Below are 139802 nucleotides of genomic sequence, written 5' to 3' on the forward strand. Positions count from 1 at the left end.
CAGAGACCATTGTATCCTTTAATAGAAAACTGAATAAATATTTGAAGCAGTGCAGTGAGATTAGTTTGGAATTGCTCTAGGAAAGAGTCAGCATAGATACAGTAGGCCAAATAGACTGTCTATGCTGTAAACTTACATGGACCCCGAGTTAGTGGAACCATGAAATATCATGTCCCAACTCTGTATTCAGTTTAGTGATTTCAGCCAGGATGTTACAATTGGCCTCCATGCCTCTTGGCTAGGGAGGGATAAATCAAGGTGGCCATAACACTTGATTGCCATTCAGGCCTTGTTAGAAGGGTGCTTTCACTTGACAGAGAGACTAGAATTAGGGGACACAGTTTAAAAATAGGTCTCTCTCCCATGTAAGACAGAGATGAGAAGATTTTTTTTCTCTGAGGGTTGTGAATCTTTGGAACTCTCCTCCCCAGAGAATAGTAGAGGCAGGGTCATTGAACATTTGTAAGCCAGAGGTAGATTTTTGACTAACAAAGGAGTCAAAGGTTATTAGGGGTAGGTGGCGACGTGGAGTTGAGACCACACTCAGATTGGCCATGGTCTTATTAAATAGCAGAGCAGGCTCGAGGGGCTGAGTGGCCTACTCATTCTAATTCATATACAAGTATATATACAGACTTTGCTGTAATACTCCTGGCAAGGTAAACTATCTACACAGTGGAAGTCAATGCCTTCAGACATTACTTTCTTTTAAAAGTCAACACGCCTTTCAAGGGCAGAGATAATTGTATTGTCCAGGAAATTAAATGAATTGGATGGGGTTCAACGGAGGTTTGGGAATGAATAAAGGCCTTTAGGTGTGGCAATGACTGAAGGAAACTATCAAGGAAGTCATGTCAGACCCAGAGTCCTGCGTAAGCATCATGTTTATGAAATCATTTCTTCCTATATAGCTAGGGGTCTGATGCCATCCCAACTTATGGCATGTAACGCAGGAGGTATGAAACCTGGTTTCTTTTTATTGATTAGCTTGGGGGCGACCTAATCTGGTATAGTTCGATTCCAGCATGATCTAATTGAGGGATTCATCACAAGAACCATTTATTTAAAGAAAAATCAAATGCGTTATTAATTAATCACAATACTTCAACCACAAACAAACTGCGTCTCTTACCTCTTTAATCATCATCATCATGCTTTCATCCTCGGACACTTCTCTGGACAGGAACCTTCTCCGGGAATTGGCCGGGGTCCCCATCACTCCGCCTTTTAATCAAGCCTCTTGTTTTCTTTTGGGAAGAAAAGTTGCTCCGAACGCCTGAACTTCTGGACAAACTTTCTACCGACCCTTTAGCGAAAAGATTTCCTTAGCGTAGAGTCCTGCTTCATTCTTTCTGATGTACAGGATTGCCGTGCCCGAACCGATCAGCCTGTGTGAATAAAGAAAACATTGACTTTAAAAGGCTCCTCCACACAGCCGCTCGTCCTGCTCAAGGTATTTCTGGATTGTGGTTAATATCACCAGTCCCGCCTACAGGGCGGGAGGCTTTTGGGTCTTAGCGCCGGGAACTCCTGTCTACAGAGGGCAGCGTCAACTCGCATTGTACGCGTATCTTATAAAAAAAACAAAAATCTTGTTCAGATCAGATCATTGACCTCTCTGGAAATCTGAATGCAGAAGGCAAGGGAGGGTCTCAAAGCTGATTGCAACACCCTCCCCACTCCCGGCAAAATTAGACAAGCAGAACAGGTTACCAAATTTTTCCTCCACCAAAACACACACGCGAGTCTTGACTGGCCTGTTCCGAGTTTGTCACGAGGCAATCCAATAGAAAGCTTGCAATTAAAGGTAAACTACCAAACTTTGAGAAGAGACTTTCTAAACATGAGTTAGCATCCCTGAGAAAATCCAGTTGTCAAAAACAAGATGACGACTAACTTAACAGGCCATTCAGCCCCTCAAGCCATGATTCCATTTCTGTAGACTCTGGATGATCTGCCCCTCAACTCCATTTGCCAACCTCAGCTCCACATCCCTTGCTACCCTGACCGAGGAAAGAATCTCTCAGACTTGAAAGTTCCAACTGACTCCCAGCATTTCACAGCAAATGAATTCCAAATTTCTACAACCTTTTGAGTGAGAACATGTTTCTTGATTTCCCAAATGGACGAGCTTTAATTTTCCAGATTATTTCCCTTCATTTTTGAGTTCCCTCACCAGATAAACTATCGAATCATTTTAAACACCTCGATTGGGTAACTACTCAATCATCTATTATTCCAGATGGAGTCTAACCAGACCTTCATACAAGTGAAGCATAACTACCATCCTTTTGTATTTCAGACACCTTGAGATAACGGCCAACATTCCATTCACCTTTTTAATTACTTCTCCAACTCGTCCTGTCATTTTAAATGTGTACCAGCTCCCAAAATCTCTACTTTTCCACAGTCACAAACTTCTCACCATTTCAAAAATACTCCAATTTAGTATCTATAGTGGATGGCTCCACACCTACCAGTATTGAACTCGTTTTGAAATGCCTCCACATCCTTACAATACAGGAGTCAAAAAGAATAGAGTCTACATCAGAAGTATTATCTTTTGTAGATACTTATAAATCTGTTGTGCATTTTCAGCTTTTTCTGTCTTATAAGTTGAAACAGCAAGCAATATTATCAATGTAATACAAGATCATTAATATTGAAAAAAATAGACTTTTCTCTTCTTGGGTCATTTGCACCACATACTGTTTTCTGGCAGGTAATCTACCCCCAAACCTCAGCCAACCCACTCCAGCTGGCTATTCTTAATAATAAAAAGCATACAAGAACAGCCTCCAATAACACCATCAAATTTTCCACTCACTCACTTCCAAACTCACAGTTCTAATGTTGTGTGTTAGTTTATTTAAACATGGTGGTAATGTCTGTGGGTCTACAAGGATAGGCAAGACACTAATAGTTGTACGTTACTGTGTCCATAATATTTAAAACAGCAATGCTTTTATGCAACAGGAAAGTATGTCAGTAAAACGAAGGAGATAGTCATCGACTTCAGAAAGCGTAGTGGAGGACACACCCCTGCCTACATCAACGGGGATGAAGTAGAAATGGTTGAGAGCTTCAAGTTTCTAGGTGTCCAAATCACCAACAACCTGTCCTGGTCCCTCCACGCTAATGCTGTAGTTAAGAAAGCTCACCAATGCCTCTGCTTTCTCAGGAGGCGAAGGAAATTCAGCATGACTGTTACAACTCTCACCAATGTTTACAGATGCAGCAGAGGAAGCACCCTTTCTGGATGTATCACAGCTGGTATGGCTTCTGCTCTGTCCAAGACCGTAAGAAACTACAAAGGGTCATGAACGAAGCCCAATCCATCACTCAAACCAGCCTCCCATCTATCTCCGTCTACACTTCCCGCTGCCTCAGAAAAGCAGCCAGCATAATCAAGGACCCCACGCACCCCCGGACATTCTCTCTTCCAGCTTCTTCCATTGGGAAAAAGATACAAAAGTCTGAGATCACGTACCAACCGACTCAAGAACAGCTTCTTCCCTGCTGCTGTCAGACTTTTGAATGGACCTGCCGTTGATCTTTCTCTACACTCTAGCTATGATTGTAACACTACATTCTGCACCCTCTCCTTTCCTTCTCCCCTATGTACTCTACGAACGGTATGCTTTGTCTGTATGGCGCACAAGAAACAATACTTTTCACTGTATCCCAATACATGACAATAATAAATCAAATCAAAGGAAGCAGGATCAGAATCTAGAAGCAATAAAAGTAAAGGAAATGTGTCTTCTCTCTTTTCTAAAACCAGTATTTGGTAGTGGACTATGCTTCCACAAGAAAACTGGACTACCCATATGAATACTGTGGCTACAAGAGTAGGTCAGAGGGTAGGAATCCTGCGGTGAGTAACTCACCTCCTGACTCTCCAAAGCCTGTCCACCATCTACAAGGCACAAGTCAGGAGTGTGATGGAATACTCTCCACTTGCCTGGATGGGTGCAGCTCCAGCAACGCTCAAGAAGCTCGACACCATCCAGGACAAAGCGACCTGCTTGATTGGCATCCCATCCACAGACATTCAATACCTCCACTACTGATGCACAGTAGCAGATGTGTGTACCATATACAGGATGCACTTCAGCAACACACCAAGGCTCATTCAAGAGCACCTTCCAAACCCACAAGTTCCTGGAAGGACAAGGGCAGCAGACACATGGGAACACCACGACCTGCAAGTTCCCCTCCACATCGCACACCATCCTGACTTGGAAATATATCATTCCTTCACTGTCGCTGGGTCAAAATCCAGGAACTCGCTTCCTAACAGCACCGTGGATGTACCTACACCTCGGGGACTGCAGCGGTTCAAAAAGGCAGCTCACTACCATCTTCTCAAGGACAATTAGGGATGGACAATAAATGCTCAAGCCACATCCTGTGAATGAATGAAAAAAGGCAATGGGAAAGAAAGAAAATACTCAAAACCATTCCATCTTCCTCAGAGATCCAGGACCACACCCTTAGGATTTCCACATTTGATTTTTGTATCATAAAATCTGAAAACAAAGTACTTGAGTCTCCTGTATATCTGACAAGTAGGGAAGGGATGCATTAAGGATCCACCCAGAGATATGGGAAATCACATATACTTGTCACTGAAATCAATTTAGATATATGTCAGCAATACAATGAAGGATCTGGAATGTTGTTACAACTTTAGGCAGTGACCAAGTTAAGATATCCACAAGTTTGGTGTCTGCACTTGAATCCAAGGTCATCAATATAGAACCATAGAACCATAGAAAATTACAGCTCAGAAACAGGCCTTTTGGCCCTTCTTGTCTGTGCCGAACCATTTTATGCCTAGTCCCACTGACCTGCACTTGGACCATATCCCTCCACACCCCTCTCATCCATGAACCCGTCCAAGTTTTTCTTAAATGTTAAAAGCATTTACCACTTTATCTGGCAGCTCATTCCGCACTCCCACTACTCTCTGCGTGAAGAAGCCCCCCCTAATATTCCCTTTAAACTTTTCTCCTTTCACCCTTAACCCATGCCCTCTGGTTTTTTTCTCCCCTAGCCTCAGCGGAAAAAGCCTGCTCGCATTCACTCTATCTATACCCATCAAAATCTTATACACCTCTATCAAATCTCCCCTCAATCTTCTACGCTCCAGGGAATAAAGTCCCAACCTATTCAATCTCTCTCTGTAACTCAGCTTCTCAAGTCCCGGCAACATCCTTGTGAACCTTCTCTGCACTCTTTCAATCTTATTTACATCCTTCCTGTAACTAGGTGACCAAAACTGTACACAATACTCCAAATTCGGCCTCACCAATGCCTTATATAACCTTGTAAGAAGTTTAACAACACCAGGTTAAAGTCCAACAGGTTCATTTGGTAGCAAAAGCCACACAAGCTTTCGGAGCTCTTAGCCCCTTCTTCAGGTGAGTGGGAATTCTGTTCACAAACAGAGCTTATAAAGACACAGACTCAATTTACATGAATAATGGTTGGAATGCGAATACTTACAACTAATCAAGTCTTTAAGAAACGAAACAATGTGAGTGGAGAGAGCATCAAGACAGGCTAAAAAGATGTGTATTGTCTCCAGACAAGACAGCCAGTGAAACTCTGCAGGTCCACGCAACTGTGGGAGTTACAAATAGTGTGACATGAACCCAATATCCCGGTTGAGGCCGTCCTCGTGTGTGCGGAACTTGGCTATCAGTTTCTGCTCAGCGACTCTGCGCTGTCGTGTGTCGCGAAGGCCGCCTTGGAGAACGCTTACCCGAATATCAGAGGCCGAATGCGGTCACGGGCATTCGGCCTCTGATATTCGGGTAAGCGTTCTCCAAGGCGGCCTTCGCGACACACGACAGCGCAGAGTCGCTGAGCAGAAACTGATAGCCAAGTTCCGCACACACGAGGACGGCCTCAACCGGGATATTGGGTTCATGTCACACTATTTGTAACTCCCACAGTTGCGTGGACCTGCAGAGTTTCACTGGCTGTCTTGTCTGGAGACAATACACATCTTTTTAGCCTGTCTTGATGCTCTCTCCACTCACATTGTTTCGTTTCTTAAAGACTTGATTAGTTGTAAGTATTCGCATTCCAACCATTATTCATGTAAATTGAGTCTGTGTCTTTATAAGCTCTGTTTGTGAACAGAATTCCCACTCACCTGAAGAAGGGGCTAAGAGCTCCGAAAGCTTGTGTGGCTTTTGCTACCAAATAAACCTGTTGGACTTTAACCTGGTGTTGTTAAACTTCTTACTGTGTTTACCCCAGTCCAACGCCGGCATCTCCACATCATGACTTATATAACCTTACCATAACACTCCAACTTTTATACTCAATACTCCGATTTATAAAGGCCAATGTACCAAAGGCACTCTTTACGACCCTATCCATCTGTGACGTCACTTTTAGGGAATTCTGTACCTGTATTCCCAGATCCCTCTGTTCAACTGCACTCTTCAGAGTCCTACCATTTACCCTGTACGTTCTACTTTGATTTGTCCTTCCAAAGTGCAATATCTCACACTTGTCTGCGTTAAATTCCATTTGCCATTTTTCAGCCCATTTTTCTAGTTGGTCCAAATCCCTCTGCAAGCTTTGAAAACCTTCCTCACTGTCCACTACACCTCCATGGTTCCCAAACTTCTAACGTTGCTCACAACACTGCATTGGAACTGATTATGAGCCTAAATCTTCCATAACCTCTGATCCAGAGGCATGAACGTTAATCAACTAAGCAAAAGCAACTTCAATATTCAGCCTTGACTGGCCACTGTTCGCAAATCAGATTCTAATTTTTTTCTTATTCATTCATGGGACATGGGCATTGCTGGCTGGGCCAGCATTTATTGCCCATCCCTAATTGCCCCTCTGAACTGAGTGTCTTGCTCAGCCATTTCAGAGGGCAGCTGAAAATCAACAACATTGCTGTGAATCTGGAGTTACATGTAGGCCAGACCAGGTAAGGACAGCAGATTTCCTTCCCTAAAAGGACGTTAGTGAACCAGGTGGGCTTTTCTGACAATTGACAATGGTTTCATGGTCATCAGTAGATTCTTAATTCCAGGTATCTTTGCTCGAGTTCAAATTCCGCCATCTGCCGTGGCAGGATTTGAACCCAAGTCCCCAGAACATTAGCTGAGTTTCTGGATTAATAATCTGGCGATAATACCACTAGGCCATCATCTAATGGTGTTAATGAAAACTCAGCAATTTGCAGCACTTCATTATGAATCTCTATGTCTCCAATCCCATTCTTAATCTGATGCTTTCAAAAGAAAACTAGATGAGTACACGAGGGGAAAAAAAAAGGAATGGAAAGATATGCTGAGATGAAGAAGCCGGTGTGTATAAACACCAGCACAAACTGGTTGGGCCAAATGCCTGGTTTCTGTGCTGTACATTTTTGTGATCCTATGCACTAATAATTTATCTGTGCTGCACATCACTGTAATTACATAACAACACCACTTGGGGGTAGGGGGCAGTCACCAACATCCACAGTCTGTTTTACCTCAACCATTGAGACGCAACGAAAAGGTAGGCGCTTTATAAATTTGTCTTTCAGCAGGTCACCAAAAAACACATGTTTTTCATGCAAACAGTGGCCTGCTTTGAGCAATTTCAGTGATTCCAACAGCTTTGCCGTTCTAGTTATACAGATTTAGAAGTTAGCAAGGCATAATCTTCAGTCAGTATTGATTCCAAGTCCCAAAAGCAAATTCAGGCCGAGAATTTGTTAGCAAATCAACCATTCTTCTCCTTCCTTCCATTTCTTTTTCCATGGTAACTCCTTGCTGGAACACAGTTACTCCAACATTTTTTTTCTATATCAGCATGCGTTCGAGGACTCTTGTTGGTAAGAGCACATGTAGGCAACTGAAGACATGAGCAGGTCGGTGTAAAGGACGTGCACCAGAACTCAAAACGTCACTTTTATATTGGTAGTTGCTCAAGCTAGATTCCAGGGTTCTAGCATCCATTCAGTAATTCCCAGTTTACACTTTTTAATCCTTTATACATGACCATCACTGAATTAAGTAGTTAGAGAACCACAAAGTGAGGCAGTGGGATTTTGTTCGCTGAGGGGTGGTTCAGGGGAAAACGGAGTTCTAGGGTTGATTAACAAAATGATACCTGTATTGGTGCCTTTTCCTGCTCACGCTGGGAACTGGGGGAACTAGAAAACTTGAACTTTGCTTCCAATTCCCACACACACTTCTCTATCTTCATGTGGTCTACCTTTAAAGTTACTTTAACTACATTTCCTCAAACCCCATCTTCTGTGAAGACTCTATTCTGTCACATCTGTTCTGAAGATGTAACCTTCCACAGTCATTTTTTCCTCAGGATTAATTCCACACCCCCTTTCCCCCCAAAAGGATTATTCGCTACCATTTCAGCCACCTCAGCACTCCTGACATCTTCCCCTCCCAGAATCCAGGGACTGTTCACTCCATGACCCCCTCCCCATACAATAGGTTGAGAAAAACCTGCTCCCTTCTCGCCCTCTAAAAAAGGTCCCAAACAGATTAAACTTGCAAACCATTCCTTCCAATGAGAGAAAAGGCAGATTTGGTGACTTTGTTGAATACCTCTGTCCACAAGCAAAGCAACACCTAGCTTCTGGTCACTTGCTATTTTAATTCAACACCTGCTCATTTCTAGCCTTGGCCTGTTGGTGTGCCAGTGAAAGCACTTGCCAGCCTCTGTTCATCAACTTCAGACGATGATCTGAAGTCTATGCACCTCCCACTGCCCGCCTGGTTTTGCCATATGACATTTCACATTGTTGTAGACAGAGCTGCCCTTTGACATTTTATTCACTAAGCAAATGGCCTCCTTTTGTTCCATGACATTTAATCACTTCCATTCGATAGCCTGAGGCCTTTGGCAAAGAACAAGTCACAATTGCCACCCTTCATTAGATTTGAAGCTATATTTGAACATGGAATGGTTTTTCCTCTACAGATACTGCCTGACCAGCTTAATTCCAGCACTAGTGGCAATGCCAGGCACCTGAGTAGAGAGAAACAATATTTCCACTCATACCAACTAGAACCTGTGGACACCAACAGCAAGTGACTGCACTGTAGGGAAGTTTATAGCTGGCTCCACAGAAAAGGGAGTACTTGATCTACAGGTCAGATCATGACTTCTGGTATGGTGGCAATATCTAGCTATAAATCACATGCAGGAGAAAAAACATGGCATCAGCCACTGCAAGTTGAACTACGTCCAATCCAAAAAGTGCAAGTGAAAAATATTCTGGATAAAAACCTCCTTTCAGGAACGTCAGTTGTGCCTAAACAATCCTCAAGAGGTCACTAGCCATTGTTTGCTATTTGAAACCTTGGCATTTTGGCTACTGCATTTGTCAAAGGTATAGCTGCACTCCAGAAAAGTCCAGGAGGCCGAAAAAAAAGTCAGCAACTGGAAGTGTACAGGTGATTCACCAGCTAGTGCAAAGTTAACACCAAACTTAATAGCATCACAATTGTCTAACTGGAGTAATGTAATCCATGACTCAGGACCAGAATATTCAGAATTTGAGCCAGAGAAATTAGGAGGGGCAGATGGAGAGGTGTTAAAATGGTTTGACAAGTTCCACTTCAAAAGTGCACAGGCTGCTTGCTCACTTGACTATGGCACTAGCTGATGTCCGTTTCTCTGCTTTAACTGAAATTGCAGTACAAGCGGAAGGGTTAATGTTTAATTGTGTTTTCAAAAGTGATCCCTATTCATGGTAGTGTTCTCTGTTTCAAAACCTCACCACAGCAAGGAAAAAACCCCAACCCTGTTGGTAAAATGGAGGCAAATAATTGATTTTGTTCTGTTGAGAAGCCTGGGGACTGGAGTCAAAACTGTGCTGACCTGTTGGTTATTTGGATTAGAAGCCAAACCTCAAGATTAGCTCAAAGCAAACAATGATAGACACTGAAGGGATGTACAAAATGTGAAAGCCTCAAGTTTAATGCATAATTCAGGTTGTTTTGAACATTCAGTGGTAGAGTACCTCCCTCATTTGCTCAAATGAAATGCATCAGTAAAGTTACCATTCAAGTGCAGTAATAATCCATAGCATAAAGAAAGGCCATCTGTTTAATACATGACAGTTGCATTACATGTGAATCAGAATTAATTCCATTACAATGATTTAGTTGCAACATAATTTTTTTTAATAAGCCTGGTTTAATTACAAAAAATACAAATGAATTTTTAGAAGGGATTGCTGTATCTATTCACTTGCAGTTTCTTGGCACTGAAATTCAGTATTTTACAGATCTTGCACAGAGAATGATTTTAAAAATCTAGTGTCTACAACTGCCCTGTTCACTTCCATGTGTGGAAGATAACATCCATCCAAAGATTAGCATATGCATCTGTGCCATGCAGTTTGTTACAACAGGATCAAATCACTAAATGGGGTCCAAAGTTCCAGATATGGCTTCCCCTACTTTCCAAGAAATTATAGGAACTGGAATGTGCTGAAAGGAGTTTGGCAAATAGGGATTGTGAAGTGAGCTACAAGTTCTGAAAGGCAATTTTACAACATTTGAAGATGCAATAAAACATGTGAATTAAGTCAGACACCTAGATGGAGTCAACTTGACAAAAGATGCAATTCTATCAGAAAGGTCAGATTTTAGAACTATTCTCAGTGCATGATTCATACATATACACAGACATTGATAAAGTGCATCAGAAAAAAAAAGGTTAAATAATCCAATGCAAGGCCTAACCATTCATCATGTGCTCCCAACTGTGGAGGGGTTAAAAAGGTGCTAAAATTTAAAAACACATTCTAGTTTGACAATGACCTTGGGCAACTGTCAAAGAAAACCACCAAATCTCAAGAGTCCTCAGGACATTTAAAAGTATCTGAAAATTGAAGTGTTGTGCAATGGCTCAATTTCTACACTGGAGGCGGATGTGGCATCATTGTTATGGTTAAATCTGTTTTCAATCTTAAAGTTCTCTAGCAAAAGAGAAACTCAAATTTAAGGACTGAGCACTTGATTTAAAAACTGAAATTCAGTAAATCTTACCATTGATTAAGGGATTTCTGGCTTTCAAACTATGCTTTAGAGCTCTCCCTATCCCAAACATACTTGAGCATTCTGAGTCAGTACCTGCAAGATGACAACTTTTCTACAAGGTGATCCAATACATTCCAAGAGTGTGGGGAGGAAAACTTGCACAAGTAAAAAATTTACCACTATGCCTAAAATCAACATCTTCAGGATACAGCCAAGGGTGGTGGTTAGGGGGAAGAGCTTGGAAATTTGAAGTGATTGGATTTTTGCAAGTGTGAGATTTAAGATCAGAGGAAAAGCTTCAAATATTTTCAAAATTAAGCAGTTGTATTATACTACCACAGAATTTAGTGCTTCCAGTCACCAAAGTCAAACTTGACTTTGCCATGTTAGTTTTAACCTTTCCACTTCCAATGAAGGTGGGGAGAAAGATTGAAGAATTCATTTAACTCATGGCTGATATGGTTCAACTGAATGTATTCAAATAGCAATACCAAGGTCAGCCTCAAAAGGGTGTCAAGTGGAGGCAAATGCTCTGTAGATGTCAGTTCAGTCACATGTACACAGCCTCATTGTTGGAACTTGAAATTGTTAAGTGGATTGGATTGTTCAGAACATGTAGTGGTTAGTCATTTACAGTATTAAGTGTGCTCAATATGACCCCCAATAGTCCTCCACAAAGATTCACAGCTAGCTTATTATGACACTTCTTTGGAGATACATCCAAAGGAGCAAAAACATATTGTAGCCCAAAATCACTATTTTGAAACTGCACTTACACCATTAAGGCATAATTCCTCACTTGTGCATTATTAGCTTCAGTGTACTATTACCCTTTTGTCCCACTTTTGCAAGCTTGTATATCCTGCTCATATGCTCCAAAAAGGTAAGCATTGGCCCCATGTTGAACCCAATTGTTGTTGCAGAAGGTACTTTGAAACTAAGATGGAAACAGCTCAGGTTCCTATTACATCAGTTAACTGAAATTTAACTGTCTTTTGGCAACTAGCTGTAAATAGTAGCCAAATTCATTACTCTAGGATAGCAATGCTACTATTTTGTACAGAGTCCTCCTTTGGAATTTCCATCCTAGAGAGGGCCAATCCCTACAAGTTGCCAACCAAAGATTTACCTGCTAAGGTTAAACAATGCAAATACCGCTATTTGTGCAGTTTCAAAATACAGGCCAAACATTCACAAATTAGATGATATGGTTTGCATTCAGCACAAGCTGCAACATTACAGTTTTAACAATCTAATCAAATTCCAAATTATCTACAAGTGTTTTGTTTAAAAAAGCTTTTGAGTAACTGGTGTTGTAGGAGACAGACAAGTGCATTCACATGGCAAGAACATTAAAAAGAGGAAAACAAGTGATTAGGTTGATATTTGCAGCTCTAGTACAAAATAAAGATGGGTGCAAGTCAACCCACATCCATTCTGCAGGTACTTAATGGAGGCATTGCAAAAGGCATGGATGCAGAGATTCCATTTCAACTCATTGAATGTGCAGTTGTCAACTTGGAGCAAGCTCCCTTCATTGTTTGCTTAGTTGCTACAACACTGGCTCTTGTTCTGCTGAGATGGTTCATGGAGATCCACACCTCTGCTGCGCCCTGTTGTTCCACTGGCATTCTGAAGTTCACTCTTTGGCAACTTCTTGGCTGGAAGATAAAGATACGTGTAATGGTGCTCCGAGTGATACAGGAGGTTCATCAGCCTTTGAAAGCAGCTTAAAATCATTTGAGAACCACTTTCAAAATGCATTTTCATAGAGGTGATATTCAAAGTGAGAATGTGGAAGACTCTGGTTGACATGGGAGTTCTAACTAATGCTAGTTAAGAATGGGATCTCAGTCACTCATGTACCAAGTGACTAATCATCATTTAGCTTATAGGAGGTTAAAGCTCTGAACTAGTGGTTTAACTGCAAAACCAGTCTGAAACCTGAAGAAATGTCAATGCCTTTCTCCAGGCTGCCATAGTTGTTTTGTCAAGTGTGTAACAGATGTTATACAAATCTTCAAAGTGCTGAACCTAAAACTGAGCTGCTAAAACCACCTTTGAAGCCATGAGCTTGATTTGCACAATGTGATTTGCCTCTAAAGCAGATTTAAATGTAGCAGGATTATATTTAAAAATAAAGAAACTTTCAGCTGCTGCTAGCAGCCAATGGGGATTTAAAAATAAGAGCTTGCGTTTATATAGCACCCACATTGCATCAAGTAATTTAGCGCAGTCATGTTGCCAAATGCAGCAGCTAATTTGCGCTTGAAGTTCCACAAACAGCAAGAGGGACAACTGACCAGTTAATATTTTTGCTTGCACTGGTTGAATACATATACTCCATTCTTGAATAATGCTACAGGATCTTAGATCCTATCACTACCTGTTGAGTGGAAATGCTGTCCCATTTGAAAAGTCAAGGTCAAAAAATGCAGCAGTCCTTTTGTACTGCATCAGAACAGAAATACTTGACACTATAGCAAGTTCTGTACTACCAAATGACTATTAGCATAAATGTACAGAGGTGCTGAATTGGTAAACAAAGCCGTAATGCTACCAACTTAGTGTCAAGCTATATAGCTTGAAGGACCACACAAATTAAACCAGTCATGTCACTCATTGACAACTTCAAATAGAAGGCAAGATATGACAATTGAAAACCAAGTTCCTTTCCATTATTTGCTGAGGGTTTTGTATTACAGCCTTGAATGTGCCCAAGTTACCCTTTAGTTGGTTTTGGACCAGATTGTGGTTACCAGTAATGCAAGTGATTGTAAATATTGATGGCAGCATAGCTGTCAGTTTAAGATTTAGACAAGCAGTATCCAGAGGTGGGACATGGGCAGACAAACTACATAACTAATCTCAACATCACTTGGATGTCTGTCAAAGCATCAGGTTCCCACTGCAAACATACAAATTTAGTTTACCTGGGGAGCATTGAGGCAGCCATTTGGTTATGCCATTAACAAAATGGGGTTGTGAATAATTTTTAAAGTAAGGTAGCTATAACTGGTTTGGCTCCCACTGATGAGAAGCTATCCCACTTAACCAAGTGGTTAAGATATTCAGAAGCAGAATTAATTCTCCCTAAAATGACATTTTACAATGGTTTAGTGTGTTGATCTGGTCCATGGACCAAAGGCATTGATCATTTTTTTCTACTTTGAATTGAAGCTGAAACAGTTTCCAAGTTATTTTTCATATCTTACCTATTGCCAAAAATAGGTCATTAACATTCATTGCTGTCTTTGCTGATGTCTCCATGAACAACAAACTGTTATCATCTGCATATGCTTGTGCTTCCTGTTGACGAGGGAAAAGTGGCAATTAAGGTCAAGGGGAACAGAGAAGCCAACAAATTATGAAGTTTAAAAAATCATTTGAATCAAGAGGGTTCTTAGACTACGAATGTTTAAGCTGGTCTAAAAAGGATGAAGTCTACCTTCCCCTATAGCATAAAGGGCAAGTAAACTGTTTATATTTACTAGGAACTGGCCAAAACTAATTTGCCAGATTAGCCAAATGGAGTTAGACAAAGATCAGTGTTTAATTCATTGCCATGTACTAAAGTCAACTGCTGCAGTACTGATGGCTACTCCCATGTTTAATCGAAAAGCTAGACAGACAACCACCTACAATCCTAAGCATATTTTGTCCACCAACACAAGAACCCTCAAACCAACCAAAGACCTACCTCATATTCCACCATCCTTTTATTAGCCAGATCCGCTTTATTTCCTGACAGTGCTATAACTATATTGGGACTTGCTTGTCGTTGCAACTCTTTCACCCAGGTCTTTGCTCTTGCAAATGTCTCCTGAAAACAACAGCATTTGATAAGTTAAGCTCATTCTTGGTTAGTTCCATTCCATACCCAATTGAGAAACTTAGTTCATCCATAAAGCATCTTAAAAATCAAAGGCCAGTGTACATTGAAAGTTGAGCATTTTATTTAACACTGCCTGTCAAAGTTCTAGGGATATAGTCCCTTCTTTTGCTCCCCTCTTTCTCTCCCCCCCCCCCCCCCACCTTTAGAAGCACTTTAGCTCCAGCAAAATCTGAACTTTACATCTTTTAACCCCATGGGCAAGTGTACTTGCTTTCCATAATGAACTGATTTCATTCTATAGTTGCAAATACAGAAGTTTTAGCCAAGACATGGGCTTAGTGTTTGCCATCTACAGAGAAAGCAGTGGATACCATCTTAGTCCATATTCAAGTGCAATTAATTGTTACTGCTGGGAAGTTTATCCTGAAATTAATTCACTGGCCAGAATGGAATCTACCTGCCCTTACAAATTAATTCCTATTCTTGGAGCACAAATTTTGAGTACACTTACATTTTATTGGGATTAAAGAATTGCTTATTTCTAATTCTCTTCCCCGCCCCAAAAAAAAACCAAGCCTGAAAAATACATGGTAGCTCAACATCAAAACAAATACACCTTTTGTTGACCATAGAAGGGCAATCCCATAATTCTAACCTGATTAGTGATGTCATAAACCACAATGGCAGCTTGAGCACCTCTGTAGTACATGGGAGCAAGACTGTGATATCGTTCTTGTCCAGCAGTGTCCCAGATTTCAAATTTCACTGTTGTGTCATCCAAGCAGACAGATTGTGTGAGAAAAGCAGCTTTTTAAAAACACAAAACAAACAATGTCAGGCTTTTTGGTTTGAGGTCAATTTGCCAGTGTTTTACATGGAAATGCATTCAACAAATAGAATCAGATCAAGATTAATTGTAAGTAATCACAATGGTTAGCACTGCTGCCTCAGTGCCAGGGACCTGGGCTCAATGTGTGGAGTTTGAGAGTTTCCTCCCACAGTCCAAAAGCTGTGCTGGTTAGGTGCATTGGCCATGCTAAATTCTCCCTCAATGTACCCAAACATGCACTGGAGTATGGTGACCAAGGGATTTTCACAGTAACTTCATTGCAGTTAGTGTAAGCTTACATGTGACAATAATAAATAAGTTTTAAACCTTTAGACCCAGTCATGGGAGAGCACAAGACAAATTACTGAGCCCATGACTCAAGCACTTTTCCCCCCCTGATCAGAATGGTGCAAAAACTTTACATCAAATAGTCTTGTACTTTGGACCAAGTTTAATGGCAAACAGATCTTCAATAATTTTAAGGAATAAAATGCACCAAACAATACTGCAGCATTGACCACCATATGCAGGTGTTATTTTCCATACAAATGGCCAAGGACACAAGACTGAGGCCTGCTTGAATCACAATTTCCACTATCAGGAATCTCATTCCTCACCTCAAAGTGGATCAAGTTTATGTTCACAAGTGGCCTTGCCTCAGCCCCATTCTACTAATAACATCGCATTAGCAAAAGTCTTGGGAAGGGTAGAAAGGAGAAACTAGACATGACATCAGTCAAACTAAAATGACTCCAAATGCATTAGTGTTAATTGGTACTTTTGATATATCCATCATCATGGCCAACACAACTAGTGAATCACTTAGTCAGCAAAATTAACTTTCACATGAAATAATCCCTGAACAGGTATGGACTACTGGATTTATTTTTTGATGGTATTGGTTGGAGGGAATGCCAAGAGAACGCTGGCCAGTGATCAATGACAACAACTTGGTCAATCGAGATTCTCCAGAGGAAGAAAGTGTTCTGTCCAGTCTTCCAAATAGAGTACATCCAGTCAAGATTTGCAACCCATGGGAAGCTGGTGGCAGTGGAAAGGTCACTGGACCAGTAACCCAGAGGATCTCTGTTAGAATCCCATGAATGGTGGGATGCGAATTCAATAAATCGACTAATGATTATGAAACCATTGCCAGGTGTAAAAACTCATTTGGTTCTAGTGCCCTTCAGGGAATTATATGCAACTCCAGATTCACTAACTCTTAAATACCCCTTAGTTCAAGGGCAATAAATGCTGGCCCAGCCAGTAACACCCACATCCCATGAATGAATTTAAAACCCAAGTGACATTAGTTGCAAGCTGTTTTATGGTATCAGAATACCCATTTGCCCCTGATGTGTTTGCACAAAAGCTACCCATAATGATGAGCTCAATGCTCATGACAGGAAACCAATATTGTAGTCTGATGCCTATTGTCAACCTGCTAAAAAGCCAACTGAGCTAAAATTACATGAGGTAGACTTCTTTGACAAACCCACTCAGCTGTTTAACTTGTGAACCCTTTGGTTCAGAGAACTTTACCATTGCTACATTCTGCCTCCAGTTAACCACCAACTTGCCAGTCACAGGTCATTTATCATTGCATTAAGTTTTATCAAACTTCTAATGGTTATGGAGAAGCTTGGTTCTTAAAAGCCCTTGAATTGTACCAAATATGTACTTTAATTCTTAAGAACTTAGCGCTATGAGGTCATGAAGGAAGGGGGGGAAGCATTGGTGGGTGTGGATTTAAGGCCGCTAGTCAGCCACTATTCAAAAAGGGAGGATGGAAGAAGCAAGGGAGTTGTTGCAAGTGACTTGGTCCTTAGCTACTGAATGCTGAGCTTCAGCATCATTTTAAGATGTACCCATAAACAGGGACTTACCACCAATTGTGCTCTCTTGATATTCATGGAATTGTCCTTTAACAAAACGTAGAACAAGACTGGATTTCCCCACAGCTGACTCCCCTAGTAATACAAGTTTAAACTGGCAGATTTTGCTGGCTTGGGATTGACCATTTGGCCTGGATACTCTGCTGGCCATGGCCTTCACAGTAGGATTCTATTAACAGGAATAAGTTAGCCTACCAATTCCAAAGGCTAGGCACTGTAGAACCATACAACCTACAAGGGGAAAAACAGAAAAACAATGCTTTAATATATACATCTTGCTAATCAAGCAATTCAGTTAAAAACCATCAGCCACATCTTGTTCATGTCCAAAGATGCTTCAGATACATGAAAGTTGGAGATATTAGGAATGACAAAGGCTTGTGATTTTTTTTTTAAAATATGAGGGAATTTCTAGATGGCTTTTGCCAAGTGTCAGATAACAGTAGGTTTCAGGGATGGGGCAAAAAACCCACATGTTTGACTGTAGTTCTATGTTTAAAACAGTGACAGTTAATTCTGGTCTAGTCAAAGTATCAAGATTTGGTTTATTTTTTAAAAATCAGAATTAGCCAACTGCCCACACGAGGGGGTGCTGTTCAATGGAGATTGCCAATTATCTGACTGGGGATGCTCATCCCCAGCAATGAAATGGTTCTAACAACTGCACTAGTGACTCAATGACAATTGAAAAACTATTCATTGGTTTAGGGACAAGGTTGTGAAATGCATCAGCATGGACATGTATTACCATGATTTCCCCCTCCATCTGACTGATCATGTCAATCCCATACAATTAAGGACCATGAATGATGGTCTGATGCCTGATCAGGTACCTTGTTCTGTGCCTGACTGAAAACTATTAGAACAGTCATCTCCAGTCACTAATGCAAATCACAAAAACCCAACATATAATTTTAGGTTGCAATTACATAATGGAACAAGCTTCACCTGGTTTATTAAATTTTCATTCTGTTACTGAGGAGCTACAAATCTCCATGTTGTCTCAATATGTACCTTTCTGCAAGTTTAGAGAACCACACTAGGCTGAAGGGGAGGCCTACATACTTACTGCAGGTCCAAGTACATGTAGTGGGCTGAAGTTAGTGCTTATACATTTGGTGTGGCCACAATTTTGATGCAGAAGCAGCTAAACAGCACATTAGGTATTTGCAGGGTAGTGACTTTAAATCCATGGACCAATGCAGTCAGCAAGTGCAATGGAACCCAATTCCATGTCTCATGACTTTTGGGTTCTCATTCAGCAAGCTCCAATTACACAATTCTCAACAGTCTAGTAAACAAGGGTAATCTTACTGAAATTCAGTACTCAGGCTTGTGCCACACTTTGGATGACTAAAATCCTCCAGCTGCTATCCTGCTTTGATCAGGAAAATCATTTAACGTGACAATTTTACAAAAGTTTACTTTTGTAAATGAGCATTTTTAAACAGGATAAAAAACATTAGCACCAACTCCTACAACCAAAACATGGACAGCTGGCTTGGGTTACTAAGCACGACAAAAGCAACTTCCAATCACCTGTGCAAGAAGCTTTATTTTTGTACATTACTTCACATTAGAACAGCAAAGTTCTACCACAAGTAGACAAAGTACTTTACTGTACTAAAAGGCATAATACCTCAAATTTAACCAGTTTTAGGCACTTGAGGCTTAGGAATGCAAATTCACTGGAGTGAAAGTAATCAAGGCATAGATTTTGATCAGTGTTCATTAATTTGACACTATTGGAGAAAAAACAAGCTGCTTTCTTGCATCAAATATACACCAGGAGTGACAAAAGTTTAAGCCCAACAACCAACAGAAGGACATTAGGTTAGATGCTGGTGGTTGCCATCTAAAGGGTAAGTGATGGAATAAAAGAACCCTTGCAGCAAGATGCATGCATGGAATAAACTAGTCTCAACCTACTGCCCTTTGTACACAGACTGCCAATTAGCAATCTGTATGTCTGGTGTGGGAAACAAAGCTTTAGATTGGTGCAGTACAGGGTAGATGTCTTTTTCATGGGCTAATTCGATTTGAAGTTTCCATTCAATGCATCTCAAAAGTTGGATACCAATCAAAGAGTACAAGAATACCAACTAGTCCAAACCTGTAGGCTCAGGTGGAAATCTAGCAGATTGAAAACCAAAAAACAAGTAAATTTTCCTGGACTGATGTTAGGTTAGCATTTAAGGACTGTAGGCAGACTTGAAATCAGGAGCTTTGAATTGGACCTGGGAATTCAAAGGTAGACAATACAGGAGTAAATTCTCCTATCTGGAACTACAATCTTTATTGAAAGGACCAGAAAAAACCAAGTTGGATTCCAGTTCTCTGCTGGTTGCTAACTTAACGAGCCACATCCAATTCCCAGTGAACAAGTCAAAAAGCACAGTATTTATAATTTTAGTGATAGGCCACCCGAGGGAGAATGTTCACAAATTGCTCCAGTTAGTATCAAGCAATGGGGAAGAATCTTTACTCAGATTAAAAAGTTTAGCCCAATTGACAAATAACTGCAATGCAAACATCCTAGACATACATACAACATTGAGCAGATCAAGGTATACCCATGTTATTTTCATGAGGATGAACATTTAGCCAATTTGCCCAAGATATTTGGATCCCCACCCCCTCCCACAGCTGGCTCACTTTTCCAAGCTGAACTCTCCATAAAGCTCATGCCAGGAAGTTCAGCTAGTCTTCATTTCAGGCATTTTAAATGCTTTATGTTATTTAGCCTCATTACACAAAAGGCACAAGCTCAGATTTCTGGTTCTTCCTTATGGTCTCCAGGCCTTCAACATCCCACAACTAGAACACAATCCAATTAGAGCACCAGGACTGTTGAACATGTTTTTATTGTCTACAATTTTTAATCCATTGCAGAGCTGCATCATTTGAATCCACCATCCTTGTCATTTCCTGGGTTATATTGTAGTTCAAATCAATAGCTTTAAGGCATGTTAATGTGCAGACTCCAAAAAGAGCTCTTGTTGCATAATGGATAGCATCCATACCACTGAGCCAGAAGCTCCAGGTTCAAGTCCCACCCCAGGACTTAGTGACTAAGCAAGGTATATTCATAAACAGGGTCCAGCTGAGTATCAACCTGCAAGAGCAGGAGACACTCCTGGTCAGACACTGGAGTGGTGCCCCTCAAGCTACAAGCACCTGGCAACAGGCAAGTGACCTGTTCTGGGAAATTACTAGCGAGGGAAACAAAAGTCTTGTCTTCATGAACTCACGAGGTGAGGGAGGAGAAGAGAATTGGATTGAACACAGACTCAAAGAAACATGTCTTTGAGTGTATTATGTCCCTCTCTAGGAATCCCCAATTGCACAGAAACTGATGGCCAAGAGAGGTGTAGATCTACAACTCTGCTTTTTAGAGAAAAGTAATCCATTGCTAATGTTACAACTACTACTACATTTGAAATGCAAGAAACATATGCACAAGATAATTGGCCAGATCAGTTTTGTTGGTTGAGGGACAAAGAGAGAGGGTACTCAGTCAAAAAAAGATTAAGGCAATTAGAAAATTCAGCAATGTTAATTTGGTTGTTTGATTTAATTTGAAATTATGTGAAAATACAGTATTTTGAGTTGTGTTTTGCCTTTCAGCAAAATTGACCAACCTGAACTGGTCTTTGAAACGCAACAAACCACCAGCATGGGCCTGGTTTGTCAAGTTTAAGTCAGTTAGTGTGGAAAAATCTTAAGCAAAACCCTGATGCTGCAAACACTCCACAGCAGCATCTTCGGAAGTCATTCAATTCAGAACATTAGCCGTTTCCCCCACAGATATTACTAGAGTCACGAAAACAATCCTGTTTCACTTTGCTCGCAATCCCACCTCTCGATCAGAAGAAACGGCAAGAAGTCTAACACCAGGTTTAAGTCCAACAGGTTTATTGAGTAGCAAAAGCCACTTTTGCTACCAAATAAAGCTGTTGGACTTTAACCTGGTGTTGTTAGACTTCTTACCGTGTTTACCCCAGTCCAACGCCGGCATCTCCACAACAAGAAACGGGGCAGATTAAAATAATCCAGAGTTTGTTCCTGTAACAGAAATTAAAAGTACAACGCATATGGCAGTCAGTACAAGTGGAGGAAATAGTTCAATGTATATTGTTTGTCCGAATCCTCTTGGGCAGTTGGATTGATTTCTACGCAAGACAGGCAAAGATTCGTGGGCTGAGCAATTAAGTGACATCACGCTCAAAGGCTTTAAATCACGAAGGTACTAAATAAAATAACGAACGTTTCATTGCATATAGTATCACGGAATATGTTCTGATCAATAACTTCTAAACTACTAAAGTCATATTGTCTAGAATACTCGTTTAAACCCCAACATCAGGAATCGGTTAAGGCCCAAGGATCAGCTCCAAAATAACTTCCAACCCAACCCTCCTGCAAATCACCAGACACCAACCGACAATGTCAACCCAATGAATTGAGAAAATAAAATGAAACGGGCATTTTAATCCACTCTTTGGCAATAAAATAAACATTTAAAATACCGAATGTTGTTCCTGTCTGCCCAATCCCCACACCCACCAGAACATATTTTCCACAAAACACACCCTTTAATTCGGGAAAACGTGAGGTAAATCTAAGTCGGCATTCGACTAGGAATGGGTCACTCGGAAATAATTCTGACTAAAAGCTGAATATAATTTTCTACCTTCACGACGTCTTCAACTTCGCAGCTTTTTTTTAATAGTGTCGCAAGAACTGAGACTCAGCCAAGTCTGGACCACAGCGAGTTAATTGACAGCTCCGGGGCTCAATAAAAAGCTAGCATTTCTGATTGACAGCAATATTCACCAATGGGAATAGAGGAAGGCGGGCGCGGCCGTCCTGATATGCAATAGGAGTGGGGAGCGCCTGTGATTGATAGGCGAGGTGGACCAATGGTCATAGGTTTCTAGGGCGGGTTGACGTTCCAGGTGAACCAATCAGAGAAGAGCGTGACTGTGAAGGCGGGATTTCCGATAGCAAGGTTCGTCCGCTCGCCTCTTCTTGACATCAGGTGGCACCATAATGAGGTCAGATAGAGTTAACTTAGAAAATTAGATTAGAGTGGCCTTTTTGGCAATTATTATATCAAAATATTCACATGATATCAAATCACCTTTCTCAGGAAGGCCCAAAGCACTGCCTATAGACTTCGATGTGCACTTGGTGTTGTTAGGTAGGCAAGATAGAACATCTCTATTTCCCAGTAATAAATTTAATTCTACTGACCTTGCAACAGCGATGAGGATAAATTCTCACCTCTTCAGGGGGTGGGGGCAATTCCACAGACACCAACCACACTTTCAGAACTTGAATTTATATGATAAAATAAAAAGTTAGAAAATAAAGTCCAAAGATGTGCAGGTTAGGTGGATTGGTCATGCTAAGTTGCCCCTTAGTGTCTAAAGATGTGCAGTTTAGATGGGTTGGCCATGCTAAATGCGCAGGGTTACGGGGATAGGCAGGAGAGTTGGCCTAGGTAGAGTGCTCTTTCAGAGCATTGGAGCAGACTTGATGGGCTGAATGGCCTTCTTCTGCACTGTAAGAATTCTATGGTTCTAAAAACAGAAAATGCTGGGAAAACTCAGCAGTCTGGCAGCATCTATGGAGAGAAAAAAAGAGTTAACGTTTTGAGTCCGTATGACTCTTCGTAAGAACTCACTTATATAATGTTGGTCACTGCATCAAGAAAACTTGAAATGCCGAGCAGCTTAACAAACATTCTTGAATTGTAGCGATTATTTTAATGTACGGAAACATGGCAGGCAATTTGTACACAATTAAGTCAAACAAACATGGTATCTAGGCATCACTGGCAGCAGTAATTGCCCATCCCTAATTTCCCTTGAGACGATTGTGAGCTGCCTTCTTCAACTCCTGTAGTCCATGTGGTGTAGGTACATCTACAGTGCTGTTAGAGAGGGAGTTCCAGGATTTTGATGCAGCAACAGCGAAAGAACAGCAATATCGTTGCAAGTCAGGATGCTGTGTGACTTGGAGGGGAACTCAACTGAGGTGATAATGCTCCCATGTGTCTACAATCCTTGTCTTTATAGATGGTAGTAATTGTAAATTTGGAAGGTGCCGTTGAAAGAGGTTTGACAAGTTGCTGCAGTGCATCCTGTCGGTGGTACACACTGCTGCCACTATGGGCTGATGGTGGAGGGAGTGAATGTTTATGGTCATGGATGGGATGCCAATCAAGCGGGGCTGCTTTGTCCTGGATAGACAAAGTGAACTTCTTGAGTGTTGTTGGAGCTGCACTCATCCAGCCAAGTGGAGAGTATTCCATCACACTCCTGACTTGTGTCTCGTAGATGATGGACAGGCTTTGGAGAGTCGGGGGTGAGTTGCTCACCACAGAATTTCCAGTCTCTGACCTGATCTTGTAGCCACAGTATTTATATGGTTAGTTCAGTCCAGTTTCTAGTCAACACGGCACGGTAGCACAGTGGTTAGCACTGTTGCTTCACAGCTCCAGGGTCCCGGGTTCGATTCCCGGCTCGGGTCACTGTCTGTGTGGAGTTTGCACATTCTCCTCGTGTCTGCGTGGGTTTCCTCCAGGTGCTCCGGTTTCCTCCCACAGTCCAAAGATGTGCGGGTTAGGTTAATTGGCCAGGTTACAAAAATTGCCCCTTAGAGTCCTGGGATGCGTAGGTTAGAGGGATTAGTGGGTAAAATATGTGGGGGTAGGGCCTGGGTGGGATTGTGGTCGGTGCAGACTCGATGGGCCGAATGGCCTCCTTCTGCACTGTAGGGTTTCTATGATTTCTATGAACAATAACTCCCAGGAAATAAAAATAAAATACTGCAGATGCTGGAAATCTGAAATAAAAACAGAAAATGCTGGATAAACTCAGCAGGTCTGTCAGCATCTATGGAGAGAAACAGAGTTAACATTTCGGATTTAAATGACTCTTCTACAAAACTGAAGCAAGTTAACTCCCAGGATGTCAATAGTGGGAGATTCAGTAATGGTAATGATGTTGACTGTCAAGAGGAGATGGTTAGATTCTCTCTTTTAAATGTGTAAAAATATTGTATACATGTGAATATTATTGAAATAGCGAAGGATAAAATTAAAGGAGACCTTTTAAAAGAGATCATGACATCTGAGTGAACTCAGTGCTCCACATGTCCAACCAACAAGCAAATAAAATGCTGAATTAGATTGGTGAAACAATAAAATGCAAATCAGATGAGAGTGAAACTGTACATTGCTTTGATCAGACCACATTTTGACAATTGTGACAAGTTCAGTTGGCTGAGTAATGGGTTAGACATCTAGGAATCGGAGACAGTGTAGACAAGAGTGAGAGATGGCCTTTGCCTGGCACTTATGTGGCGCAAATGTTACTTGCCACTTATCAATCCAAGCCTGAACGTTGTCCAAGTCTTGCTGCATGCGGACATGGACTGCTCCCATATCTGAAGAGTTGTGAATGGAACTGAACACTGTGCAATTGTCAGCAGACATCCTCACTTCTGACCTTCCGATGGTCGGAAGGTCATTGATGAAGCAGCTGAAGATGGTTGGGCCTAAGACACCATCCTGAGGAACTCCTGAAAAAATGTCCTGGGGCTTAGATGATGGACCAGAAAATCCACATAGATGATGGTTGTGGAGGGAGTGATGGTCACAATACTCGGAGAATTCCCTGCTCTTCCAGTAGTGCCATGGGATCTTTTACATAAGGGTAGATGGTGGATAAATGTAAAATTTCATCCAAATGACTGCACCTTCAACAGTGCGGCACTCTCTTAGTACTGCATTGATGTCTCTGGTGGAGAAGTGTGCTATAACTGAGACAAGACTGATCCTCCTCATTCAGTTTTTCTGTATGTACTGCACTGGACAATTTAATGCCAAAACATTTGAAGTGGAAAATCTGTTCCACAGATCAGCAACAAGAATGAGAACGCCTTTTCATGGAGTAGTCGTTGCATTCTCTTGAGACAAACAGGAAATATGGAAGCACAACCAGAATGGAATAAAGAGGGCTGATCCAATCAGATCCAATGCTGTACAGGTCAAGAGCAAATTAATTCTTTAGCCTTATCTGTGAAGCTGTCTGTAACATAATTAGGGGTTAATTGGATTGCTCTCTCTCAAAAAACTGGCTTGGACCTGATGGACTGAATGGCCTTATTCTATATTCTATAATTAGTGGTTTGAGCTAACCAGGTAATATTAGCAGGAATGCCCATTCTGGTTGCAATTCTGTGGCTTCAACTACTCCTTTTGTGTTACCTCTTTTAAATCAGACAATTCATTTATTTTTGCAAGCTGCAGAGAAATTTCTCAGAGACAAACAGTCTAGATATTAAAACAAAGGGCAGAATTATACAGTCCCATCACAGTGGGGTTGGAGCTGGATAATGCGGCAAGCTGTTCAATACTCCATTGACTTCAACGGGAGTGGAAAATCCCACCAGTGGGAGGAGCTGTTAATACTTTTTTAAGTCTGATGATAAGGAACCATTGCTTATTCAATATTTTGAAGTTTTATTTATCATCAGCCAAACAAATCTCAGAATGTGCCTGGGTGTTGCATGAGGTTAGGTACGGTGATGCCTCCACAGTTGAATCTAGGCTGCCACAAGAGTCAGAGAGATACTAAAGGACTGCTGGCTGACAATTTTAGAAATGCTGGCCCGTGTAAGACCAAAACCAGGTCTAACTTCAGAGTAAATTGAGAGCCGGTGCTGCTCATTGAAGCTTTTCTCCAGTGGGGGTGCTTCTGGACAGGGAAAGAATCCAGAAGGGAAGAGAGGAAACAAGTGTTTGTTCTGAACTACTCTATCCCAATAAAACAGTTGTGAATCATCAGAATATCTTTTGCTGCCTGATCTTGGTAAATGGACGTTCACGTGTAAAACACTATCTTCCATGGAACTGTGTCCCCAGCATCTATCAGAGTGTAGAAGTATGAAAGCAGGAGGGAAAAAGAAAAATGGATCTGAATATTCAGGGTGCAATATTCACAGACTTTTTCAGGAACACAAAAGGTATTTATTAATTAGGAAAAACTGTACAGATTCCACATGTCTTCAGATTGTCTTCGGCCGAAGGTAGGACTTGACCCCTGGAGTGATTACCCATTCTTAAGTCCCAATTGGTCCCTCAAGCCAGGTGACCATCTTCTGTTGTGTTGCCATTAAAGGGACAATCACCACATCCCTCCCCCTTTAACTCCTTTGTACAATCTTCAATAACCGAGTTACCAAAGCCCAAATTCTAATTAAGTGATATTCATTTGAATTGGACAATTATAAATCAATCCTTCAAAGGTTTTTTTCTGTTTCTTGTAGAGAGGTGTAATTCTGTAGTATGAGGTGCTTCCACTAGATCGACATTAAGAGGAACTACAAATAATGAGTACCTTTTCTGGCACAAGCAGTTCATTACTACTTACTTCCATGGAGCTATCAGTTATGTCGTTAGCAGGTCGATCAGGTACTCAGGTATTTTAGTACTTACAGGTTCAAAATCATTTCTTGATGGTAACACTGACGGCTGGAGCATCTCTCTACCGCTCCAGTGATCCACATGTTTATGAATAATCCCGTCCCTCCATGTCGACTGGATATGACAGGAGTCCAGTCACAGAGACAATAATTCCAGAGATTTAACTTGATCCATTCCCAAAGTTTCATATTATGGCACCATGTCATATTACGTACTTAATATGGGTTTTTTATTGTTGCAGTGGTGATGACTCATTGATGAGATCTTGAGGCTTGTGTATTTTTAAATATGAACACTTTTACTGATAGGCCTTATCTATGTACAGTTCCAAATATGATCGTGTATGGAGCTGTTCCATACAGGCTTGTTGCTTTTCCATTCACGAGGCCATTTCAGCAATCTCGTTCTGGCACGTAATCTCAGCTTCTTTCTGTTGGAATTGTTGATTCTGCTGTCACTTTGAACATTTTTACCTCTTCAGTTAATTTCTCATTGTCAAGCTTCCTTTCTTCAAACTCTTATTCTTCTGATTCAATTCTTCACTGTTCTTTTTTTCTGGTTGTTTTTTTCATGGAGTTCAGCTTATTCTACATTGTCTCATTCATTTCTCCTTCTTAACTTAATTCTGTATTTTTTTCCCCTCAAGTTTGCCGTCAGTCATTTCATCTTGTTGTTTCAATGTCTTCTCTAGGGCTTTAATTCTTTTTACTGATTTCTCTTTATGTTCAATAGTAACTGGTTCTTTCGAAGTCTTTAATTTCTGCGTTTCTTCCAAGGTAAATCCATCATGTTCTTACCGGAGATGTAACTTTCATAAATGGAATTTTCATTTCTATTTATCTTAACTTCAGCTAAACCCTTTTTGGCTTTGTGGTGAACCATCGTTGGTTCCCACTGGATAGTACTGAGCCAGGGTCTGGCCAGTACTACAAGTATGTATATATGTTGCTGTTGGGGTTAGGGATGGGTTGTTCTACTTGTTGCTGTTGGGGTTAGGGTTGGGCTGTTACACCTTGTATTATAGTTATTGTGGTATATCCCAGTCGGGCTCCACCTCCTGGGAGAGGTATAAAGGTCTCTGCTCTGTCTGGGACCCCTCAGTCTGGGATCGTGTATATAATTAGTAGCTGCCTTGTTACAGCAAATAAAAGCCTTTATTTCCTGAGCATCAAGCCTCGTGTGTGATAACGCGCATCAGGCTTCACTGTTGGTCAGGTCTGTCTCTGAAAAGGTGTTGACTTGTTTCCATTCTGCAATTTTCTTGTTGCTTTTCATTTGGTCACTTAGTGTCTTTTGGTGCCCTCCTTCCAGGGTCTTGCATTGCTTCTTCCTTGAGGTCTTCGTTACTTCTGGACCATTTTTGAGAATTGTCCTCTATCTGGGATCTTCTCCAATTTTCCTGTTCCATTGCCGTTTGTTTCTTTTTGTGGCTGCTGCTTTACGTACATTACAACATTAAATTATTACCACTTTAAATGCCTTGCCACTTTAAGAGTCTGTAGTAATCTTTCTCCCCCTCACAGGCTGTCGTTGCTCGGATACAGTTCGCTTCCCTTTGCAGGTGTATTTTGCAACAAATGTATCAATACAGGTACAGAGTGTCTCAGGCTGTTTCTTCTTTTATTCTTAAAGCTGCAGCGCTGCTTCCTAGCGCCAACCATTTAATTATGCATGCACAGAAAACACACTGGATTACTGGCGGTTGGTCTCCGATTTGCCTGCCTTGCTGTCAGTTCACTGCTCCTTGTCCGACCCCTGCTATGGCCTCTTCCCCTGCAGCCTCAGCTTTCTTGAACTCATCACCCCCAGCACCTTCAAGATCCTCATCTGAGGAAATGTGCAGCCCCTCCATCTCGTCGTCTGACAAGTCCTCCCCCATTTCCAGCGCCAGATTGTGCAGCACGCAGCAAGCCATGATGTACCATGAGACCCTCTGGAGCATTCGGCCAGATCTGTTCAGGCATTGAAATCTCTAGTGTGCTCTACCAATGCTCAGTCAGTGGCATGAGTCTCGTTGAACCTTCTCTCCACAGGAGCCTGAGGCCACCGCACAGGCATCACCAGCTGCGTCCTTTGGTCCTTTATCACTGAGGAGCCAACCCTGTGTCCTGTGTGGTGCCTCAGAGATGTTCAGGATCTGCAATCTACTCAGGATGTATAAGACATGGATGCTTCCTGGGTATTTGGCGCAAATGATGTGGAGATGCCGGCGTTGGACTGGGGTAAACACAGTAAGAAGTTTAACAACACCAGGTTAAAGTCCAACGGGTTTATTTGGTAGCAAATGCCACAAGCTTTCGGAGCGCTGCCCCTTCTTCAGGTGGAGTGGGAGTTCTGCTCACAAACAGGGCATACAGAGACACAAACTCAATTTACAGAATACTGATTGGAATGCAGTCTTTACAGATAATCAAGTCTTAACTGTTGGTGGGCACATTTCAACTCTCACGCATACATTTACCCACCAAAATATCACACGTTGGGATGCATGCCTGACATCTTGTGCAATTTCATGTTTCCAGGTCAGGTGTGCGCAAACTTTTTGTGCTACGACAACGGATGAATGAACACCGCTCGACAATCACCAGGCAAGACTGTTCTCTTCCTGTTGGGGAACACTTCAGCGGTCACGGGCATTCGGCCTCTGATCTTCGCGTAAACGTTCTCCAAGGCGGCCTTCACGACACACGACAGCGCAGAGTCGCTGAGCAGAGACTGACAGCCAAGTTCCGCACACATGAGGACAGCCTCAACCGGGATCTTGGGTTCATGTCACACTATCTGTAACCCCCACGACTTGCCTGGGCTTGCAGAGTCTCACTGGCTGTCCTGTCTGGAGACAATACACATCTCTTTAACCTGTGCTTAACCCTCTCTCCACTCACATTGTTTGTACCTTTAAGACTTGATTATCTGTAAAGACTGCATTCCAATCATTATTCTGTAAATTGAGTTTGTGTCTCTGTGCCCTGTTTGAGAGCAGAACTCCCACCCACCTGAAAGCTCCGAAAGCTAATGGCATTTGCTACCAAATAAACCTGTTGGACTTTAACCTGGTGTTGTTAAACGTCTTACTGTATTTGGCGCAAAGCCAGTTTCTCATGGCGGCAGAGCAGCTGTACATTGAGCAAGTGGTTGCCTTTCCAGATTATTTAGTGTAGTGCTTGTTGCCATGGGCCAGAAGTTTGCACACACCTGACCTGGAAACATGAAATTGCACAAGATGTCAGGCATGCATCCCAACGTGTGATATTTTGGTGGGTAAATGTATGCGTGAGAGTTGAAATGTGCCCACCAACAGTTAAGAAGCCAACTTAATTTAATTAAACAGTAATTGATTGGAACTTTACGTTGCCCAGCTGCCTTAACGATTGGCGGACGGGCCAATTGGCCAAGTGGCCTTTACATTTCAGCTGCAACCTCGATCCAGGGTGGGGTGAAAGGTAAAGGCTCAAATAAAATTCACAAATGTGTCTGGGGACTGAGATCTGTGAGGATTGTGCTGCCCAGACACTTGTGGCAGTTTTTCCACTGATATTTATTTTTCACAAGTCAGCAGCTTCCTGAGGCAGTTCCGCAATGGCTATACCCCTGAAGGGGCACATTAGAAGCGCCATCCCTCACCCACCATTTTCTCCAAACCCAACTCTCTTCCCACCTTCCCTGGCAGTGCTCAGCCTTTCACAGCATGTGTTTCACGCTAGCTGACCATTAACCGGCCATAGAGTTTTTAAATAACCATGAGTGTAGTCGATGGCACCCAGCACCTGTAGAAATCTGGCAATCTTGGCAAAGCCCAGTACTCTGGCATCCTGGCTTGTCGACATTGTCATAATCGTGGGCTTTAGTAAAAAGGACATCTGTGACCTCATGAATGCATTTGTGCGTGGACATTTGAGAGATCCTGCAAAGGTGTCCAGTGGAACCCTGGAAGGAACCACTGGCATCAAAGTTCAGAGCGGCCATTACTTTCACAGCCACTGGCAATGGATGCCCTCCCAATCCTTGTGCCACCAATTCCTGGAGAATGTGATAAATGTGAGGAACCCAATCCCAGAACATGTGGAGACACTGATGATACTAGTTCTTGCTCATGTGCAGATAAGAAATGTGAGTTCTGTAGACCCTGGGTCTTGCAAGACACCTATGCAGTGTCCCTGCGAGCCTCATCCCCTGCATCAGGAGGAGGCCCTGGTAGGCCTTGGTCTTCAGGGTATTGCTCCTTCCAATTCAGGAGCCTCTGTTGTAATCTTCTGTCTGATGGTCTCCTCTCTGCAGTTTCAATGAGAAACAGGCAAGTATCAGCATTAGTCTCCAAAGGTACATGTGTCAACATTAGTCTCCAAAAGGTCCTCTTTCTGTCAATGACTGTCTGTAAATGTGGGTTCAAGAGCTTTATTTTCGTGCGGGAAGGTACTTGCTCCCGAAATGATGGCCAGTGCATAACGTATATCAAGTTGACTTCCCCACCACCCCCAAACATGACTGACTGCTATGACATTGCTTTGGCCAGACGCTTGGAATGTGTTTCTTCCAGTCCAGGCGCTGGGATCTCCATTCACTGCACCCTAATACAACACTCTTTGGAATAAACATAAACATGAGAGAAAATGTTTGAGGCATCCCTGAGGCTTCTCCTCTGTGAACCCCCGTCTAGTGCCACATTTCTTACACACTTCTGAAGCCTGGCCGGTTGCCAAATTACTCTGTAATTCTTTATTACTCTGGGGAATTCCCAGGTTGCAAACAAGGGGTTAAAACAAGGAGATCAATCAGCACCACTTTGTGGGATTAGTCTCATATAAATGGGCATGATTGCTTCACTTTCCTGATTCCTTGCATTGTCATTGAAAGACTCCTAATATGTCTCAGCTGTGCCTCTCCTCATTTGGGAATTTATAGTTCAGTTGGGTCCTCCTTTAATTGCCACCTCCCGTACAAGTACCTGCCCTCCAATCTGCCCGCACTGATTCTCATTTTAATATTGTACTGCGTCATCATTGCAGATTGGAAGATGGTGTTGCAAACCTATTACTGCCAGACCAGCTTAGACCCTACCCGTGCATGTATGGAAACCTCTTCCATCATCTCAAAGGAGCTGAATGTTCAGCTTTCCCCTCCCTCACAGGCCTCCGATTCTTCCCCCTGTATTCCCTGGTCTCATTGGGAGTGTGGTGCATACCCATCTGCTGGCCACTGCACGTTTTGAGGTGGATGTGCCTATGCCCCAATTGGACCTCATCTCCCCATCTTGAGGCAATTTACATAGTTAAACACATACTCACGCCACAGGTTGGGATACCACACACTGCCTGTGAAAAATGCTGGGGGAATTTTCCAGCTCCCTCTGCCATCAGGATTGTACAGTCCTGACAAAAGACCACCAAATCTCCCATGGCAGGTCCAGAAAATCCTGGTCGCTGTATAAAATGCAAAACGTTCTTTCTCCAAAATGAAGTTTACACAGATGAGACTGTACCATTCGATGGGTAACATAGAGACCATTATGTAAATCATGATCATTGTTAAAACTACTTTACAAAACCATATTCGGTGGACTCCACTGTATACCTGATGGCAGCATTCAAATTCAATTTGTACTTGTTGCCCAAGAGCTGAGCCTCTTAAAAATGCTCCCAGTAACTAGTTAATTTGCAAAGCCGCAGAAACACCCTTCTCAGTGTTGAGCATTCATAAAAATAAATAATGAGCTTGGAAATGACCGCAAGTACTGGACTGGCACCATCAAGTGGCCAGAAATGACACTGCAAGAAATAAAAACAATGTATACAGGTCAGGCAGCATCTGTGGAGATAGAAACACTCAAGTTAATTTTTCAGTTCAATGACCTTTCATCTAATCAAAGGAGATTGACCTGAAACTCCATAATGTTGGGAGATGCTCCCATTCAATGCCCTGCTTCTCATTAGTATTGTGTGCAAGGTTCTCTTGCAACAAGATTGAATGCTTGCGATGAAGAATAGCACTCAATGTCTCGGAGGTGGCATTGGTCAACTTATGCAAGAGATCTCGTGTCATTAACCTGTTAAAGCAGAGGAAGGGTTTTACGGTTATGCATGCTAAAATGTGCTGGGTCAGTCTATTTCAATACCCATTGCTGGGAATGGTGACAGATACTACCATATATTACCAGTTTGTACATGTCATACTTTGAGGGATAAGCTGGTCCTTGAGGAGGAAAAATAAGTGGCTAATGTATTACCTTGCCTGCTCTGATCACATCAATCTTTTTGCAGCACTGGTCTGCCAGTGAGAGTTTGTACTCAGTACAGTGACATCTCCCTCCACATGGCTCGCGGATTATTTTGCAACTACCTCTCAGAGACCCAATAGTGTCTCACCTCTGATGAATCTCATGGAGGAGTTGGAGGTTAGTCTCATTGAAAGTGTATGCTCTTCTTCTGTGCTTCTTTGTTGTCCCCTTTGGCTAACAGATCCTCTCCTCCAGGGACAAGCATTATGAACAGACACAAAATCACATGCGCCATTACACATGCATTAGTGCAGCATCCTGACAGTTAACTTACCGATATACCCGTTGGTATCCCAGCTTGATGTTAGGATCTTCAGCTAGTATCGTATTTTTTTCCCCCGAAGGGTACCATAAGACATAGGAGCAGAATTAGGCCACTCGGCCCATCGAGTCTTCTCCGCCATTCAATCATGGCTGATATTTTTCTCATCCCCATTCTCCTGCCTTTTCCTCATAACCCCTGATCCCCTTATTAATCAAGAACCTATCTATCTCTGTCTTAAAGACACTCAATGACCTGGCACAGTCTGGTTTCCATTCATCCTAGTACAAGAATCCCCTTCCATACAAGTTAACCAGCAATGGATATTTTAAAATAAACTGATCCAGCATTTTAAGATTATCTGATCATTATCACGTTGCTGTCTGTGGGATCTTGCTGTGTGCAAATAGGCTGTCACATTTCCTACATTACAATCATGACTGCTCTTCATTGGTTGTAAAGCAATTTGATCCTGTGGTCATGAAAAGCACTCTTATAAATGCAAGTCTTTTTTTCTTCAGCTCAGTGCAGAGGCGATGGGTGCAAGTCCTGACGTATTGGTACAAATCCAGCACAATTCAACACCAAATTTTAGGACCTCTATCTTTAAATCAGCAACACCAAGCCTTCCTATGGTGACAAGGCTTCGGGATCTGTTTTGGTATTAACATTCCATTTTCTGAAGTCTGTGATAGGTGGCAAGAATGGAGAACAATCTTCCTGTGTGATTAGTGCAAAGAGTTGCCAACCCTCCAGAATTGGCCTGGAATCTAGGAAACAAAAAGATAGTCTTTTTGTCATTTTCTTTGAATATTTCTCCTTACCAGATGTAAACATATTGAAAATGGGGCTGTGGGGGGAGAGAACTTTGGCTGACAGTCAAGCATCATCTGATTGGGTCATAAGTCTCTTTGCTTTCCAAGTGGTGTAGGAAGGAAGGCAGTGCGTCACAAGGATAGCTGGAGGGGTGTTTTGTGATGAAGCCTCCAGGAATAAATTTAGTCAAAGTTGGCAACTCTATTCATGCACTGGATAATACAATGGCCTCTGTGCTGTATTATTCTATAATTCTGGATCTCCAAATAATCAGGAGCATTTAGGGACAAACATGGAAGGATGCAGTTCTAAGAATCATATTCAACTCAAAACACTATTTCTGTTTCCCTCTGCACAGTATTTTCAGCACTTTGTCGTTATTCCATAAGGGATCCATCGGATTGCCCCAGTGTCATCAACAGAACCAATTTTACACATGCCCTTTATATTTTAAATATAAAAGGCACAATGAATAAAATAATTCAACCATAAGCTTTCAATGAAACTAAATTATATTATTTCTGGTGTCTATAAAACACTTCTGCGACCGGAGGGCAGTGCAGGGACAGAAGTGATGGACTCAATGGGTCATTCTAGCATTTTCTGCTTTTAATTATTGAAAGATTAACAATTGTGATGAAATTACAAGACCTTTATTCTGGTAATTGCAAATTACAATATATTAAAAAATGATATATATTGGTAACAAATGAGCCTGCAATGCTCAAGGCAGGTTTTCTGGTTGTTTAGCTCAAGATATTTCCAGATTGTAATGTCCAAGTAACAACGGACATTGAAGTCCAAATTACAAACCTGACAGGAGGCACCACGGCCTGAGGCATTCGAAAGGGAGAGCAAACCCCCTCTTCTTGTTGCCTCACACATGAAATGCAGGCACCAGATCCCTTCTCCCACCTAACTTTGAATCTTTCAGCATACAAACAATTCAGTCAACAAAATATTTTTAATTTTCTACATAATTAAAAAATGGGCAAATGCAAATCCCACAAATAGTTAAAAAACATTAAACAGAGCTCATCCCCATTTGATGACAATTTCAAAACCATACTCAAGCCTATTATTTTGGCGAAGTTGGTCAGATGAGGCCATTGGTTGGTCTTCCAAATGGCAAAAATCACAGAAACATATTACCAAGGAAACCAAAATTTGCAACATCTCTAAATTGAAAGGAAACAGTTCATAGGTTCAATTTTAATCTGCATGAAATACTGAAATAACTATCCAATTGACATCTGAACAACATTGAAGTTTGTAAATATACATTTACTTTCAACGGTTTACCAATTTTCTGCTTTTTAAAATATCTCAAGCCTTGAGTCTGAAATGGATTACTTACTACAGCGTGGGATGGGTTAGTACCTTGGACCAAGGCTCTAGTGTATAGCCGGGGGAGACTTTACAGTGGAACAGGAGAACGTAGTTCCCTGAAGCGAATGTTTTTTTTCTAGCCCAGGAAACCAAGGCCAAATGTAGCACTACTACTATCGAACTCAATGCAGACCGAGGATTGAATCAGGGACTTGCCTACCCTGCGTTGCTGTTCTGCACCAAGCTGTATACCATTACCTACCAAGTCACTGAAAAGGCCCCCAAAGTCTCAGCCACTTAGCATATTTAGGTCAATGGATCTCATTCTGTTTTTCCTCAGGGGTCTACAAGCGGAGAGGAGGTAAGGGATGAGCCGCAGTTGTTAGTGCTGCTGCATCCCACATTTTCCCCTAGTGATTGTGGGATTACATGAATAACCATTTACTGGGATCTTGCTATTTTGAAGCATCTAGTGCATTTTGAAGATATCACAAGGTGGTGCCATGGTGATTTAAGCCAAGCAGCATTACAGTTTATTCATTGGGTTACCCAATTACCTGCTGGGTTTGATTTGCTTTGGGAGAACTCTACTCTCTTGTTTTGTTGACCATTTGGCCCACATTATCCAGTCAATGAGCTACTTGGAAACCACCATCAACAAAGCACAGTGGAAGCCATACTCATATCATTGCTTGGTACACTTTAGTTATGAGAGATGCTTGTCCCCCAATGCAAATGACCAACTGCAGGCCAACTAATCTCAAAACTTAAACATTAAAGCTTAACATGCTACCAATGTAAACTAAATTGACCACAACATAAACCCAGAGTAAAAGGGTAGCTACACTGTATTCACATAGGTGAACACAGGTTAAATTCCAATATGGGTTGGATAAGCTTGTGTCGATAACAATTTTTATATCCAGTCTCAAAAACATTGTAAAATATCCTTTCATTGATCCAAGGTTAGAATTACATACATCAGATTAAAACATCAAAAGAAATGGTTCAAAAATGCACATTACCATATAATCTTGGAGACAGTATCCATTCACTCTAACCTGTAATTCTAATTCAGCTTTTGTGGAATTGCAAACTGAACTAAAATGTGGGGCAACCGAAATTTTTAAAAAACCACTCAATCCAAAAGTTTCATATAATTTTAGTTTGTAAGCATTAGCTTGTGCATTTTCTTCACACAGATCAATACCCTCCTTGTTTTCATGTTTGGTGCTCATGCTTTCCCTCCAGCATCGTTCAGTAATGTCAGCCCCATATTTGCCTCTTGGAATTGTGCCATGTCAACTGGAGTTGTGACTCAGAATAACAGGAAACAAATGAATTGAATTCAGCTTCAGGATCTACAGCACAGGTTATCCCACAACCATTAGCACCTAGTGCATGACTAAGTGACAGCAGTCACGCTTCCTGTGGGAAGAGACAAAAAGCCTCCGTGTGGGATTATTAGGCTAACTTAATTATCATGCATTTATCTAAAGTGGCCTTCCCAAGAAACTACATACTCCAACTAGAAAATAAATCTGCTCGGTGAACGCACAATTGGTCGAATTTATGTGACAAAATATTATTGATGCTCTCTCTGGTAATTTGCATTCCTCTTTTGACCAATTTCCTCCCCACCTCTTTTCTTGACCCATGCTTCACCCTGTATTCACCAGAGATCTGCACAGACATGGTTTCTGGCAGAGATGGCTAGTGACCAAGAACAGGAAGCCAGGCCAATTTCCCTTTCTTCCTTCCTAGCCTGGTGGCTGATAATACTGTCCTCACTGACCAAGATTCACTAATTTAGTACCAGAGTCATTTGTGGCTCAACATCACAATGGGCAATGCATTTCTTCACTGAGCTATTATCCCATTACTATTTTCTGTTCTGCTCTCCCAACATCAACTCTCACTTTGAGCTCAATCAGTGGGCTACTTTGCCTTAAAGGCCATTCTTCATATGCCAGCCTGGACAATGAGTACTAACTGACCATCCAACCACGGGGAGTATCACATCTACATCTAGCACCTATCCACACATGCACAATGCCAGCGAGGGTCACTAGATAACAACCAAGAAGTGGAATCATGAGCTATCTTCCTCGCCCCCAACCCAGACAATTGTAGCACCTCTACCTTAGCCCTGGCTGAAATCAGTAGATACTGAGAATCAAACTAGGACCTTTCTGGTTTGTGTGGCTCAGAGTTGGAGATTTGCATCTGAGTCACTGGGACATTTCGTTAATGGAAAGGTAATTTTTATTTGGATGAAGGGATCTTACTAGGATTTTATTAGTGTTGTTCCGGTTGATTGGTGACAATCACAGCTTACTGTAGGAATGGAAAATTAAAGCACAAATGCACACCTATTGTGGCTTTCTGTATTGCAATCAGTTGATCTGATAAATCGGATGCTTTCCAATCGAATTAGGCAGAATGGTCCCACGAGGAAGGCCAACTAGAGACCATCCATTTATCCAAGAAATACGAAAAATTCTTCGATAAAAAAGTTGAGTCTCAAATGTTTGCAAAAATCATATGGAACTTGTTAAATATAAGCTCTGGAGATGTTAATGAGCCAACACATGGATCTTTGGCACTTATGAGAATAAAGACGGGCAAGACAGACACTGCCTCATCAGTTCCCACAAGTGACTTTTCAGGCTTTCCAGACGAGCGATTGATCGGCTGAATTTTAAGCTCGAAGTTGAGGGATGGCTGTGGTCACATCTTGGAAGAAAGGATGGGACAGGGCATTCTTCGCTGAGATCCGCTTGCTTGGATCATAATGAAGCATTTGCTGCAGGAAAGACGAATCAAAGTGGGTCAGTTAAATCCAGCAAGAACTTTCAAAAAGTAAGGCAAAATAAATTATGGCGGAGAGATTTAAAAAGTGAAACACTGATTATATAGCGGATGAGCAACAACTCATATTGAAACGGCAGCTTTAACGTAATAAAATGCCCCAAAGTGCTTTCACAGGAGCATTATAAAACAAACTTTGACACCAAGCCACATAAGGAGATATTAGGTCAGATGACCAAAAGCTTGGTCAAAGCAGTAGATTTTAGGGAGCGTCCCAAGGAGGGAAATGAGGTAGAGAGGTGACGAAATGTAGGAAGGGATCTTCAGAGCTTAGGGCGTCTTCCTTTCAAACCAGTGCGGAACTATAGATGAACATTTTAGCATTCCCTTCCCCATTTTCTCACATTCCCAGGCTTATGGTTGGCATTCCAGACTGATCATCTGATCACTCTAATTTAGAAACATAGGCCGTTCAGCCCTTTAAGCCTGCTCCGCTAAATTTATTTGATGCTGCCTGCACTCGTATCCAATTACTCACCGCTAACAGGTCTCTGCCAACTTCATCCAGAGGGGGGACCACTTTACCAAGATCCTGCTGAATCCATCTTGGGAATGTTGGCTTGTAATCAGGCATGGAGGTTACTCCTGGCCAGACCGATTCGTCTGGCGTTCCAAGAGTGCGGAAAATGCGAAACAGCTGATCAATCTCTGAGTCTCCAGGGAATAAGGCTCTTCTAGTGATCTGAGAAAAACAAAAAGTATTAGGAACCTGGAAGTTAACAAATTTAACAGTGAACTTGAGACGAAAACAAAAAGACAGTAACAAGATTAGCAGGCGCTGGAGGAATACAGAGCTGCAATTGGCCCAGTAACAAGATTAGCATGTGTCTAGAGAAATTGAGGTGCGAATTGCCATATCAGGAAACATTGTTTACCAGAGATTGGTGGGGCTATACAAATGATAACTTCAAAAGACAAGGAATTTGAGAAATATAGACAGCTGAATCCACAGGGTGGAATATCAGAGCCTGAACAGTATAACTGCTAGCACCCTCATTGGGGAAGGGGGCTAGTTTTCCATCCAACAGTTAGACAGACCATCTCCGTCTAAACTTCAGAGGGGCCAGTTCCAGCTATGATCAGAGCCATGGGAGCCTGTTCCATCCAACATTTCGAGCCAAGGCAGATTGCAGATATTCTCCTCTAAAAGACGCAGTTTCCGTACCTTCACTGAAACTAGGAAAAGACAATTTTCCTAGACTTGCTCATCTAAACTATATTGCGTGTTGTATTTTGGATTTGACCGAGTTACTAAATTGTAGACCGTTTGGGAAAAAGGGTGTCTTAGTGAGTTCAGGGTACGTGGGTATATTTTGGGAACGAGATAATTTTAGATAAAGTGTCATAGTGTACATTAGTCTTTCTTGTCCTATGTTTTTCTTTTAATTTAGTAATACTCTTTATTAATTGTTTACACAATGACTGAACTGGTTTCTCACTGGGTTGTACATTGTTCCTCACATTATTACAAACAAATTTACACCACTGAGAACCAGTGTTTCAAGTTATCCTTTGGGGTTTTGAGACACTCACTGGTAACATCGAGTTCTTAACAAAAGCAAAACCACAATTGGCAATATTGCTCGAGTAAACCACTCTATTGTCTCACAATAGCCATTACAGCTGTGCTCCCTTGGACTTTCACATTTAAGTTTAAGTATTTTGTCACAAGTAGGCTTACATTAACACTGCAATGAAGTTACTGTGAAAATCCCCCAGTCGCCACACTCCTGTTCGGGTACACCGAGGGAGAATTTAGCATGGCCAATGCACCTAACCAGCACATCTTTCAGACTGTGGGAGGAAACCAGAGCACCCGGAGGAAACCCATGCAGACACGGGGAGAACGTGCAGACTCTGCACAATGACTCAAGCCAGGAATCAAACCCGGGTCCCTGGCGTTGTGAGGCAGCAGTGCTCACCACTGTGCCTATTTAAATAGCCTTTCTACATCTGGAGCATTGGATAGGTAGGAACTCCGGTTTCCGCACCCCTCTTTCTGTCCTGAAGTTGCTGATTCTTGCTGTGGCAATTTTACAGGGACCAGCCACTCTCTGATATGTCATCCAAGTGATCATGCTTCACACACATGTCTGGACAATGGTGTTGGCAGAGCATTTAAACACACAGAGTAGCAGGAAACAAAGGTGAGCTGGCTTCTGTCTACACTGCGGAAGCTTGTGTTGAAGCAGAAGTCAGGACCAGGGACACCAAGGTCAATCACAAAGCCTCCCCTCCGTCAACCCCCTGCTGCCCTGGCAGACATCTGTGCAATCAGCATACACCACAAATTGTGCCTGGGGCCGCCTTGGTTTGTATGTTAAGTATTTATCCACTGAGCCACAGGTAGCAGCCCAGTGCAATATTAATAGGCAGCCAATTACTGGTGTAGATTAAAGTCACCATGTTGTTTTATTGGATGCAGAATATCCATTCGGCGGTGGGGGGGGGGGGGGGGGGCATGTGGTTAATGTCCATCTGTAAAATGGAAGTTTCACCATTAGGCTTTTAAAAACTAACTTTTTTTGGAAAAATCAATGAACATCTCTACTTCCACATCCTTTTTCGTTTTGTCAATGGGTGATAACGTCCAGGTAGACACGGACTTGGAAAGGTTAGTAAGTCTGACACATCCATGCTTTTATTCTCCTGCCAAATTAAGGTATGGTCACATGTTCCACATAGTGCAGATAGCTTGTAGGCAAACAAAATATGGTTTCATTGCAATCCAGTTATGCAACGGTTACAAACTGAATTCAATTGGTTTGAATATTCCATTAACAGCGAATTTTTTCTCTCCCCTCCAATAACCTCGCAGTGCGAAGCACGCATTTACTGTTCCATCGGATTGCTTATGATTCCACAAAATACAGTGGGTATACTATGCAACAAAAAGGCAAAAGTATGTGTAGAATAGAAGACAAGAATTTCTATCCTAAGGCAACTAGGTCAGCAAGTTTCATTACATCATGAGCCCAGCACATTGAAATCATGCACCACATTTAAACAATGCAGCTATTTGAGAGTAGATTTCAGAGGAGCTCTGTTTATTCTGTTCCTTGGACAATGAACACTACCACAAGACATTACATGAATGGAACAACAGTCCACAACCTAAATTTCCCCTCCCTCACAGTGGATGCAAAAGGGTCATCTGTGGTGGCATTGGGTTAGGAAGAAGGCATCATACTTGCGCAGGGATAGGTTTCCTTACTGGTTTAGAGTTCTACAGACACGAGGCATTCTCCACTACCCTGCCCAAGTGAGCATTCATCATGTGCGAGCCAAGACAGCAAGCGTTAAAGGCTATTCAACTGCGGGACACATTATAGCCAATGATATCCTCAATGACATTCACACCTCTGCCTTTCCAAGTCACTAAACAATGGCAGGGAGAAAGATGCCATCTGATTTTGCTCTCCCAAACTTAGGGGCGCTGAGGCCAATGATGGCTTCTAAAATCCTTAACACAGTGGGATTCTGATGTTTATAGATCACAATCTCCATCTTGAATTATCCATCAATAAAAGAACTCAACTCAGAGGCAGGCTATTCAAAAATCAGACATGTCAAATGATAGCAAAAACTGGGATAAACTTCTCCTCTCCCCTATTCATACAAATGGATCGTTAGTGATTTACAGTGCAGCTACATGAACATCTCTGATCACCTCATCTGCACAAAGCAAGGATGTTCACAGCATGATTCAAATAACAAGGTGGTCATTCTGCTGTATTTCAAAATGAACAGTGTACAGACCTTTGCTGGGTTATCCAGCTGTCCTAGGGCAGGTGATTGAGGCAATGCAGCTCTGTCCAAAACTAGGGGACTTAAATTTGAGGTAGTTATTAATAAATGCAAGGAGGAATTCAGGAGAAACCTCTTTTATCCAGAGGCAAAGAATGAGTGTTCGTCCAATAGAGAGCAAGTCTGGAGAACTGATAATGGAAAACTACAATTAGGTGGCAGATGAATTGAACAGATATTTTGCATCAGTCTTCACTATAGAGGATACAACCAGCACCCCAGAAGCAGCTAGAAACCAGGAAATGGATGGGAGGAAGGAACTCAGGAAAGTTAGTTACCAGAGAAGTGATACTGAGTAACTTGTCAGAGCTGTGGGCTGACAAATCCCAGGGTCCAGATGGATTTCATCCTAGGATCTTAAAAGAAAAGTGTTCAATGAGATAGTTGATGTCTTGGTTTTAGTTTTCCAAAGCTCCCTAGATTCAGCGATGGTCCTATTAGATTGGAAGATAGCAAATGTAACTCCTTTATTCAAAAAGGGAGGGTTACAGAAAGTGGAAAACTACAGGTAATCAGGCAAAGTCAACATGGTTTTGTGAAAGGGAAATCATGTTTAACCAACTTACTGGAGTACTTTGAGGAAGTAACATGCTGTGGATAATGGGGAAGCTTTGAATGTCCTGTACTAAGATTTCCAAAAGATATTTGATAAGGTGCCACACCAAAGATTTCTGATGAGAAAAGCTCATTGTAGGGGGTAACATATTGGCATGGATATAAGATTGGCTAGCTAACAGGAAGTAGAGTAGGCATAAATGGGTCCTTTTCAGATTGACAAGATGTAACGAGGTGTGCCACAGGGATCAGTACTGGGATTTCAACTATTACAATTTATAAAAATGACCTGGATGAAGGGATGGTTGCCAAATTTGCTGATCACACCAAAAAAAGGTAGAAAAGTGAGTTGTGAAGAGGGCATAAGGATGCTACAAAAAAAAAATGGGTTAAGTGAGTGGACAAAGATATGGCAAATGGAGTGAGATGTGGGAAAAAAATTGTTCATTTGGGCAGGAAGAATAAAAAAGATGATCTAAATGGTGAGTGGGTGCAGAGGGATCTGGGTGCCCTAATGTACAAATCACAAAAGGCTAGTATACAGGTACAGCAAGTCATTAGGAAAGCTAATAGAATGTTATAGTTTGAGAGGGGACTTGATTATAAAAGTAGGCAGGTTATGCTTTAGTTGCACAGAGCACTGATGAGACCACATCTAGAGTACTGTGTACAGTATTGGTCTCCTTAATTAAGGAAAGATGTAAATGTGTCAGAAACAGTTCAGAGGTTTACCAAACTAATAGCTGCAATGCACGGGTTGTCTTATGAGGAAAGGTTGGACAGATTAAGCTTGTATCTACTGGAGTTTAGAAGAGTAAGAGATGACTTGATTGAAACCTTTAAAATTCTGAACAGGGCAAATGTGAAGAGGATGTTTGCTCTTGTAGAAGAGTCTAGAACTAGGGGGTCATTGTTTAAAAATAAGGGGTCACTCATCCAAGACAGAAATGAGAATTTTTTTCTCTGAGGGCCACAAGGAACTGGAGGAGCTCTGCTTCCACTACCTTTTGAGGCAGAGTCTTTGAATATTTTTAAGGCGGAGCTAGATAGATCCTTGCTAAGCAAGGGGATGAAAGGTTATCAGGAGTAGGCAGGATGCAGATTTGAGTTTACTATCATATCAGCCATAATCTTATTAAATGGCAGAACAGGCTCGAGGAGCTGAATGGCCTACTCCTATGTTTGTACATCAGCCAGAATGATTCACCCGTGCAGAGCAACCTCCCAAGCAGACGATTGAAGTTCGCAGAGAGGGAAAAGCAAAAATGGCAGAGGATCAGTTCGCCTGTCTGCTGGCAAATGGGGCAATGGAGTGGAAAATTGTTGGGGAAGGGGGAGAATGGGGGCAACACCCACTGGCCTTTTAGTGAGATAATAAAATGAAAATCAAATGGAAGATGTTGAAGTGATTTTACAAGGTTAAAGAAATTTAAAACTAATGAGAAATGGCTTGAACATTTCTTCACATTCCCAGCCTCTTAACCCTATTACACTAAAGTCACGCACCATATCATGACCTACTCTCACTGCCCAAAGCCAAAATCTGATTAGATTGATCACGCGGATATTAGAGGAGGGAGAGGGGCTGGGAGATCATCTGAGTGCTAAGGATAGTGATCAAAGGCACTGAAATACTTCTCTGGGAACTCCGAATAGACATCTTTGTATCCAATCTCACCGCACTCCAGGCAATCTGGCATAAATTCATCAGATGAAAAGATGCTTTTCCTGCTCCCTTCATCACATGGCTCTCTCACTTTCTAAATTGCTCACTTAATGGAATTTTCATTGGAACCTCTAACAACTGTGTGCTCCATTGCCTTCCATTACAATTCTCAAATGACTCAAAGTAGGAAAAAATGGGCTTTGCTCGGGTGAGTCTCAAATGAGTTAAGACCCTAACCAGCAAATTTAAAAAAGAAACAGCCATATTGGTGAGCAAATTGGTCTTTTTAAGAGTTATTATTTACAACCCTCAAACATGATTCCAATTGTGTCATGTAAAAAAGTGTCTTAAGTAGATTCTCAAACCTCTTCAAAGACCACTGATACAGAAGATCACTCATTACATTAAGCATCTAAAGCCAGAGGCAACAATGCAATTCATTCTACATTCAAACCGTTAAAACATCAGCTGTCTAGAAGAGTGGGTTTTGCATTGTCTGCATGCTTCTTGAAGACTATTCCCTGTAGAACTTCCTAAATTTATCATGTAAAAGATACAACCATAGAACCTGACAATTTCTCTGAATTAGGGAACAGAGTCTGCAATACAAATCATTGTACGCCCTTATAGATGGGATCAATCTTTTCCTGCCCTTATCAATTTGGGACCTGTGCTTGAATGTCCACTTTGATAGGCATTCACACCAAATTTTCTCCAGCTTATTTGAGGATTTAAGACTTATTGACAAGTAGGAGGGAAGAATAGGCACGGTGGTAAGGTGGGTCGGAACCACTTCGGATTGCATTTCAACACTCATTGTCAGAGCATAAAGCCAAGCTGACATATAATGATGCAAAGAGGATGTATTTCTCAGTTTTGATCATTATCTTATCACAGAGCTGCACTAACTTTAGAATCTGTTACCATTTCTGCGAAGATGCAGCCAAGACTCCATATATCTACTGCAGTGGAGTAATATTTACACCCCAAGAGGATCTCAGGGGCTCGGTACCACAGTGTGACAACCTGCAAAAAGAACAAAGATTTCAAACTCATATTGCAACTTCAGTGACAGAATTGCTGAGAATTCCACATTCCGTTGGAAAATACAGATTTACTTGCTTGCTTTTAGTTTTACTAATAGCTTCTCGCTCGGTCTCACATTTCTCCCACTTCTCCAGGCTCTAACCCTTGGAATAAATGCAAAAAAATGCTGGAACTACTTAGCCGGTCAGGCAGCATCCATCAAAAATACTGTCAACATCTAACCTGAAGCCTGGTATCTCTTCTCAATTTTGCACCCATATTAAAAAAGGCCAATAGTTATTTTGGTTACCACTCAAGATAAGCAAAAATAATTTCAGGGAGATTTCAATGGCCACCAGCAAATGGGTCATGAACAGAAGAGTACATACACATAGTTATCATACTTGATGCCACTAAACAGCAGGAGTTTCACTGACAAACTGCTATCTCCAGGCATAGTTACCATCAAAAGGAAGAAGCTGCAGCCTCTGGCTGCCCATAATAGCTTGCATTGCCCATATTGCCAGGGCATAAAACCAAGCTTCCTCATGGCCCTTTCCTCAGTTTCTGGGAATAATCACATTACTTGCAACAAAATTAACAGTTCCCACCCAGCGATGCCCTGGAACATTTTTTACCCATCCGAGTCACTTTGTCCAGTTTGGGGAGCAGTGGATGTGTGTGTGACCTACCTCATGGGTGTACGTGCGAACAGGCACTCCAAAAGCTCGTGCGAGTCCAAAGTCAGCCAGTTTAATTGCACCCTCTGCATTGATCAGCAGGTTCTGGGGCTTCAGGTCACGGTGAAGTACCCGATGTGAGTGGCAGAATGCAAGCCCCTGTAGTAGCTGGAATAGGTAACTCTGAATGGGAGAAAAACACAAAATAATTAACCATCACAACAACAAAATGCACATTACATCAACCACTGTACCAGATCTAATGATAAACAGAACTGGAACAGCACAAAATCCCCCGGCTGTTAAGCCAACATCACCTGACATTTCTGGACTCCTGTTCAAATACCTGATTCAAATAACAAATCAAGTGCTTAGAGCGTATAGTGGCTGGAGGGGCAGGGTTCAAAAATCAAACACGGATTGAAATAACCTTGCAGTTAAAAATGAAGTAATAATATTCAGGGGTGAACACTCACAGCTGTAAAAGTAGCAGAGAAATAGCAACAAGATTGAGATTCCACTCCTTCACCTCATTTCCCAGCATAGTTATCTCCAGGTATAAATATCACAAAGGGCAATAAGCAAGACTCTCTCTCACAAAGGGTTGAAAAGAGTAATATCCTCCTGTTCTTAGAGAAGATTTTGTTTGAGAGAGCTGATAAAACACTCATACAATAGAGGCGTGTGGCATTAGAGAGAGACCAGAATGAATAGCTTTAAACAGGCTACTTGGGCAATTCAGTGATGTCAATGCTGTACCGGCATGTGGTCTTTTGCCCGTCCAGCGAAAGATAGCTCTTGCAATTATACAAGTGGGGCCATCCTATAGTAGAGGCGTCAGAGGGTTACATTGAAAACACTGAAAATGTTTTGTATGCAAGCATCAGTACAGAGGGATCTAATGTTTAAAACATACACATAAAAACAGGAGGTCATTCAGCCCCTCAAGAATAGCTCCACCATTCAATATCATGGCTGATCTGTACCTCAATTTCATATACCCACCTTCAGCTCCATATTCCTCAACACCTGTACTGAGCAAAAATCTATCAATTTTAGTCTCGTAGATAGGAAGCAAACATCAGATTTCCACGACCATTTGTGTTAAGATGTGCTTTCTGATTTCACTCCTGGATGGCCTAGTTCTAACTTTCAGGTTATACCCCCTGGTTCTGGAATCCCCCTTCAGAGAAAAATTAAACAGATGAGATTTCAAAGGACATGTTTGGTATGGAGCTAAACCTCCAGATTATGTGGATTGAAAGTTCACAAGCTGGAACAAAATTGCCAGCAACAATGCAAAAAACAGGTTGCAACTAGAGAGTGGGCAAAATAAATAAATAAGTAAAGGATATTATTTTCCCACAAATGCAGTCAGAGGATTTGCGGAGTTAAACATTCCACATCAATGGAAAATTAGCACAGTGTTACAAGCGGTGTCTACAGGCTTTGCCTGGAGGTGGGCATCCGGAGGAATGGGACGACTTTCTGCCGAGGACAGCACCATACGTCCCTCCTCAGCACTAAGAGATACCACATGCTGGCTCAATAGAATGCCCAACATACCTTCTGACTCTCCAGTCGAACCTCCTGTCAATGACAATTCCTCACCTTGGCCAATGAAGAATACCAACCCAAGTGTACAGATCTGCATGTACGCATTTACAATTGCCATGCGATTTGTAATACAGGATGCATTCTCCGTTATACCTTGAGTTGAAGAAGTCCATCAATATTGCGCTATCCAGATTAGCAAATAATTTTGAAAACCAGATCCACTGCCAGAATTCCTTTGCCATTATTTGGACAAGACATGAAGGTGGATACCAAAGGTCCCACCATACAATTTGAAATTAAGCACAGTAGTTTTCCTAACACTTAGCACTTAACTAATATTATCAAAAACAGTTCAAAAGATTGCTCATCTCACTGCTGTTGGTGGGTCTTTGCTCTGCGCAAATCAGCTGTCATGTTTGCCTACACAGCAAAACTTCTAAAAATAATCAATTGATTGCAGAAGAACTTTGGAATGCCCTCAGAATGGGAAATATACGAGTACAGCTTCCCACTGACGCAGAACTAATTCTATGCACTTGCCAGAGATCATTTGAAGCACTTGGAGAATCCACTTTTAAGAAGTTGTCTAATATATGAGAAAAGTTAATCAAAATATACGCTTTTGTGCATTGAACAGTTTAATTTGCACCACAGATGTTGACTGGCAAAGTAACATATTAAGCAGCCATACAAATCGCACACTAGTGAATATACCAACCGCACCAAATCCCTCAAGTGGTTGACCTGCTCTGGATCTGTTCCATTTTAACTTTGCCCTATGAAACCAGTGTGATTTTACCTTGACGAGTGGCAATGGGATCCCATTGACCGAAGAGACATCCATGAATTTCTTCAGATCCTGATGCAGGAACTCAAAGACCAGATAGAGTTTATTCTCCGTGTGAATGACATCAAGTAACCTGAAGGAGGAGAGTGGAGGGGAAAAGAGGAATACTAGTAATCCAGCCATGGATTCCAACGTCATTCTCCAGAAAGACCTCATTCTCACCCACTATACGGTCACAAAGTACCAAAATTTGCAGCAGCCACAATAGATTATATGGTTTTAGAAGATTTATTTGGCCAATCTTACTGATTTAGTTATGCAAGCAGCAAAATGCAACTGGTGTGGTGATTTATTTTGTCTATTTATGCTCTTGTGAAGAGCCTTATCACCTTAAAGATGCGATATAAATGGACATTGTTGTTGTAATAGAGGAAGACAATTAACTACATCCTTTATAGATCAGTCTTTTGTCACACTCCCCTAGCTCAGTCCAGGTTGATTAGATTAAAGGCTTCCCCAGTGATTATAAAGGGTCCATTATGTAACCTACTCCATTGCACTGTGGTGAAAGCTGTGAACAGCCAGAGCGCAAGAAGAGAGTAGCTCCAGACTTGTACTTGCTTTACTGAACACCTCCGTTCAGTTCACAAGCATGACCCTGAGCTTCCGGTCACTTGTCATTTTAATTCGCCGCTTCACTCCCACTCTGTCCTTAGCCCCTGCACAGTGTGAATGAGGCTCCACAGAAGCTTGAGAGTTCACCACCTCAAAACCGATCTATTGTTCCTTTCCTTGTCCCATTGCTCCTCCCTTTTATCTTGCACTATTATAGATCATCAAATCCCCATAGCGCAGGAGGCCATTCAGCCTGCACTGACAACAATCCCACCCAGGCCCTATCCCCATAACCCAACGTATTAACACCACTAAACCCCTGACACTAAGAGGCAATTTAGCATGGCTAATCCACCTAATCTTAACATTTTTGGAGTGTGGGAGGAAACCAGAGCACCCGGAGAGAACGTGCAAACTCCACACAGGCTGCAATTGAACCCGGGTCCCTGGCGCTGTGAGGCAGCAACGCTAACCACCGTGCCACCATGCACTTTTGTCATTTAATCTCTCATGCCTTCTATCCGAGCACAGACCTTTCCTTTAGCTTTTTCTTCCTCTCCCCCCTTTCCTTGCCTTACTTGCTTAAAACCTGTTACTTCTCTAACATTCATCAGTTCTGACGAAAGGTCATGGACCTGAAACTCTGTCTTGCTCTCTACTGATGTTGCCAGTAAGTATTTCCTGCGTTTTGAGTTTTTCTTCCGGATTTACATTTCATTTGGCCCATCACAAAATCAGGAATGATTACGATTTTATGGCACTGCATTTACTGCCTGGGGCACAGAATACAGCCTCCTGTGTAGAAATGCTAAACATTTACCCTTAAATTTGTTTCTCCACAATAGTTACCACTGTGAACTCTGCTGAGCCAAGAGGAAACATTGCACCTGATTACAAAACTCGAACAACAGCTTTACAAAATAATTAACTGACAGTCTGTGCTTTCACAGATTCAGCAAGAATCTTCCCTGGTATTGCAATAAACAGCAAGCTGGAGCCATAAAGGAAACACAATGCAAAGGCCTCCCTTTAAACCCTATTTCCAAAAGGTTTCCTACCTTCCAGGAATCTCTGAGTGCTTACAGCTATTCCCCTGGCTGCCATTTCAGATCTCAAAAACTTGTCAGAGACCTGCTCAGTTGTTACACTGAGCAGTTATGCAGCATTAGAGACTGACTGGTGTTTAAGATGCTGATCGGTAGATATCCAAGGCTAGGAGATTCAGTACCAGGCACTGTCACTCACTGACAGCACCCAGAGCTGGACAGCTTTGCTGCAAGTCTAAAAGCTGAAATGCCATCTCTGAAGTTAAGCCATGGGAATTACATTCAACAGGAACATCCGCGTGGATAAGGTCTCCCCCCCACCTCAATTTTCCCCAAAGGATCTTTCAAACAAATGACAGAACCCCTTGCTTCAAACAGCAGCTGATACAAATTTCAATTAATGTCACAGAAGCTCAAAGTATCATAAAATCCTGGCTGCTTTCAGTAACGGGCAATTGTGTTTTCCAGTCGCAGAAAGCTGCAGTGTTTATGACACAATTCAAGGTGGAATCCACTTCAAGGCCTTCAACAACTCACCACGGACCCCCAGAAAACGAGAGGGTGAACTCGAGTGTGTGGAACACAAGGACACAGCTGAAGAGTTCAGGACACCGATCAGAGTAGGATCAAGACAGGTGAGTGAACCTCAGCGTCATCCTCATCACATCTGGCTTGTTTATTAACACTGCTCCACACATGGCTACTTCTCACGTTATGCACAGAGTCTTAGTAAGTTCTGTTTCATTGGTTCCCTATCCCACAACACATCCATTCCCAAATCCTGGATTACAAATCCATCATTTGTAGGGGGTGGGGTGAGTGAAAATCAAAAGCGGCAAAACAACCCAAAACTGCTTAATTCTTTCATGGACGTGGGCATCCCTGGTGAGAGCAGAATTTATTGCAAATCACTATTTGCCCTCAAGAAGATGGTAGTGATCTGCCTTCTTAGAGTCATAGAGGTTTACAGCATGGAAACAGGCCCTTCGGCCCAACTTGTCCATGCCACCCAGTTTTTTTTAAACCCCTAAGCTAGTCCCAATTGCCCACATTTGGCCCATATCCCTCTATACCCATTGTACCCATGTAACTATCCAAATGTGTTTTAAAAGACAAAATTGTACCCGCCTCTACTACTACCTCAGGCAGCTTGTTCCAGACAGCTACCACTCAGTGTGAAAAAATTGCCCCTCTGAACACTTTTGTATCTCTCCCCTTAAAACTATGCCCTCTAGTTTTAGACTCCCCTACCTTTGGAACAAGATATTGACTATCTAGCTGATCTGTGCCCCTCATTATTTTATAGACCTCTATAAGATCACCCCTCAGCCTCCTACGCTCCAGAGAAAAAAGTCCCAGTCTACCGGGTGCTCCGGTTTCCTCCCACAGTCCAAAGATGTGCGGGTTAGGTTGATTGGCCATGCTAAAATTGCCCTTAGTGTCTTGAAATGCGTAGGTTAAAGGGATTAGTGGGTAAAATATATGGGGGTAGGCCCTGGGTGGGATTGTGGTTGGTGCAGACTCGATGGGCCGAATGGCCTCTTTCTGTGCTGTAGGGTTTCTATGATTTCTATCCAACCTCTCCTTATAACTCAATCCATCAAGTCCCGGTAGCATCCTAGTAAATCTTTTCTGCACTCTTTCTAGTTTAATAATATCCTTTCTATAATAGGGTGACCAGAATTGCACACAGTACTCCAAGTGTGGCCTTACCAATGTCTTGTACAACTTTAACAAGACGTCCCAACTCCTGTATTCAATGTCCTGACCAATGAAACCAAGCATGCCGAATGCCTTCTTCACCACTCTGTCCACCTGTGACTCCACTTTCAAGGAGCTATGAACATGTACCCCTAGATCTCTCTGTTCTGTAACTCTCCCCAACGCCCTACCATTAACTGAGTAAGTCCTGCCCTAGTTCAATCTACTAAAATGCATCACCTCGCATCTGTCTAAATTAAACTCCATCTGCCATTCGTCAGCCCACTGGCCCAATTGATCAAGATCCCGTTGCAATTGGAGATAACTTTCTTCACTGTCCACTATGCCACCAATCTTAGTGTCATCTGCAAACTTACTAACCATGCCTCCTATATTCTCATACAAATCATTAATATAAATGACAAATAACAGTGGGCCCAGCACTGATCCCGGAGGCACACCGCTGGTCACAGGCCTCTAGTTTGAAAAACAACTCTCTACAACCACCCTCTGGCTTGTGTCAAGAAGCCAATTTTGTATCCATTTAGATACCTCACCCTGGATCCCGTGAGATTTAACCTTATGCAACAATCTGTCATTCTTGAATCACTGCAACCCATCTCATACAGGTACACCCACAGTGCTCATGCATCTGCTATCTGTGACTTCTAGGTGGTAGCGATCGTGGACCTGGAAGCTGCTGCTAGTCAAAGGAGCTTTGGGATAAGCTACTGCAGTTCATCCTGTTGATGGAACACACGGATGGTGTTGGAATCACAGAAACCCTACAGTACAGAAAGAGGCCATTTGGCCCATCGAGTCTGCACTGACCACAATCCCACCCAGACCCTATCCCCGATATCCCTACATATTTACCCACTAATCCCTCTAGCCTATGCATCTCAGAACTCTAAGGGGCAATTTTTAGCATGGCCAATCAACCTAACCTACACATCTTTGGACTGTGGGAGGAAACCAGAGCACCCGGAGGAAACCCACGCAGACACGGGGAGAATGTGCAAACTCCACACAGACAGTGACCCAAGCCGGGAATCAAACCCAGGTCCCTGGAGCTGTGAAGCAGCAGTGCTAACCACTGTGCTACCGTGCCGCCCACGAGGGAGGGAGGGACTGAATGTTGGAGGGACTGAATGTTTGTGGATGGGGTGCCTATCAAGCGGGCTGCTTTGTCCTGGATGTTGTCAAACTCCGAGTGTTTTTGGAGCTGCACTCATTCAGACCAGTGGCGAGTATTCCATTACTCTCCTGACTAGTGCCTTGTAGATTGTGGACAGTCTTTGGGGAGTCAGGAGGCAAGTTACTCGCCTTGGAATTCCCAACCTCTGATCTGCTCTTGTGGCCATTGTGTTTATATGGCTAGTTCAGTTTCTGGTTAATGGTAAGGTGTTGGTCACCTGAGCTTTTTCATTCAAGAAATACAGGGCACAGGAGAGAATTTACTCCTTTTTCAAACTGGGCAGCTAAAATGTGTCCCCAGTTAGCAGTGTGGGTACAGTCTGTGTGGAAGCACATCCCCGCAGAATATAACCGAACAAACTAAAAAATCACAGGTCTCTTATAAACAGGACTTCAACATGACGAGTCCGAGAATCAGGCAAAAGAGATACATGCAATGGGCACGCCTGAGCTTCTATTATTCAGTCATAAAGTGTAGCAGTGGATGAAAACATGCACAAATCCAAAAGGCAGAACATACAGACACCTTCAACCCTTATTATTCAGCTTCACTGTTCAAATAGTAAATACTTGAATCAACGTGCATCCTTGTTTTTAAATCCCTCCATGGCCACAAACCGGCCTGGAATTTTATCTCCCCACTGCAAACCCCCTCCCAGCCACAAGTTACCAGGCTAGTACAGCAGTGCTTCAGAGATGCTTGGTTATGGATGGGCCGGTGCAACACACAGTGTGAGGGATAGGTTGTGTTTACAGCTGAGAGTGGTACGGATAAGACCTCCACCATCACTTCAGCTAAGCTAAACGAAACTAGAGGCCGACCACAGCCCCAATGTTAATGGAAAATGCCTGAGGGTAATAATCTTGAATTAGAGGGCTTCTCTCCAACATTGAGTAAATTATATGGTTCAAAACACCGGGCTGCCAGCTGATTCATTCGACTGGTTCCTCCCAGTCTTGGTTTCCCATTTTGCCGCTGCTTTCGGCCTTCTCTCTCCCTAATCGAGGACTAGAAGAGCTGTTCTCTAAACTGGAGTTTTTGTTTTAATCTAAAAATTCTTGGTGTTGAACATTTCTTGTGATGTAAGTCTACGTAAACCACAGAATCTACATTCTCTCACCACAGAAACTGGTCTTAAGTTGGCATAGAATTTCAGAGACCTGCCGACATATTGTCTTACTTTGCTCAAATGCTCATCTCATTGCGGCCAGTACAATCTTTGCGCAACTATTCAGTTCATTGCCGCCAGTATAATCTTACTGTATGCAAACATTCAGCTCATTGGCGCTAGTGTGATCTTTGCGCAAATGTTCAGCTCATTGCCACAAGTACAATCTTACAGTGCACAAGTATTCAGTTCATTGCCAACAGTACAATCTTACTGTAGACCACATTTCCTCCCATTGCTGTTAGTGTGATCTTACTGTTTGCAAAATGGCTGCCTCACTTCCCTCACATAATGAAGCACTTTGAAATGCAGTCATCGTTCCGAGTGTGAAGTGCTTTTACAAGCCTAAGAGGATTCATAACAGTGCAATAAGAATGTAAAGGTTTTCTTTGTAGGAAATGTTTCCTTCAACTCATGATACACCACAAAAATAGAGTCCTTACTTGACTATGTTGGGATGGCTCAGTTCCTTCAGCAGGGAGATTTCTCGTATTGCTGTACTTGGCACCCCCTCAGTTTCCCTGAAAGACAGCATGCACAAGTGATTAGTAAGATGATAATTAACTGCATGGTATAACTAAAAAAAATTAATTTTCTTCACACACCAAATAAAACGGATCCAGCCAGCTGTAACATCACACACCCTTCTGCAGAAGTCCCGATACTCTCATCCTATTGCCTGAAAGAAGTGAAGTTACCGCTAACTCTGCACCACCTTGTAAAGCTGCTCAGTGAAACTATTGCAAAGACGGGGCGTGTGGGGCTAAGGGCCACACACACACCTTGCATTTGCTCAGTGTTTGTCACCAAAGGTAGACTATTACCTGATCGGCCAATTTATTTATTTCCTTAGCGCATGCATAGTCGAAGAGCCAAGCAATAGCCTTATCGGTGGCTAGATGGAGTTCAAGTTTAGTCAGCAGATACTCCTTAACAATGTTAGTCATTGTTTGGATTACACCACAGCTATAACCTGCACCCCTCTGTTGTTGGGTGGCTATGATGTGGAGATGCCGGCGTTGGACTGGGGTGAACACAGTAAGAAGTCTCACAACACCAGGTTAAAGTCCAACAGGTTTATTTGGTAGCAAATACCATAAGCTTTCGGAGCGCTGCTCCTTCGTCAGATGGAGTGGAAATGTGCTCTCAAACAGTGCACAGAGACACAAAATCAAGTTACAGAATACGGATTAGAATATGAATCCCTACAGCCAGCCAGGTCTTAAAGGTACAGACAATGTGGGTGGAGGAAGCATTAAACACAGGTTAAAGAGATGTGTATTGTCTCCAGACAGAACAGCTAGTGAGATTCTGCAAGTCCAGGAGGCAAGCTGTGGGGGTTACTGATAATGTGACATTAATCCAACATCCCGGTTTCAGCCGTCCTCATGTGTGCGGAACTTGGCTATCAGTTTCTGCTCAGCAACTCTGCGCTGTCGCGTGGCGAGTGTCGTGCTTCACGACACACGACAGCGCAGAGTCGCTGAGCAGAAACTGATAGCCAAGTTCCGCACACATGAGGACGGCCTAAACCGGGATGTTGGATTAATGTCACATTATCAGTAACCCCCACAGCTTGCCTCCTGGACTTGCAGAATCTCACTAGCTGTTCTGTCTGGAGACAATACACATCTCTTTAACCTGTGTTTAATGCTCCCTCCACCCACATTGTCTGTACCTTTAAGACCTGGCTGGCTGTAGGGATTCGCATTCTAATCCGTATTCTGTAACTTGATTTTGTGTCTCTGTGCACTGTTTGAGAGCACATTTCCACTCCATCTGACGAAGGAGCAGCGCTCCGAAAGCTTATGGTATTTGCTACCAAATAAACCTGTTGGACTTTAACCTGGTGTTGTGAGACTTCTTGTTGGGTGGCTGCACAGAGGCCTTGGTCAGTTTGCGAATGGTTTTAAAGGGCCCACCGTCATTGTAGGAAAACAAAACTGGGTGGATGGGCTGTGATGCGTACAATGAGACAATGGTTTCTGGTAGATATTTTCTCCTGCCAATCCTCAGCTGTTCTGCCTTGATGTGGTGGGTTTAACCATATAGGGTAACGTGAGGGAAGGCATACTGATGGTGGTTTGAGGGGGTCATTGAGTAAAGGCTTGGGTCAGAGTAGACCTTCTCCAATAGCTTGCCTGTTGCAATTACCCTCCTGACGTGATGTGGGTTTGAGGGGGGTGGGGGGTTGTGGGAGGAGCAGAGTTGGTTAAAGAGCACCTGTGATGATGCACATTGAGTATCAATAAGCTTGTTGCAGCAGACCGGTACCATACTGGCTTAAGTATGTGATAGCAAGAGAGGTCCTTAGGCTCTTGCCTGTGATCCTCTTGAGGTACCAGCCAGTTCATGGAGGAGGTTATTGAAGGCTTGAATGCTTTCTGCAGCCTTGATGAGGTGCTGCCTGTACATGAGGGTTGTTAATTGGCCAGTTAGGAATCACTTTTTTTTAAAAAAAGTGCTAAATTCACTTATACATACTGATATCAAAGCGTCATCACAGAACCGTAAGATGCTGCATCAAGTTTCTATTCCACCAACACACATGATAACATTATGCACAAAGGATCTGGTATGCATCACACTCCCTGTGATGAATCAGACATTCTTTTTTAGAGGAATATGGCAAGGAACAGCAGACCTCCAGGTACTTTGAGGATTGTTCTCCCTGGAAAGATGGAGGCGGAGGAGCGACCTGACAGAAGTTTATAAAATTATGAGGGGCATAGATACGGTGGAAGTTTTTTCCCAGAGCAGAAATGACAATTACAAGGGGGCACAAGTTCAAGGTAAGGGGGGGGGAAAAGGTTCAGTAGAGATGTATGGGGAAGTTTTTTTTTTAAAAACACAGAAGGTGGTGGGAGCTGGAATGCACTGCCAAGTGAGGTGGTGGAGGCAGACACATTAGTGATAGTTAAGACTTATCTGCATTGACACATGAACAGGTGGGGAATAAAGGGATACAAGCGGTTGGTCTAGATAGGACAATGTGATCGGTGCAGGCTTGGTGGGCCAAAGGGCCTGTTCCTGTGCTGTACTGTTCTTTGTTCATTTTATATTGCACTGTAATGATAGAGGACACTGTGAGTAATGTTAAACATGATGTTGATTCCAGTTACTGTGACCGTCTATTGCACCTCCAACGTCATGGCTGATACCAGCTCAGAGGCTGAGAACTGAGCCCAGGACATGGCTACACCTTGGATCACTGCGTGTCCAAACAGTTCAGCTTTATGGTTTAGAACTGCTGGGCTTCCAATGGAAGGGCTTCCTTCCATGTGCAAGATCCAGGACAAAAGGTGTTGAGGTGGAGAAAAGGAGAAACAGCTGGAGGGACTGAGGGGATGTCAATTACTATGGGCATACCCTTTTCCAGAGCCGCTGGTCAAGCAGTCAGTGATCAATTTGTCTAGTACACTGCCCTGGGAATTAGACTTCTAGATCATGGTAGCATGGGTCAAAGGGTGAAAAGTTTAGCTCACAATTCCCCTGTATTAACAATAGCTCACAAACACACTTGTATTCATATAGTATGCTTAACATAGTAAAACATCCCAAAATGTAGTTTAAAAGTTTATTTACAAGTAGGCTTACATTAACACTGCAATGAAGTTATTGTGAAAATCCCCTAGTCGCCACACTCCGGCACCTGTTCAGGTACACGGAGGGAGAATTTAGCATGGCCAGTTCACCTAACCTACACATCTTTTGGACTGTGGGAGGAAACTGGAGCAACTGGAGGAAACCCATGCAGACACGGGGAGAACGTGCAAACTCCACACAGACAGTGACCCAAGCTGGGAATCGAACCCGGGCCCCTGGCACTGTGAGGCAGCAGTGCTAACCACTGTGCTACCATGCCACCCCAAGGTGCTTCACAGGAGCATTTTCAGACAATATTTTACACCAAGCATCATCAAGAAATCTTAGAGCAGGTGACCAAAAGCTTGGTCATCTGGTTAAGGAACATTGAAGGAGGAGAGAGGATAGACAGACTTAGGGAGGAAATTCCAGAGCTTCCAAAACCAGTTTATCTATTTTTGTGATGTCAATTGAGGGAGGAGTATTCATATAATATTAATAAGCAAGACACTGGGAAAATTCCTTGCTCTTCTTGGGATCTTTTTCATAAACCTGAGCAGACAAGACTGCAATTTGGTTTAATGTCTCATCCACAAGACAATGCTGAGTCATGATATAGGGTAAACTAGCATGTGCCATGAACTTCATAGAAACCCTACAGTGCAGAAGGAGGCCATTCGGCCCATCGAGTCTGCACCGACCACAATCCCACCCAGGCCCTACCCCCACATATTTTACCCGCTAATCCTATGCATCCCAGGACTCTAAGGGGCAATTTTTTTTTAACCTGGCCAATCAACCTAACCCGCACATCTTTAGACTGTGGGAGGAAACCAGAGCACCCGGAGGAAACCCACGCAGACACAAGGAGAATGTGCAAACTCCACACAGACAGTGACCCGAGCCGGGAATCGAACCCGGCACCCTGGAGCTGTGAAGCAGCAGTGCTAACCACTGTGCTACTTCTTGGTAGGATAGTAGAGGCCAAATTCTTGGAACCATTTAAGAAACAGTTGGCTGTGACCCGAAGGAGGTTTCAGTGAATGAATGTTCTTGGGAGTGAATTGGCATTTCTCATCCAAATCTATTTTGTTCAAGAGAGCGCAAGTGTCAGACCATTCAACTTGGGAACACATGACAACTGTCTTCATCTGATGTCCACAAAGACCATGTTCCAGCAGGACATTTCCCCTCCCCCCTCCCCTCAAAAAAAATAGACTTTATTCATAAAGTTTGTAAAAGTACATTACAAAACATTTTGACTTGAAAATTATATAAAGTGTAATAAAATTTAATTTGCCCCCATACAGCATGTTCCACTCTTAGGTGCCTCAAATGCAATGTAGTACTCTTGATATTTACACACTTCAAATTGCTGGCAAACTAACATGTGTAGGAATCTTGGCTAACGTTTCTCCCAGTCCAATCTCAGTGCTCCTTAGTACCACACAAGCAGAGATCAGCTCACTCAGAATCAAAACCAAAACCTTCCTCGTCCAGATCACCGAGTAAAGGAACCACACAAAAAAACTCTGGCATTAATTAAATCAGGTACAGGGAATATTAATGGAGGACTTAATGGCATGACAAAATACCGAAACCGCATTGGATGACTGCCTCGTCCCTCATTTGGAAAGGATTCTCTCATCTTTATTTCCTCCGTTGTGAGCTATGAGGACATGATCAGTAATATATCACATTACAAGGGCCTGTCGCCACAATGAACGTAGATTACATTCAAGGAAGTTACAGACTTAGGGCAGGAAACGCGCGCAGAACCCAGTCTTTTAAAATAATTATAATTCCCCCGCCCCCTCTTGAAAAAAGTTAACAAAGCGCTAACAGTAAACGGTCGCATCCTGCTGGATCTTTTGTTTGCGCTAAGACCCGTAATACCCCAGCCTTAATGATCACTCTAGCGGCCGCTCACAAGCCCTCAAAGGGATCTCATCACTCACGTGTCGAGTCGAATCTTCTTCAGGGCCACCACTTCACCCGTGTCTTTGTTTTTTGCTTTATAAACCACACCGTACGTCCCTTCCCCGATCTTCTCGACTTTCTGGAAACTGTCCATCCTCTCCAACCCCCCTCCCACCCCCTCTCTTCCTCTCCAATTAGTCCCTGGCGAGATGACCCCGGCGGCTCAATCCTTTTTATCCAGTGCCGCAATGGTTACTTTTAACTGGGATTGAAATTGACAAATACTGTAACAATGTAACAGTTAGCACCGCGCCATTACACTGCCTTTCCCGCGCTCTTTCAGTTCCACCCACATCCCACACCATTGGATCAGGAAGTTTTCAATGTAACGTCATCAAACTGACTGTCCAGTTAAAAGAACCTTGCCTGCTTTTAATAACTGATGGTCCACAAAACCGTTGCTTGAAAAAAAAATCATCACTTTTAAATTTGGGGTGGGAGTGGAAAAGGTTGACTTGCACAATTCAGCAATTATTTTATTTTTATCCTGTATTCTGCATTTTGAGGCAAAAGTCTAATTTCTGGATAACCACCTGAGTTAAGATACCTTAAGATAAAGTTCAACCTCGCACAATTGGTATGCTATGGACCCCCAGATCAGCAGACTCTGTGAAGAAATAGTGGGGGTATGTGAGAAGAGGGAATTTATTTAAATGAGAAATTTCAATTAATCTATTAAAATTTTGGAGCACCCAAGTGGTCTAAAGTCAAAGTGGGTAACAGGAATGGATGATTGCTTTGTGGGGCTGTGTGTACGAAGTCACAAGTTGTACAGTGGAACCAATGTTCAACATCTCCAATCAAGTGAAGCCAGAAAGGGCATGAGGCTAATTTAAATATTAATGACATCTTTAACGTCATTAACAAGCCCCAGACGCAATCATCCAGTCTCAGTTACCTTTGTCCCCTCGAGGTCCTCACTGACAAGTTTCACAGATCATCCCCACCAACGAGGACCGGATGTGATGACCTCGCCAGTGGGACTGGAGGCCATTGAAGCCCCTTGGGTTGTCGGGGGCAGGGTCAGGCAATGCCCATGGGCCACTGCCAGCCTGGTACCCTAAACAGTGCCCTGTGGGCACCCTGGCACTGGCAAGGAGACTGGGCCTAAGGGGGGCCTCAGGGTGCGGGGGCCAGGCCAAGGGAGGTCTGTAGGAGGGGAGGGAAGAGGGAAATCTGCAGGGGTGGGGACTGATAGGTGGGGGTGGTGATTGGTGGGGGGGCAATCAGCCAGAGCGGAGATTGGGGGCGGGGTGTTGGTGACAGATTTCCCAGTGCACTGTGTACATCGGGACGACTGCCTTTTTTAGCATACCTGTACAGCAACAAAGTCAGTATTTATTTGCTTTTACATATAAAGGCCAACAATATACTTGGACCAGACTCCCCCAAGGATATACTGAATCCCCATCCTTTTTCTCACAAGCTTTGAAAAAGGACCTTGAAGACCTTGAGTTTCCTACAAACTCTACCCTTATCCCAGTATGTAGATGACTTACTTTTAGCATCAGATACAAAGGAAGCAAATTTAACGGGTGCATTGTACCTCTTCTCTAAATTAGTCAGAAAGGACATAAGATATCCAAGAATAAATTGCAAAGGTGCACCCAGAAGGTACAGTATCTAGGACACAAATTGTCCCATGGTCTATGACACTTAACTGAGTCACGAACCAAGTCTGTACAATGCATTCCCAAGCCCACTACTATTAAACAAATACAGTCCCTATTAGGGGTGACAGGACACTGTAGACAGTGGATAATTGGATATGCTCAGTTGATCCAAGCCCTGCAGAGAGACGGAGAGAGAGAGAGAGAGACAGGGCGAGAGAGAGACAGGGAGGGAGAGAGAGAGAGAGACAGAGGGAGAGAGAAAGACAGGGAGGGAGAGAGAGAGACAGGGAGAGAGAGAGAGAGACAGGGAGAGAGAGAGAGAGAGACAGGGAGAGACAGGGAGAGAGAGAGAGAGACAGGGAGAGAGAGAGAGAGACAGGGAGAGAGAGAGACAGGGAGAGAGAGACAGGGAGAGAGAGACAATCCTGCAGGATTGTATGGCCACATCCACTGCAGAACCCTTGCAGTGGTCCCCTGAAGTGGAACAAGCCTTTCCAGCACTAAAACAGGCATTATTTGGGTTTACCTAATTATGAAATGCCATTTGTCCTATACTGGCACGCAATTAATGGATATGCCCAAGCTGTATTAGTACAAGGCCGCGGAGGAACATAACACCCATTAGCTTATTACAGCACTAGATTAGATCCGGTGGCAAAAGGACTACCAGGATGTTTAAAGACTGTAGCAGCAGCAGCATTAGCAGTGGAATCCACCTCTAATATAGTCCTTGGGAGCCCCCTATTCTACAGACTCCCCATGCCGTCCATACTCTCCTCACCAAAAACAAGACACAGCATCTCTCTAATGCTCACCTTAATAGATATGAATTGATCCTTTTAGCTGTGGAAAATATTACCATCCAGTGATGCGCACCCTTGAACCCCGCCTCATTGTTACCCATCGTCCTAGACAGAAAGCCACATGATTGTTCTCAGGTCACTATGTATTCTACGAAACCTAGAATTAACCTACAAGAGACAGCTTTCCCCAATGTGGAAAGCAACATTTTTGTGGATGGGTCAGCATCACATTCTGACCAAGGGAAAATGTAGGTGGGTTACGCAGTATGTACAGAATTCAAGGTCATAGAGCGAGGCTCCTTACCACCCCATTATTCAGCACAAATGGCCGAGTTACATGCTCTAACTAGGGCATGCACCCTCATGGAGGGACAATCTGTTAATATTTTTACTGACTCCCGTTATGCATTTGGAGTGGCTCATGATTATGGTACTCTGTGGAAATTGAGGGGCTATTTAACCTCTGCAGCCACACCCATTAAGAATGGTCCTATGATTGAAGCCCTGTTAAATGCCACACAACTATCCTCTCAGATTGCGATTATAAAATGTCAAGCTCACACATCTGACTCCGATTATATCTCTAATGGAAATGCCTTTGCAGACCAGGCAGCCAAGCAGGCATCATTAACCCCCCCACCATCCTTGTGCCCCATTATAACCTCGGCACCTGTTAGTGAGCCCCTAATAGAATTACAAGCATTAGCCCTAGTGTCAAATTCAGCTCCATAAACTGAACAGGCTAAATGGAAAACAGCTGGTTGCACCCCAGATTCACAAACTGTCTGGCGTGCCTCTCATGGTCATCTTGTAGCACCCCTGCAACTACTCCCGTATTTGGCAAATATTACTCACGGTGTTACCCACGTGAGCAAAGGTGGGATGATAGACATCATTAAGAAGTATTGGTATGCACCTGGATTTGCAGCAATGGCTACAAAATATTACGTAGGGCGCACAACATGTCAAAAATGTAAAGTTGGGAAAGCAACAAAGACCACAGATGCAGTGTTACCACAAGCTGAAGACCCATTTGTAAATATACAAGCTGATTTTGTACAATTGCCAAAAATAAATGGATATGAATATACACTCATAATAGTAGATACATTCTCAAGATGGGTAGAAGCTTTTGCAACCTGAAAAGCGCGCTAATCATTGCTAAAATTTTAATAAAAGAAGTTATCTATAGATATGGACTGCCACAATATGTAAATAGTGACAGAGGAACATACTTTACAGGAAATATAGTAAAGGAATTGTGTAAAGCATTGGCCAGCAAACAGGAACTGCACTGCCAGTACCATCCATAATCCTCAGGAATTGTGGAAAGGTATAATGGCACATTGAAGACCAAACTTGCAAAACTCTGCAATGAGACAGGAATGAAGTGGCCAGATGCATTACCTCTGGTACTAATGAGTGTGAGAATGACAACTCACCAAAAGATAGGTCTAAGCCCATATGAAATCCTGATGGGAAGACCTATGAGCACTGGAATAAACCCTAACTGGAACCAACAATCAGTTAGTCTACATGAAGTAAATAATGAATGGGTACAATACTGTCTTACGTTAATGAAAAATTTGAGATCCATTCACACACAGATTAAAGAAGATCAACCCCTGCTGAACGTCAAACCCTGTCACCAGATAAAAGCAGGACACTGAGTCCTGTCAAAGGTCTTCAAGAACAGCACTCCCAACTTATACACCTGCAATTGTGTCACCTAATGTTTTAAATGTTACTATTATTGTAAAATATGACCAAGCTTGTTTACCCAAATGGTAAATCAATAAGATCGAAATGAAACTGGAAAAGATAAGAAGCAAAATGGAGTTGGGAACCATTCTGAGAGGAGTAGGGACAGGAATAGGAGTTATTAATGCAATGGATTCGGAAACCTTACAAAACAAAATACAAAAGGTGGGATCATTGATAGGAGAAGGATATAGGATTAGATCAAAACTGACAGAAGTAAGTACCAAGCTACTCCTTATAGATTGGTACTCAGATAAGATGCAGTGGAAACAAATAAAGGGAGTCGGTGGAGAACAGCAAACAGTTAATGAAAATTCTACTCGAGAACAGAATAACACATTCTGTTGGAGAAAAGAAATTGTACAAGAATTCTTAAGAGCAGGACAAGAAAGACATGCCTATATTGGCCGAGTATAGGATGCTTTATTTAACTTTATCAATCCTCAATTACAAATTGAACCAGACTTAAAATACACAAGATGTGATACCTCAGGATGTATTTTTACTATGCAAGTTGTGAATGTTACAAAAGCTCACACATGGTGTGAATTTGTAGTTCTACCTCACTTGTTTGGAGAAACATTTTGGACCCCCGAGTTTAAAGGAAACTGGATTGATGAGAAAAATAATGCTCACATGGGAAAAGACTGCGTGAAATGGCCTAACTGTATGCTGTGTCCTGTACATTCTCCTGTATATGAACATGTAGTTTTAATCTGAAGGAAATTGTGGATTAGGGTAATATTTCCACAGGCCATTGTCCATGAAATTGGACAAAATAAAGCCTGCATCACCAGCTCACATGAAATGTACATGGATGGACAACGACAAGAACCACCCATAGATGAATGTTGTGACGAAATATACACTATTTTTGACACCTTTGATGATCAAGCTTGCCGGTTTGGTGGGTGGAGGAATGTTGAGCTCTATCGCAAAGTGGCTCAGATTGAAATGTTACCACCAATGGTTAACCTAGAAAGACTGCAGACATCTCTCAAGAACAATGCAAAGATCAACGAATCATAGCATCCCCACAGTGCAGAGGGAGGCCATTTGGCCCATTAAGCCTGCACTGATGACAATCCCACCCAGGCTCTATCCCCTTAACCCCAAGTATTTACCCTGCTAATCCCCCTGCCACTAAGGGGCAATTTAGCGTGGCCAATCAATCTAACCAGCACATCTTTGGAGTGTGGGAGGAAATTGGAGCACCCGGAGAAACCCATGCAGACATGGGGAGAACGTGCAGACTCCTCACAGAGAGTAACCCGAGGCCGGAATTGTACCCGGGTCCCTGGCGCTGTGAGGCAGCAGTGCTAACCACTGCGCAACCATGCCGCCCATACGAAGCCTTGAAACAAAGATGATAACAATTAAGTGAAGCCAGAGCTAAAATCATCTACTCACAAAATTAACTTGTATACTTGTCTGACAAAATATCCTCACTGAAGGCACATCACTGGTGGGACATTTTTAAGGGATGGTCCCCAAAGGCCTCTGCTGTATTATCCTTGCTGGTACATCCTATTGTTGGAATGATGATAGTGACTGGATTATTGCTCATTTTTATCTTCACTTTATCGCGTAAAGTTCGACACCTCGTAAACTCAGTAATGATATTAAGTGGTACTTTTAGGGCTAGAGAAAGGATGCTATTAAAGGACTAAGTAAGTAAAGCTGTGCTTGTAAAGCACAAAAGGAGGGGCTGAGAAAGTAGAATATTAAATAAAGGGCTAACTCAGAAAATATGGGTTAGCATGGCTTGACGGGGGTTAGAGAGGATTGCATGACTCGAATAAAATGAAGGTATACAAAGAATGGAATGCTCTGGGGGAAAAAAGCTACAACCACATAAGTAATTTAATTATGGGTGTAATATTCTGGTAAAGGCCTATTGGGTAAACAAGGTAGGAAATCCATTGTATTGAGGAATGTGATTAGGTCTGTACAGAATTGAATACACTCATCTGATTAGATCTGTATAAAAGACGGCTGATGTGATTAGATCTGTACAGATTCGAATATACTCATATGATCTGTATAAAAGACGGCTGTAACAGGACAACTTTGAGCAGATCCTTCTGATCACTCCCAATGGCCATTGTAATTGCAAAATAAAGTAATATTGTGTGGATTTGCTGCAATGTAGGTTGCTCCTTAAACATTTTCTTCAACAATCAGATCAGCCAATTATTTTAAATCTCTGTTCAAATAATGGGCAGAGAAACATCCTATGAATGTGTTAAGCACTCATTATTATCATTAACTGACTTCCAGCCTTATCTTTTTTAAAGATTTAAAAAGAGAAAATATATGAAATGTAGAGCAAAGTTGAAAAGGTTAATGTTCGGATGTGACCATTCATTTGAACCTCTTTCTAAATTTGTTTCAATTATCCTCTTAAAGTTACTTAAAAATAAACCCGATCATTAACCTGTGATCTGTTGGAAAGTGTGCATGTATAGCAGGTAAGGACAATATCACTGACCAATGTCAAAAAGCTTGCCAAAACTCACTATCCTCATATGTACAGAATGCCCACTTGGCAAAGTACCGGAGTGCTACCAGCATCCAGGGAACTGTTGCCTGGCATCATGTAAGAAATATGAGTTATATATTTTTGCCTGTACTATGAATTTTAGGTACTGTTCTTTATAAATGGTTTGTGTGGGCTTTTGGTAAGCAAAGAGTTAATTGCTGGTATGTGACGGGCTGTTTGCATTGATTAAGTTAAGCACATAAAGGCTGTCACGTGATGATTAGGGATGACATGTATGAGACTAGACATTTAAAGAGACAAAGGATAAGAGGCTAGAGCAATTCAGAATGATTTAATGTAAATTAGAACAATTTAAAATGATTGTGTCTGTCTCTGGAAGGTACAGTTTACCAATAAGAGACAGGAAAAATTACGATTTAAAATAACTAGGTTGTTTGTGCATTTTTGATTTATATCTAAACTGTGATTTTAAGTGTTACCAAAAGTGCTATCAAAGAACAATTTAGACTCCAAAATCCTCTTCATTAATTCTTCTTAATCTAAACCTCTGTCCACCAATTTTTTGTCTTGTCAAGAACCCGAGAAAAGATCCAAATAATTTATGGAACTTTCAAATGAGTTCATGCATTCAGAAGAGAGGGGAAAGTTGAACGAAGCGAAACTTCCAAAGGGTTGGAAAAAAAGTCCGCTCGTCTTTTATGCAGATCCTAAACAACAAGTCCATTACTTAAAAGTGGCGAAACAGTCTCGCATTCTTTTCACAGCCTTGAATCTTCCTGATCTGTTGCTCACTTTGTGTCAGCCAGAGTTAGACGATTAAAGCACAAGTCATACTAAATTAAAAACAAGAAGTTCCTTTAGCAGAAGAGGCTCTAACTTCCAACCAACCAATTTTTTTTAAAGCTATTGAGGAATGCTTGGAACCATATATAATTCTGGGTTATGTATGCATTATTGGAGTTCAGAAAGAACATTTCAACCAGCAACCCTCTGTACTTCAAAAAAGTTGAAGGTTTATATTTTAAAATATTAAAGTTTGTCTGTGACACCGTAATAAAATTAATTAGCTTTCTGTCCAACAAATTACACATAATGGTGGATGGGTTCTACATCAGTCAGTGGAAGAAAGCGTCAAGCAGAAAAAATACATACTCCCACAAAATGTGGTTGGTACATCGGTGACTTAACCAGGGTGAAAGTGGGAAACTGGCAGGGTCCCCACCTGCCACTCTCCCAGTTGATTAAATGACCTCCTCGCCACTAAACTCGCCGCAGGGGAGGGCACAACATTCCGCTTGCAGCGACCATTGTAATTTTGAAATGTGGCATCCACAGTAACTTCATTGCAGTGTTAATGTAAGCCTACTTGTGACACTAATAAATAAACTTTAGATAAATTTGCACACAACAGGTCAGATCATTATTTTGGTGATGTTGATTGAAGGATAAATATACTGGAGCAATCCCCGCCGGTCTCTCAGGCACGCTCCACACTGCAATCGTCCCACACTCAACCACTTTTTTGAAGAGTGGTGAGTTGCACGTCACGACTACTGGGGTGGGGGGGGGGGGCCTCGTGCTTTTTCTGGGCGCAATCCGGGTTGCGCCATTGGAAAGGGGCCAGGATGATTGCAAACTGTTTGGCCCGAGGCGTGAAGCCGACTTTTAGGCCTGCACACTATTTTACAGGATCGGCACGATCTGTGCTAGGCGTGTTGAGGTTGGAAAATCATCCCCCCCCCCAGGGGAACTCTCTTGCTCTTCTTCAGATACCATCATAGGATCATTTGTATTCACCTCCTGACTTAGGGGAAGGAGTTACACCCAGTGTAATGTTCTTTTAAGTTACTTTCTACAACAAATACTTAGCAAATGAGCGATCCCATCTCTTGATCTTTGAGGAGATTGGACACATTCAATGAAATCACTGAAAGAAGACTTTTGTCTAGTATTGTGTGATTTTTAACTTTTCCCACCCAAAATCATCCTCTTCTCTCCTGAAGGTCCTAACTCATATTTGGGTGTGGTTCCATGGACTGCAGCAGCTCACCGAGGTGTCATGCCTCATTTGCAAACATAAAAAGCAAGTGTCAATGAGAGGAAGTGGCAGAGAGATGGGGTTATCACATGTCTGATCGTGACCTACCCGACATTCATATATAATTACTTTTCAACAGGAGTCACTGGATAGTGGTCAGGAGCAAGAATGCTGGATGATTTTCCTCCCCCGAGCTCAGGGATGCACTTTGCACTGTTTGCACTGTCCAGACAAGCTCAACACAGATCTGGGGTTAACCCTGGAACCTTCTTTGTTTACATAGCTTGACGTCAAGTTCTTTTTGGTCGGATGTGAAACCCTTTTTCTCCTCGTATTTTGGGTCATACACTAACTGCAGCTGAGAGGATCTGTACTCCCAAGTCTCTGTCATTTTCAGTATGAACTACATGAGGAGGTGCGTACCTTTGGACCATTCGTGTCTTCCTCTTCAGTTTTTTCCCCCTCACTGGCTACTGGCATGTGTCTATCCTTCACTCTGTTTCTTCCAATGGAAAGATGGTTAAATTGGGAACTCAGCAACACAAAAGCAGGTGTGAACCTGAGTCTTACAATTTGGCACTAAGCATCAGTGCCTGTAAAGATGAACAAATCAGCATTTTACACATTGCAAGTACTTGAATCCTGCAAGGACTGAGTGTTCTTTGCAGCTTTCAAAAGAAACACACCTATCACACATCATCGTGAAACAGATTTCAGTGCGTGCTCACCCTGTGTGTACTTATCCTGTGTATGCTCACCCTGTGTGTGTTCACCTTGTGTGTATACATACTAATCCTGTGCGTACTGACCCTATGTGCACAAACATAACTAATTTTTTAAAAAAGCACTCAACATGGAATGAAATGTGATCTTCGTTGTTACAGTCAGGTATACATAAAACTGTACTATTACCATCATGGACAATGAAAGTGGGAGGACCAAGCGTGTTTCACTTAAAATTGCAAATTGCCTCACCCGCCACATGCTCACTGCCCTCTTCCTTCCAATCACCCCCTCACAATTGCCACCCTCTTTGTCACACCACCCTGATCCCATCTCTCCTAGATGCCCCTCTCTCCCGATCCTTGGAAGAGGACAATGGGATTAGTTTTATAGTGCTCTGCCAAACAGCCAGATACAGTGGGCCAAATGGCCTCTTTCTGTGCCATAATAGTTCCATGAAATGTAGAAAGAGGGAGAGAGGAACATACAGAAAGAGAAAGTGAGACACAACCAAAGGGAAAGAGAGGAAAAGAGAGAAACAGACATGGAAAGAGAGAATAAGGGCTAGAGGTAATAGAACAAACAAACAAAAAGGGAGCATGCACAAGAACACAAAATTGCAATTATTGAATATTATTAAACACCGGAGTGTACAGACAAACATTAGTCACTAGGATGACAGAAACTGTACGGCATGTAGTGATTGACTGTATGAAATCTGAATGAAATTACATATCTTAAAGGCAAGCTCAAAATGACCATGACTGGAGACAATTATTCAGTACCTAAGCCATTTCTCCAGCAGCTCTCAAAAGGTTAAATTTGTTGTAGTCTTCCCCACTGATGTCACAAGTAGGCTGGCTTTACATTCATTTGATGGTTTTGACTTGCTTAAAAGTGGCTTCTATATAAGATTCGATCTCTTCGTCTCTGAAGTTTGTGCAAGGAAGAAGGAAGAAGAAAGAAAAAAGATGTGGAGCGATTTGCAGTTGCTCTTGATTTTTATCATTTGTACTGCTCCTATGGTTGCCAGCTGTAAGTTCAATGTGCTTAAATAGAATGATCCTTTTTTAACATTTAACAGTACAACATGTAATGGCTTCTGCAATAATTTATATTACTATTTGTACTGCTGATTTGTCTGACACTAGGGAATTCTAAAACTCCTGTTTTCATCTGGGGAAACAGAGCAGTTACACATTTCTTGAGTGATGGCTGTTTTCAAATTTAATCTCTAATTACAATACAGATTTTTTTTCCAGGACTAGAGAAGGAAATTTTATTAAAACAAGAAGTCTCATATGTACAAATATTCTTGTTTTTGCATATATATCCAAGGTGATTTAAGGATGTTTTTTGGATTTAGTGGGTTGCTGATATTATGAAGAATGTTTTTTTTCCCAGGATATTCCTCCCTCCTGTTATATAACTGTCATTAGACTTGCAGTGTGTTTTGGCAGGTGTCATGCGAAGGAGCGTTTTTAACAGCTCAGAGGTGTTGGTACTGTACTGTATTTAAACTGTTAGTTTCACAGCTCCAACTGCTACAGTCAGTCGAATTGCTTCAGTGTAAATTAGCTGCAGATCAGATGACACTTACATCAACTTTAACATAGAACATAGAACATAGAAAGCCACAGCACAAACAGGCCCTTCGGCCCACAAGTTGCGCCGATCACATCCCCACCTCTCGGCCTATCTATAGCCCTCAATCCCATTAAATCCCATGTACTCATCCAGAAGTCTCTTAAAAGACCCCAACGAGTTTGCCTCCACCACCACCGACGTCAGCCGATTCCACTCTGAGTGAAAAACTTACCCCTGACATCTCCTCTGTACCTACCCCCCAGCACCTTAAACCTGTGTCCTCTCGTAGCAACCATTTCAGCCCTTGGAAATAGCCTCTGAGAGTCTACCCTATCCAGACCTCTCAACATCTTGTAAACCTCTATCAGGTCACCTCTCATCCTTCGTCTCTCCAGGGAGAAGAGACCAAGCTCCCTCAACCTATCCTCGTAAGGCATGCCCCCCAATCCAGGCAACATCCTTGTAAATCTCCTCTGCACCCTTTCAATGGCTTCAACATCTTTCCTGTAATGAGGTGACCAGAACTGCGCGCAGTACTCCAAGTGGGGTCTAACCAGGGTCCTATAAAGCTGCAGCATTATCTCCCGACTCCTAAACTCAATCCCTCGATTAATGAAGGCCAGTACGCCGTACGCCTTCTTGACCGCATCCTCCACCTGCGAGGCCGATTTAAGAGTCCTATGGACCCGGACCCCAAGGTCCTTCTGATCCTCTACACTGCTAAGAATGGTACCCTTCATATTATACTGCTGCTTCATCCCATTGGATCTGCCAAAATGGATCACCACACACTTATCCGGGTTGAAGTCCATTGCTAAATATAGCTTTCTGAGAGTTTAGACTTGTGGTCCCAAAGTATAGAAGTCATCAGTTAAATCTCTTCCCCAACCATTAATTAAAAATGACTTTCACCCTCCGTGGCTCACATACAAAATGTTGTTTATTGTGATTTGTCACAATTTAGTAGGCATTTGTTTATTAGTACTTTAAACTCCCAAGGAATAAAACTGGCAAGGCAAAAATAAAGTTAATGATGTGCTTGTTCAAATTTTAAATATCAGTCTGTGACTAAGCAAAAGACTGACATTTATATCATGCCTTTCATGCCATCAAGATGTCCCTAAGTACTTCACAGCCAATGTACGTTTGAAGTGGGGAGTTGGTTTGCTCAGTTGGCTGGAGAGCTGGTTAGCGATGCAGAGTGATGGCGACACTGTGGGTTCAATTCCTGGACCGGCTCTGCCTTCTCAATTTTGCCTCTTGCCTGAGGTGTGGTGATCCTCAGGTTAAATCACCACAGGTCAGCTCTCCATCTCAAAGGAGACAGCAGCTTATGGCCATCTTGGACTATGACGACTTGACCTTACTTTTATTTTTGAAGTGTGGTCACTCTTGAAATGTAGGAAATATAAAGAGATCATGGGTGAGATTTTCCAGCCTCTCAGCCATGTGTTTCCCGGCGGTGGAAGGCTGTTCACCAGCGGCGGGATTCTCTGGTTCCCGCTGCCGTCAATGGGATTTCCCATTGATGTCACCCCATGCTGCCACAAAACCTGCGGGCAGGGGATGCGCTGCCAGCGGGGCCAGAGAATCCCACCAGCGTGAACAGCCGGAGAGGTTTGTGTTTTTGTGTCTGTCTGACAAAGGGTCACCCTGACTCAAAACGTTAGCTCTGACCTCTCACCACAGATGCTGTCAGACCTGCTGAGATTTTCCAGCATTTTCTGTTTTTGTTTCAGGTTCTAGCATCTGTGGTATTTTGCTTTTATTTTTGTGTCTGTGTTCAGTTAAACTGTTGAAAGTTTCTGACTGTCCCTTTTCTCCAGTACAGATTGCTTTTTGGCAGCAGTAGAGAACAAGTGCTACATTCAACTGGATGTAGCAAAACTGTTACTTTGTCAAAAAAATTACTAGCTGACTAATTTTGCCCCTCATGTCTGGACCACAGGTGCAACCATCAAGATGAAAAGACTTCTCTGTAAGATGCAACTGCTTAGAAAAAGGTTTGCAGGCCCAAAGCATCGAATGGGCTGAATTATGTAGTGAATTAAAATGAGAAAGCAAATGGATTATTCACACTGAGCTAAAAGCCTGATGTTAAAATATAACAGTTTGGTACACACTTGCTTTCTTAATCATAGGACCTCTCTGTCTTGGAAATGTTGTTCTGTAGCCTAATGTAGAATAATCCAACCCCAGTGCAGTGCATCAAGGGGTGGGAGGGTGCGGTTTATTTCCTCTTGGGTTGGGTGGTAACAGAAAATCATTTTCTTTGTTCGTTATTTGTCGTGAAGCCTTAAACATTTGTACTAAGAACCTACTAAATATTTCACTACAGACCGAACAGAGGAAATCTCCCTGATGTCACTGAGTTGCTGCTCTGCTGTGGGTGGTGTTAAGGTCATTTCCATGTCCACAGGGAGTGTAAAAGTCACTTTTAAGTTAATTTAGTACAATTTCTAGCTACCATTTGCACAACAACATTGTTACAGGCAGCCCAAGTGTGTGCATCTCTCTTTTCCTTGTCCTCTTTCAAGCTTTTTTTTCTCTTTTCTTTCCCTCCCTCCCCATTTTTAACTGCCTACCATCCTGCTTGCTCCCCCTTTCTTCTTGATTCTTCTCTTCTCTTTACTCCTTCCTTTCCCTCCCACCACTTTCCTCTCTCCCTTTTCTCGCACCCTTTTTACTCCCTCTCCCCTTCCCTATTTCACCAGCCCGGCCTACCCCTTTTTAATCCGTTAGCGTTTTTTACACTCTCCATCCTCCTCTCTTTTCCCTTTTCTCCCTCTCTCCTGCTTTTTCTCCCTTCAAAGCCTTTGATGATCCATCTGTATTTGTCCCCAGGCTCTTCCCAATTTTTTTCCCTCTCTTGAAGGTACTGGAGTCTTGCTGGGTTAGTTTCAAGAGGCACTGCCAACCCTCTACTATCCAACCCAAATGTCAATTGTTACATGTGAAAGTATTTGACAGAGGATTTGAGTAGGGAGTAGAGGCGGCGGGGAGGATGTGGTGAGGGAGAGAAATCATAGTTAGGTCCAATCTCCCCTCTGCCAATGCCCACAAACATCGCTGGGTGAGGCGGGACTACCTCCTGGGTCACCAAGGCTTACTGTAATGTGCCTACTGCCACTTTGGATGAAATCCGATCACTCAGCACTGAACAGGGATCAAATCTAGAACCTCATTTGTATGAATCTCAGTATCTCACTGAGCTGTGCATCTAAGTCATTGGGGGAGCCACTTTAGTTCCATTTATCTCCAGAAATTTAGCCCCTCATGGAATTGAACCCAGGTCCCTGGCGTTGTGAGGCATAGAACCTAGAACAGTACAGCACAGTACAGGCCCTTCGGCCCTCTATGTTGTGCCGATCAAGATCAAGTTATCCCACTCCCTATCATCCTGGTGTGCTCCATGTGCCTATCCAATAACCGCTTGAAAGTTCCTAAAGTGTCCGACTCCACTATCACAACAGGCAGTCCATTCCACACCCCAACCACTCTCTGAGTAAAGAACCTACCTCGGACATCCCTCCTATATCTCCCACCATGAACCTTATAGTTATGCCCCCTAGTAACAGCTACATCCGCCCGAGGAAATAGTCTCTGAACGTCCACTCTATCTATCCCCCTCATCATCTTATAAACCTCTATTAAGTCGCCTCTCATCCTCCTCCGCTCTAAAGAGAAAAGCCCTAGTTCCCTCAACCTTTCCTCATAAGACCTACCCTCCAAACCAGGCAGCATCCTGGTAAATCTCCTTTGCACTCTTTCCAATGCTTCCACGTCCTTCTTATAGTGAGGTGACCAGAACTGCACACAATATTCCAAATGTGGTCTCACCAAGGTCCTGTACAGTTGCAGCATAACCCCACGGCTCTTAAACTCAAACCCCCTGTTAATAAACGCTAACACACTATAGGCCTTCTTCACGGCTCTATCCACTTGAGTGGCAACCTTCAGAGATCTGTGGATATGAACCCCAAGATCTCTCTGTTCCTCCACATTCCTCAGAACCCTGCCGTTGACCCTGTAATCCGCATTCAAATTTGTCCTACCAAAATGAATCACCTCGCACTTATCAGGGTTAAACTCCATCTGCCATTTTTCAGCCCAGCTCTGCATCCTATCAATGTCTGTTTGCAGCAGTGCTAACTAACCACTGTGCCACCGTACCGCCCTATTATTAAAAACAAGCTGTTACAGGAGACTAGGTGAATACAAATGTCAAATGGTCCAATTTAACATATAGGCTGTGTTCTATGTATTAAGCTCCAGCAGGTATCAGAAATAAAGGCCGGAATCTTACCGCCTTTGGCTTGCAGAACAGCATTCTCCGTTGGCCTCGGGCAGAATCTTACGAGCCTCAGGCGGGCAAGGCGGTAAAATTCCGGCAAAAGAGTCTGGATTTCATAAGTTCACGATACTAATTGTCTTGCAAATTTGGAATGCTACTGCTGCCTTTAATAGTTAAAAAAAATTGGAAATCATTGCTGATGAAGAGTGAAGTGATAATTGGATACAGTGTCAGAAACTACCATTAGCACATTAGAAAGGTCCCATCAGCACATATTAATAAAGTGCAGAAAGTCTTTAGAAATTTCTCAAAGAATATTGTGAGAAAGAAAGTCCATTTTTAGTAAACTGTCTGTGATCTCCCTTCTTTTGGAGACACTTTAATGAGACAGTAAATAAAATCAAACTTGCATCTAGCTGGTGTGTGACCAGTTAAATCTAATAATTTTTCCCATTCCTTCCTGAAATACTCCTATCGCGAACGCTATGAAAGTCAATTTTAAAGCTTTATGAGTTCAAAATGTTCGGCACAGGTGACAAAGTTACCCACAATATGGCATCCTTAATTTGGAGTGATTTTGGTAGCATTTCATTTTGTAGTTCAGAGAATCCTTACAGAAGGATTTGGTGCAGAAGGAGGCCATTCGGCCCATTTAGTCTGTACCGAGTCTCCAACAGAGTATCTTGCCCAGGCCTTCTCCCCAACCCTATCCCCGAAACCCCACACATTGATCATGGCCAATCCACCTAATCTACACATCTTTGGACACTAAGGGGCAATTTTAACACGGCCAATCCACCTAACCTGCACATCTTTGGACTGTGGGAGGAAACCGGAGCACCCGGAGGAAACCCACGCAACCACGGGGAGAATGTACAAACTCCCTGACAGTGACCCAAGGCTGGAGTTGAACCCGAGTCCCTGGCACTGTGAGGCAGCAGTGCTAACCACTGTGCCACCGTGCTGCCCTATTATTAAAAACAAACTGTTACAGGTGACTTGGCGAATACAAATGTCAAATGGTCCAATTTAATATGTCGGCTGTGTTCTACGTATTAATCTCCAGCATGGAAAATAATGATGTCGGGCAAAGAACAAGCTTGAAACCAACCTGAGTTTGCAGCATTTCTGGACAATAATCTAACAGCTTTTCTGGAGCTAACGGCTAAACAGGAAGCATAATGAAATAAATGTCTAAAAAAGGCACGAACTTACTTGGTATTTGGTTTGAGGGCCTCACTAACCTTTAACAGGCAGGGATTAGGTTCCTCAGCTGACCGTCACATGAACGAGATTGAAGATTTTGGGAGGCATGTGATGTAGATGTTCTCAGGAGGGATCTCACTGCATCACAATGTGTGGAGATGAAATCTGTCACATGCCTCAAACCAAACAGCCTGATGCTTCTTCAGGCAAAAATCCTCAACACATGAACTGTGGGAACCAACGTCCTCAGAGCCGAGAAAGAATGAAAATAATCAAAAGAAAATCCTTTGCTAATGAAGGACAATTTCAAATTAAAAGTAACTATGGGTCACTTCATCAAAAAAGAGCAATATCTGGATTGTGTGTGTTATTCTGGCGGGGGAGGGGGGGGTGAATTTCAGAAAGATTTTCCTTGCCTCTCGTCTCAGTTTGTTGTGAACTAATTGAGAGAGATCGATTGCTATTATTAGTCAACAATTCCATTATTGTTGGATCATACGGCTACCGGGATGGTAGAAGGCAAACAAAATGGACCCCAGTCTTTTTCCACTGAATTAAATTGTAAAGTAGTGTAGTACAGAATACCGTGGCTTGAATGCCTTTTTGTGGTTTGGTCTTTCAACAGGGTCTCCTAATGATGGACGCAGAAGGAACAAAGAGAACTCTTCTCCTCGACGGTTAACTGGCTACAAGTCCTGGAATTCTGATCTTTATCCCATTTGGAAGGCTGGGGACTCCAGGTGGCATGACTGTTGGAAAGGTGAGAATGTGAGACTGGAGTACATTACATCTCCTGAATATCTCAGAATTATATTGATTCGTGAAAGTTAGTAGATACGAGGATACTCCGGTGAAGTTTGCCTGAACACATCAGAATTTCATGAATTATTCCCTCCTTACAGGACCTAGAGGGAGCTATACAATAAATGGCAGAACCATCAGGAGTATAGACACACAGAGGGACCTGGGTGTACAAGTCCACAGATCCTTAAAGGTGGCAGCACAGGTGGAGAGGGTGGTGAAGAAGGCATATGGCATGCTTGCCTTTATTGGACGGGGCATAGAATATAAAAGTTGGCATATGATGTTGCAGCTGTGTAGAACGATGGTTAGGCCACATTTGGAATACTGCGTCCAGTTCTGGTCGCCACACTACCAGAAGGACGTGGAGGCTTTGGAGAGAGTACAGAGGAGGTTTACCAGGATGTTGCCTGGTATGGAGGGTCTTAGCTATGAGGAGAGATTGGGTAAACTGGGGTTGTTCTCCCTGGAAAGATGGAGGATGAGGGGTGACCTAATAGAGGTGTATAAAATTATGAAGGGCATAGATAGAGTGAACAATGGGAAGCTTTTTCCCAGGTCAGAGGTGACGAACACAAGGGGTCACGGGTTCAAGGTGAGGGGGGGCAAGGTTCAACACAGATGTCAGGGAGATGTATTTTACACAGAGGGTGGTGGGGGCCTGGAATGCACTGCCAGGGAAGGTGATTGAGGCGGACACGCTGGGATCGTTTAAGACTTATCTAGATAGCCACATGAACGGAGTGGGAATAGAGGGATACAAAAGAATGGTCTAGTGGGCACATGAGTGGCGCAGGTTTGGAGGGCCGAAGGGCCTGTTCCTGTGCTGTATTGTTCTTTGTTCTTTGTTCTCGAGGAACCCAGTGCAATTCTCCACATGACAGAGCTCCTTCAATCCTGAATCATTACATAAAACATGCTGGCTGGAATTCTCTGACAACGCCCATGGCTGGGATTCTCCAATCCTGCTGCAGTGAATAGAAATTTGGCTGAATGCCAAATCCTCTGTTCTTACTGGCTGCAGTAGCGGGACCTGTGAGATCGGAGATTTGCGGCCATTTCACCTTATTTCTCCTTTTATTCTCTCCATTGTATTTTCCATCCACAGCAGCCCACCCCACTCAATGGCCAATGAGTGGTTGTTCCAGCCCTCAATCCCGCTACCTTTACTCATTTGAATTCTCTTTCCTTTGTGCGCCCCCTTCTTGCCTTCCCTATCACTGTCACTCTCCCCCATCTCTGTAGCCTTCTCCAGCCCCACAATCCTCCAAGAACTCCTGCGTCTCCGACCTCTTCTGCATCCTCACTTCCTTCATCCCATAACTGATGGTTGTGCCACTCGATGTTTAGGCCCTAAGCTCTGGAATTCCCTGTTTAATCCTCCCCGCCTCTGTACGTCTCCACTTGCAAAATTATCCTTAAAACCTACGGTCTGGATTCTCCCTAAAAAAATTCTAAGTTCCCAACGTGCTGGAAAATGGGAGTAAATCCCGCAGGTTTTGTTAGCGTACTTACCAGAGCGAATCTCCGACACTCTGAACACTGCAGAGTGCCTCAGCGGGATTCACTCTGGAAAGTAGGGCCTATTTCCGCCCGAGAGGCCGACAGCATAGTGCTGAGCGGGTCACTGCGCATGTGCCAATCTGTCAGAGCGGAGATCGGCGCATGCATAGTGGCCCCACCATTGCCGACCTCCAGATCGCTGGCCAGCCCAATCGCTGACCAGCCCTGCAACCGCACTCCCCCCGCCACAGCTGGCCTTCTGACCCCCCCCCACCCCCTGATCGCTGGCCCCCAGACCTCCCCAGGCCAGGCCCTATGTCCCCCCCAGAATATTCCCGACCCTCCCCCCGATCCCAACGACCAGCCCCAATGTCTTCGACCCCCCCTCCAGCCAGCCCTGATCTCCCCCTCAACAGTCCCAACCCCCCCACCAATGACCAGGCCCGACCCCTCCCCACCCTGATGGCCAGGCCTGATCGCCGTTCTCCCTCTCTCCCCCACCTCTCCCACCAATCGCCTCCCCCCCCCCAACCAAATAGACCCCCCAGTAAGCCCCGCCCCCTGGCCCCACCCCCCCCTTGGCACTGTCCAGTGCCCAGTGAACAATGCCAAGGTGCCACTTGGGCAGTGCCAGTTTGCCATTTGGACAGTGCCTGGGTGCCAATCAGGCACTGCCCAAGGGGCACCCCCCCTTACCCCCGACCTCCCAGGATGGCTTCAATGGCCTCTCTTCCCTCCAGTGGGGTCAGGCCGCCTGTTCCCTGTTAGTGGGGAGCCGCAATAAACCCTGCTGGAGGGAACCACTCCCGGCAGGGGATGGGGAGACGCTAGCGGGCTCGGAGAATACCATCCCGGGCCCGCTAATCATATGGAAATATCAACTACCATGACATTTCTATATGATAATCAGCTCCGTGCTGATTTCCAGCGTGGAGCTGATTATGTCGGAAATCTTAGCTGGGGAGACGCGCAGAGGCATGGCGCCCAGCGGGAAGCCTGCGAAACAGCCGCCGCTGATGTTTCCCGACCCGCTGCGCTGCACAACCTACTTCTTTGACCAGGTGTTGGTTGTCTCTCCTCATATCTCCTTACGTGGTTTGGTGGCATGTGAGGTGCCGTGGGACATTTTACTATGTTAAAGGTACTATCTGTTGTTGATATCTCAGGTTGTTCACACTAATAGATTTTGATGTTCTGATTTAGAGTTAAATATCAATGAGGCAACAGCAGTTAAAAACACACCTTTCCAAACTTCCTGGTCTTTAAATTTCAAAAAGGATAAACCAGTCAATAGGAAACAAGGAAACATATAAGAATTATGGGTTGCCGGTGTTTAGGAATTTAGCCACAGTTGGTGCTCCACATTCTCTATTTGTAATGTAATGTTGCATTGACCATACGATCTACTGGTGCAGTAGCTTTGGAATCCTCGGACCAGGCATTATTTTTAATATACAATAGATCCCTAGAAGATTTATACATTTTTAATACTACTGTCAAGTTTCTATGTTGGTGTAGACACTATCTTGTAGCTGCAACATCTTCCCTTCTCTGTGTTCTTATGCACCAGGGGGGAATTAAGTTCATTTGTTAGTATGCAAACAATTCCAAGATCAGTTTGTCCTATTCTAACAACTAAATGTTGAACTGAATGCATTGTTGTTGTTTGTCTTCCTGCACCTCGTGGTGCACAAGGCAGACTTTTATCTGTTCCCCAAGAAGGGGTTTTCCTGGAGCAGGCTTCTAGCCTGTCGCCAGGAGCTTATAGCTTGAGGGGCGCCACTCTGCATCAAGCATGGCTGACCAGGAGTCTCTCCCACTCTTGCTGCCTGCCAATTGGCGCGTTTGGAAGGATTTGCAGGTTGATACCCAACCTGTTTGGCAGCATTATGAATGCACCTTCCTTGGCCATCAAGTCCTGGGGTGGGACTCAAACCCGGAGCTTCTGGTTCAGGAACAGGAGCGCAACCCACTGCGCCATAACAGCGCCTCATGTAACCAATGCACAATGCCTAATATTAGTTCTGAAGCCAAGAAATATGGATGCTGATATTTCGTTAATTTGTTGAACACTTGCTGTAACCTTGAACTCATGGATTAACAGTATCATGAAGATTAAGACCCATTCTGTTTGCATTAAGTCTAAACAGCTACTCCTTGGTCTAGGGATAAGTAACCAAGGTCTGTGGACAATTTACAGGCTCACTTTTTAATAACCTAAGCGCTTAAGTGCTACACTTTTCTTTCTCATTCACAGGAGGACCAATTTCACTTCAAGTTAACAATGACGCCCCCACCTTAACTGGTGCGAAAGCCACATTCTACATTAACTTGAAATTCCCTCAGAATCAGACCATCCAGTCTGATGGTGAGATTGTTTGGGCTGAAAACTGTACTTTGAATGGTAAGGATGAAAAGAGTGGTAAGCGTTCACCCAGGGGCCGATGGCGACCAGGAGCATTTCAAATATTGGCAGGATTTGGAATGGCTTAGCTATTCAGAATGATATGAGGACTTTAATTATGAGGGCAGATTGCATAAACTAGGCTTGTGTTCCCTCGAGTATAGAAAATGAAGGGGTAAGACCCAAAGTGCAGGAAATCCCCAAGTTTAAAAATAGTCAGAGATCACAAAGTAAACAACAATATGGCGATTAATTGCCAGTAGTGGTGGGTTGCAGATCGTCAGTGGGGAGGACTGAAGTGCAGAATCATCAGAATGATAATGAAAGCGGAAAGGGTTACCTTATGAGGAGAGGTTGCATAGTCCAGGCATGTATTCCCAGACGTATAGAAGACTGACTGAATCATAGAAACCCAGAAGGAGGCCATTTGGCCCATCAAGTCAGCACCGACAACAATCCCACCCAGGCCCTATCCCCATCACCCCATATATTTACCCCCCTAATCCCTCTAACCTATGCATCCCAGGACACTAAGGGGCAATTTAGCATGGCCAATCAACCTAGCCCATTTGCGGCATTTAACATGATTTAAGCATTTGATAGGGTAGAAAGAGATTTGCTCTGGTGGGGGAGTCCAGAAAGGGGTATTAACATAAAATTAGAGCTAGGCCAATCAGGGCTGATGTCTGAAAGCACTTCTCCACAGAATACGTCTGGGAAATCTGGGAAACTCTTCCTCAAAAAGCTGACTGAGGCTGGTGGTCAATTGAAAATGTTAAAACTGAAATTTATTGATTTTTGTTAGGCAAAACTATTAAATGGAATCAAAACAGGCACAGTTAAGATACAGATCAGCCATGATCTAATGGAAGAGTGGAGTAGGCACAAGGGGCTGAATGTCAGATGCATTTTGGAAGAAATAATGTAGGGGGGAGTTATACAATAAATGGCAGAGCCATCAGGAGTATAGAAACACAGAGGGACCTGGGTGTACAAGTCCACAAATCCTTGAAGGTGGCAACACAGGTGGAGAAGGTGGTGAAGAAGGCATATGGTATGCTTGCCTTTATAGGATGGGGTATAGAGTATAAAAGCTGGAGTCTGATGATGCAGCTGTATAGAATGCTGGTTAGGCCACATTTGGAGTACTGCGTCCAGTTCTGGTCGCCGAACTACCAGAAGGACGTGGAGGCTTTCGAGGGAGTGCAGAGAAGGTTTACCAGGATGTTGCCTGGTATGGAGGGTCTTAGCTATGAGGAGAGATTGGGTAAACTGGGCTTGTTCTCCCTGGAAAGACGGAGAATGAGGGGAGACCTAATAGAGGTGAATAAAATTATGAAGGGTATAGATAGGGTGAACAGTGGGAAGCTTTTTCCCAGGTCGGAGGTGACGATCACGAGGGTTCACGGGCTCAAGGTGAGAGGGGCAAAGTATAACTCAGATATTAGAGGGACGTTTTTTACACAGAGAGTGATGGGGGCCTGGAATGCGCTGCCAAGTAGGGTGGTGGAGGCAGACACGCTGGCATCGTTTAAGACTTACCTGGATAGTCACATGAGCAGTCTGGGAATGGAGGGATACAAAGGAATGGTCTAGTTGGACCAAGGAGCGGCACAGGCTTGGAGGGCCAAAGGGCCTGTTTCCTGTGCTGTACTGTTCTTTGTTCTTTGTTCTTTGTCATATTCCAGTTCCTATATTCCTATTGCTTTAAATTTTATCGCTCCAAATTTCAACTTTGGATACTTCAACAAGTTCTAAATCTCTCCAGGAACAAGAACAAATAATTCAGCGATAAAATCGCCCCATTTGAGAGTGCAAAGTCTATCTTTTAAATTAGAGTTATCTGGAGTTTATACTTAAAAGTTTGCACTGTTAATGTTTTTCCAAGAGTTTACTCACCAATTAAATGGGAAGTGAGTTACTAGCAGAGAGTTATATGGACATCCATACTCCCAATCTGTTATATAGATACTGGCCACATAAAGGTTAAATATTTTATTTCTCTGAAGCTATCTGTCAAAATATATCTCTGAGACACCAAGGTCTAAGCTCCCAATTTCAAGGATTTCATGCCAATTTTAATGTGGATACAATTCTTATCAACTCAGCTCAAGCAGCTGAGATTTTCTGCTTCAGCGTCCCTGCTGCACATGGGGAGTGTGTGGAAATTCCAGCCCCTTCCCAGCTTCTAATTTTCAGGCTATTGAAACAAATGGTTGCAAAAGCATGGGCTGGAAATTTCCTGCAATGCATTCCTTGTGTGCGTCAGGAGCATTGATGTGGAAAATCCCATTCCTTGTATGAATTTATGTGTGACACACACAAACTTGTCCGTTTGTATCCTACAGGTACACAAGTAACTGCTGGTGAGTCAGTGTATCCCAATGATACATGGCAGAACAGTGATGAGGTGTTTCCGGATGGAAGACCCTTTCCAAGGATCGCGAAGAAGAAAGGATCCAAATTTATCTTTGTGTGGCAAACACTGGGTATATGAAGGATTTACCTTACTTGGCTTTTTAAGAAGGAATGATCCTAAATCTCCATTTCTGTAATATAACAGAACAGCAAGGAAGGTTGAGCATTTGCTCAACATTACAACATGCTACTGTGCAAAGGGACCTGGGGGTCCTTGTGCATGAGACGCAAAAACCCAGTCTGCAGGTGCAACAGGTGATCAAGAAGGCAAATGGGATGTTAGCCTATATCGCAAGGGGGATAGAATATAAAAGCAGAGGTGTCTTGCTGCATCTGTACAGGGCATTGGTGAGGCCGCAGCTGGAATACTGTGTGCAGTATTGGTCCCCTTATTTGCGGAAGGATATATTGGCCTTGGAGGGAGTGCAGAGAAGGTTCACCAGGTTGATACCAGAGATGAGGGGTGTTGATTATGAGGAGAGACTGAGCAGATTGGGTTTGTACTCGTTGGAATTTAGAAGGCTGAGGGGTGATCTTATAGAGACCTATAAGATAATGAAGGGGCTGGATAGGGTAGAGGTGGAGAGATTCTTTCCACTTAGAAAGGAAGCTAGAACTAGAGGGCACAGCCTCAAAATAAAGGGGGGTCACTTTAGGACAGAGTTGAGGAGGAACTTCTTCTCTCAGAGGGTGGTGAATCTCTGGATTTCTCTGCCCACTGAAGTGGTGGAGGCTACCTCGTTGAATATGTTTAAATCACGGATAGATGGATTCCTGATCGGTAAGGGAATTAGGGGTTATAGGGATCAGGCGGGTAAGTGGAACTGATCCACTTCAGATCAGCCATGATCTTATTGAATGGCGGGGCAGGCTCGAGGGGCTAGATGGCCTACTCCTGCTCCTATTTCTTATGTTCTTATGTTCTTATGTTTGAGATGAGCTCTGCATGTACAGTGCAGTGAAGCTGAGGCTAGGTTATTTATTACACGATTTTTAATTAGTCACTCGGCTGATAATTGTTTGGCTACATAAATGTTTTTTGATAAAGGAATCTTGTTGGAATTTTCACTGGGAAGTTGGGAAAAATGAACTGCTCAATATCTTTGAAGTTGATAGTTGGATACATGATGTATGGTGTGTCATAAGGAATTGATATATTAGTTTTTGTTTTGACTTGCCTTCCAGGGAGGTACCAACAGGTTGTGGATGGTTCTTCCTCTCTGATGATTGTTGACACAGCAGATGTCCCATTGGGTTCTTATACCATGGAGGTAACTGTGTATCATTACCGTGGACGTCAGAAATTCATTCCAATTGGTATAGCTAATTCGCAGTTTACAATCACAGGTAAGAGGCCAGATTGGATACTGAAACTATTTGACAAAGTATGTGGCTTATTTGTATTTGAAAGTTAGCTGTTGGAAATTCAATAAATACACATCGATCTTCAGCCTTAGGAGCCCCTGGAAGCTTTTACAGACATACAATGGGGAGTATTCAAAGGAGTATTTGGTGCAATACAAAACCAATACAAGCCTCTAAAAGGCAATGGTTCTATTTGTGCACTTACAACCATGGTCAACAAATGAAGTAGGAGACATGGAAAAGTGGAAATCTAGCAAACTGAACCTAGAATCCACCACCTAAACGGACAAGGGCAGTAGACATATGGGAAAAAGTTATCACAAATCATTTTCCAAGTTTCACAATGTCCTAATATGCAAGTATATTGCTATTCCTTCATCGTCACTGGTTAACATCCTATAATTCCCTCATAACAGCATTGTGGTATGACTTCATATGGAATGGAGGGCTTTAAGAAGAAGGCTCATCACCATCTTCTCAAGACGAACCAAGGATTGGTGATAAATGCTGGCCTTTCCAATAAAGCCCCCCTCCCCCAACCCCCCCACTCTCCCACCTTGTTAAATGAGTACTTTGTAACCAAGTGCACAGTAAAGGAAGAGGACAGATTCCAGCAGTACAAGGGATCCTAAAAAAAGTCACAGGAAAAAACTTAGTGCATTTAATATGAATTTTAAAAAGGGAATGAAGAAAATAATAGGATAGATAAATTTCCAAGACTTAGGGTGGGATTTCCTCCCCCCCTCCACAGAAAATCTCACCCCTACTGTTTCCGCCCCATAAATGAAAAGAAATTGGTGAGAAAATTGCAGTTGCGTTAGTCATAGTTTCCAAAGTGTTCTTGATACAGGAATTATTCTTTTAGAATTGGAAAATTGCCAATGTCACTCCATTATTTAAGAGGGAGGGAGAAACTAAGTAACTACAGACCTGTCAGCCATAGAGATGTTACTGAAATTCACTATCAGAGACAGAGGCCGGAATCTTCCCGTCCCGCCTGTCACGGGAATCGGAGTGGGCGAGGAGTGGGCCATGGAAAGGTCCGTTGACCTTGGGCAGGATTTTATGGTTTCGGGATGAGCGAGGCCGTAAAGTCCTGCAGAGAATGACTGAGCATTTGGACAAGTATAAGCTGATCAAAGAAAGTCAGCATGGATTTGTGAAGGGTATGTCATGTCTGACTAATCTAGTTGAACTTTGTGAAGAAGTTACCAGTATGGTAGGCAGGCGAGTGTCTATGAATGTTTATTATATGGACATCTCAAAGGCATTTGATAAGGTTCTGCACAAACAATTAATTAGCAAAATTAAATGCACGGAGAATTGTTAGTAACTCTATGAAAAGGCTGAGTAATTGGTTGCAAAGTAGAAGGCATAAGGAGAATTGGTGGGATGTGACAAGTAATGTTCCCCAGGAATCTGTACTGGTGTCTCAGGTTTTCACCATACATATTAATGACTTACAGATTCAACAGAATGATATCGGTCTTCAAAGGCAGGTTAAATTATGAGGACAAATCTTGAATTTGAAAGGTTTAGGGGTGATCCAATTAAGGTAATTAAAATGACAAAGGAATTTGACAGAGCAAACTATTCCTTCTGGTGGAGGAATTAAGAATGAGAAGGCATAATTTAATAATTAGAGCTAAGCCATGCAGGAGTGAAATCAGGAAGCACTTTTTCACACAAAGGTCAACTGAAGAATGACTTTGTGTGCATGATTTTTGATACTGTGTGCTTCAAATGAACAAAAGAGCTTCTATACTGCTGATAAACTCACTGGAAATAAAAATGGTATGAGATGCCTCCTATTCTCCTGCTGCCTGGCTGACGATTACGATTCTGGCCAAACAGTTAATTCAAAGTAGGAAGTTAGAAAAGAAAATTAGAAGCAAGCGAAAACACAGCATTAGAATACAATAATTTACTTAAGCTTAGAGCCCTGGGCAGGAATTTTCTGGCCATTCAGGCCCTGCTGCTGCTGCCAGCGAGGATGGAGAACTTGGTGCTCAGCCAAATCTCCATTCACTGCAATGGGGCCAGAAAATCCTGCCAGCATGAACGGCTGAAAAATTCCGCCCAAGTTTCCAAACAATAAAAAACATTGCCAGTCAGGTTCCTAGCCTATCTATGGCATTGCACTTGTTTGTGACACAAGGTAATTTATATATGAACTTGGCTATTTGTGGAATATTTATCTCTGTTCCACGGCCTGATGAGCTAAACTGCATTAAGGGCAGGCAGTCCTGAAACATATAGCGGGAATTCTCCGATCTTGCCCGCGGCTGAGATTTTCCAGTCCCACTGTAGTGAATGGAAATTTGACTGAGTGCGAAATTCTCCGTTCTCGCTGGCAGCGATGATAGGGTGAATGACATCAGAGAACTTTGGCAATATATGCCCATGATCTAGACAGTGTGGTGGATTTAAGTTGAACACATTTGCAAACCAGTTGTACAAGCTGAATGTTATACAAGCCTGTAGGATTCTGCCTCCTTTCGTTTCACTTATGCCAACCATTTTGCTACCACCCCCTCCCCATCTCCAATCTTGGACGAGGCCAACCAATATCTGCAATCCACTCTGAAGCTGAAATAAATATTTGTCCCATTTAAATCTTGTTTATATCCACTGGCTAGATTTTCACTTTCTCAAATTAGACATGTTCCCTGCACAAGGTCAAAGCTACATTGTCAGTTCTGAATAATTATTCGAACAAACTGAAATGGAAAAATGGGGGTTGCCAATATCCTGGTTAAGCCAGCAATGCTGCAAAAAGCCTTAATCGCAATGGCTGTGGAAAATTAGCCTTTACACTTCCATTAGGAAAACAGATCAAATCATGATGAAATAAGATCCTCCTTTCCTATGTTACCCAGAGGTGAGGGAGTACAATTATTATGTTCCCAGGATTTTAATCGTTCTTTGTGTCCAGTAAAGTCTGAGTAAATGTGGCTTGTTTTAAAAGTATGGTTTTCATGTAAAAATGTTCAATTAAGTTTGCAAGTTGATATAGTGAATTGATCCTTTTCTACGTCTGACAGAATGGTTTTTATGGATTGGCAACTAGACATTTTTGTGCCTTTTTAACCTGGTTGTTCGATATTCAATTTTTAACTGCTGCGTTGAATCCTGCACTAATTTGATTTTCTTTCTCCATGCAGACCAGATTCCATTTTCTGTTGAGATTTCCCAGATTAGTGATCTCAATGATGCCGACAACAGTTTCATACAGAACCGGGCTATTCTATTTGGAATTAAACTCCACGACCCTAGCCTATATTTAAAAGATGCTGATGTCAGTTTCTCCTGGGATTTCGGAGATGGAAGTGGTACCCTAATTTCCCGGGTCCATACAGTGACGCACACCTACCTCTCAACAGGACCATTCAATCCACACGTAGTCCTACAGGCTGCCATCCCATCAACTATGTGCAGCACAGCCAATCCAACTATTGAGAATTCAAGTTCAATGATCTCAGCTATAACCGCTGACCCCACATCACCTCAACCTAGCACAGGATCCTCTGTTGTGACCCGAGATCTGATTGTATCCTCGGTTAATAGCGAGCCTACTACACAGGAGGTTACTACAGGTAGGAGCAACCCAGGATAATAAGCACTGGGATAGAAGCTGAAATGATTTATAGTTCACTTGTAGTTTTCACATATACTTTTCGCAGCTGAGTAAAGGCAACAGTAACCTGGAAAACCATTAGTTGGCTCTAAAAGGTCCAGATTCAAATTCTTCTGATGGAAAATTATGACCAAAAACTTGGTCAAAGAGGTAGGTTCTAAGGAGCATCTTGCAGGAAGAAAGAGTGACAGAGAAGCAGAGAGGTTTAGAAAAGCAATCCCACTGCTTTGGACCCAGATAGCTGTTGGCACAACCGTCAGTGCTGGAGAGGTGAAAATTGGATATGTACAAGATGCCAGAATTGGAGGAGCTCAGAGATCTTGGAAGGTTATAAGACTGGAAGGGCTCACAGAGATAGAAAGCAGTGAGGCCCTGGAAATAAAAACAAGGATGGGCATTTTAAAAACGATGTGTTGTCAGACTGGGAGCCAATGTAAATCAGCTCGCACAGGGAGTGATGGGTCAATGAGACTTGGTGCAAGTTAGGACGTGAGCAGCAGAGGTTTGGATGACCTCAAGTTTATGGAGGATACAGGCATGCGAGGAAAGAATTAGAAATGGTTGAATTTAGAGGTAACCATGCTATAGATGAAGGTTTCAGCAGCAGATGAGCTGAGGCCGGGACAGACATAGACAATGTTACAGATGTGGAAGTAGTAAATGGCCCTGGTGAGTGAGATGATATATGGAATTTATCTGTTGCGATTTTGAAGTGTTATCTTTATTTATCTCCAAAACTACCAATGTCACAACATCAGAAGGAATTTCCTCTCTCAGAGGATCATTAATCTTTGGAGCTCTCTACCCCAGAAAGCAGTGAAGGCTGGGTCATTGAATATATTCAAGGTTGAGGATTATGGGAGATAGGCAAGAAAGTGAAGGTAATCAGCCATAGTCTTATTGAATGGTGTAGCAGGCTCGAATAATCCACTGCTGCTCCTATTTCGCACAATCATGATCTTAGTTCTGCCCAGAAACAACAAGATCAAACTATTGTGCATCGTGCTTGCTTAAGACAGTCGATTAGTTTCTCAGCAGTGGTGCCATGTTTCAGGGTTTTAAATATATCTAGCCATCTTTTTGGCTGGCTAAAGATTGTAACATGATGTAGTCAAACTGGATATTGTTCCAATCAAGCTGTTTTTGTTGAGTTTCCCCCATACTCAGTATTTTAAATGGTGAGGAAAACACTCTAATAAACCTGACTTCGTAATGATTGCGAATAAAGTCTTTGGACAGTTGGAAGCACAATTTGACTGTGACTTGTCAAAATTTGTCTGGCTGTCTCTGTTTTCTTTCTCTTCTCAAATAAAACGGATAACTGTAGCTCAGTATTTGCTTGGTAGCTTGGTTAGGGAGCATGAGTGACAGGTAACTTTTTGGTTATTCAATATCTGGGGTACTCAAATATTTGTAAGGTACTTATACTCGCAAGCAATCTTTCCTTGTACCACAACAGATAAATGTCCTCTGCTTTTCTACTACACTTCCCAAATCGTTATAACTTACTAACTCCAGGGTAATGGTTTATTTGCAATACCAACATTGATGATATTGGATATACTGACACCAGAATGGTTGGTTGCAAATACAGTCCTCTATAAAGCCACCGCAGTCTTATTTCCAGATTCAAAATCAGCATTATCAATTTTCAGTTTGACAACTAGTATTGGTAGGTGTGACTAAAATGTGTACTGCAGCATATTGGAACATTGAATAAGGATCAACTGAAAGAAAAGTTACATAAGTGTTTAAAATATCACGCCACAAAACCGTGGGGTGGCAGGGATCCCGTGCTCACTAACTGGGGAACATTAGCAGAGTAGTTATGTTACTGGACAAGTAATACAAAGTCTAGGCTAATGATCACTTTTTAAAAATAAGGGATCGCTCATCGATGACGGAGATGAGGAGAAATATTTTTTCTCAGAGGGTCGTGAGTCTCTGGAACTCTCTTCGTCAAAGGGCAGTGAAAGCATATTTTTAAGGTGGAGCTAGATAGAATATTGATTAACAAGGGGGTGAAGGTTATCAGGGGTAGGCAGGAAAGTGGGGTTGAAGTTACAAACAGGTGAGCCATGATCTTATTGAATGGCAGAGCAGGCTCAAGGATCCGAACGCCCTGCTCCTACTCCTAATTTGTATGTACATATGTTTGTATGGTCCAGAGACATGAGTTCAAATCCTACCGCAGCAGCCGGGGAATTTAAATTTCATTAATAAAATAGATCTGGAACTAAAAAGCTAGTTACAGGTGCAGTGTCTCAAATCTGGCTGTCCAAAACTGGAGTTATCTGAAAACGAGAGATTTTTAGAGTGTTCCATGCATCAATTTTAATTGAGAAAATTTTAAAAACATTTACCTGGGAAATTTGGCTAGGCACTGCGTTGGTCGAGTGTGGCTCCAGGCTTAATATTGGCTTTGTACGCCACTCTATCTCGCACTCCAAATGACCTTTGATCCCACCCAACCCGGTTTGACCCAAACTGCTAACAGCCTGAATTGCTTGACCCGAAATATGACAATATCTGAAATCCGGCACAGCCTCGGCCCCCAGGTTGCCGAATTTGAGATAATGTACCTGAAACTACTTGATTGTTGTAAAAACCCATCTGGCTCACTCATGTCCTTTAGGGAAGGAAACCTGCCAACTGTACCTGGTCTGGCCTACATATGACTCCAGACCCACAGCGATATGGTTGGATTTGAATTGCCCACAGTTAAGGGCAATTAAAGATGGGCAATAAATGCTGGCCTTGCAAGTGATGCCCGCATCTTGTGAATGAATAAAAACGGACCTGAACTATTAAACAGTGCAAGACATTATCTCACATTAAAAACTCAGTTTCATACTTAATATGGACAATAACTTTTATTTATTCAACTGTTTGCTCACAATATCACTAATGAGAGCCTAGTCTTTTTTAAAGGGATTGAATGTAGATCATTTGTAATTTGTTGAACACTCAAGTAATAAATTTCAAATTAACTTGATTTCTGCCTGGTACATCTGACAAAGAATATGAACTTTAGAACTACATTTTAATTTTTTTCTTAGGAAATACAGCTCCTTCTCAGCCACCAACAGTTGAACCTGTAGCTGTATCTACTCCAGTGTCTGATTCCCCTGTACCACCTTCTGCGCAACAGCCAATCATAATCCCCACTTCCACAGGAGACCCAATTCCAGTTCCTTCTTCCACCATCAGTCTTGTAACCCCTGCCTCTGATGATGCTATAACTGCGGCAACTCCTGCCTCTGATGAAGCTATAAATGCGGCAATCACTGTCTCAGAACAAATTATAACTGCGGCAACCCCTGCCTCTGATGACGCTATAACTGCGGCAACCCCTGCCTCTGATGAAGCTATAAATGCGGCAATCACTGTCTCAGAACAAATTATAACTGCGGCAACCCCTGCCTCTGATGACGCTATAACTGCGGCAACCCCTGCCTCTGATGAAGCTATAAATGCGGCAATCACTGTCTCAGAACAAATTATAACTGCGGCAACCCCGGCCTCTGATGACGCTATAACTGTGGCAACCCCTGCCTCTGATGAAGCTATAAATGCGGCAACCCCGGCCTCTGATGAAGCTATAAATGCGGCAATCGCTGTCTCAGAACAATCAACCAGTAAGTCTTCCATTTGCTATTCTTTTTGGAGATTTTATCTAATCTGCAGTGCACATTTTTGTATAAATTTGCATCTCGGGTTTGACTGACCTAAACCAGTGCAACAATTAGTTGAAATTATATTTGCTTTTGTGTAGTCCAATTGAACAGCGCGGTACAACTGGAAATGGGAAAATTGGCGATCTGAAATTACTGCAACTTTGGGTTTCTTTCTTAAATACATTGAAAATATTTGCAGTTTTGTTTGTGCTCTTGGAATTCTCTGCAACATGATCATAACCTGCATATGTATGAGCATAATGGCCATATCATTGGTTTATCAGCTGCTCTTTAACTAAATCTACAGCTGTATCTGCCACAATGCTGATTCCAGAGAGTGGGACCACTGCTCTGGGCACAGATGAAGGACTGATGCTGGTGAAACGACAGGCTCTTGAAGATCCAGCAGATAATTGCCTTATCTACCGCTATGGCACCTTCAGCACCACCATCAATATAGTCCGTGAGTAAGCCCTTTATATAGGTATCTCCACTAACAAGTAGATATTGTATTGACCAAAACTAACAGCTTCCAAGACTGTCAAGCTGATAAATTCTAAAAAAAGCAAAGTACTCTACGACTTTAAGGGGTACACAAACTGCTCAGGGAGACACTCTCATTCACACTCCTTATAGGACAGCACCAAGTATCGGTTTACTGCACAACAAAGTAATGAAATATACTTCAATAAATCAAACAGCAATCAGTAAATTGTGCTTGTGCCTTCTAAATCCCATTCCAATGTACAATTGCTTCGAAGAGTCAAACTACAGATCAGCCCTAATGGCTGAAAACAATAATAGAGCTATCAATGGATCATGTAGATAAGGGATTGAACCAATGTCATGATTATACTGATATTTACATTGCATCTGTGTAATAGGACAGGTTCCCTAAACCTACATTTGTGCCATTTCCCGAATGTTAGCTAATGTTGTTGGGTGGCCCTTGCCCTCAAACCTATCATGATAACTTTGATGAATTGGATTCTTTACCTCTCTGCTACCATGCAGATCAAACAGAGTTGCATTCCTGAGATAAGACCATAAGACATAGGAGCGGAAGTAAGGCCATTCGGCCCATCGAGTCCACTCCACCATTCAATCATGGTTGATTTCAACTCCATTTACCCGCTCTCTCCCCATAGCCCTTAATTCCTCGAGAAATCAAGAATTTATCAATTTCTGTCTTGAAGACGCTCAACGTCTCGGCCTCCACAGCCCTCTGTGGCAATGAATTCCACAGACCCACCACTCTCTGGCTGAAGAAATTTCTCCTCATCTCTGTTCTAAAGTGACTCCCTTTTATTCTAAGGCTGTGCCCCCGCGTCCTAGTCTCCCCTGTTAATGGAAACAACTTCCCTACGTCCATCCTATCTAAGCCGTTCATTATCTTGTAAGTTTCTATCAGATCTCCCCTCAACCTCCTAAACTCCAATGAATATAATCCCACGATCCTCAGACGTTCATCGTATGTCAGGCCTACCATTCCTGGGATCATCCGTGTGAATCTCCGCTGGACCCGCTCCAGTGCCAGTATGTCCTTCCTGAGGTGTGGGGCCCAAAATTGCTCACAGTACTCCAAATGGGGCCTAACCAGTGCTTTATAAAGCCTCAGAAGTACATCCCTGCTTTTGTATTCCAAGCCTCTTGAGATAAATGACAACATTACATTTATGGGAATACATTGGATATTATGGGAAAGGCTGGTGAGATCAACTGTTACTGGCTTAACAGTTTGCCTTGCTTTTTCTTTTTTTCAGAGGGCATTGAAAGTGTGGAAATTGTGCAAATATCCAATGTGGTGCCAGGTTCTGTGGCAGAGATGCAGCAAAATGCTGTGGATTTCACGGTGACCTGCCAGGGAAGGTATAGTGTATAAGAGTTTTCATTATGATTCTTAATTAACACAAACTAATAGCTTTGAATACTTTCAAGAGCAGTGTAAACAGTTACTAGAAGGCAGCAAATGAAAGAATTAAGGGAAGACAATGAGCTTTAAAGTATGATACATATTCCAGGTATGTACTTGTTGAATTAAAAAAATTTAAAGGTGCAGTTGGCAAGAAAATTGATCTTAGCTGTATTTCTGCTGCCAACAACCTGCCAAAGTTGAAATGCCAGCTGTATGGTTATTGCTATTGTTAGGAATTAAAAACTAATTCAACTGATATGAATTTATTAAGAGGGATTATAACCAATATTCATGCACTTGGAGTAAAAGACATCACTAGCTACATGTTTACGTAGGCAGTCAACTTTACACCACTGAAACTTCACCACACAACAAGCTCATATCAGTAGAATGGGTTTCCCAGACGAGCCTTGTGCTCCTCATAGACTTGAGTTAGCAAAACATCCCAATGCAAGGCTGTGGCTGTTTATTGCAGAAGGAACAGACATTGGCAAGCATTCACCAATCTTGTTCGCCCCACCACACTGCCAGTGAGAACAGAGAATTTGGCACTCAGCCAAAACTCCATTCACTATAGCAGCATCGGAGAATCCCAGCCACAGGTGATGTTGGAGAATTCCTGCCATTGAGACAGAGATTAGGCATGGCCTCTGGGAAAAACAGATAGTGCCTAAGCCAGGAGACACCTTGCCGGTGCACCATGTAATCTAAACAACATTCTGCGCACGTGACTGTCAGTGTATAAAGGTACTTGCAATTCTGTAGACTGGCAGAGCACTGCTTTGGAGGGTCCCTCCAGTGTAGTTCTCTCCCACCATATGATGGAAGAATAGACAATTGTGCTGTACCCGAGTCTCCTGAGATCATTTTGTGTAAACTTCATGACAACATTATACTAGCAGAATTTCTATTTTCGTATTTGAGCATAATCATGGATCTCAACTGCATTCCTTCTCCACCTGCATTCTGACCAAGGACGTGTGGCTTTGATGTGGCAAATGCATCTGCTCAAACTCAATCTTTTTAAACCTCTTACATGCAGAGAAGGCTGGACCTTCTTAATCCAATTCTCGGCAGGCCACTTGTGGTATTCTGACAGCTGCCTTTAAAATTTGTTCTCGTTGTGCCATTATAGTACAATGAAGCAGCGACTGAAAAGGTACCATTTTAAATGCTGTAATTTTTTCCCCAGCTTCCCCAGTGAGATTTGCACTGTTGTCTTGGACGCAGACTGCGTAAATCCTCAGCAAACTGACTGTAGTGAAGTGCTGCCTGCTGATGAATGTCAACTTATCCTTCGCCAATTCTTCAACTCCTCTGGAACTTACTGCGTAAATGTCTCCATGACAAACGCAGTCAGCTTGGCTGTTGCTAGTGCTCGTGTTGATGTGAACCCAAGTAAGTCTGTTCAAACTCTGTAACAAAGTGAGTGAATATAATGCAACCCTTGGGCATATTAATAAATAATGCAATCTACCTGGAACATGACTAATAGAGTTGGGAGTGCATTTTTATTTGCTCTGGTGCGTGGACAGTCAAAATAGCTAAGAAGCTGAGATTTACTGGGTTTAGACTATTAATACCATGGAGTGAAGACCAAGTGTAATTATCAGGTGAAGTGGGGTCAGAGGAAGAAGGTCTTGTGATGCAGTGACAGCATCCCTAGCTCTGGGCCAGTCACTCTGGGTTCAAGTCCCACTCCAGGACTTGATGCCTGTGGAAGATGTGTGCACAATGTGGCCAAACAGATTGGTTATCAGGCTGTAAATCCTTCCAATACACCTGAGGGCAGGCAGTAAGAGTGGGAGAGTTTCCTGATCAGCCACACTACAGAAGGCAATGGCAAACCACTGCAGTACTTTGCCAAGCATAATCATGGACCAATCCAATGGAAGTCCATGGTCACCATGTGAAGAAAATACATGAATAAATAGGTAGAATTCAGATGCATTTAGGATATTATACTTTAGAATAGAGACAGTGGACACATATTCAAGTATAGCCATTTTTATCCAGCAGCCTCAAAGCATGGGCAGCACTAGCTGACAACTTTGGTTTCAACAGATCTGTATCATGCACAAAGTAACATCAGGGCCTTTCCAGTTCTCTTCACACTAACGAAAGATAAGAAAAAGCTCTAAAGGCATTTCTAAAAGTTTTTATGATGGTATTGTCTGTCCTTATCTATTCAGGAGATATTCTTAGATCTTACCTCAGCAAATTAGAAGAACAGATTTCAAAAAAACCACTCTTCGATTAAAAGTCAAAAATCACATATAAAAATAGAAACAATTGGAGGTAAACAGGAAAGATATTAAGGACATATTTAGGAACATGGTGACCATATATCAGGCTCACAGTGTGGATAATAAAATAACTTAAACAATTAAATTATAGCGAACAGTAAGGACACAACTTGGAGGAGGGGTTAATCAAAGAGCAACACCCATTGCTGCTAAAGAATGATGTAATCTGGTTTAGAAGGGTATAACTGTTCCAGTTTCCTTTCAGAAAATTAGAAATATTATAGAAGGGTACTGGGAACCCCCTCAATGTTTCTCCAGTTGTTGAGGTGTTGGATACCGCAATGCAGACAGCTTTTCTATCCAACGGCCGCAACAATTGATTTACTCGGGGATTCAGGTAAAACATTATTTTGAATACTAATGGGTATTCTTAAATTGATATTAGCTGTGGCATTTTTAAAAAAAAGTTTTATTGGATTCCGTATTGGAACTAAGACTTTTAAAAATCTTTTCTAGTCATTCATAGAATCATAGAATCCCTACAGTGCAGAAGGAGGCCATTCGGCCCATCGAGTCTGCACCGACCACAATCCCACCCAGGCCCTACCCCCACATATTTTACCCGCTAATCCCTCTCAGGACTCTAAGGGGCAATTTTTAACCTGGCCAATCAACCTAACCCGCACATCTTTGGACTGTGGGAGGAAACCGGAGCACCCGGAGGAAACCCACGCAGACACGAGGAGAATGTGCAAACTCCACACAGACTGTGACCCGAGTCGGGAATCGAACCAGGGACCCTGGAGCTGTGAAGCAGCAGTGCTAACCACTGTGCTACCGTGCCGCCCCAAATTAACATTGCGATGTACCTATCCACTTTAAAGTGTATTGCACGTTAAAAGTTTAGTAATAAACTTGTATGTAATTTGGTAAAGTATAACGTATCTTGTGGTCTTCGAAATGCAATATAAGAATCCACCTCCCTTGTATTTTCTGAAAGTAGGAAGGTACAATTTTTGTAGAGACCCCAGGACTCTTATAATATCTGGGTCATTATAACTTGGCCAACAAATTTGTTAACAGGCTATCTGGGAAAAGGTACTATCTCTTAATTGTCACTTTCTTTTGGGGAGACCCAAAATAAGTGTCTGTATGAAGTTGCTGCCTTGAACTCGGGTGAGGGTGATTGTTGAGGGAGTGCTCCTGATCTAGGGTAGTCCATATTTGGGGTTGGAGTTATACTCCACTTCAGCTGACATCCTCTTAGGACATAAAGGAAAAGGGGTCAGAGGCTGGGACAATAACTAAACCAGGGTTCATTGATGTAACTCAGGGGATACAGATGTGAGTTGTACTGTAATTTCCTTTGTTTTAATCATATGCTTTCACATGTTGTTACACATGTGACGTACTTTTCTTCTACTCTATCTATAACAGATTTACTACTGTTAACTGGGGTTTGAGATTCATGCAACTAAATAATGAAGTTCTTCTACCTTTTCACTGACCTTGCATCTGAATCATCTCAAAAAACATAAAAATCAAAATTCAGTCATCAAAGGATATCAACTGTATTAAGTATAGATTTCCATGATAAACTAATATTTCCACGCTTATGAAGGACATTGCATAATTACATGTCTGCAGTAGTGGTGCTGCAACATTTCCAGAGAGAGAGAAGCGTGCAATTACAGCGTGATTATTTTGCCCAGGCAGTTTCCATCATAAATGCGGAAATAGGAGTTTATAACTGAAACAGTTGAACGTCGAGGTTAGATTTTCTTTAATATATTGCATAGCTATTTGTTTATATACATACTATCCCAGTTTTGCCCTCTTAATCCATCAAAGTAGATGGTAAAGAATGCTTTAAACTTCAGGTTTGATTTCTGTATAGCTTTTACTTTCTGCTGAATGTCTGATGTAACTTGAGAAGCAGAGTAGCTTTAAAATTAAGTAGTAATGTCAGGGTCAAAACTTGATCAAAGCAAACTTTTGTTTGGAATATGCTTGAACTAACTGTAGCCAAATGCTTATCTTGTTGGCTTATTTCCCTTCACTGATCTCCTTTCTAACCCTTCCATTTTTGCTTAAAGATTGGCATCAATGTTCTGCATGTCAATGAATTAAATCACTGCAATTTTGGGTGATTAAGGAGACTTTTCTCTTAGCTACAGGTGGGACACCTAATACGACAGAAGCATTGGTACTTGTCGGGATGTTGCTCATTGCAAGTATCATTGGAGTTGTAGCCGTTACCTACAGGTTAGTGTGTGCAGCTGTCACAACAGAGAGGATCCAATTCAGGGATAAGTCGCTGTTTGGAAGATATTTGCTTTTTCTATGATTTCTGAACCCAGAAGCAGTATTATTTAAAATAAGTAGCTTGCAGATGAGGGGAAATAAAGTTGTTCAGAATTCAAATCAAATGAGTCCAGGGGCTAGAGCAGCAGTACAACTCTCCATCAGTGGGTAGTCTATTTTGAAACTTAGATCGTGAGAACCAAATAAAGTGTAAAAACTCAAGGTTAAAGCTTTTTTTCTAATTTAATAGCTAAATGTGGTCTAATTCGAACTATTATGTATCAGGCATCCTCAAAAAGGAAGCCTGATTATGCTGATTCATGCCCAAGATTCTCTGAGTGCGAACATGTACTGTCCACTGGTTTTCTCAAAGACTTTCACAGCTGGTAGGCATTGCAAGGAACTCACTGCATCATAGACCCTTCCTGCAAAATAAAGGAGTGTTTCGGTTTTGGTGGGTCAACCAGACATAGCTGTGACATGCTCCCAAGACAATGATTGATTGGTGACATCCGAGAAACCAGCATCACTCCCACTTTTCAAATTGTCCTGTTCTCACACAATTGCAAATTAGAGGACAAAGTTGTTTTTTCTTTAAAGCTATTTTACTTATTGTCTCTTACTCAACAGGAAGTACAAGGAGTATGCTCCACTGCGGCAAGATCCTTCGAGGATTCATTCTGAGTGGATCCCAGACAGGGCTGCTGTGAACATTTTCCTAAGAAATATGTTCGGCTGTCAACGGAGTAGAGTCAGCGAGAACAGCCCTCTGCTGCACGGGTGTGTCGTCTGAGGCATTTGACATGGATTATGAAAGTGGATTCATGTTACTAATAAAATGTAACCAACCCTAGTTGCACGTGTGGACGTTTTTAAATAGGGGAGGGAAAGGAAAGGAGAAGGAAGAGGTTAGTTAGTTGATTCCTGACACAACAAGAACTAGCAGATAAATAAGACTTTAAGCTACAAGGCTGTCTGTTTAAGTTTTTTTTAAGTTTATTTATTAGTGTCACAAGTAGGCTTACATTAACACTGCAATGAAGTTACTGTGAAAGTCTTCTAGTTGCCACACTCTGGCCCCTGTTCGGGTACACTGAGGGAGAATTTAGCATGGCCAATGCACCTAACCAGCACGTCTTTCAGACTGTGGGAGGAAACCAGAGCACCCGGAGGAAACCCACGCAACACGGGGAGAACGTGCGAACTCTGCACAGACAGTAACCCAAGCCGGTAATCAAACCCGGGTCCCTGGATCTGTGAGGCAGCAGTGCTAACCGCCGTGTACTGTCTTTCATCTTGATGTTGCTTCATTGCTAGCCTTGTTAGCGTCATGTGCTGCCATGACACAGTGCGTAGCGTTCTTGACAAGTCAGAAGACTGCAGGTTCAAGTCCCATAATCCTGCAAGTTGCACACAGAAATCTGGTGATATTCCATGTTCCCTCAAAGGTGAGTTGCCACGCAGCAATTGGGAATGTGCAGGAACAAACAGGTTGCACAGAAGTGACACTTCCTTTAAGATGTGTGGTCACACATCATCTTAAAGGGACCATGCAGTATAAAAAGCTGGTTGCGCAAAGCAAGCAGAAGTTAGAGGGAACATTGCTGACACTCCAATGCAGTATTGAGAAAACACTGCGCTATCGAAGGTTCCGGCTTTCAAATGAGACATTAGACTGAGATCCCCTCTGCTCTCTCAGGTGGGCTTAAAAGATCCCATGGTATTAGTTTGAAGAAGAACAAAGAAGTTATTCTTGGTGTCTTGGTCAATATTTATCCTTCAATCAGCAGATTATATGGTCTTTATCACATTGCTGTTTGTGCGAATTTACTGCGCAAATTGGCTATTGTGTTTCTTATGTTACCATAGTGACTACACTTCGACATTATCTCATTGGCTGTAAAGCATTTTAGGATATTCTGAGATCATGAATGACGCTATATAAATGCAAGTCTCTTTTAGAGTCTTCCCATCCAAATGAGGTGGGGATAGAGTTACAACAGGCAAGCTGACTGCATTAAGCACTTATAGAAATGGAAACCAAAATCTAGGCTGACACTTCAGTGCAGCATTGTTGGAGGTGTTCTCCTTCACAGGAGGTGTAAACCTGAGGCTCCATTTATCTGTTTGGGTAAATCTGAAAGATCCCATGGCACTATTTGAACAGTGGCCAATATTTATCTGAACCAACATCACTGACAAACAGATTAACTGAGCTCATCTGATGTTTTTGTGGAAGCTTGCTGTGCACAAATTGGTTGCTGCATTTACCTATAAAACAGTGACTATACTGCAAAAATAATGATTGGTTGTGAAGCGCTTTGGAATGTCCCAGGGATGTGAAAGGTACTATATGAATGCAATTTCTTTCTTTCCGATGATACAGAGTGAGAGACAGCCTTGAGGTATATCTATATGCACTGGAAAGCTGCAAATGATCTTCCGCGTTAGAAAGGTCAATAATAAATAGTCGGCAAGCACAATATTGGGCCTGCAAATAATAAATTAATTAGCATACTCTGAGGAAGGTATTAGATATAGAAATCACTGGTGATTATTAATTTATGAATCAACATGGAATACAAAACCACATGTTCTCCTGTGTGACTCTCAATAGAATATCCCAATTAGCACACTGGAGAAGGCTCAATGTGGCTTCCCTACAGTGCAACAATGACTACATTTCAAAAGTACTTCATTGGCTGTAAAACACCTTGGGATGTCCTGAGGGCACGCAAGGTGCTATAGAAATGCAACCTATTCTTTTCTCCTCTCTCTTTCCTGCTCCCTTCAGTCTTAGGATGTGTGACATAGCGCGGGGCAAATGCAAGACTTACCTGTTAAGGGAAGAGAGGTAACTACTAGTTTTAGCAATGACGAAATTAGTTTCTTTAACTGGTATGTGACAACCATACCAAATGAAAATTAAGAGTACATGGAAATTACAGTGAGAGATCAGTTGATTCTGAGGAAATTCTGTCCCCCCTACGACTATGTACATGATTATAAAATTAAGACCATCTGAGGTGTACAGATAATTGGTCATCATAAGTACACATGTTCCAATCATAAGCTTTCACGTGTTGTTACGCATCTCGTGTACTTTTCTTCTACACCATCCAATACGAAGGTAAAATTTCAGTAACTATTAACTGAGAGGTTGAGATTTGTGCAACTAAATAACAAAAGGCAGTAAGGTTGTATTGCTTCTCCACTAACCTTGCATCTGAATCAGGTCACAATGGAAATATCAAATATAGTATAATACATGGAGGATAAGTTTGAGACTGGTTCTCTAACTTGGCCAAGGACTCCTAAACTTGAGCACTATAATTCAAATCCTTGCCTGCCTCAACACTTTAATTGCTTGCGCTGAGAGCTCCCTAAATGGTAAGCAAATATAGCAGTCACTCTGGTACTGAGACCACTCTTTCTCACTATTATGAGAGGAGCTTTAATATGGCCTTTGTGATCCATAACTTGTTACATAGAAACATAGAAGATAGGAGCAGGAGGAGGCCATTTGGCCCTTCGAGCCTGCTCCGCCATTTATTACGATCATGGCTGATCATCAACTCAATAGCCTAATCCTGCGTTTTCCCCATTATCTTTGATCCCATTCGGCCCAAGTGCTATATCCAGCCGCCTCTTGAATACATTCAATGTTTTGACATTAACTACTTCCTGTGGTAATGAAATCCACAGGCTCACCACTCTTTGGGTGAAGAAATGTCTCCTCACCTCCGTCCTAAATGATCTACCCTGAATCCTCAGACTCTGACCGCTGGTTCTGGACTCCCCCACCATCGGGAACATCCTCCCTGCCCTCTACCCTGTCTAGTCCTGTTAGAATTTTATCAGTCTCTATGAGATCCCCCCTCATTCGTCTGAACTCCAGCGAAAACAATCCTAACCTAGTCAATCTCTCCTCATACGTCAGTCCCACTGTCCCCAGAATCAGCCTGGTAAACCTTTGCTATAAACCTTTGTAAACCTTGTTGTCAATCAATCCTGAATTTCTTGATCCATATTAAGGTAATGGTGTTGGCAAATCGAGACTTCATTGCCAGTCCCATACATTAAGATTTTTTATATTCATTCACAGGAAGCAGATGTTGCTGGCAGGTCCAACATTTATTGCCCATCCTTAACTGTCCTTGAGATTGTGGTGATGAGCTGGCTTCTTGCCTCACTGCAAGTGTGATACAACTTTTCAGAGGGCTGTTAAGAGTCAAACACACTTCTGTGGATCTGGAGTCATATATTGGCTAGGCCAAGTAAGGACGGCAGATTCCCTAAAGGACATTAGTGAACCAGAAGGGATTTTACAACAATCGGGGTAGTCACCAACTTTTAAATTCTAGATTTATTTAATTAATTGAATTCAAATGGGTGGCACGATGGCACAGTGGTTAGCACTGCTGCCTCACAGCACCTGGGACCCGGGTTCGATTCCCAGCTTGGGTGACTGTGTGGAGTTTGCACGTTCTCCCTGCGTCTGCATGGGTTTCCTCCGGGTGCTCCGGTTTCCTCCCACACTTCAAAGATGTGCGGGTTAGGTGCATTGGCCATGCTAAATTGACCCTTGTCAGAGTGTTAGTAGGGTAAATAAATACGGTTATGGGGATAGGGCCCGGGTGGGACTGTGGTCGGAGTAGACTCGATGGGTCGAATGGCCTCCTTCTGCACTGTAGGGATTCTATGATTCTATTCTATGATTCTAAATTCCCTAGCTGCTCTGGTGGGATTTGAATTCACATCATCAGATCATTAGTCTAAGATTCTGGATCACTAGTTCCAGTAACATAACCAACTATTGTACTGTACTGTGCAGTTGGTTCAATGAAGGGTTTCAGGGCTGGAATGCCTGAGAACCCAGAAAAAGTTCTCATCTTAATCAGATGAGGATCGAACATATTTAAAGAACACTTGCACTCCATGTGGCTGCAAACTCACCCCTCACAGGTTCTGTGCTATCTTCATCCAACACACTTGAGCTTTTCATGGGTTATGCCAACTCTATGCGCCAATATTTTTTACCTGGAAATGACAGATTCTAATCATATATTAAATAGCCTGCGGTTCAGGAATCCCTGCCCCAGCTGGACACAAGTATCCGGGGCAGAGTCAAATATTACAAATAATTGTGTTTTATGAAGTATAATTGTCTCTGTTTACATTCATTGACTTTTACATTTATCCATTTCTCTTCTTTCTTCCCCTACCTTGTGCTTTCTTTTTGTTTCCTAAAGTAACAATTTTATATATCCATTTCTAGGTCAGATATGATTTTAATATTTTGTCCCATACAAGATGGTCAAAGTTGCAGTACAGTTGCACCTAATGTTCCCTCATCCCACTACCTATGATGCATGCTACTGCTCAAATGTGCAGTGGGAATGGAACTGATTGGGCTCACATCTAATTACTGACTTTCGTTATGCCAATAAGACAAAGTGCTAAATGGATACCTGTTGCTTTTTCACTGGTAACCAAGCAAAATTGAACGCCAAGTTATCCAGGGACATGTTCATTGCGCCTCCCATGGACAACACAAGTAGAATCCTGGGAACAGGTAACCTGGCAATGTGCTCTGGAATTGGCATAATGTGAGGAAATGAAAAATGAAAAAAAAAGTAAAAGATTTGATTGTCATTTGTTATCCTTTGACCTTCTCCATGACAGTGCTAGAAAAGTCATATCAAGTTTTACGAGAAAACAGATGTTCTAATCAATCCCCTGAACACATCTTTATCAGGTCTGAAATAGGACTTTACAACCCTTATCTTTAGAGTGAAACCGGGAACATGTTTCAAGTCTTAAGGAGAATCAATGAAATCAACATAGCCCATGTGGTGTTTCATGTCTGTATTATATCGGTAGGCCTTTACCTCGAAATCATAAAGGTTGTGGGTTCAGGCCTCACCCCAGGATCTGAGCACACAATTTAAGTTCTGTGCAGTACTAGAAGGATTATGTCTCATTAGGAGGTGCTACCCATCAGATGACACATTAAAGTAAGACCTTGTCTGTCCGTTCTCGTGGATATAAAAGATTCCAGGACACAATTCAAAAGGGTCTGAATTTGTCAGTGTCCTGGCCAAGTACCTTTCCATGCAAACTCAGGAAGTGCAACACCTGCCCTCCTACCTCGACCTTTCTTGCTGTCCAACGCCCCAAACACTCCTTCTCGGTGAGACTGCAGTGTATTTGTACTTCTTTCAATTTAGCAGACTGTATTTGCTGCTCATGTCTCCACTACACTCGGGAAACCAAACACAGATTGGGTGACCATTTTGCAGAACACATCTATGATCCCCCTGCTCCCCCCCACCCCCACTCACCACTGCTACTGAGTAGTTAATTCTACTCAAATGTGTATCTAAAAAAGAGGCAGGAAAGACTGGGGGCTTGAGTGGAGAAGGAGGTGTGATGGTGAGCAGGAAATAGGCACTATCAAAGCATCCTAGTCTTAGTGTCTTCTTCACAACCAGGCTTGGGAATTTCTCTGACATCTCATCTTTTGGCTGAGTCCTTTCTACAACATTGAGCTGAACAATTTTAGATTGTCCACCTCTTCCACTTATAACTTTTCCAAATTCTGATGAAAGGTCACAGATGGTAATTCTGTTTTATTCTCCACAGATGCTGTCAGACTTGCTGTGTAGGCCCACTGTTTTCTGTTCAAAAGTAATTGCTTGGGGATGTGATGAGGTGCAATATAACTGTAAATCTTTTCTGTCATCTTGTTCCTGTAATGTGAAATAGGCCAGGGATAAATAAGCTCTACTGGGGAGCAGCTGTAATTAGTCAATTGGCTAACTAGTCTAATCTGGTTTCTATAACTGCCATAGAGCTGACTCTTAGTTTCAGATACAGTATAGATATGGGTCAGAGTGCAGCTTGAACTGACGGAGGTTCTCCCTTTCCTCCCTCCAGTATTCGGGTCTTACATATGTGCAGTGGAAGAAACTGATCGGTGATAAATAGCTTGTAAAGTTATGGTATGGCAGGGTAGCTTGGCTGAGTGGAATGTGCCTCCTGTGATATGTGGGAAGTTGTGAATGCACCATGTGTCCCAGACAAACACATCTGCAGGAAGTGCTGCCAGCTGCAAAAGCTTGAATTCTGGGTTTTTGGAATTGAAGCAGTGGCTGGAGTCACTGTGGTGTGTGGATAGCACGTTGAGAGATGGTCATATTGCAGATTAGGAATGCGCAGGCAGAGAGGGAATGTATAACAACCAAACGGGTAGTGCAGGAGTTCCCTGAATTGATTTCACTTGCTAAATAAAGTTTAAAGTTTATTTATTAGTCACAAGTAAGGCTTACATTAACACTGCAATGAAGTTACTGTGAAATTCCCTGAGTCGCCACAGTCCGGCGCCTGTTCGGGTCAATGCACCTAACCAGCACGTCTTTCAGAATGTGGGATGAAACCGGAGCACTCAGAGGAAACCCACGCAGACACGGGGAGAATGTGCAAACTCCTCACAGACAATGACCCAAGCCGGGAATCGAACCCGGGTCCCTGGCGCTGTGAAGCAGCAGTGCTAACCACTGTGCTACCCTACCGCCCAAATAGTTTTCCATCAAGGGGAGGGTGATGGGTCCTCTGCCATGGGTGATTTGGCTGCACAGGAGAGAGTGGAAAGACGAAAGAGTTAGGGGAATAGCCATGGAGACGTGACTCCAGGATGGTGTATTGCCTCCCTGGTGCCAGGGTCAAGAATGTCAGAGTGACTGCAGGACATCCTTCTGGAGCAGGGCGAACAGCCAGAAGTTGTGGTCCACATTGGTACCAATGACATAGGTAGGAAGAGGGATGAGGTCTTGAAAACTGACTTTAGGGAACTGGGAAAGAAATGTAAAATGCAGCACCTCAAAAGTAGTCATCTCAGGATTACTCCCAGTACCATGTGCTTGTGAGCATAGGAATCGGAGGAATGAGTGATTTAACATGTGGCTGGAGAATTGGTGTAGGAGGGAAGGTGTCAGACTTGAGGCATTGGGACTGGTTCTGGGGCAGGTGGGATGTGTTCAAGATATCTGTACCTGCACAGGTTGCACCTTAACAGGACAGAGACTAACATCCTTGCAGGTTTGCGAGTGCTGTTCGGGAAAGTTTAAACTAGTTGGGCGGGGGTTGGGAACCTGAGGGAGCTCAGATCGGAGGGAAGCAAAGTTAGTAACAGGAAGTAGAAAATTAGTAAGAGAAATTAAATGAAGATGAAACAAAGGCAAGCATCAACTAGGATAAGAAAGGACACTCTCTGAATGCAGCATTTGCAACAAGGGTAGATGATTTGAAGGTACAAATAATCGCTCAATGGGTATGATTTAATTGCCATTGCAGAGATGTGGTTACAGGGTGACCAGAACTGGTAGCTGAATATTCAGGGATATTTGTAATTTAGGACAGATTGGGGAAAAGGTGGGGTAGCATCGTTAATAAGATATGAGATCAGTACATTAGTGAGGGAGAATCTTGGATTGAAGGATTAAGGTGTAGAATCTGAGTGGAGCTAACAAAGGGGAAGCAAACATTGGGAGTTGTTCATAGGTCACAAACTGTACTGGTAATGTATAAATCAACTGTACTGGTAATGTTGGGTAATGTATAAATCAGGAAATTAGACCTACATGTAACATGGATAATAGTAGTAATGAGTGACTTCAATTTGTATATAGACTGGGTAAACCTCATTAACACTAATGCTTGGAAGATGACTTCTTGGAGTGCATGAGTTGGGTTTCTGGAGCAGTATGTTGAGGAACCAACTACAGATTGGGCTATTTTAGATATATATAATGAAAAAGGGCTAATCAATAACCTTGCTGGAAAGGAACCATGAGGAAATAGTAGTCATAATGTTTTACATATAAAGTTTGAAAGTGATATAGCTCATTCTGGTCCTAAATCTGAACAAAGGTTATGACGTGTGAGGGGCAGGTTAGCTATGGTGGATTGGAAAGCTTTGATGGTCGGCAATGGCTAGGATTAAAGGAAATATTAACATGTCCTGCAGCAAATCTACATTCCTTTAAGATACAAAAACCCAACAGAAAAGTGGATCAACTGTGGATAACAAAATAAGTTGAACATTGCCTTAAATCAAAGGAAGCGGCTTGTAACGTTGCCAGGAAAAGTGATAATCCCAAGGATTGGGAGCAATTCCAAATCTAGCAAAGAATGACCAAGAAACTTGATACAGAAAAGGAATATGAATGCAAGCTAGTGAGTAACATAAAGTTGGCCTGTAAAAGCTTCTTTAGGTGTGCGAAAAAGAAAAGATTAGCAAGGACAAATGTGTCCATTTCAGGCAGAGACTGGAGAATTTATAATGGAGAGTAGGGAAATTGTGGAGAAACTAAAATGTCTTCACAGAAGAAGATACAGAAAATCTCCCAGAAATACTAGGGAACCAAGGGACTAGTCAAAATGCGGAACTGGAAGAAATTATTAATTGAAGTAGTACTTGAAAAATTATTTTAATTAAAGTTGATAAATCTCTTGGACTAGATGAGCTGCAGAGTGCTGAATGAGGTGGTTATAGAGATAATGGATGCATTGGTGACCTTTCAAAATTCTGTTGATTCTGGAAGTTTCTGCAGATGTAAAGAAGCAAATATAACTCTATTTGAGAAGGGAGGGAGAGAAAACTGAACTACAGACCTATTCAGTTTGAGAACAATGGCAGAAGGGAAAGTATTAGAATCTGTTATAAAAGATGTGATAACTAGACACTTGGAAAATAATGATAAGCATGGGCAGAGTCAACATGGATTTATGAAGGGGAAATCATGTCTGACAAACCTGTTGGGAGTTTTTTGAGTATGTTACTTGTAGCATGTGTAAAGGAGAACCAATGGACATGGTGTATTTGGATTTTCAGAAGGCTTTCAATAAGGTCCCACACAGGAGGTTAGTAAGCAAAATTAAAACACATGGGATTGGGGGGGGGGGGGGGGGGGGGTGGTAATAATGGCAGGTTGTTACTGTTGGGTACTGCAAGGATCAGTGCTTGGACCACAGATGTTCACAAGAATGTGGGGACAAAATGTAATATTTCCAAACTTGCTGACGAGACAAAACTATGTGAGAATGAGTTGGGGATGATGCAAGGAGATTTCAAGGGGATTTGGATGGGATAGGCTAAGTGAATGGGCAAGAACATGGCATATAGAATACAAAGTGAATAAGTGTGAAGTTACCCATTTTCGTAGAAAAAACAAGGGCAGACTATTTTTAAAATAGTGAGTGGCTGGAAAGTGTTTGATGTCCATAGTGACCTTGTTCATGAGTCACTAAAAACTAGCATGCAAGTGCAGCAAGCAATTAGGAAGATAAATAGTTGTGTTGGCCTTCAGATGTCTTGCTGCAATTACATAGAGCCTTGTTGAGACTGCATCTGGAGTATTTTGTACAGTTTTGGCCTCCTTATCTGAGGGAGGGTGTATTGGCCATCGAGGGAGTGCAACAGCAGTTGACCAGACTAATCTCTGGTATGGTGGGACTGTGATTGAGGAAACGGGGCCTGTATTCTTCAGAGTTTTGATGAATGAGATCAACTTTGGGCAGCATGGTGGCACAGTGGTTACACTGCTGCCTCATAGTGCCAGGGAACCGGGTTCAATTCTAGCCTCGGGTGATTGTCTGTGTGGAGTTTGCACTTTCTCCCTGTGTCTGCCTAGGTTTCCTCCAGGTGCTCTGGTTTCCTCCCACAGTTCAAAGATGTGCAGGTTAGGTGAACAGGCCATGCTAAATTTGCCCCTTAGTGTCCCAGGATGTGTAGATTAGGGATATTAGCAGGGTATGTGCCTGGGAAAGCTGCTCAGTCGGAGAGTTGGTGCAGACTCAATGGGTCGAATGGCCTCCTTCAGCACTGCAGGGATTTTATAATTCTCATTCTAATTTACAAAATTCTTAGATAGTGTGATGGGTGTGACGCTACTGTGCCTTTAAGAAAGGTATTTTAAGCATGTTCTCTGCAGTTATAAGCAGCCCTGTTTTCTTTTTATTTTTGGCACCAAGATGCCTGAGCAGATGTCCTTTTGTTGGTGATAAAGCCATATGATGGGCCTTTTGTTTATTTTTTAATGCAGTGTGTCTGCATCACTCATACCTGGAGTGAAACATCCTTTGCTTACCTGTGCCAAATTCAAAGTGCAAAACATATAGTCTAGGCTGACTTCATAAAACACCTTGGGGTCTCTGACCTGGATTATAACACGGGCTGGTGAATCTGGAACTGGGGGGACAGTCTCAAAATAAGGGGCAGGCCTTTTAAGACTGATGAAGAGGAGTTTCTTCACTCAGGGTGGTGAAGTTTTGGAATTCTTTACTCTAGAAGGCTCCGTCATCAAGTATGTTCAAGTCAGAAATTGATAGATTTCTAACTGCCAATGACATCAAGGGATATGGAGATAGTGGGGAAAAATGGTGTAGAGGTAGATGATCAGCCATGATCTGTTTGAATGGTGGAGCAGGCTCAATGGGCTGAATGGCCTACTCTTGCTCCTAGTTCCTGGGTAAATTTAAAATGGACTTATTCTTTGAGCCAAGGAACAGTGTCTATAGAGAAGGATAAAAATTCTGAATAACAAAAGTCAAAAATCAGATGTTCCATTTAAGTTGCATGGATAGATGACTTCACTCATCCAAACTTGGCAACCTATTTGAAAATTGAGGGAACTTTAAGCAGACTGGTGGGTCAAGCAACAAGAGACGCAACCAACAGAATTGAGATAAAACTTCAAACGTTCTGTACATTACAAACTTCTCAAACATTAATAATGCAAAGCTGACAGCAGGCTTCACATTCGTTGTCATGCTTGATTATTTCCAAATCACTCTCCAGGTTTATCTGCAATGGAGAGTCGAGGAGACCAGTTGAATCAGACCAGGAATCAATTGACTCAGAAACAGCTCAATTGTAAATGCTCATAATCTTGCTCACTGAGAACTTGAACGTAAATTTTTAGTTGGATCACTTAATGTGCTATTGCTTCACAGATTAGTAAAGTTGATCATCCAAAATTAACTTTGATGTTAATTAATTAATTTGATGTAATGCATGGACTCATAATAGAATCCCCTATTTATTAGCTCAATTAGGAAGGTTAGTGTATGTCCTGATGAAGAACCCCATATCAGCCTATTTTCAATCAAAGTAAATTCTCTCTTCCCTCCCCTGTACATTTCAGGTACAATGAACAAGTCTGATCATTTTTGCATTTAGCTTATTCCCAACCATTATATATAGAATGCCTATTCCAAAAGAAAACAGGATCAGTAAATCAAGTTCTGGGAGATGATTTGATGTAGTTCTGTCTTCATGGTTCATTCTGTAGCTTTTAATATATTTTACATTTGAGGAATTTTGAATTCTCCTGAGATTCTTGTATCTCCCATTAAAAATCCAGACATTGCAGCAACATGTCCCAAAGCTCTTCACAGGAGCACAATCAGACATAAATTGACATTAAACTAAAGGAGGATATATTGGGATGGGTGAGATTAAATTGCAGATCTGAGGACCTAGGTGGCTGAAGGCACAACCCCCAACTGGATATGCACAGGAGGGTTTTAGGTGGTCAGAGATAATTAAGGAGGGGGGTGAGACCATAGAGGGATCTGAACACAAAGTGGAGAAATTTTAAAGTGAGACTAAAAATCCTGAAGTTGTGCATGAGTGAGCCACATTTTGCTAAATCCAAACCAATTACAGAACTCCCAGCTTCTTCTTGACATTATACACTTCAGTGAAACAACCAGGAAGAAAGTAAAACACAGTAAAGGCCATACACAAGATTTGAATCTATTGCACTTTGTGATTAGTGCAAAATAGTCAGTCTGTTTTTGTTAATTCTGGGGAGGATTTCTAGCATTTGTCACCTTGCAGTTAAATAACAAACTCTGACCTCAAATGTACCTAAGGAGAATTAGCCTCAGGGTGTCCCCATTTACAGCAATATGATTGTACCCTTTAAATAATCAATTTAATGGCAATTGCATGGTATAATACTGTTCTTTTGAAAATTGTGTTATATCTCTTATGAGAAACATCACACTGTTGGAAGCAGGAATGTTAATCTACTTCAAATTGAAGGCAGCCAACTGCGCACTCTATACTGTGTTGCTGGAAGCCTAAGACCTGTGACTGTACAAATTTCATAGAATCCCTACAGTGCAGAAGAAGGTCATTCAGCCCATCAAGTCCACACCACCTCTCTGACAGAGCATCCCACCCAGACCTGATCCCTGTAACCCCAAGTTTTTACCTTGCTAATCCCCCTAACCTGCACATCTTGGGACACTAAGAGGCAATTTAGCATATCTTTGGACTTGTAGAAAACCTCTGGTGTTTAGTTTACATTTAGAAGTTCAATACGTGACTGTCCAACCCAAAGCTGGATAAATGCACTAATCGTGGCAACCCCCTGGAAAATAACAGTATAAAAAAATAAGCAATCAGTAAAGGATAATTTTCAAATATAAAAGCTTGAATTCATATCGTGCCTTTCACAATTTTAGAATGTGCTTTACAGCCAATTAAATACTTTTGAAGCGTAATCACTGGTATAATGAATATTGCCACGGGACCTTTTACGTCCACCTGAGAGGACAGATGGGACCTCAGTTTAACATCTCATCTGAAAGAGAGGGCAGTACACTCTGTGTCAGCTTGGATATTGTGCTGAAGCCTTGAGTGGGGCTCAAACCCACAGTCAGAGTCGATCGAGCGTCCTACCAACTGAAGCAAAGTCAACACCTGAAACTTTTGTTTAAAAAAGATTGGTTATCAGAAGATACAGATTTACAGGGCCAAAAGAGAAAATGCTGGAAAATCTCAGCAGGTCTGGCAGCATCTGTGAGGAAAGAAAAGAGCTGACTTTGGAGTCCAGATGACAAAGGAATCCCTCCCTGATGCGCGACAATCAAGCACAAGGTACAAGGCTTCAGCTATTGAAGGCTTTTATTAGCAAACAATGGAACTAACTAACACGAGTACACCAATTCAGACTGGAGGGGTCCCGCCTGAGCAGAGGGTCTTATACCTCTCCCCAGGAGGCAGGGCCCGACCGGGATGTGCCATAACAACATCTACCACAGGTAAACACCCTAACCCAACAACATTATACAACCCCCACAGTGGCAACACCCTAACCCAACAGTAACATAGGAACAACCCCACAGTGGTAACCAACGATGGTTCACCACATTCACCCCTCCTTTAAAAACAAAGGCCGGCGGGGTGCGAAAACAGGTCACATATATGCAAAATTCACAAGTCCAGACGGTCTGGAGGACCGCACCGTCGCTGTGATCTCCTCAACACCGGTTGCGACACCGGAGCAGGTGCTTGCGGTGGCGTTCTCTCCAAAACAGCATCCGGCTGTCCCCTCGAGGACTCCCGGGCCGGTTGACCCTGGTGAGGCGATGGTGCAGGGGATCCTGGAACCTTCTGTGGTGGCGCCGATCTCCGAGTCTCAGGCAAGCTGTACATGGGAGTATAACTGTTATGCACTGGTCCCGGTGCTGACCGCGCCACGTCTGGGGAAGAAATAAGTGATAGGGGATTCGTGACAGGGGGTGTGGGAGCGACAGGAGTTGCTACATCCCCTGCGGGCGCCAGGTCTCGAATCGAGACTGTGTCCTCTCGCCCGTCAGGATATGCCACATAGGCATACTGAGGGTTGGCGTGGAGGAGTTGGACCGGTTCGACCAAGGGGTCGGACTTGCGGGCCCTCACATGTCGCCGCAGAAGGACGGGTCCTGGGTACGTCAACCAGGCTGGTAAGGAGATCCCCGAGGACGACTTCCGAGGGAATGAGAACATCCTCTCGTGGGGAGTAGCATTGGTTGCCGTACACAGGAGGGAGCGAATGGAATGAAGCGCATTTGGAAGGACCTCCTGCCAACGGGAGACTGGAAGGCCCCTGGATTTCAGCGCCAGTAGGACAGCCTTCCAGACTGTAGCATTCTCCCTCTCCACCTGTCCGTTACCCCTAGGGTTGTAGCTCGTGGTTCTACTAGAGGCAATCCCGTATGAGAGCAGGAATTGCCTCAAGTCGTTACTCATGAACGATGAGCCCCTGTCGCTATGTATGTAGCAGGGGTACCCGAACAGGGTAAAAAGATCACTGAATGCCTTAATCACTGTGGCAGTCGACGTGTCCGCACAGGGGACAACAAACGGGAACCGGGAGTATTCATCTATTATATTGAGAAAATAGACATTCCGGTCCGTTGAGGGAAGGGGGCCCTTAAAATCCACACTCAGCCTCTCGAAGGGGCGAGTGGCCTTGACCAATTGTGCCCGGTCCGGTCGATAAAAGTGCGGTTTGCATTCCGCGCAAATCCGACAGCTTCTTGTTACTGACCTGACATCCTCCACCGAGTAGGGCAGGTTGCGGGCTTTTACGAAGTGGTAGAGTCGGGTGACTCCAGGATGGCACAGGTCATTGTGGAGGGCCTTCAAGCGGTCCTCCTGCATGATGGCGCATGTTCCGCGCGAGAGGGCATCCGAGGGCTCATTGAGCTTCCCTGGACGATACATAATATCGTAATTATAGGTGGAGAGCTCAATTCTCCACCGCAAGATCTTATCATTCTTGATCTTGCCCCTCTGCGTGTTACTGAACATAAATGCCACGGATCGTTGATCCGTGATCAGGGTGAACCGCTTCCCCGCCAGGTAATGGCGCCAGTGTCTGATGGCCTCCACAATGGCCTGAGCCTCCTTCTCCACCGCTGAGTGCCGAATTTCGGGGCCTTGAAGGGTGCGGGTCCTCCTGCCTGCCTGGTTTAGTGTGGCGGCCAGGGCGAAATCAGATGCATCACTTTCCACCTGAAAAGGAATGGATTCATCCACCGCGTGCATCGTGGCTTTTGCAATGTCGCTTTTCAAAGCCTTGAAGGCCAATTGGGCCTCCGGTGTGAGTGGGAAGGTCGTGGACTTGATGAGCGGACGGGCTTTGTCCGCGTAGTTGGGGACCCACTGCGCATAATACGAAAAGAAGCCGAGGCATCTCCTCAGTGCTTTTGTGCTAGCGGGCAAGGGAAGTTCAGTAAGGGGGCGCATACGGTCTGGATCAGGGCCGATGACCCCGTTTTCCACCACGTATCCAAGGATAGCTAACCTGCACGTACGGAATACGCACTTCTCCCTGTTATAGGTCAGATTCAGGCGAGATGCAGTGCGCAGAAAGTTTTGGAGATTCGTGTCATGGTCCTGCTGGTCATGGCCGCAGATGGTGATGTTATCCAGGTACGGGAAGGTAGCCCGCAACCCGTTCTGGTCCACCATTCGGTCCATAGCACGCTGGAAGACCGAGACCCCATTGGTGACACCAAATGGAACCCTAAGAAACTGGTATAGACGACCATCCGCCTCAAAAGCCGTGTATTGTCGGTCCTCTGGGCGGATGGGGAGTTGATGGTAGGCGGACTTAAGGTCTATGGTGGAGAACACCCGGTACTGCGCAATCTGATTGACCATATCAGATATGCGCGGGAGAGGATACGCATCCAGCTGTGTATAACGGTTAATGGTCTGACTGTAGTCGATGACCATCCGAGGTTTGTTCCCGCTTTTAACCACCACGACCTGCGCTCTCCACGGACTAGCACTGGCCTGTATGATCCCTTCTTTGAGGAGCCGCTGAACCTCAGATCTGATAAAGATCCGGTCTTCAGCGCTGTAACGCCTACTCTTAGTAGCGATGGGCTTGCAGCCTGGTACCAGATTCTTAAATAAAGAAGGTGTGGTGATTTTTAGTGTGGAGAGATTGCATGCGGGGCGCTTTGGGCAATTTGGAGGCTGCGGCTGATTCCCTACTGCCAGTGAAGGGAGTGGCCCACCGTACTGTAGGATCACACTCTTCATGTGGACCATAAAGTTTAGTCCGAGGAGAATTGGCGCACAAAGGTGCGGTAACACAAGGAGCCTGTATCGCTCGTACATTGTGCCCTGCACCTCTAGGGTTACCATACAACGTCCTTGGATCGGTACAGACCGGGACCGTGATGCCATGGAAATTGTCTGCTTGGCAGGTAGAACCCGGAGTCCACACCTTTTTGCAGTGTCAGGGTGAATAAAACTCTCGGTGCTCCCACTGTCAAACAGACAATACACAGTACGACCATTTACCTTGATGTTCATCATGGAACTGTCAAGCCTGTGATGCTTTGTCTGGTCCAGAGAGATCGACGCCACCGTTGGCCCCTGGGCGTCACTGCATGCAGCCGAGGTTGATACTGAGGACCCCTGCTGGTCGCTCCTAGTCGTCGTTGACCATGATGGCCGCCCCCATGAATCGCACGTGGGTGAGGGCGCCAAGCGTAGCGACTCCTGGTGGTCTTCCTCCTCCTCCGTCAGCCACAATGGCGTCGTCCTGGGTTCACACATGGTCGGACCTCGTGGGTATTGCGACGCCGAAGGAGATTGTCTCCGCTCTGGAGGGTCACAGGCTGCACTGCCGTTCTTGGGCTTCGACCTGCAAACTTTAGCATAGTGCCCCTTTTTACCACACTGACTGCAGATCGCCGTTTTTGCAGGACACTGTTGCCGTGGATGCTTGGCTCCGCCGCAAAAATAGCATCGCTGGCCGCCTGGAGCTGCCGCCGTCGTCGGATCGATATGGGAGCGCGAGCCCGTGGGGCGAGGAGGGATTTGTGCTTGCTCCTGCCACGTTGTCTCCACGTGGTCTTCGGGGTACAGAGCCAAGCTTTTCGACGCTGCCTCCAGCATCTCAGCCATCTCCATCGCTTGGGTCAAGTTGAGGTTCCCTTTCTCTAATAGCTTAAGCCGGATGTACGAGGACCCTACCCCTGCTACGAACGCATCTCGGGCGAGGTCGTACATATATTGCTCTGCCGACACATCTTTGCAGTCGCAGCCCCTGGCAAGCTGCAAGAGCTCATTGGCGTAGTCCTCCATGGTTTCGCCCGACTGCCAACGTCGTGTAGCGAGGAGGTAACGAGCGTGGATCTCGTTGGGTGGTTTCGTGTATCGTTTCTTCAAGAGCTCGATGGCCCTCGGGTGAGTGGTGGCCGCACGAATCGCAAGATAGACCGTGTCGCTTACCCTCGCGTGGAGGACCTGGAGTTTGTCGTCGTCTGTAGTAACAGCTGCAGAGGCTGCCAGGTAGTCTTCGAAACACTTCCACCAGTGGTCGAAGGTGTTAGCGGCACCGACCGCACGTGGGTCCAGCGTCAGACGCTCTGGTTTTAGTATTTGTTCCATACTCCCTTTACTGTCGAGAGTTTTATGTTTGCTAATAAAATTGATGCGCGACAATCAAGCACGAGGTACAAGGCTTCAGCTATTGAAGGCTTTTATTTGCAAACAATGGAACTAACTAACACGAGTACACCAATTCAGACTGGAGGGGTCCCGCCTGAGCAGAGGGTCTTATACCTCTCCCCAGGAGGCGGGGCCCGACCGGGATGTGCCATAACAACATCTACCACAGGTAAACACCCTAACCCAACAACATTATACAACCCCCACAGTGGCAACACCCTAACCCAACAGTAACATAGGAACAACCCCACAGTGGTAACCAACGATGGTTCACCACACTCCCCCAACAGGAGTCACCTGGACTCAACGTCAGCTCTTTTCTCTCCTTACAGATGCTGCCAGACCTGCTGAGATTTTCCAGCATTTGCTCTTTTGGTTTCAGATTCCAGCATCTGAAATATTTTGCTTTTTGACTGACTTACGGGGATTGGCAAAATAACTAGAGGTGACATGAGGAAACATTTTAAATTGTTTCATTAGGAAGGCACGACCCGAAAGGGCAAATGAAGCAAATTTAAATAATAACTGCGAAACGAGAACTGGATATATACTTGATGGGGAAAATGTTCACACGCTGTGGAATTTATTGGAAAACTTTCAGGGAGCTAGCACAGGGACGATGGACAAAACGGCCTCCTGTGCCCAGCTCATTTTATGAAGTAATCTCATTTAAAGTCTCTGAATAACAAAAGTAGATGCAGATAACAGTACGCTCGCAGTTTTAAGGGACTATTTGAAAGTTTCTTGAGGGACAAAACATACATAAATAACTTCCCATCTGAAGGGAGAGGCGCCTCGGCTGTGACCCGGAAGTGATCCGTCTTAACTTTCATACGATGAAATTTTAATAACTTTATAAATTATTCGAACCATTGAATGTTCGCGTGAGTAGAAGAACACGCACAAGGTCGAAATAAATGATCAGGAAAAAGAATTGCAGTCAGAGCGGTGCTGTGACCCGGAAGTGCTTGTGTGTCGCGGCTTTCGCTTCAGTTTGGGGCCTGGCTCGAGCGGCCGGAGGCGGCGGCGGAATCAATGAGTAAACCGCGAATTCGTGAGGAAACGGGTGAGTTTTCCTTGTACACGGCGCTCGTGTCCTTTTCGCGCCGAGTGAGTGACCGACCGTAATGGAAAGGAGCGGCGGGGCTGCCGATCTCTGTGTCTTTCAGGGTCAGTTTTAAATGTGCAATGATAAACATTGGGTGGTTCCTGCAGCAATTCCTCTTTTCTGTCGTCCTCCCTCCCCAAAGGTTGCAAGTCCGAGTCCTGCACCATAATATGACTTGTCCTTTTTTTTCACGTGAGCATCGACTATTTGTTGTGCTCTTTGATTGTGAGGGGCTTTGCAGTCCAGGCTGATTCTGCCTTTTGATTTGATTTATTATTGTCACATGTATTAACATACAGTGAAAAGTATTGTTTCTTGTGTACTATACAGACAAAGCATACTGTTCATAGAGAAGGAAAGGCGAGAGCAGAAGGTAGTGTTACAATCATAGCTAGGATGTAGAGAAAGATCATATTTGATTTATTATTGTCACATGTATTGGGATACAGTGAAAAGTATTGTTTCTTGTGCGCTATACAGACAAAGCATACCATTCATAGAGCACATAGGGGAGAAGGAAAGGAGTGGGTGCAGAATGTAGTATTACTATCAACTAGGGTGGCGAGAAAGATCAGAGCTTAATATTTGAATTGATTTATTACTGTCACATGTATTAGTATACAGTAAAAAGTATTGTTTCTTGTGTGCTATGCAGACAAAGCGTACCGTTCATAGAGAAGGAAAGGAGAGAGTGCAGAATGTAGTGTTGCAGTCATAGCTAGGATGTAGAGAAAGATTAATTCAATATATAGATCCATTCAAAAGTCTGATGGCAGCAAGGAAGAGGCTGTTCTTGAGTTGGTTGGTACATGATCTCAGACTTTTGTATCTTTTTCCCAATGGAAGACTGTGGAAGAGAGAATGTCCAGAATTTGTGGGGTTCTTCCATTGTCTGCACCCAGGTAGCTTCCAGAAGAGAGAGAGTTGATTTTTCTCTCCTAGTCCACTTCAGAAATATTGCCCACTCTGGTTTCACACCACTGACTGACGAACACACTTTGAGATCTTTTAGTTCTTCCTTTGGCACAGTACCATGGCAACTTGTGAATTTACACAATGAAATAATCGGGCGTCCTGGTCAAGTTACAGCTTGATTCTTCTCTGCTGTAAGCAATTGGGCTGAATGAGTTAACCTGACTGATTTGTGCCACTGTTCCAACAATAGTTTACAATCTTTAGGTTAGTTTAAAGATGTGTGACACATTATATTTGGAATGACTGCAGAGTTGGAATCACTACAGTTGTGTTTATAGTGATATATTGGTTCTTTTATCATAGAAACCCTACAGTGCAGAAGGAGGCCATTCGGCCCATCGAGTCTGCACTGACCACAATCCCACCCAGGCCCTACCCCCACATATTTTACCTGCTAATCCCTCTAACCTACGCATCCCAGGACTCTAAGGGGCAATTTTTTTTTTTTAACCTGGCCAATCAACCTAACCCGCACATCTTTGGACTGTGGGAGGAAACCGGAGCACCTGGAGGAAACCCACGCAGACACGAGGAGAATGTGTAAACTCCACACAGACAGTGACCTGAGCCGGGAATCGAACCCGGGACCCTGGAGCTGTGAAGCAGCAGTGCTAACCACTGTGCTACCGTGCCGCCCTAAGCTCCTGAGCTAGATGGTGTTCTAATGCAAGTTGACGCATTAAATAGATAATGTGTTTGTGACCCAAACACCGTGATATTCAGTAGGTTTTTCTGAGAATGTGATCTTGAGGCATGACTGATTTTACCAGATTCTTAACTTAACAGATCAGAGTCTCTCCAACTTGGGTTTCCACATCTCTCCATTGTCCAGCTTGGTGGGCTTGCTCTATCTTGCTTTTGTTCTTACCAATCTGATTGGAACCAGAGCATCTGCAGCATTCTCTTCTCGCCCTGCCACCATTTCCTCCCGAGTCCAGCAAGGATCTATCCTAGATCTCCTTTCTCCTGGGGTCATGTCCGCTGACTGCATCTAGGTCTACCTTTCCATTACCTCTCGATCCCTCCGCTGCCTCTGTGTTGTCAGGTTGCTTAGTCAATTTGGATGAGCTGCAATTTCTTTCTGTTTAACAGTAAGACCGAATAATTTTCCTTGGCCCAGGCGTTATAGTCCTGGAGTGGCCCTGGTCTTCGCATCAAAAAGTGGGAGGCTCAAATCCAGAGAGTCGTTCCCAACCATGGCACCTTCAGGAGGGGGTGTATATGGAAGTGTGTGTAATCACTTGTTCTTGATGAGCAAAGTGGAATAAACAGCATCAGTCTTGCATCAGAGCAGAAGGTTTATTATGTTTTCAAATTTCTCAGTTCACAGTCTAATGACCTGCACCATCACGAGCAAAACTTGCAAATGAATGTCTCATTTTTGTGAAATAACATGTGTCACATGACCCAATAACGCTAATTGAAACATTGCATCATCTAAACAAAATGTGGATCTGAACAAATCAAGCTACTGCTAAATTCAGCCACCTTGCATGGCATTACATAGCATTTCCAAATAGGCCATTTGGCCCATTGGGCCTATGCACCACATGAGCCATCATCCTTATTAGTCTTTGAAAAAAATGGCTATAACCATTTCTATAGGCTCAGTGGTCAAATTGAAAAATGGGTTACCCTGGCAACCAAACTAGTTGAGCAAAAAGAAATTCCCCTAGATTTTTCTTGGGAATTCTGAGCCTTTCCCATTTGTGAAGGAACATTGCAGTAAACGACCTCGAGCAAATTGTTCTTTCAGCAAAAGGCCAAGGTCCAGCGATTCAGCATCTGTTCAAGACAAAAGCAGTTACCATTGCAGACCTGACCTGATGAAGTGATGCTTATGTGACCTGAGAACAATGTCAAGGTCACTAGCTGCTTTCACAAAGTGGTGGTGGTGGGGGGGGGCTCTCTCTCTGGAGGGAAGGAGTTTAGATAAAGGTATTGTATACATGGTGCTGGGTGTGTGGGGGGGAGAGGGGATTGCTTTGTTTGTCTGGAGAAACACTAATGTAGCTCAGGAGAGGGGGAGTTGGGATGGGTCCTGATCATTTGTGCGCTGCTGCCTCACAGTGCCAGGGACCCGGATTCGACTCCTGGCTTGGGTCACTGTCTGTGTGGAGTTTGCACGTTCTCCCTGTGTCTGCATGGGTCTCCTCCGGGTGTTCCTGTTTCCTCCCACAGTGCGAAAGACGTGCTAGTTTGGTACATTGGCCATGCTAAATCCTCCCTCAGTTTACCCAAACAGGTGGCGACGGAGTGTGGCGACTAGGGGATTTTCACAGTAACTTTATTGCAGTGTTAATGTAAGCCTACAGTGACACCTAATAAATAAACTTTAAAAAAAATTGAGAGTTGGATACTCAGCGAGATCTTGGTGTCCTTGAGCATCAGTCGCTGAAAGTAAGCGCGCAGTTACAGCAGGCAGTAAAGAAGATAAATGGTATGTTGGCCTTCATAGCGAGAGGATTTGAGGATAGGGATGTTTTGCTGCAATTGTATAGGACGTTGGTGAGGCCACACCTGGAGTATTGTGTGCAGTTTTGGTGTCCTTATCTGAGGAAGGATGTTCTTGCTACGGAGGGAGTGCAGCGAAGGTTTACCAGGCCGATTCCTGGGATGGCAGCATATGAGGAGAGACTAAATTGGTTAGGATTATATTCATTGGAGTTTAGAAGAGTGAGAGGGAATCTCATAGAAACTTATAAAATTCTAACAGGGTAGATACAGAGAGAATGTTCCTTGACATCTACTTGTTCTCAGTCACATAAGCATCAGGTCAGGTCTGCAATGGTAACTGCTTTTGTCTTGAACAGATGCTGAATCGCTGGACCTTGGCCTTTTGTTAAAAGAACAATTTGCTCGAGGTCATTTACTGCAATGTTCCTTCACAAATGGGAAAGGTGTGGGGTGTCCAGAACTATGGGTCATAGTTTGAGGATATGAGGGTAAACCTTTTAGGGCTGAGGTGAGGAGAAATTTCTTCACCCAGAGAGTGGTGAATCATAGAAATCATAGAAACCCTACAGTGCAGAAGGAGGCCATTCGGCCCATCGAGTCTGCACCGACCACAATCCCACCCAGGCCCTACCCCTACCCCCACATATTTACCCGCTAATCCCTCTAACCTACGCATCTCAGGACTCTAAGGGGCAATTTTTAACCTGGCCAATCAACCTAACCCGCACATCTTTGGACTGTGGGAGGAAACCGGAGCACCCGGAGGAAACCCATGCAGACACGAGGAGAATGTGCAAACTCCACACAGACAGTGACCCGAGCCGGGAATTGAACCCGGGACCCTGGAGCTGTGAAGCAGCAGTGCTAACCACTGTGCTACCGTGCCGCCCGTGAATCTGTGGCATTCACTACCACAGAAAGTAGTTGAGGCCAAAATGTCTGATTTCAAGAAGAAATTAAATATAGCTCTAGGGGCTAAAGGGATCAAGGGATATGGAGATGAAAGTGGGATCAGGATATTGAATTTGATAATGTATAGCAGAGCAGGCTCGAAGGGCTGAATGGACTACTCCTGCTTCTATCTTCTATGTATGTTTGTATGACTTCTAGCACATAGCTACCCACTGTTAGTTTATACTGGGTGCAGTGTAATTTTGATCCCTTGCAGAACCTAGGCACTTCTGGAGAATTGTGCTTTTTGGGGAATTCTCTGTACTTTTTTGATCTTGTTAAAATGGGGACTCCTGGCCACTCTTAGATACTCACCTGGTAGGGAGGAGTTCTGCAGAGGTATCAAACATGGAGATGTGACCTGGAACATGCTGCCTGAAAGAGCTGCAGCAGAGCTGCTTCTTGCTAGATGCAGTGCAGAGCACAGTTAACAATCTATCTCCAGCTGCTTATAACTTGTATCTGTAGCCCAGCTGAAACATAAAATGCAGGACAGGGGTGAAAAAGTGCTGTATACAGTAGAGGTTATTTTAGTCAGGTGTTTTGAAAAGGCAGGAGTGACTCGACTCAAATACAAGGCAAAGTGAACTTGCTGGAGGCACTGGTTTCAGGGTTTTTAAATTTTGTTTTACAGATCGATAAACTTTTGATCAATGAGACAGCTTTATATGGAAAGCCTCGTACTGTGACTTTGATCAGATCACGCTGCCACGGATGATGAGCAATTCTGCTTCGGCTGGTCACAATAGCTCTCTGGAGGGAAGGAGTTTAGATAAAGGTATTGTATACATGGTGCTGGGTGTGTGGCGGGGGGAGAGGGGATTGCTTTGTTTGTCTGGAGAAACACTAATGTAGCTCAGGAGAGGGGGAGTTGGGATGGGTCCTGATCATTTGTTCCATTGTTCATAGCTGCTTGTTCTGCTGCTTTCCATATTTGAATTTTGTGGGCCAGGTTTAGCACTGCGCCTCATTGGTGAATAAATCTTGACCAGAACATTGAGGTCTCGTCATGTCAATAACATGAAGTATCTGCCAATTGATGGATTTAACTGTTATACACAGTCCCAAGCCTCCATTAGCACTGTTGTGGTTAATGGAGACAAAGCTTGGTGTAGATTATAGGTGTTGCCATTTTGGTTGTTTGCTACTTCAGTTAAGTGATCGGTGATCCATTTAATGCTGCTATCCGTGTAGTTCCAGCATATAGATTCATACAGCATAAAAGAAGGTCATTCGGCCCATCGTGTCTGTGCCAGTTCTTTGAAAGAACTATCGAATTTTCCCCCCATTGGCCACTTATTTACTCTGTCAAAATTATTCATGATTTTGAAACTTGTTTTCCTTGGAGCAGATTTGATCAACTCCACCTTCTCCAGCCATTCCAAATACCTGAAGTGCCTCAATTCTGTTGTCATTCCAGTAAATCTCTTCACCCTTCCCATAGACATACATATCTGCCTCACCTCCATCTCCACTTGGGTTGCATATGCAGTCATGGAAAAATGAAAGAAGGATTAACAAATGAGATAATCAAGTGACAATCTGAACTGAGTATGAATTTTGCAGTTGTTTTGTTGAAGACCAACAAACAGGTTTCTGTTTGCATCGTGGCCCTCCCATTTTTTAGTTGCATGGGTTTCCCACTTGGACTGAGAGGGAGCCAGCTCTGTGGGTTCTGCTAATGCTAATCTATAACTGTCCACTTGAGGGCCCTCCCTTGAGTTTGAGTGTATCTTGCCTGCTGTGAATGGAACCATATCCGCTAGGAAAGTCCAAGGTTCGATCCTTCCTCTATGCTGAATTAGCTTATCTTCGATTGAGCAACAGTAGGTGGGGTGACAGTTGCCTTCAACATCTTTTTAGTCAGGGAGGCGAAGGAACGAAGCCAGGTTTCTGCTCAATTGCAATCCAGTGAACTCCTGAATGGGAAGTCTGTGCGCACAAGGTCTGGGATGTGGAGTGATTGAGCAGAACAGGCCTAGCCTATACTTTCTGGAGTTTAGAATGCGAGCTGATCTCATAACAAATGAACTTCTGACAGGGCTCAGCAGGGTCAGAGCTGAGAACCTGTTTTTCCCCTGGCCAGAGTCTGGGGCCAATGGTTTTGGACTGAGATAAGGAGAAGTTTCCTCACTCAAAGTTGAGAATCTTTTGAATTCTCTACACAAGGGAACCATGAAAAGCTCAGTCACTGAATATATTAAAGGCTGAGCTTGATGGATTTTTGCGCTCCAAGGAAATCGAGGGATAGTGCAGGAAAGTGGAAGGTAAGCTGTGATCTTACTGAGTTTTGGAACAGGCTTGAGGGGCTGTATAGTGTACTCCTGCTCCTGTTTCTTCTGATTTGATATCATAGCTTAGTTTCTCATGAAGTGTGACCTTTAGGGTGAGAAAAATGATGATGATGCCTGGCGCTTTCAGGGGGCAGGGAGGAAGAGATTATTCTCCAGGAGATATGTGGCAGTGACCTAAACAAGGTCTCGATTATTTTGCTTGCCTTTTGAGCCATTAGTGGCCTCTAATTGCTACCGCTCCCAATGTTACGTTTTCTCAGTGGAATGAGTTATTCATGCATTTTCGCAAATGTTTTCTATTGGCTTATTAAATGTGGTTTTTAGGAGCCGTGGTCTTTTTATCAAATAGTCCCTTCATGATTTGCAGTGGATGTAATGGGATATTAGTCACCTTCTTGCTGTGAGCTTTCCATGTGACTTTAGTTGGGAATTCTTGCTAATTTAGTAAAGACATTCTTCCACCATTTTGAATCTGCTTTACTGAAAATGGAAGATGGTCTTTTTCGTTTTACATCATTCTTTCAGGTTTCCTGTCGTTTTTGTTCCTTTCTCGCAGTAACAAGGAATCAATTTCTGTAATCCATTCTGACCTCTCCTCCCAAAAAATGCAATCCACCAGTTAGTCCCAGATTGTTGCTGCAGTAGCTGATCTTTGGCTTGGGTCTCAGTGAGGGGTGCTGCAATAGCTGCCCCTTGGTTAGGGAAAGGAAGCTCTTTCTCTCTTGCTCAAGCGACAATTGGCTGGGTCGTTTATGTTCAAGGCTGAGATAGGTTTTTAATCGGTAAGGGAACCGAAGGTTATGGGGATAAGGCTGGAAAGTGGAGTTGAGGATTATCAGATCAGTAATGACCTCATTGAATGGCTAAGCAGACTTGATGGGCTGAATGGTCTCCTTCTGCTCCTACGTCTTCCGGTAATTGGGCTTGAATGTAATTCTCTGGACCTCAATCATCCTGCAGTTAAATAACCTTCTGACACTTGCTGTCAAGGCTCGCTCCCAAATAAAGGCCACTTGGGAATGAGGTAATAGTGGGAATCTGGTACCTGCAGAACTATACCACAGCAAGGGTCACTTTCAGGAGATGATGTGGAGAGGTTTGGCAAAACAAAAACCTGCGAATGAAAGACTAAAATCACTTCTGCTACTAGGCTTGTTTACAATTGGTGTTGATAGATAGTGTGTACTTTAGGATAATGCAAAAGTCGTTTTGAGTCACAACATTAAAATGAGTAGTTAAATCTTGCTGCCTAGCTTGATATTGGATCACTTAAATTTTGACATGAAATAATGAGCAATGCTTTCTATTTTTTTGTGTGAAGCTGATCAGCAGTGTGCACTGGGTGCTTTTGGGACAAGGCTTATGTCGACAGGCTCTGTGGGGAGATCTGATGGGGACCAGTCCCCGTCGGCACAGAAACGCACCGCGACTCAAGCTTTCAGCCTACTTCCCAAACGCAGAAGCTCATCCAGGTAATGCAAAGTTGGAACTGCTCTGCCTCTTCTGCCCATCCACGGGCTCTTTGGTTTCCATGTCATTTATATTACTCTGCTACTCAATGGTTCTCTACAATACGTGTTGCCTCTCACTCGATGCTCGGAATTCCCTCTCTGCTGTGGGGTGGAGTTCTGAGTACTGGAGTTGGCCAAAAGACTAGATTGTCTATGTGCAGTCACTCCTAAATCACAGTTGAGGTTTGGCAGTGGCTCGTGGTAACGATGGCCGTTTATATTTGCTGTTGAAGTCACCTTGGGCAGTAATGTTCAGCACCTAATGAAGTGTGTACACGACCTCACTCGCACTATACAAATATCTGCAGCACAGCATTTTTCATAGCAGAAATAGAATATCAAACTGGGGTCCATAATATACCAGTGAGCCTCTATGGATAGACCCCTTTGATTCAGGACTAGCCAGGATCATCCTAACAGAGTCTGCACAGTGATGTTTATTGGGGGAAATTAACTAATGAGAATTTCAAACTCTCAGAAGCTCTGTCCACCCCTCAGTTTGAAGCTTGTTGCTGGGTGTTCTTCCCCTTCCATCCCCTGTATTTTTCCATGCACATTGGCCGAGTAAATAGAGTTGATGAAATTATTTGAGTGGTTTTTTTTTACTTTCTCCCATTGGTGTTTCCCCTTGTTGAGTGATCACCTTCCATGCCCCTCTGCTTGTTGTGTGGGTAAGGAAGGAATGGTCTCTTCCTGTCACTTGTTTCTTCCACTGGGGCGAGTCAATTCTGTGACAACAGCAGCTATCAACCTTCGAGCCTTCTGGCACACTGCCTTCTTGCATCACTTGTGATTTAACTCCAATTTAAATGACTTTTACATTAACCTGTTATAAAGTTGTGAATCATTAAAAGTGCATCATTTGCAATGTTTAGGTAATACATTTGGCATTAAACTTAATAAGCCACTTACAAATATATACGAATATTATACAGATGCCATACATTTAAGACCCTGGTCTTGGGGTTCACATGATTGTTGTTGAGCAGGATGAGAAGGCTTACCAATAAATGGATGCTTTGTGGCTTGTTTTAATACTGATGCAAGCATTTTAATGCTTATACTAGTTTGTTTTAAAAATTGCTCACTGTCATTTGGTCCCCTGTTCTCCTCCCCACTGAGTCTGGTGGTTTGTACTCCCATAGGATTCCAGGAGTGTAAGCAGCCTTCTGGTGCCCCGTTCAAACAAATGTTCTTCGTGGATGTTGTTAGGCAGTAAGTGTTGGACTACTTGACCCATAAAGGGCATCCCCGCAAAGCTTGGACCTGTTTGCCCTCAACTGTTCACGTGTTCAGCAGAAGCCAAAGGATACGTTTCTCAAATGCTGATTACTGCCTTCAGTGTAATGTTGTAGGCCAGTGGTCATTTGTGTGTGGTGAAGATGTGACTTTAGAAATGGAGTAAACTGTTGGAGCATTGTGGTAGTGGGGAAGTGGGCAGTGGGGATAAACGTTATGTTGAGAGTTTACTTTTTAAAAAATTGTCCGGCTTTCTTCACTCAAGGTGAGGGATACCTGTGCTGAGCATTGAAGTGCAACATTGTTTGGCATTCCAGTGTTGTACCAAGAATGTTCAACACCATTGTCACAGAAGCCGAAATTTCCCTCTATCCTTTCCAATAAACGTTCCTTGAACCCTAAACTCAGAAGACCACCCTTCCTCACCAATATGAATGTTTCTTTTCGGATATCTGCTGTTCTTGACTGCTTGTTGAGTGAGTGCATTTTGTGATAGCCAAATTGTGAGCAGTTTTGTGCTGTAGATTCACATTTTTGGGATTGGAGTGAGACCGTCTTAAATTAATTTCATATTACACTTCAGCTTGCCAGCTATCCTCCTCCTTTTGATGTTTCCATCTCAACAAAGAGAGTGCCTTTGCACCATCAGTTTGGACTGGATTCGACTCCGATCTGAGTTGAAGCAATGGTGCTCTTGGCCAATGCATTATTGAGGTCTCCAAGTCTAAATTTTAAAGTTGGGAGCAATTTCTTTCTTTGACAATAGTTCAGATTTTAATCGCTGTATCTGGAACAGCTTGGGGACACCTCCTGATTGTTCTATCGTTTTCTTTTGAGCCACTGACTGACCATTCTTGCATTGTTCCCTTTTCCAGATCCATAAAACGCAAGAAGTTTGACGATGAGCTAGTTGAGAGCAGCTTGGCTAAATCTTCCACTCGGGCTAAGGGCCCAACAGGGATGGAGCCTGGGCGATACTCCGGGAGTGAACCATCATCAAACGAGAAGAGAAAAGTATACACTGTACAAGCAAATAGTGAAAGCAAAATGCTGGAAATATACAGCAGAGCCATCAGCGTTCGAGTAAACAAAATCGGGAGATTAGCTTCCATTTCCAGTACTTTTGGTTCTTGATTGGGTTTCCACCATCTGCAATGTTTTCCTTTTTTATCTGTGCAATTTAGACAATTAGTTAATGGGATTAGCGTTTTCTAAATTTATTGAGTGGTTCATTCCCAATAAATATCACTACTTGATCAAATAGAGTTATTATGGCACAGGAAGCTGCCATTGGGCACATTAACTCCATGCTGGCCCTCTGCAGCAACCCAGTCAGTCCTATTCCCTTCCTCTGCAACAGAAGAGAGCTTTTTGATTGCGGTGAGGTGTTTTCATTAGACTGTTTTGCTCCAAGTTGAGTGGCGCAGTGAATAAATGTTGGATGTTGCTGCCACTACATGTGGTGTCTGGCAGTGCACTTGGAATGTGGTGATTTTACTGAATGATGGAGCAGGTTCGAAGGACTTAAAAGCAGGACTAGGCCATTTGGCCCAATGTCCTAAAGATGCAATTAGACTATGAACCATCTGACCCTTTACTTCCAAATTTTGGCATTGTCTTGAATCCTGCAGTTGTGACTCAATTCACCAATCCATCCATTGAAGCCTCTGATTTGCAGCTCCCAGTACTTGCTGCTCATGCCAAGGATCAAACATTAACAGATGAATCGAAGGAGGCTGACACTGAAACCTATGCTGGCGTCGCTAGAGCTTTAAATTATGCAGTAGCTTCTTATGGTGAGAGCCAGCGAATGACTGATGTGCAGAGTTTGGGTGCATTGGGGTTGAGTGTGCACTTGAGCTTTAACAGCAGAAGTTGCTAGAACTTTACAACCATTCAATCAGTCCTCTTATCTGAACTAATGGGATCAAGCTGAAGACCTGATTTATAGAATGGACCAAAAGTGGGAGGGGTGGAGTGGTGAGGAGTTCAAATATTTGTTTTATTCGTTATTGGGATGTGGGAGTTTCTGGCTCGGCCAGGATTTATTGTCCATCTCTAATTGCCCTTTAGAAGGTTTAGTGAGCCACCTTCATAGAAATCATAGAAATCATAGAAACCCTACAGTACAGAAAGAGGCCATTCGGCCCATCGAGTCTGCACCGACCACAATCCCACCCAGGCCCTACCCCCTTATCCCTACATAATTACCCACTAATTCCTCTAATCTACGCATCCCAGGACACTAAGGGGCAATTTTTAACATGGCCAATCAACCTAACCCGCACATCTTTGGACTGTGGGAGGAAACCCACGCAGACACGAGGAGAATGTGCAAACTCCACACAGACAGTGATCCAAGCCGGGAATCGAACCCAGGTCCCTGGAGCTGTGAAGCAGCAGTGCTAACCACTGTGCTACCGTGCCGCCCTTCTTGAACTACTGCAGTTCATGTGCTGTAGGTACACCCACAGTGCTGTTAGGGAAGGCATTCCTGGATTTTGACCCAACAACAGTGAAGGGTCAAGGGATCATTCCAGGCTGGTGTGTGACTTGGAGGGGAACCTGCAGCTGGTGGTGGTGTTCCCATGTATTTGCTGCCACTCTCCTAGGTGGGTGAGGTGTGCATTTGGAAGGTGCTGTTGATGGAGCTTTGGTGAGTTGCTGTAGTGCATTCTGTAGATGGTACACACTGCTGCCATTGTGTGCTGGTGGTGGAGGGAGTGAATGTTTGTGGATGGGAGGCCAATCAAGTAGGCTGCTTTGTCCTGGATGGTGTTGAGCTTCTTGAGTGTTATTGGAGCTGCACTCAACCAGGCAAGTGGGGAGTATTCCATCACACTCCTTGGATCTTGTAGATGGTGGACAAGCTTTGGGGAGTCAGGAGGTGAGTTACCCTCCGCAGAATTCCCAGCCTTTGACCTGCAAGTTCAAGTGATGTTTTGGGTGTGATTTATTTTTCCTCTGATGTTGACTGACCTGAATATTTCCAGCATTTTGTGTTTTAAAAAAAATTTCAAACTTCTTTTATCATGGGTTTTGTTTTTAACTTTTCTATATCTGTTCCTTACCCACTGATGTGTTCGCTGAATTTTATCACAAAGCTATCTGTTGGCTAAAAACGTGAATCTGGTCCCTAAATTGTTTGTGTAGCAACAAGTTGTTTAAGTGCTGGCTTTGGTTGACATTTAATGCAGCCCTGTGATTCTTGTAGCAGATATCAAAATCCACCACAGTGCCTTCAGCTCCGAGCAGCATTGCCAAGCGGCTGAAGAAAAGCAAGCAGCCACTTCAAGTCACAAAGGATCTTGGACGGTGGAAGCCAACAGATGACTTACTGCTAATAAATGCAGTCTTACAGGTAAGGTGGAGGGGGTTAGAGATTTGAGTTCAACAACTATTGGATCAATGTAGCCTTTCCCTTTGCACTCTACATAATGGAAGCCTGTATTCTCTGACATTTGGAACTTGTATCAGCTTTTCATGGCTCATTCTCTGATTTTAAAAAAAATAAATAATTCCAGGGATGTGGGCTTCACTGACTGGCTAGGCTAGCATTTCTTGCCCTTGAGAAGGTGGTGGTGAGCTGCCGCCTTGAACCGCTGCAGTCCTTGTGGTGTAGGTGCACCCACCTTGCTGTTAGGGAGTTCCAGGATTTTAACCCAGCGACAATGAAGGCATGGCGATGTATTTAAAGGCCATCTGTATAATGAGAATGGGTCAGAACAGAGGAATAAATATGAGCTGCACCATCTGTGGCCTAAGGTGTGTGGCACTTTGTGATGTCATGGAAGATGTGCCGCCTTTTTCTCCCAATTCTGAGGCTAATCTCCAGGACCTGATCCATTTGCTCATTGTAGGCACTCGCTACTGCTAAGCAGTAACTGTTTAGTTCAGGATTTTCTACAGTGAGTGCCACTTCTTTAAACAGTGTCTTAAACTGTAGTCACTGTTTGAAAATTGTGGGTTGAGCACACGACATAAATCTGAGTTAAATCTCCATTGCACTTGTTCCAATTTACCAAACCTGTCGTGGAACCCACCCCTCCCCCTCACCAATTTTCTCCTTTTTAATATAATTTATTCCTTGAGCTAGGGAGGGGGAATCGAGGTACTTGCTCCTGTTCACTATCGTGTGATTTGGGCTGGAAAGTGTACATGAGATGGGAGCAGGGAGTGAGGAGAGAATTGGTCTCTGCTGGGATACCCATACATTTGAATAGTGCTGACACTACCTGGCTTGTACACAATGAGCAGCTATTTGAGGTGAGGTTCTGGAGTATTCTTGTTGGGGGCAATTGGGGGGGGGGGGGGCAGTAGTCGGTGGGCTGGAATGGAAATGCTCTGCAACTGAAAACTTACTAGTTCATTCTGCATTGTTGTGTCGAGCATGCATGTATCTAATAATCGATAACATTCGCAACCTGGTGGTATCTGCACACTAACTTTTACAGTGAATGTTTCTGCCCTTTCTGTGGTCTGATGTTGCATTTTTGAATTACAGACAAATGACTTGACTGCAGTGCACCTTGGAGTGAAGTTCAGCTGCCACTTCACATTGCGAGAGATCCAGGAGCGGTGGTATGCACTGCTGTACGATCCTGTCATATCCAAGTAAGTAAAATGTTCAGAAAGCAAAAAGCTGTTGAGCTGCATTATAAAACTGATACTATTCCACTACTCCTATCTTTTATTTCTTTATAATGAGCCTGAAAGTGTGGGAAGTTGGTGCTAAGGAATGGAACATTTTTCACTTTGGGCATCCAGTCTTGAATGTAGAGCAAAGTGCCTCTTTGCTTTAGTGTTAGAAGAGCACCCCCTACTGCCCTAGGGTGGCATTTTGCCTGAATAATGGAACAATTTTTGGACTGAAATCTATGTTTAAGTTTATTTATTAGTGTCACAAGTAGGCTTACATTAACACTGCAATGAAGTTACTATGAAAATCCCCTAGTCGCCACACTCTGGTACACTGAGGGAGAATTTAGCATGGCCAATCCACCTAACCCTCACATCTTTGGAGTGTGGGAGGAAACCAGAGCACCCGGAGGAAACCCATACAAACACGGGGAGAATGTGCAAACTCCACACAGACAGTGACCCAAGCCGGGAATGGAACCCGGGTCCCTGGTGCTGAGGCAGCAGTGCTAACCACTGTGCCACCCATATCTGGACAGTTTTGTGCGATGTGCTTGATCTGTGGCTCAAACTCAATCCATATAGGATCCCTACATCCAGCAGGTAGAGATGATTCTTCTCTTCAAATGAACTAGCTTCAATTCCAGGTTACAGATGAAAGTTTGGTATTTAAACCATCTTTATATCTCATCTATTTTTAATTTTCTTTCCTCTTCCTCTTTCCTCTTCCTCTTTCCTCTTCCTCCCCTCTCTCCCCAGAGGGCGGCACGGTAGCACAGTGGTTAGCACTGCTGCTTCACAGTTCCAGGGTCCCGGGTTCGATTCCCGGCTCGGGTCACTGTCTGTGTGGAGTTTGCACATTCTCCTCGTGTCTGCGTGGGTTTCCTCCGGGTGCTCCAGTTTCCTCCCACAGTCTAAAGATGTGCGGGTTAGGTTGATTGGCCAGGTTAAAAATTGCCCCTTAGAGTCCTGGGATGCGTAGGTTAGAGGGATTAGTGGGTAAATATGTGGGGGTAGGGCCTGGGTGGGATTGTGGTCGGTGCAGACTCGATGGGCCGAATGGCCTCCTTCTGCACTGTAGGGTTTCTATGATTTCTATGAGTGCAAGCACCAGTAATATCGACCAGGCCAGTAACCTGCCATTTTCGACTTGCTGTTGGCGAGTGGGCAGGGGTGTGGCAGGAATGTTAGCATGTGGTACCTCCTGAGATACACTATGTACTTGTATATATACTTGTGTGTATATATACATTATATTCTTTCCCTAATGATGTGCTTGCATTTAAAACAAATAAACATCTGGTATAATTGTTGCGATTTTTAAGATCATTACAGTTGTGGAAGACGATTGTAAATGAATGGACCAGAAATTTGGAGCATGAATATAAGATTCAGATATGTGCAAGTTGCTTAAAGTTTTTGTTCAATGTTGGAAGAGCTTCTAGATTTCACAACTTCCTCATAACTCTTTCTTTCCTATTTATCTCTTGAGTCGGTCATAGCATTGTTGTGAACTCATTTCTTTCATAGCTGTTTGTTCTTTCAGACTGGCTTGTCAAGCGATGAGACAGCTTCATCCTGAAGCAATTGCAGCAATTCAGGCCAAAGCTCTTTATAGCAAGGCAGAGGAGCAACAGTTGGCAAAGATTGGATCGGTAATGCATGCATTTTTTTTCCCCAAAGGGACAAAATATAGTCTGAAATTGTCTCTTTTCAGAGTGGGTGGTGAGGTTTGGGGAAGAGAGACCAGGTTGTTAAATGCAATTGCTTATTTTGAAGGTCAAATTGGTACCAGTCCAAGACTTAAGTGGATGATAGAGCAGCGCGGGACCAGTCAATATAGTTGAGACACTCTCTTCATTGTGTGCATTGTTCTGTGTGAGTTCAGTCAGGACAACTGTTTGGATAGTGTCAAAATAATAGGGGAAATGTCATCCAAGGTCCCTGTTCCTGACAACTATCTGATTGGCAAACATTGGATGGGACTTGGGTTATGGTGCCTGCTATGGTCAAAAGGGCCGGGTGGCATTGTCTTTGCTCACTTATGAAGAGCTGCCTTTGGAGTGAAACACTGGGGATATACTGGTACTTGGTGGAGCTGTTCTCCAGCATGCCTTAGTTCCTTTAGAAGGGTTGGGGGCGGTGGATGAATGCACATGCGCATGTGTGCCTTCGCAAAACATTTAATGCAGCTCCCTAATACCAGTGCAAGTTGTAATAAAACACACTCGGTTTAAATGGACTTGGGATTGAATTGGAGTTGGTCCCTGAAAAAGATCAAGCATCTTTCTTCAGGTTGGGTGGTGCAGGTTTTACATGTCTTTGCCTGGAAATGTTGACCAAATCTTCTACCATTGTTTTCTATTCTATCTTCAGACCAGTCAGCCCACACTGGACACCTTTCAGGAGTTACTGAATAAACATCCAAATGTTTTCTATCAGTCGCGTACTGCCAAATCTCTGCAGGTGCATTGGCAGCTGATGAAACAGTACTATCTCTTAGAAGATCAAACAGGTAAGAGCTGCTTTGGTGCTGAGTGGAAGATAGCCATTGATCCGTTGCTTGTCCCTGGTGAATGCACCTTCTAGCCTGAGGTGGTGTTGTGGTCAAGGAAGGCCAAGGCATCTGATGTGATGAAATGTGGATTGGTTAAGGTTGTATTTACATTTAACAGAAGTCAAATGTTAGCGAGCTTCTCTTGATGGGTGCATGGACTCCTTCCAGTTGAAGAACAGCCAGGATATAATTGAATGGCAGAACAGGTGCAAGGAATGGCCTCATCCTGTATTCAGTTTCATATTTGTGCTAAGTCACTTGATCTGAACCAGGCAGCAGAATCACCCAGGAACTGATTGCCCTGAACCTTGCTGAACAGTGGCTCACTAACATTGTCTCCCACCCCTTACACTTTTTACAAAATAAAAATGCCGACACTTGCCATCTAAGCACACCTAGATGGTGAATGTTGGCGGGCACGAGGTACATCTGAAGAATGCACTGAGTGAAATACTATAGGGCACCCAGCATTTGTTCGATTTGTTGCCTGTGGAGAGTTCAAAGTCTTCAGGATAGATGAAAACTTAATTCTTTTTATTTTAAGAAAGGCCACTGTGGGACAACAAAGTGGGCGAGCTGGATCCTAATCACACAATTGTTGGCGTGTCTCAGGGCTGGGTATTGTTTTGAGTCTGGCAACGAATATTGCTACTTGACCTGGGTGAGGCATCTCGACAGGAAAGGGAAGAAAATGTCGCGGGAAATTGAGTATAATTCACCCGCAAGCATGTGCTTACCATCGGTGAACAGCCTCCCGCCCCCACATCTCCCGTCCCCTTCTATCTTCCACCACATGGCCTTCAGTTGTCTCCAACCTGCAATTTGGAATGCTCAGCTAAACCATGTTATACTTCAGATTTCCCTTTCCGAACATTCCTTTGATCACTTTCCAAACGCCTCTTTTGCTCAGTGTCTGGATTTGCCTTTATGAAATATTTTTGGACATTGTTACTTTAAAGGCATTAAGTGTTTTTCTGCTGTTCAGTAAATAAATGACACGTTACCCTGGTGCGGTGACTTTACTGCATTTTCATGACTGGTTCTTTATTCCTTTTAGTCCAACCATTACCGAAGGGAGATCAAGTTTTGAATTTTTCTGATGCTGAAGACATGATTGATGACAGCAAACTCAAGTAAGGATATGAAGATTTGTCTACATTGGAAAACTGAATGTGATTTCTCCCCATCCCCCAATCTATATTCTTATCCAAATGACCTTTTGTGCAGTGAAATAGAGAGATGGAATGTTAGCCTTGTACCCTTGGATCCTGGGTTTGAATCCTACGGGAAGAAAGTTTGGGTATAACACCTTAAAATGGGATAAGTCTCAACCCGATTTCCAGTGTGTGAGTTTGCGCAAAAGGCTCATTGAACTTGTGAATTTTAGTCATGTGGCGGGCAGGATTTCATTGCTATGCTTTACGTTTTTTTTTCCCTGGGGCCCAGAGCTTTACTGTTGACAGTCTGGGGTGGAACATTTCTGCTAGACATTCAATAAAGAATCATGGTTTCTAGTGAACCAGGGGGTTAATATGAGAAGGATTTGGACCAATGTATCTAAAGTTCTGATTCCTATCCTGACTTTGAGTGCTGGTTCAGCTTTATGTAAGTAACAGCGCCATTCCTGAGAATAAGAAACCTAAAGCAGCACTTTACCTGTATTGATTCAAACAGGGCAAACCTGGATAAATCTGCTTCTGAATTGGGCCATTTCAATCATTCTAGAATTCCTCCCTTTTCCCCCTCTCACCTCCACTCCCTGTGAAAATGACCACATAGGATTCTTATTGTGTTGCACACAAGGAAAGACGACGTGAGTGAGTTACTGCTACAAGCACCCGTGGAACTATATGAGAATGAGTAGGAACCTTTAGGGCAGGGGTATGAATTTGACCATGAAATGTATGGGGAGGAATCTTGGCTGCAGTAGAATACTGTGTAACATTTTTTTTATATTCCTTTCCCAGAGAAACCAGAGATGACGTCCTGGAACATGGTAGGTTGCCAGATTCCACTTTGTGGCAGAATCATAGAAACCCTACAGAGCAGAAAGAGGCCATCTGACCCATTGAGTCTGCACCGACCACAATCCCACCCAGGCCCTACCCCCCCCATATCCCTACACATTTACCCGCTAATTCCTCTAACCTACGCATCTCAGGACACTAAGGGGCCATTTAGCATGGCCAATCAACCTAACCCACACATCTTTGGATTGTGGGAAGAAACCGGAGCACCCGGAGGAAACCCACGCAGACACGAGGAGAATGTGCAAACTCCACACAGACAGTGACCCAAGCCGGGAATCGAACCCAGGTCCCTGGAGCTGTGAAGCAGCAGTGCTAACCACTGTGCTACCGTGCCGCCCGTAACCACTGTGTTACCGTGCCGCCCATGACCACTGTGTTACCGTGCCGCCCATGACCACTGTGTTACCGTGCCGCCCATGACCACTGTGTTACCATGCCGCCCGTAACCACTGTGTTACCATGCCGCCCGTAACCACTGTGTTACCGTGCCGCCCGTAACCACTGTGTTACCGTGCCGCCCATGACCACTGTGTGACCACTGTGTTACCGTGCCACCCGTGACCACTGTGTTACCGTGCCGCCCGTGACCACTGTGTTACCGTGCCGCCCGTGACCACACTGTTACCGTGCCGCCCGTGACCTCACTGTTACCGTGCCGCCCGGGACCACACTGTTACCATGCCGCCCGTGACCACACTGTTACCGTGCCGCCCGTAACCACTGTGTTACCGTGCCGCCCATGACCACTGTGTTACCGTGCCGCCCATGACCACTGTGTTACCGTGCCGCCCGTGACCACTGTGTTACCGTGCCGCCCGTGACCACTGTGTTACCGTGCCGCCCGTGACCACTGTGTTACCGTGCCGCCCGTGACCACTGTGTTACCGTGCCGCCCGTGACCACTGTGTTACCGTGCCGCCCGTGACCACTGTGTTACCGTGCCGCCCGTGACCACTGTGTTACCGTGCCGCCCGTGACCACTGTGTTACCGTGCCGCCCGTGACCACTGTGTTACCGTGCCGCCCGTGACCACTGTGTTACCGTGCCGCCCGTGACCACTGTGTTACCGTGCCGCCCGTGATGAAATGTTTGCTGTTAAAGCTAACTACAGAGTCCACAAGAAGGACATTTGGTCCCTGCTATGTCAGTGTATAGTGTCAGTGTATCTTGAAGGTCTTTATTGCATCCAGTACTAGATTGGTGATTTGTTATAGGCTTTTCTTGTCAACTCATTCAACCTTTCTGTGAGTATTTAGATGGTTGTGTGCAGTTTTTCTTTTGTCCTGGGACACAGGAGACATGTTGTGATTGTGCTACTCTGTGTGGTTTAAAGGGCACCTATGAAAGATAACTCTGCCATATCATTCACAGCATCGCACTTCTACTTCCTAGACATCCGTAGTTGAACTTGAGAGTGTCATTGGTCTCCAGTAACAGGGGCCAGGTACTCCTAGGAGCTTTCATACATGTATTTCTGAGCCATCACATTAGTGTGTTTATAGTGAATGGTTGGTTTTATATTTTTCATTTGTTGAAAGTATCCAAGAGGAAATGTAGAACGAACATTGTGAAGTTATTAAATACTGATTTTAATATATTGAACATATTAAATTGGAGAAGAGGAGGCTGAGGGGAAGTTTGATAGAGTATTCAAAATCATGAAGGATTTGGACATAGTAGATGGAGAGAAACTGTTCCCACTTGAACGGATTGAGAACGAGAGAGCACAGATTTAAAGTAATTGGCAAAAGAAGCAAAAGTGATAGTGGGTGGCACAGTGGTTAGCACTGCTGCCTCACAACGCCAGGAACCCAGGTTTGATCCCAGCCTTGGGTGACTGTGTGGCGTTTACACATTTTCCCTGTGTCTGCGAGGGTTTCTTCCTACAGTCCAAAGATGTGCAGGTTGAGTGAATTGGCTATGCTAAATTGCCCCTTAGTGTCCAAAGATGTTCAGGTTAGGTGAATTGGCCATGCTAAGTTGCCTCTTAGTGTCCAAAGATGTATAGGTTAGGTGGATTGGCCATGGTATGTGTGTGGGGTTACGAGGATAAGGCAGAGGGGAGGGTCTGGGTGGGATGTTCTTATGGAGAGTTGGTGGAGAATGAATGGCCGCCTCCTGCAGTGGTAAGACTTTTTCATGCTGTGAGTGGAGGAGACAGATTCAATTGAGGCATTCAAAAGGGAATTAGTCTGTTATTTGAAAAGAATGTGTCGGGTTATGGGGAGAAGGTGGAAGAATAGCACAAAGTAAGTTGTTAGTTTGGAAAGCTGATGTAGACATGATGGGTTGAATGGCCTCGTGTGCTGTGATAATTCTGTGATTCCTAGGTGGGGATGCAAATGCCCTGCAATTGTGAGAGTTTCCTGTAATGGAGGTGATGCAGTGGTGTAATTTCAGTCTGGATGGAGGGACTGAATCACTTTTCTCATCTGTATCTCCTGGGCTGCTTGTTCAAAGATCTTGATGCGTAGTATGGGAAGGATGAAAATGCCGACCTGCATTTCTTTAAACGCTGATCCGACATCTTCCTGCTCTGCCATACCCCCATTGTGCAGCAAACAAATTAGCCAGTTTACATTTTGCCTGAAAATCTATGTTGTAGCAAGTTGCTCTGACCCTTTTTAAAACGCATTGTTTGTGGTTTCTATTCCAGAACTCACACTCGCAGACCGGCGCCAGAAGCGAGAGATTCGGCAGCTGGAGCAGGAGCTACCAAAGTGGCAGGTTCTCGTGGACAGTGTCACAGGTGAAGGAGCAAACTGCAGAGTCCTATTGGCATCACTAAACCAGTTGCTTTTGGGTATATCTCAGGTTGCAGTGGCCTCAGTAAAAGCAGTCACTCTATGAAAAGGTCCCATTGGAAATGTTAGGATTGTGATTTAAGATATTTCAGTTGCAGAACTTTTATGGT

General features: G+C 43.3%; 5 protein-coding genes across 13 annotated transcripts in view; 2 read left to right on the forward strand and 3 right to left on the reverse strand.

Annotated features, from left to right (window-relative positions):
* Positions 1-1684, reverse strand: part of LOC144481920 (uncharacterized) — a 21109-nt gene extending 19425 nt beyond the window's left edge. Inside the window, exon 1 of the mRNA XM_078201087.1 lies at positions 1133-1684. Coding sequence (XP_078057213.1) covers positions 1133-1216 — 84 coding nt within the window. The 5' untranslated portion in view covers positions 1217-1684. The remainder of the gene's footprint in view (positions 1-1132) is intronic.
* An 8261-nt stretch (positions 1685-9945) lies between these two features.
* On the reverse strand, positions 9946-22378 carry LOC144481921 (ras-related protein Rab-5B). 2 transcript variants are annotated; one of them, XM_078201088.1, is made up of 6 exons: positions 22295-22378; positions 17593-17832; positions 15533-15684; positions 14743-14865; positions 14258-14351; positions 9946-12703 (listed from the first exon to the last, which is right to left on the reverse strand). In XM_078201088.1, the coding sequence occupies exons 2-6, from the start codon at positions 17750-17752 to the stop codon at positions 12588-12590; spliced, it is 645 nt and encodes a 214-aa protein (XP_078057214.1). In that variant the 5' UTR covers positions 17753-17832; positions 22295-22378; the 3' UTR covers positions 9946-12587. The 2 variants fall into 2 exon arrangements, with proteins under 2 accessions (XP_078057214.1, XP_078057215.1); XM_078201089.1 differs by having other exon boundaries at positions 22194-22334.
* A 13018-nt stretch (positions 22379-35396) lies between these two features.
* Positions 35397-60295, reverse strand: cdk2 (cyclin dependent kinase 2). Of its 2 annotated transcripts, none has more exons than XM_078201239.1 (7): positions 59999-60295; positions 54899-54976; positions 48740-48860; positions 46396-46566; positions 45602-45703; positions 39128-39331; positions 35397-38584 (listed from the first exon to the last, which is right to left on the reverse strand). In XM_078201239.1, exons 1-7 carry the CDS (start codon positions 60112-60114, stop codon positions 38480-38482), a joined length of 897 nt encoding a protein of 298 aa, XP_078057365.1. In that variant the 5' UTR covers positions 60115-60295; the 3' UTR covers positions 35397-38479. The 2 variants fall into 2 exon arrangements, with proteins under 2 accessions (XP_078057365.1, XP_078057364.1); XM_078201238.1 differs by having other exon boundaries at positions 45587-45703; positions 59999-60282.
* A 10101-nt stretch (positions 60296-70396) lies between these two features.
* LOC144482007 (melanocyte protein PMEL-like) lies at positions 70397-99670 on the forward strand. Of its 4 annotated transcripts, none has more exons than XM_078201254.1 (12): positions 70397-70496; positions 77174-77308; positions 81110-81256; positions 83605-83745; positions 84860-85021; positions 88204-88635; positions 91736-92314; positions 92661-92816; positions 94117-94222; positions 95461-95666; positions 98686-98779; positions 99449-99670. In XM_078201254.1, the coding sequence occupies exons 1-12, from the start codon at positions 70433-70435 to the stop codon at positions 99609-99611; spliced, it is 2385 nt and encodes a 794-aa protein (XP_078057380.1). In that variant the 5' UTR covers positions 70397-70432; the 3' UTR covers positions 99612-99670. The 4 variants fall into 4 exon arrangements, with proteins under 4 accessions (XP_078057380.1, XP_078057381.1, XP_078057383.1 ...); XM_078201255.1 differs by having other exon boundaries at positions 98692-98779; XM_078201256.1 differs by lacking the exon at positions 70397-70496 and adding an exon at positions 76800-76865.
* An 18424-nt stretch (positions 99671-118094) lies between these two features.
* The window catches only part of mcrs1 (microspherule protein 1), a 27138-nt gene continuing 5430 nt past the window's right edge, over positions 118095-139802 (forward strand). Inside the window, exons 1-11 of one of the 4 annotated variants that reach the window (XM_078201288.1) lie at positions 118095-118194; positions 123254-123397; positions 126235-126385; positions 128539-128677; positions 130878-131024; positions 132168-132277; positions 133848-133956; positions 134678-134816; positions 135916-135991; positions 136826-136854; positions 139545-139637. In XM_078201288.1, coding sequence (XP_078057414.1) covers positions 123334-123397; positions 126235-126385; positions 128539-128677; positions 130878-131024; positions 132168-132277; positions 133848-133956; positions 134678-134816; positions 135916-135991; positions 136826-136854; positions 139545-139637 — 1057 coding nt within the window. In that variant the 5' untranslated portion in view covers positions 118095-118194; positions 123254-123333. Of the gene's footprint in view, positions 118195-123253; positions 123398-126234; positions 126386-128538; positions 128687-130877; positions 131025-132167; positions 132278-133847; positions 133957-134677; positions 134817-135915; positions 135992-136825; positions 136855-139544; positions 139638-139802 lie in introns of all 4 variants that reach the window. The other 3 variants (XM_078201285.1, XM_078201286.1, XM_078201287.1) reach the window with 3 other exon arrangements.

Source organism: Mustelus asterias, chromosome X (assembly GCF_964213995.1).
Source record: "Mustelus asterias chromosome X, sMusAst1.hap1.1, whole genome shotgun sequence".
NCBI lineage: Eukaryota > Metazoa > Chordata > Chondrichthyes > Carcharhiniformes > Triakidae > Mustelus > Mustelus asterias.

Bases quoted from the DNA above. Each gene is read 5' to 3' on its own strand.
- LOC144481921 (XM_078201088.1), bottom strand. From the start codon at position 17,752: ATGGCCAGCAGAGTATCCAGGCCAAATGGTCAATCCCAAGCCAGCAAA. The intron at 15,685-17,592 runs GTAAGTCCCTGT...GTTTTTAAAAAG, and splicing joins TCAAGAGAGCACAATTGGTG to CTGCTTTTCTCACACAATCT. The intron at 14,352-14,742 runs GTAGGTCTTTGG...CCTCGTCAACAG, and splicing joins AAAGGATGGTGGAATATGAG to GAAGCACAAGCATATGCAGA.
- cdk2 (XM_078201238.1), bottom strand. From the start codon at position 60,114: ATGGACAGTTTCCAGAAAGTCGAGAAGATCGGGGAAGGGACGTACGGT. The intron at 54,977-59,998 runs GTGAGTGATGAG...GCTGTCTTTCAG, and splicing joins AAGAAGATTCGACTCGACAC to GGAAACTGAGGGGGTGCCAA. The intron at 48,861-54,898 runs GTAAGGACTCTA...CTCCTCCTTCAG, and splicing joins AGCCATCCCAACATAGTCAA to GTTACTTGATGTCATTCACA.
- LOC144482007 (XM_078201254.1), top strand. From the start codon at position 70,433: ATGTGGAGCGATTTGCAGTTGCTCTTGATTTTTATCATTTGTACTGCT. The intron at 70,497-77,173 runs GTAAGTTCAATG...GTCTTTCAACAG, and splicing joins TGCTCCTATGGTTGCCAGCT to GGTCTCCTAATGATGGACGC. The intron at 95,667-98,685 runs GTAAGTCTGTTC...CTTTTCTCTTAG, and splicing joins TCGTGTTGATGTGAACCCAA to CTACAGGTGGGACACCTAAT.